This window comes from Dendropsophus ebraccatus, chromosome 15 (genome assembly GCF_027789765.1).
Source record: "Dendropsophus ebraccatus isolate aDenEbr1 chromosome 15, aDenEbr1.pat, whole genome shotgun sequence".
NCBI lineage: Eukaryota > Metazoa > Chordata > Amphibia > Anura > Hylidae > Dendropsophus > Dendropsophus ebraccatus.
In genome coordinates this window covers 44733833-44860711 of record NC_091468.1, presented here as the reverse complement: position 1 = coordinate 44860711, position 126879 = coordinate 44733833, and the positions used below count along the sequence as shown (strand labels likewise).

Sequence of the window (126879 nt, the reverse complement as noted above, 5' to 3'; positions counted from 1 at the left end):
TTAGGTTCTATCGAACTCGAACCTTGCCGGACCTTCTGCATTTGATTCCTGATGCCTTCCCGGTCCTTGGGGGAGGAGGAGACTGCCCGGGTCCCGCCTGGAATTCCAGGACACAACCTATTACCTAGGCTGAATCCCGGAATTCCAGGTGGTACCTGGGATGTCTCCTCCTTTCCCACGGACTGGGAAGGCATCGGGAATCAAATGTGGAAGGTTCGACAAGGTTCGAGTTTGATAGAACCTAAGATTTTCGTCTGTTCGATCATCTCTAGTGGTTACCACCTGCCCATGCCAACAAACGACTGTGATATAACGTAGCTGTAATTTACTGCCTAAGGGTACGTTCACACGTACCGGATCCGCAGCGGATTTTCTGTAGTTGATCCGCAGCAGATTTCATTTAAATAACTGAGCACAGCATCAAATCTGCTGCAGATCCTGTAGGTGTGAACGCACCCTAAAGGGGTTTTCTCACCATGGCCAATAATGGCACGTTGCTAGTATATGCAATCACTTCTTCACTATTAGGGGTACCACTACTAGGCCCCCACTGATCTTATCAGGGCCGACATCAGCACAGGGAATACCCGGGCAAGTGCTGAGCCCCAGAGAAGGGAGAGGGGCCCTGTGTTCAGCCAGCTCACTGTAGTGCAGGGTGAGCGGCCTGAACATCAGAAGACATAGGAGACGGAGCAGGACCTGCACAGAAAGAGAAAAGGGTGAAGGACCTGATCACATGACCCGAAGGTCCTTAACCTTAAAGTGTGGAGAGTAGAGATGATCGAACATCAGAAAATCTTATGTTCAATAGAACTCGAACCTACCGCATTTGATTCCTGATGCCTTCCCGTGGGGAAGGAGGAGACAGCCTGGGTACCGCCTGGAATTCCAGGATTCAGCCTAGGTAATTCCAGGCTGTACCCGGGCTGTCTCCTCCTTCCCTATGGACCGGGAAGGCATCGGGAATCAAATGCGGAAGGTTCAAGTTCTATAGAACCTAAGATTTTCTGATGTTCGATCATCTCTAGTGAAGAGCAGCGCCACAGAGAGGAAGAGGGAGAAGACAGAGCTGTCAGTAATGTGTGTTTGTGTATGTTAGTGGCATCTCAAGTAATTATACATAAGTGGATGATGGATGAGGGGCCCGCTGAGGCACTGTCGCCAAGAGCCCGAAAAAACCTGGAGCCAATCCTTGATCTTCTGAAGGAAGTGGCCACAACACTGGCAACCTCTAAGGCAGTCTAAAAAGGAATGCTGATCTCTGTGATCAGCTCTCATTTACCTTAATCAGTTGTGAGGCTAGGTTGTATTAATGATTGTTGTGTTGCTTATTCTGGAAATCGGCCATTGGATGTGCATCCCCTGCCACATAAGGAAATATGATGGTGACTATTTAGCATGTGAGAGCAGCCAACAAACAAGCTTTTGCTGATCCCTATTACACGGGACAATATTGGCCCTTGAAAGTTAAAAGGGTTATCCAGAATTAGAAAAAACACAGCTGTTTTCTTGCAAAGACAGCACCACCCCTTTCCTGAGGTTGGGCTTGGTATTACAATTCAGCTCTAGTCAATTCGATTGAACTGAGCAGCAAAACTTCACCCAAACTGAGGACAAGAGTGGTGCTGTTTCTGGACAAATGCTGCCATGTTTTTTTGTAAGCCTGGATAACCTATTTAAGCTACTCTGAGTGCTATGGACAACAATAACAGTCTTTCTCTTTGACAACGGTTTCCGAAATCTGCTCCTTTATTTTTAAAGAGTTCTATGATGTAAACTTGGGAAATCCCTTAGAATGAATTTGTCACATTATGCCGCCCAAACCACTGAAAGCATGAAATCCCAGCAGGCTCCAACAGCTGAGTATTTCTCTGAAATGCATTGGTTTTTGCCAGGCAGCAGCCAACTTCAACATTTTAGTGTGAAACTTAGTTGTTAGTGATGAGGGAGCCCATTACATGCTGCACAAATGGGCTGACAGACTCCTTTTAAATGGGCCCTGCGTTATAAATCTAAATCAACATGGAATGTGAAATAAAGCATGTTTGCAATTTACATTTTTTTTTTACTTATCATGGTTTAAAACAAAGCTATACTTACTTGTATCCAGGTCCAGTCTCTGACAATCAAAACATTGCCTTCTCTGTAAGTGAACATATGACCAGGACTTCCTGCAATTGGTCTCTTTTTGATTAACCAGCAAAAGACTAAAAAGCTGCCTTCAGGAGACTGGACCTGGATACAAGTAAGTTTAGCTTTCTTTTAAAGCATAATAACTAAAACATAATAATTAATGTAAATTGCAAACTTGCTTTATTTCACATCTACTGTTGATTTACATTTTGAAAGTTACAATGACAGGTATGATTTCAGTTAATTGGTCAACAAACTTTGCATAAATGAAAAGGACAAGTAAATACAAAAACAACTTTGTAATGTTTCTTATCAGAAAAAAAAATGCCTTTTTGCTCTCCCCCTTCACACTTAAACTTATCATTCACTCTAAAAAACAGCTAAGTTCTGTCTTGAGAGAGGAGACAAACTCACTAAGGCTCCGTTCACATGGAGTAAAACTGTCGGCATCCCGCCAGGCTCTGTGTCATAATGACAGTCTATGGGAGGCTCGCGCACCTCCTCTCTCTGTGCTGGAGAATGGACATGTCACTCAGGCACACACTCACAGGGATTCAGCAAATTAAAAGCTATAGCATATTATGCCATGTTCTGTTATTTTACATAAATGTAATCTGATTTCTGAGATGTGTTTTTGTAAGAGAGATTTCTATGGATATACAGTAACAATACAGTAACATTGAAATTTTGGGCTTACACACGGACCATAGAAATTTTCATAAAAAAAAAATAAAAAGCAGCAGCTGATATTTTGTCATTCATTTATTTAGTGGTACATTATATAATATATAAAAATAATAATATATCTTTAGATGCCATAAACCTTCAAATCATATTCGTAAAAGTTTGTAAGAAAATTTAGCACAAGATAAAAAAAAAATGCTTAAAACCTCTCAAAAATAAGAGGTGTGATTGAACCTTTTCTGTAGACACACAACACGGCTATATACAGGCATATGAGAACTTTATCAGGAGAATGCTAAGAAATCATAAAGTGGGGGCAGTCATTTAGAACCTAGCAGAGATGGTTTGAAAGGGGGGAAAAAAAACTAAAATCTAAATTTTTTTATATACAAATTTAGTAATGTGTGTGTAGCCAATCAGATTTCATATTACATTCTTCTTTTAATGGGAGACTATGTCCATAATAAGGTGCTATACTGCATTATATGACAGCACGCAGTACTCTGGTGAAAATCTTTTTTTTTTAAATCAACTGGTGTCAGAAATACATATAGATTTGTAATTTACTTCTATTTAAAAATCTCAAGTATTCCAGTACTCATAAGCTGCTGTATGTCCTGCAGGAAATCTTGTCTTTTCTTTTCCGTCTGAAACAGTGCTCTCTGCTGCCACCACTGTCCATGACAGGACTGTCTAGAGTAGTAGTGGTTTCCTATGGGGTTTTTTGCTACTGCTCTGGACAGTTCCTGACCTGGACAGAGGTGGCAGGACTATTTCCGGCAGGGCATACAGCAGCTGTTAAGTATTGGAAGACTGTAAATTTTTAAATAGAAGTAAATTCCAAATCATTTATAACTTTCTAAAACCAGAGGATTTGAAAAAAAAAAATATTTTCACCTTTAAAGCAGAACATACCAGTAAAGAATAAACACAAGAATTTCTTACAGAATCACTAAATATAAAAGCCAACTTGGCTTATACAAATAAATCAAACATTTTCTCCAACAAGTGAGATTTTCTCTTGATATGTGCAACCATATCTTAACATACTGCAAACCACGCATAATGCTGTATAGTATAAATCTGACCTTTCTGTCCAAAGCGGGGAAGGGGAACCTGCGGCCTTCCAGCTGTTGTCCAGGCATGATAGGAACTGTAGTTGTGCGGCAGCTGGAGGGCCGCAGGTTCCCCATCTCTGGTCCAATACAATGTCACAAAATTCTGATTCATAAGCATGTCGTAAAGATATAGGGAAGTAAATTACAAATTATGGTGATAGAAAAGCAATAGAGATGAGCCAGCCTGGAGCACACTTGGGTTCATCCAAAGCTTGGGTTCTGCATTTGATTACCAGTGGCTGAAGAAGATGGATGAAGCCCTAGGGAGTCCTGGGAAACATGGATATGTATCTATGTTTTCCAGGCAGCTTTAGGGCTGCATCCATCTTCTTCAGCCACTGGTAATCAAATGCAGAAAGTGCCTGAGTTTGGATGAACCCAAGTGTGCTCCAGGCTGGCTCATCTCTAAAAAACAACATGTATCTACTCCATAAGGTGACTCTCACACAGCTGTATTTAGGTCAGGACTGTATGAGACCAAACTAGGAATTGGTCCAAAATACAGAAGAGGTGCAAATCTTTACTTTATGGTTATTCTCTTCCTAGGTTTCTAGATTTGTCTGATACTGACCATAATACTGCCATGTGAATATGGCCTTAGGGTAAATGCACATTTGCGGTCACTGACAAATCAGACACTCCACTCAGCTTAATGATATTTTTTCCTTATATTCCTAAAAAATAAAAAATCTTTCCATTTTGGAAATCATGATATTACTCCCCAGTGATTGGGGATATTGATAATAGTAACACATGTATATTGCTTAGCAAAAAAAAAAAAATGCAATCCACTCAGTGGCGAAACATGAGAAGTCACTTGATGCAACGTTTTTACACACTAAAAAGCCGTACACCACTTATCAATATCTGTTCATGTATTACTAAGAAAACATCCAGAATGGTGCACTGCCTGTTTGTATTCCCTAACATTCCCTAACTCTTTGTTCCAGCTTTTGTTGGGATAGTGCCCTGTGCTTTACTGTCTATACAATCAAACTAGGCAATAAAGATGCTATTTTTGACCATGGGCTGGTTCTAGTATTGCACCTCCTTAAAGGAGAAGTCCGGGGATTTTGAAACTCCGTCAGGGGTAATTTGAAAACGGGTAGGTACTTACCTCTCCCTGTGCCTTCGGTGAGTGGCAGGACCGACCTCAGGACCGCGCCAGAAGTAATTTTCCCCCAAGTTGTGATGATATCATGATTCTGGGGAAAATGCCTGCCCTGGCTGATGGACTGACTGCTCAGCCAATCAGTGACTTGTACACCCCGGAGATCCCAGAGACTGGCAGAGGTCCTGAGGCTGGTCCCGCCGCTCACCACGGGCATGAAGAGAGGTAAGTTTGTACTTGTTATCAAATTCTGAGCTGCTAATAATTTAAATCGGACACATTTTGCCCTTAATGGGCTATTTGTACCTGCAATGGCTCTAATTTGACATTAGTGTTTCAATGATTTTGGGATGTTGGTATATTGCTTTTCTACTGGTGAGGGAAATAAAAAAATAAAGCAAAATTGTATGACCTGAAGAAGCATACATGTTCGCGTACACTTCTACACCAAAAAAATGTGTAAGGCTAGGACTACATTGTGATTTTAGCTGGAAAAATGGTCAATGGTCAGGTGGCAGAATCTATGGAGGAAATGGGGTAACAATGCCAAGGGAAAAAAAAAAAATCTTAAAAAAAAGGCCTTAAGACCCAGTTCTTCCTTTCTCATAGAGATGATCGAACAGCGGGATTTTTCAGGTACGTTCGAACTCGAACCATTTCATTCAATATGGTTCAAGTTCTAACGAACCTGAAAATTCCCGCTGTTCGATCATCCCTACTCATAGATAAGGGATGGTGAACTTGTGACATAAAGCCGGGACTTAGGGCGGTGTGATTTTCCTAAGGGAGCAAGCGCTGACCTGTCAGCTCAGTTTTTGTATTATTACACATACAGACAGCGAGCAGAGGGAGGATTGGGAGGGGAAGTCCAAACAATCCTTAGATCATTCGGGTGCCCATTGAAGTCAGTCAATGACATACATGTGATCTTTTAGCATGTTGAAACACCAACATCATGCATTTTGGCTGATCGCTGCCTTTAAACATGAGCTATAACACTAAGCGATTATCGGCCTGAACTGTTGGTAAGTAAGGCCGATAACCGTTTAGTGAAGGGAGTAAAACATGAAATTTCTAGCTGCATTACATCAGGATGATATAACAGTCTTTACTTTATTTTTTTTAATAGAAAGTTGTTCCCAAGTAAATTAGCTGATTTAGCCGAGACCCAGTTACAATGACACAGTCATCATTATATCCATAAATATCTGCATAGTAGCAAATATTGTGCTAGTCATCAACATAAAAAAATAAAAAAATCACACCAAAAGCAACATTTATATAATAAAGGAAAACAAAACAATTTATAAAGAGCACTGTCATAACTCTATATCTAAACACTTCCCTACCCAAGAACATGTACACTACAATATTACTGTTTAAAGGGATTTGGGGGGGCAGAATTGATTGACGGCCTGGTGCTAGGGTGGTGGGTGTCAGCACCCTCCAATCAACTATCAATGGCCTGTCTTGAGTATAAATCATCAATCAATGTTGCCCAAAAAACCTTCAAAATTTAATTTTTTTCTCCATATCAGAGATGCATTATTAGGAGAAGATGCACCCACTTAATTGTCCCCAAACTGATCACTGTGGATCCTTGACTTAAGATTCTGAGATGAAAAGAGATTTACAGTATCATGTGATTCCCCTCGGCTGTGCTCAATGGCCTAGTGATCCGGCCCACTGGTCTTTTAGAAGCCTCTCCAGATACCACTTTCCTTGAACCATACTCCAGTAGTCATAAAACATAGGTATCTATGATGACTAAAATATCTGTACAAATTAAAACAAAATGGTGCCATAATAGAAGTAGATGATGTGTATAAAAAATAGAATACAGTTATGCAAACTACAGGAAGGATTTGATTGAGCAGGTTCTCTCGAAGGATTGTGGAGGCCTGACCTGGACAGCCCTCCCCTTATTATATAGAGCGACACCAGTATCACCCACCATACAGGTTGGAAGAGGAAGAAATTACTGACAATAACTCCTACAGCCTTATCGGAGCACATGGATAGAAAAGAACATTCGTGAAAGAAGGCCGTTCCTGGTCAACAAACGAGAAGAGGTGACACCACAGTTGGCTCCAGATTACAGCAGAGTTATTGATCCTGAGGTCTGTCAATCTAACTTCATTGGGGATTCAACACCAATACCTAAGCGTGCTACTGGTTGGCGATACTGTTTGATATTTTCTCCAAGAAGCTCTCGAATTCTGAATCCACACTCATAATATAGTCCCCCTGGTTTTCTAATAGATCGCTGCATGTCTGGTTTGCCATGTTGCTGTCTGGTTGCGTGTGATGGAACTGAGGACTATAAAAGCCGCCTTCAGGAGGATCATTCATTGTATTCATCATCATCTCACTGGAATCCGTTTCATATATGTTTTGGGTATATATTGAGCTATACATGCCACCAGTAGATATATTGGAGTATATGGGCTGCGAGACACTAGACAGATACGCACTAGTCTGGGTTTTCTCAGTAAGATACGTGGGCTTTTGCAAAGAGGGATCAGGGGGTGATGAGTATATATTCTCCATAGCCAAGGGGTTAGCATGAGTCTCTGACGCTTTCCTTCTCTGATAATCTTTTGGTGCCGATACGCTTGGTGTTGGTGTGGTCCTTGGATTGAAACTGAAATCTTGGTTAGTAGTTGGATTGGACAACAAGCTTTGATTCGGCCACAAAAAATTCTGAGTACTTTGTGTTGGGAATAGGTTTCCAGCTGCCGGCAATGGTTGTTTGTTAAATTGGAAAAGTGGCATGCCGGGCCTTGTCCTAGTATCTATTCCATTTGTAGGTGGCTGAGTACATGTCTCAATCATACCTGGTTCTGTAAAGAGGAAAAGACAATACAATGTATTAAGTCATTTTTCTAGCTCACTGTCTTAGGTAATAGCTCTATAGCATGATAAAGTATGTGCAGTGGCTGTGTCCCCTGTGTCACCATGTAGGAGAGGCTTTTATCTAGACAAAGAAAATCACCCAGTCCCTTCCCGTTTCTAATGTTTTGGGAAGTATAGGGTTACGTTATTGTTCTGGCACTTAACTGAGTTACCTACACCTAAGGATTTATACTGATTTGTATTCTATGAACCTGATATCTAAGTTTGCTAAGATCTATGCCTTCAGTACACCACGACTAGGGACAACTCTAAGGGGGTTGTTGATCAATCAGTAGAAACCACAAATTACCAATATACACTTATTACACGAAATGCTTATAAAGTGCTTTTTTTCCTGCACTTACTACTGCATCAAGGCTTCACTTCCTGGACAACACGGTGATGTCACTTCCTGGATAACATGGTGATGTCACTTCCTGGATAACATGGTGATGTCACTTCCTGGATAACATGGTGATGTCACTTCCTGGATAACATGGTGATGTCATGCCCGGACTTCCAGAGCTGTGCGGGCTGTGGCTGCTGGAGAGGATGATGGCAGAGGGATGCTCAGTGTCCCTCCAGTGCCCTGTGTCCCTCAGTGTCCCCCTGTCATCATCCTCTCCAGCAGTCAAAGCCCGCATAGCTCTGGAAGTCCGGGCGTGACATCACCATGTTATCCAGGAAGTGACATTACCATGTTATCCAGGAAGTAACATTACCATGTTATCCAGGAAGTGAAGTCTTGATGCAGTATTAATTGCAGGGAAGCATGCACTTTATAAGCATTTCCCGTAATAAGTGTATATTGGTGATTTGTATACCTTTGGGGTGGGGGGGGGGAGGGTTGCTAATACAATACTGTAATAAAAATTTTCGCTGGACTTCTCCTTTGATGAGTCTATCTTGGTCACATACATAGTCCTGGAGAACTTGCTTAAATAGCATTTTTTTCTAACTCTACCAATCAGTTAGGGTGTGAAGTTTCTAGGCTGCACCCATTGGTTGTGCTCATTAGAAATGAGCACAACTCGTGCATGCTTAGGTCCGTCCAAACCTGGCCATGCAGCATTTAATTACCAGTGAATGAAGTTGGATGCAGTCCTAGGGAGTCCTGGAAAACATAGATACAACCTATGGCTACATCAATATTTTCCAGGCAGCCTAAGTTCTGCATCCAACTTCTGAAGCAACTGGTAACCAAATGACGCACGTTGAGGTTCTGGCAGACCCAAGCATGCGCGAGTTGTGCTCATCTTTAGTGCTCATCTATGGCTGATTCATAATAAATTTCAGTAAAATGAATTATACCCATAAGCACCCAACCCCATATATACAGTAGATATTGTTTAAAGTGTCACTGTCGTGAAATTTTTTTTTGCAGAAATCAATAGTCCAGGCGATTTTAAGAAACTTTGTAATTGGGTTTATTATCCGAAAAATGCATTTTTATCATGAAAAAGCAGTTTGAAGCTCTCCCCCCTGTCTTCATTGTTCTCCTATGGAGAGAGCTAAAGAAAAGACCAAAACAGGACAACAAAGAGTTAATCTACAAATCCCTCACGGGATATCTCCTGTGACAGTCACCAGTGACCAGTCTGAGCTCGGATTACAGCTGTCACCCAGCTCCGTGCCTGTAATCCTCTGTTATCTGCTTTCTGCTGCCGGCTAACTCCCTCCTTCCTCCTCCCCCCTCCCCTCTCCCTAGAGCAGACAGGGGACGTCTCCTGCAACAAGTCACAATTTTCAGATTTTTCAGAGTGGATGAAAAAGAGGAAGGAGGGGGGGACCTGGGAAAAGGCTTTTTACATGCAGATAATGGCAGATTTGGCTAATAAACCCAATTACAAAGTTTCTTAAAATCGCCTGGACTATTGATTTCTGCAAAAAAAAAAAAATACGACAGTGACTCTTTAACCTCTTAAGGACATAGGACGTATGCGTACGTCATATGTCCTCACTTGCACTTCAAAGCGGGGCCGCGCGGCGGCCCCGCTTTGAAGTGCCGCGATCCCGGGTGCCGCGAGTAGCCCGGGACCGCTGCTATTAGCGGGCACGGTCTGATCGCCGTGCCCGCTAATTAGCTAATCGGAGGCAGCTGTCAAAGTTGACAGCTGCCTCCGATTACCGGAGGCAACGTTTCCCTGGGGTCTAGTGGGGGAGATCGCTCCTCCGGGACCTTGTCCCAGAGGAGCGATCTCCGTTACTGATGTCGGCCGGGGACGCGTCCAAGATGGCGCCGTCCTCGGCTCGGCACTCGTTCGTTTTCGGCTGCAGCAGCCGAAAGCAAACGAGTGCCGATCTCATGGATCTCTGCAGCATATCTATGCTGCAGAGATCTCAATGAGAGATCCAAGTGTATATACTAGAAGTCCCCCAGGGGGGCTTCTAGTATATGTGTAAATAAAATAAATAAAGTGTTGTTAATAGTAAAAAGCCCCCTCCCCTAATAAAAGTCTGAATCACCCCCCTTTTCCCAGGTTTTAAATAAAAGTAAACAAATAAATAAATAAATAAACATGTTTCCTATCGCCGCGTGCGTAATCGCCCGAACTATTAATTAATCACATTCCTGATCTCGCACGGTAAACGGCGTCAGCGCAAAAAAATCCCAAAGTGCAAAATTGCGCATTTTTGGTCGCATCAAATCCAGAAAAAATGTAATATAAAGCGATCAAAAAGACGTATATGCGTAATCAAGGTACCGATAGAAAGATCACATCATGGTGCAAAAAATGACACCTCGCACAGCCCCATAGACCAAAGGATAAAAGCGCTATAAGCCTGGGAATGGAGCGATTTTAAGGAACGTATATTGGTTAACAACGGTTTGAATTTTTTACAGGCCATCAGATACAATATAAGTTATACATGTTATATATCGTTTTAATCGTAACGACTTGAGGAACATGCATAACAAGTCAGTTTTACCCCAGGGCGAATGGCGTAAAAACACATTTCCCCCAAATAAAAGAAATGCGTTTTTTTTTTTTCAATTTCACCACACTTTGAATTTTTTTCTGGTTTCGCAGTGTACTTTATGCAAAAATTCAGCCTGTAATTGCAAAGTACAATTAGTGACGCAAAAAATAAGGGGTCATGTGGGTTTCTAGGTGGAAAAATGCAAGTGCTATGACCTTTTAAACACAAGGAGGAAAAACCGAAAACGTAAAAACGAAAATGGGCCCCGTCCTTAAAGGGTTAAATATAAAATGTCTATATCATTACCTTCCTTTATGGGTCGATCTATGGGATGTATCGGTTGCATCGCTGGCAATGGCTTGGTTGTTTTTTCCACTCGATGGCCTTGAAGGGAATCTATTAAATACATATGACTTGTTAATAATACTGTGGGTATCTCTTTCTTAATGTGAGGCAAGACACCTCTGTTGTTATCTACTGTAGGTGACCATACAAATTATTCTCCAAGATCCAAAGCATTACATCTGTGTTAACTATCACTGGGAATTTGGCACACTCATCGTACCTGCTTTATGGTCATAATGGTAAATGACTATGGGGGAATCACGTAAGGGGTACAATATTGCCCACAAAAAAGAATTATTTTCCAAATATAAGTTGTTACTCACCATAAAATTTTAACAACATGCCCTCATTCTTTTTCATCTTCCTAGCATATTGGTCTAGATAGGGTTCAAAAAGACATAATAAAAGAACAATAAATATATACATAGGTACAACTTATGCAGAATAAGGCTATGTTCCCACAACAGGAACATAGCAGGGTAAGGCGGCCGTCTCGTAACATAGAGGGACGCTATTATTGATTATGATCATTATTCGCAGCCCTGATTATAACAAGATGGCCGCCTTTCCCTTCTATATTCCCGTCTTTGGAACATAGCCTAATAATTTACTTCAATTGTTACCTTTTTCCCTCTTCCCCACACACTTTTGTACACAGCCTTATGTCATCTGCCATTTATAAACCTTTAAATGCCTAAAAACTCATTTTGCGAGAAGATGAATGGTTTTCCTTATAGTTACAATGGCATACAAAGGAGAATGGTGGCTTCATGGGAAAGAGGAGGAAGCTCAAGCATTACTGTGCTGAGTTTTGCAGTCCAGGACAAAAAGGTTTAATATACTGTATATTCCACCCTTCGCACCCTTGGATTAATAGGCCACTCCCTTATTCGCTAATTCTTAAAGTCTTAAAGGGGTACTCCAACAAAAAAAAATCTTTCAAATCAACATGCGCCAGAAAATATCAGAGATTTGTAATTTACTTCTTTTTAAAAAAAAAATCTCAAGTCTTCCAGTATCAGCTGCTGTATGTCCTGCAGGAAGTGGTGTATTCTTTCCAGTCTGGAGAGCAGGAGAGGTTTTCTATAGGGATTTGCCACTTCTCTGGACAGAGGTGGCAGCAGAGAGCACTGTGTCAGACTGGAAAGAATACACCACTTCCAGCAGGACATACAGCAGCTGATAAGTACTGGAAGACTGGAGATTTTTTTTACATTTCTGGCACTTTCTGACACCATTTGATTAGAAAGAAAACATTTTTCGCTGGAGTACCCCTTTGAGGACCCCATACACCTCATACTCTTGTCAGTATAGGCTATGTTCACACAACATAAGTTCTGTGGGAATCACGGCCGTTGTAACAACGGCCATGATTCCCACGGAACTTACGTAGTGCTGCCTTCTGAGGGAATTCTGGCCAGAGTGTATAAACATAGTATACACTCCGGCCAGGATCCCTAGCGGCGCCATAGAAAACGAATATGTCAGTTTTCTGCGGCCGTTATTTATTGAATAGCGGCCACAGAAAACCCTGCCAGTGCACACTATGGAGCGAGCGGCTCTGGCCGCACGCTCCATAGTGTACTGTGGGGAGTTCTGATGCAGGCACACATGGATGCGCCCGTATCAGAACTAATCGGCGCTAAAGATCATCCGGGATGATCTTTTCAGAGACCGGCCGGGTCACAGAATGGCCGGTTTCTTAAGGTGTATGGGACTCTCCCAACCGTCCACAGACAATGGATGATGGTGAAAGAAAATCACTGCCCAACCCCTTTGTTCTGGGAAAGATAAGCCACAGTCAGAGCTTTTTGGCTCTGGCCCCTTCCCACAGGAATGCTTGGCCATGGAAAACGTTCCTGTGTATGAGCGAGGACGGGAGAGATAACTGACGGCCAAACAATTGTGTATGGCCACTTTTAGGGTCATAATACACAGCTTGAGGCCACGTAGAGATGGGCACCAACTGGTGTTTGCTTGGTTGGTGTTGATTGTTGTTTGCTCGTGACTGCTAGCCCTATTATATTGTAATGTGTAATAAGGCCCTTAGATTCTTGACAAAATTGCATGACGGAGACACCATTGTTCTGTTCCATTCCTGGACCTCTGAATAGGTCTGTCAGCAGTTTTTATGAATCAAAACTGGTGATAGTGTCCCTTTGGCAAGGCTGAGTAGGGGGAGGGGGAGTAGGGGGAGATTTATCAAACATGGAGTAAAGTGAAACTGGCCCAGTTGCCCCTAGAAACCAATCAGATTCCACTTTTCATTCCTCACAGACTCTTTGGAAAATGAAAGGTGGAATCTGATTGGTTGCTAGGGGCAACTGAGCCAGTTTCACTTTACACCAGTTTGATAAATCTCCCCTGTAGTATATAGTAGCTCCCTCCAAGACCTGCCATTGTACTACGCTGCTGTCTACAAAAAAAGCATCGGAATAACAAAACTGTTGTCAGCCTTTCATTATACCTTTTTCACAAGGAATATATCGAAAGTCCATAGCTTCGCTGACTTCTTGGTCCGACGGTCTTTTAAGCTGCATTTTCACGGTTGTGACCTCAGTGATATCAAAGGGAAATGGAGGAGTCTTAAATACGATGGCAACTTGACGGTGCACATCTGCTTGTCCAAACTGCCCTTTATCTTCCCATGTACTGGTGAAAAATCGGACCTCAATGTCATCTATGTGTAGGAGTAACAAAAAAAAGGAGAAAATTAGAAATAGAATTAGTATTATATATGTGCTGGTTTCATCTCACCTAACAGGTGCATTTCCACTAGAAATTGTAACTCTTTCCATTGTCTTCTGTCACATTTCTATTCAGCCATTTCTTAAGCACAGTATATTTTAGGCATATGTTGGGGAGACATGTCAAAAGTTATCAATGGTCAGGGTTGGTTATAGCGGGGGTGGGGTGGGATAAGCACACGGTAGCACGCTTCACTCCCTGGCTTGGTGCTTGGCGTCTGACTGATTACAAGTAGAGATGAGTGAATCTTGAGCGCGGTCGGGTCCATCGTAACCTTAACGTGCAGTATTTTATTACAGGTAGCTGCAAAAGTTGCATGCAGCCCTAAGGCTACCTGGAAAACATGGATACAGTCATAGGCTATGTTTACATGTAGTATGAGACCGGCCGGGTCACGGAACGGCCGGTCTCAGAAAACATCATCCCGTCCGGTACCGGCATCCGTGTGCGCCCGCATCAGAACTCCCCACAGCACACTATGGAACGTGCGGCTGGAGCCGCTCGCTCCATTGTGTGCACTGACAGGGTTTTCGCCGGGGATCTGTCGGGGAGTAAAGGGTGCTCCCCCAATATTCCTACATACAACTAGTGACAATCTTAACTTTTTACAAGTCAATGTGACATGTCAAAAATGTATTTAAATGACAGTAACGTTTTAACATTCAGGGGTCTGAGCGACAATCCCGGGAGGGGGGGGGGGGGGGTTGTTGTAGTGGGAGTCATATTGGTTATCATCCATCAAAACCAGAAACTAAACTAAGAAAGGTTAGAACACAAATTTGGCTTCTGATGGTTTTCGGTTCACTTTCGGGGGAAATACGCTAAGCCGGTAAATGATAACATAGGTAGAAAAGATAGAATGATAGGTATATGGATAGCAGATTTATCTATGTGATCGATAGACAGACAAACAGACAGATAGGAGATAGATAGGAGATAGATATGCAGATAGATAGATAGATAGGAGATAGATATGCAGATAGATAGATAGATAGATAGATAGATAGATAGATAGATAGATAGATAGATAGATAGACAGACATTATATCTGTACCTTTTTGAACTTTATCACATAACAAAAATATTTCTTCTCCTCCGGCTGCACTTCCACAGTTCTTATTCACTCGGCAGATGCGGAGTTCTGCAGTGTTGGGAGCACCTGGAATAATAAATCAGTTTATATAAGAAAGTAATACGTATAAAATGTATTCTTTATTATTTAAAGTGTGAAACAATGTGGATTATGAAATACTGAAGACTATGGAACTAAATCAAGTCAGATTATTACTCTTTAATTTTTGGGAAATCTGTCCCTTGGTTTATGCCGCCTTAAATGAGGGCAGCATAAACTAGTGACAGAAATGCGGAACAGATCGTGTATTACTTCCATTATTCTGTTCAGCCGTTCTCCTAATATGCAGGAGAATAGGATTGTTACCACACCCCTCACCCCGCCCTCCAGCTGCTTATTGACAGTTGACTGCCTATACACAGCATAGATAGATAACTGCCAATCAGAAGCTGGTGGGCGGTGTTTTCTGCTTCTCATGAATATGCAGGACTACTGGGCTCATGCACATAATGGAGGGGACTACTTATGGCCCATGTTATTCGGGGGGATATGTACAAATCAGCTTCACAGAACAATACAAGTGATACATCATTCTACTTATCTTCTCTGTCACTAGTTTATGTTACCCTTAGATAGGACGGCATAAGCCTACTAACAGTCTTCTGGCAAATCTAACAATATACTTTTAGTGCTAGCTATATACTTTACACATCGTGTTACACCTTTTGCTGGAAAACTTACGGTTGTCATAGATTGGGTTGGATACAACAGGATGTAAAGCTCTGGTGTAATTCCCGTGTTCATCAGCAAGAAAAACTTGGAAGCACAATCGTACAACGTTTAGGTCATAATCCTCGATGGTCAGCAGCTGATCGTCTCGCACTGTGACGAAGAAGAAACAATGGGAAATGTTACCTTAACTTTACTTTCCTTCATTACATATTATACGCAAATAGAAAAAGAGTTAATATGGAGACCTATGGGAAGAAATCATAATATATATTTATTACTATCTATACTAAGTTACTTATAGGCCCAAAGCCTGAGGCTGCCCTGTGGTGATATGGACATGTCTTGTTCAAATGTAAAGGGCGGTAGGTCTATATTATAGTTTTGATACCCAGTCTCTTTTATACTGTTACCCCTATATTATTCAATATTCATAGTTACATAGTTACATAGTTAATACGGTTGAAAAAAGACACATGTCCATCAAGTTCAACCAAGGAGGGGATGGATACAGGGAAGGGGGAGGGGTGATAGGTTCTATACATATGCATTTATATTATTTTGGTCTAAGAACTTGTCTAGCCCTGTTTTGAAGCCCTCTACTGTTTTTGCTGTGACCAGATCCTGTGGTAGACTGTTCCACAGATTCACAGTTCTCATGGTAAAGAAGGCTTGTCGCCTCCGGAGATTGAACCTTTTTTTCTCCAGGCGGAGGCAGTGCCCCCTTGTCCTTTGAGGGGGTTTTACCTGGAACATCTTTTCCCCATATTTCTTGTAGGGGCCATTTATATATTTAAATAAGTTAATCATATCTCCCCTTAAACGTCTCTTCTCCAGACTAAACAAATGTAATTCTTTTAATCTCTCCTCATAACTAAGATGCTCCATTCCCCTTATAAATTCACTTTAAGATTTAATAGATCCAATTGTGCACAATGAGGGAGATTTATCAAACATGGTGTAAAGTGAAACTGGCTCAGTTGCCCCTAGCAACCAATCAGATTCCACCTTTCATTCCTCACAGACTTTTTGGAAAATGAAAGGTGGAATCTGTTTAAGGGTGCCTTCACACCTACCGTATCGCAGCAGAAAATCCGCTGCGGATCCGCAGCAGATTTAACTAAATCAATGAACACAGCATCAAATCCTCACTTACAAATCTGCTGCGGATCCGCAGGGGATTTGACAGTGCGTATTTAATGCTGTGTTCATTCATTTAGTTAAATCTGCTGCGGATTTTCTGCTGCGATACGGTAGGTGTGAAGGCACCCTTAGCCAGTTTTAGTTTACACCATGTTTGATAAGTCTCCCCCAATATGTCAATGGAAAAATCTGCAGCTGGAAATCAATACTTAGTCATTCATGGCAATAACAAGGCTTTCTGACAATTGTGTGAATAGCACTAGGTGGCATTTCTCAAAGGTAAAATGAAGAAAAGCACCTTTCCATTGAGGTTTTATACACTCTTAGGTCCTCCCACATGGTATCAGATTTGGAGAGGTTTCTGCTGCTACCTTTGGATGGGCTTTGAAACTTACATTGTGTTTTCACTCAATAGCTGGAGGTATTTTATTAAGTTTTAAGAAAACCGATGACAAGTTATGCTGTTTCCTCTTCTCAGTTTTTTTTAAAGATATATATGTGGAGGTATATAACAGTGATCCCAATGAGTGGATTGGGAGCCATATAGGGTTCGACATAGGAGCCATCAGTTATGGCCATAAACCCTGATTACAACATGACAATATTTCAAACATATTTTAAAGGGGTAGTGCGGCGTTTAACATTTATTCACTAAATAACACACATTACAAAGTTATACAACTTTGTAATGTGTGTTATTTAAGTAAATGGCCCCTTTCCTTGTGTTCCCCCCCACACCGGAAGTGTGGTGCATTATACTCACCGGCCACCATCTTGGGTCGACGACGTCATCTTCGGGAGGGTGTTATTTAGTGAATAAATGTTAAACGCCGCACTACCCCTTTAATCCCTGAACAGATGCTCTTTAAAGTTTTTTTAATTCAACTGGTGTCAGAAAAATACACAGATTTGTAAATTACTTCTATATAAAAATCTGAAGTCTTTCAGTACTTATCAGCTGCTGTATGCCGTGCAGGAAGTGTTGTATTTTTTCCAGCTTGACACAGCGCTCTCTGTCCGTAAAAGGAACTGTTGAGGGCATTAGAGAGTCCCCATAGAAAACCTCTCCTGCCAAATACTGGGGAGAAGTTTCTGAATTATTAGATAATGTTTTTTCATACCATATACCTTTTACTCTCCAATTTTGGTCCTCTTGTCATTAGGAATACATTTAATTCCTCCAATGCATCACATTTTATTTAGCAAAATTACGATTGCTAAATTAATATTGACTAGGTACTGGAAATCCCCCTCTATGCCCAGTATACCTGAGATAATACAACCCTGGCGCGGCGTACCCCTTTAAGTCCCTACTTTACCCAGTAAATTATTTTCACCTACGTGTACAATGTTATTGGATCATTATGTTTTTGTATTCTGATTTTTTTTTCTTTCTTATGACTCTTTGCAGTTCAATGTTTGGGACTGTCTAGTTCATTTATTGTTCTCCTACCAAAGAATCATATGGCCTATGTTAATATTAGTATTATATTATGGATTACTATTTGTTTGGTATGTAACAAAACTTTAATAAAAAATATTGCAGGATATACAGCAGCTGATAAGTACCGGAAGACTTAAGATTTACAATAGATGAAATTTACAAATTTGTACATACACAATGAGTAAAAAGACCAAATGCAGTCACCAGTAGACTTGTTCTATGGGTGCATTGATTGAATATCTTTTTGAAGGTATACTGAGTCCCAAAACATGACGTGAATGGGGTCTAAAGGTCCCTATACACCTTAAACTGATCATCCGAACCTGCCGCTCAGGTGTGCAAATTTCATGTATGCACAGCAAAAAAATCCCTCAGATTCTGAGCATATTTCTTTTGCATGTGGATTACAATTCTTAAAACTTCATTCAGAAACTCTGAACAGGATCTGCCCAGTAGCTGGCATCTCCATGAATACATAGAAACAAATCAGTCAGCTGTCAGTAGGACTACATGTCATAAGGTGGCCTGGCCCTTTAAGACTGCTTCACTGTACTGCTCTGTCGCACATTTTGTTGAAATTTTCTTAGTTTAAATTACAATTTCAAGTTTTAATGTTAAGACCATTGACTAATGTCCCTTCAATAGGTTATATACCTTTAGGCATGTAGCATGTGTTTAGAAGAAAAGGTAATGTCACCAATGTATGAAACGTGTAGGCAGCGGTGGATGATTCAGCCCACAATATATTCCTCTATCATAGCTGTCAGCCGCCTGAGGTTAATTTTACTATTTCAAATTCATGGGGTGGTGAAAAAAAAATGTTGACAGGGTTAAAATATATAGGTAAAGAAAAGTAGGTGGAGGAACATGATGACCACGCTGGTAACAAGGTACGGCAGTAAGCCTACTCAATACGTGTAGGGGGAGGAAACCAATTGCAGATTTAATTTCACAGTATTAAAGGTCAATAAATGCAACGTAACAAGTTAATGTAGGAGATGTATCCGCCAGGCCGCATGGCATATGATAGGTCAGGCACATGAGGGGGGTGGATAGGCTTGGCCTGCAGTTGGGGTTCAGAGCGAGCCAGTCACTAACACACTGCCAAAAATATATGTGGAAAATTTGGAAAAGGGCTTTCACCATACAGTTGCCACTACAACACTATGGCTGACCTGGCATGATGGGAATTGTAGTTTTGCAACAGCTTGAAGTAAAGGTTCCCCATTAGAGCTGAGAACAATTCATTGTGCTCAGGTCCGTCTGAACCCGAGTGTGTGGCATTTGATTGCCAGTGGCTAAAGAAGTTGGATGCAGCCCTGGGGAGTCCTGTCACCCCAGCTGCCGGGATGAAGGCCGCCCGGCCTCCCGCTGGAGCACCTTATACTTACACCTTCCACAAAGTCCCGGTCCTCGTCCCATCCCACCGTGAAATCCCTGTCGGAAGCCGCGCGCACTCTCACCAGAGATGAGTCCGATGCCCATAATGACTGCTTCAGTCATTCCCTATGGGCGTCGGACTCATCTCTGGTGAGCACACGCACGGCTTCCGGCGGAGATATCTCAGTGGCAGGACAGGGTCCGGGACTGGGACTTTGTGGAAGGTGTAAGTATAAGGTGCCATGACCCGGCAGCTGGGGTGACAGGACTTCCCAGGGCTGCATCCTACTTCTTCAGCCACTGGCAATCTAATGGTGCGTTTACACACACACATTTATCTGACAGATTTTTGTAGCCAAAGCCAGGAATGGACTATAAAGCAGAGAATAGGTCATAAAGGAAAGACTGAGATTCATCCTCTTTTCAAATCCATTTTTGGCTTTGGCTTCAATAATCTGTCAGCTAAATCTCTCTGTGTAAATGCACCCTAACAACTAACAATTAACTAACAACTATCTAACAACTAACAATTAACTATCTAACAACTAACGGCCCAGATGAACTAAAACGGCCTAATTCTTACACAGTGTCAACTTACACCAGACAATCTTAGGGCCTTTTTACACATGGCAATTATCGACAATGAGCCTTCCTAGAAACTCATTCGTCCGATAATCGGCCCATGTAAAAGTGTCAGTGTTTAGCCGAGAAGTGGGAAAACGCCTGCTCATTGGTTGATCACATCTTTTGTGTGGCGGTAAAATCTATCATTGCTCGCATATCTTCCCAGATGATGTGCAGCTGATAACAGTGAATGCTAATGGCCACACAAACAATGCAGTGATCGTTCCTGTGGCCCGACTGTGCGATTTACCATGCCTTGTGAAAGCACTGCAAACAAACACTGATACCACAATAATACATCCTAGTGCCAGCTCTTCCTCAGGTATTCACATCAGGTTGTCCACATGATGTAAATTCAGATCAGACCAGGCTTAATGGTTCCATTGATCCATGGTCCAGTTCTGATGCTCAGATGCCCATTGTATGTCCTTTTAACAGTAAATAGGTCTCTTCACGGGCGATCACACTGTCCTGTAGCTACTTGGCCCCATAAGCTGTGGGGCTGTGATACACACCTTGTGTTACTTTAACTCTTCCATGGGCATAGACCTTTACTACCCATGTTCCTCAATGAGCCTTGTGCACCCATGACACTTCCTTGGGTTATTTTGTGAACACTCCACAAGACCTGCCATCTTGGAGACATTCTGACCAAGTCATCTAGCTGTCACAATTTTGCCCTGACTACAGTCCACTTACAACTTCCAGAGCTGCCTAATGTATCTTATCCCATTGACAGGCACCATTGTAACAAGAAGATCAATGTAGGTCACCTTACCTATTATTAGTTTTAATGCTGTGGCCGACCTGTGTATGTTTCAATGAACCACAGATTACTCAATAATTGACTCAGCAGAGCTCACATAGAGACTTAGTCTGCTCAGGGTATAAAACCTGTATTAACTGTTTGCTGTACAGTATTGTTCCTATAGTTAGAACAATACATACCAGTAAGTGAAGTTAACTTCCTCTAGACTGCTACTTTCTTCTGAAAGATCTCTTATCATCTGACCACTAGGCCGAAAACTAAGCGACGACCTCCTGTTCTGCCCTTCTTCTTGCCATCACAGGCAGGATTACAATGAAAAGCATATAGATAATATTCAAACTGTTTACAATAACTGAATGTCCTCTGCACAGGTCACAGAGCATACCTAGAAACCTCTCCCATACAATAAGCAATGTCTGCTCCAGACCATTGTGTCTATGTCCATGGGTCTTGCTGTAAAGCATCTCTCTTAATGCTGGTAAAACAGCTCAGGCAAGATGACTGCCCGTGGAAATTTAAAAAAAATCTATTTAGAAAACCGATTAGAAAAAACAGAAGCCTCCATATAGTACTTGGATCAGGTGACTTCTAATGAACTTTCTGCTGTTGTCACGTTATTGCTATTAATGCAGCTGTGGCATATATATATAGCTGGAGAAACAGAAGCAACATGAATGCACTGAAGGCGAAACACCACTTAAGGGTTAAGCACCAACTAAGTTGCCGGAAGCCCAATGGAAAAAGTACAGTAAATCAGGAAGTTTAGAAGTTGAAAAGGGAAAAGAAGGTGCGCCCATTGAATAGTTTGTACTTCTGCAGAAAACAGATTTCCATTGACTGAGGGTCATAAGAGAATTGTGAAGGTGGCTGCCATTTTAGCCTCGCTAAACTCCGCATCATATCACATCTCCACTAACATGAGCAGGAAAAATATGGTTCTTATAAAATATGTTTTGGATTAAAGGGGTTGTCCAAGATAAGAACAAGGATCGGTTTCTTTTTGGGGTTCACTCCTTCCTGAGGGGGGGGGGGAGGCATGAACCCCATTGTAACCCGAGTCTAACCTGAATCTAACCATAGTTTCCTAAACTGCAATAATATCTTAATAGTAACATTGATAAATCAAAACTATTCGGTGCTATAGATTTTTTAAAATTCTTTTATATACAAACTATGAGCTTCTGAATATTACTGGATATAGTGGGTTGTAATGAGTACAGGGACGACCATGACATCACTGTATGTAGGTATCAAGAGAGGAGGCCCTGCTGTTGGGTGTCGGCAGACAGACCCGAATCCCAATTTTAGGATATGGCATATTTTGCCACCAGCTCTCCCAGAAATCCGAAGGACCTTATTAAAAGGGGTTGTCCAGCAAAAATCTTTTTCTTTCAAATCACTTGGTTTCAAAGTTATATAGATTTGTAATTTACTTCCATTTGAAAATGTCAAGTCTTCCCATACTTATCAGCTGCTGTATGTCCTACAGGAAATTTTTTCTGTCTGACACAGTTCTCTTTGCTGACATCTCTGTCCCAGACAGGAACTGTCCAGAGCAGAAGAGGTTTTCTATGGGGATTTGCTGCTGCTCTGGACAGTTCCTGTCTCGGACAGAGATGTCAGCAGAGAGCACAGTGTAAGACTGGAGAGAATACACCACTTTCTGCAGGACATACAGCAGCTGATAAGTACTGGAAGACTTTAGCTTTTTAAATAGAAATAAATTACAAATCTATATAACTTTCTGAAACCAGCTGGTTTGAAAGAAATTTTTTTTTCGCTGGATAACCCCTTTAAAAAACAGAGTAGGCAAAAAATGGAGCGGCAGCCTACAAGTGCGGTATATAAATTAAAGTTGTTGACTGATTCTTTGCTCCAATTTTTGCAAAAGAGGCTCGGTGGCAGCAGAGAAAGGGAGTCGCTTGTTATCACTTCATGTCTACTGCTATGGTGGTTTATGACAGGCCAGCCATTCTTAGTATGCTAACAAATGTTCACTTTCACTTCCTGTAAGACATAAACAGTGGTTTATAGAAGAACAATAAGACTGTCTCTTTGTAAAGGAAAGGTATTTCTTTATTAAAAAAAAAAAAAAGGTCCCTGGAATCCCCATTAATAAAAGTGCTAACCCTATTCTCAGTAGTAGTCTGTAAATCTCATACTATGTAACTAGGCAAACAGGTCCAATAGAAATAAAATTGGCGAGGAATGAACTAATGTTTTATTATCCTTCTACCTAAATGATCAAAGCAAAGAAAAAAGAAAAGAAAAGGAAAGCATGACCCCTTGGGATACTTTCCTCATGCACCTTGTTAGTGTTTGGGTGCCTGTGGCTAGGAAGGGTCTTGCTTAGGGTCCTTTAAGATAGTCCAATCTAATATAACCATTACACTGCCTAATGATTGTGCAGGCAGCGCTGTACAAGTGACTCCTGGAGCCCTTTAAATGTTATGTTGTTGGCTTCATATTCCCATTTAGACCTGCATAAATGGTCAAACAAGTGTTGTCTCATTCGTTGACCATTGGTGCTTTAACATGAGCCAATTATCTGGAATAATTATAATTAATGGTTACTATATAAATTAAGTTTACTATGAGGCATAAGTATGAAGCCCAACTGATCCCCCCCCCCCCCCACCCATTTGGATGCTCTAGGACATAGTTTCACTGCTCTTACAGTTAAGAATCCCTTTAGGGTATGTTCACACTATGTAACATTGGCAGAATTCTGTGGTGGAGATCCCGCCTGCCTTGGTGTCACACATTGTCTGTATGGGAGGGCTCGTGCGCACCTCCGCTTCCGTGGTTCTCTGCTCAAAGTATTGACATGTTAATTCTTTGAGCGGAGACCAGTGGGAGCGGAGGTGTGCAAGCCATCCCATAGAGACACTGAGGCAGGCGTGAACATACCCTTAAAGTGGAACTGACAGCATGAATATGCATATACCCATGCTGCCAGTTTCCAGTTACCTTCTTAGCGGGCATCCCGTAGGTACTTTCCTCTGCGCAGTGTGATCCCGCGTCTATGGGAAAAATGTATCTGTATTACAGGCTCCTTGCACCCATCCCACTCTCTCTGCCCACCAATCTGTCTTCATGCCACCCCTCCTCCCCTAGAATGATAGACAGTGGCTCATCTTTAGCTGGAGGGGGCAAGGGCGGCCTGAAGACAAAGTGGTGGCCAAAGAGAGTGGGGCAGTGTAAACAGTGTCACAGCTCCGCCTTAATGAACCCACAATAAGGATTTTTTAAGAGGAAAGTACCTATGTGATGCCCATTTTGACTTTAAGTTGTTTCTACTACGTGGGTTATTTTGCCTTCCCTGAATCTACACTACAGTGTAATAGGCCAACGCAGATGGACATATGTCTCCTTTTAGCCTTTTGATACTATTTCACACTACATGAATTTGTTAACAGTATATAATATGGATTAATAGTACAAGTCAACAAGATGGGCAAAGGGTAACATGAATGGCATTGAGTGGTAATAGTTGTATAAACCAGCCCATCATGCGGTGTCTCCCTGCGCTTACATGAAGATAACACAAAGATTGATTCTTCCTCTGTGGTGAGAGAACAGTGCGATACATTGTGTCATTAGAATATCTTACTTTGTAACAGGAAATATAAATTTGGCATCTTTTTCATGAACAGGTGCTTTATTGTGGTTAGACATTGCTCCAACCTTTCTGTCTATACTTATCTAGAAGAAGGCCGCCTGGTCCACTCACTGTCTGGGTGTAGGTGCTAGTGTGTGTGTGTGTGTGGGGGGGGGGGGGTTGGAGTACAACTTTTTTCATGTATTCTGTGGGTGCTGTAGTCTGGGCAGCGAGGTGTGCTACCTGTGAAGAGTCATGGTGGGGGATTTTTTATTACAACGTAAGTGATCATTACTTTTATTAAAGGGGTATTCCACTCAAACTTAACTTTGGATATGTTGCTGCCCATGGTAAGACTAACAAATTCATTTCATACGTTATCTCCTTCTCTCAGTTCTGATCCTTCTGCTTTTTGCTGAAAAAACAGTGTGAGCTCTCTCCGTCTCCTTCCCCTCCCTTCCCAGAAGGCTCCTGTAAACAAGTCCCTACCTACAACTTTGTAATGCCAGGAGGGTAATCACAGTGAGTCATCAGCAGCTTGACCTGAGGATAACCCTACTGCCATCACAAAGTAGTTACAAAGTTTCAGATAAAGCCTGTCAGGGATTTGTTTACATCAGCCGTCTCAGAAGGGAGGGGGGAGGAGGGGGTGACAGAGAGAAAGGCTTGAAAACAGTTTTTTGTGTCTTCAGCATAAAGTGGCAGCTCAGAACTGGGAGAAGGAGACTGAATAGATAATAATAAGTATGGAAGGAATTGTTAGTCTCACCATGGGCCGCAACATATGAAAAGTTATATTTGAGTGGAGTACCCATTTAATATATACATATGGTATCATTATATTTGTAGTGGTGACAAAATGGCAGCTTGTCAGGTGGCTGTAGCTATCCATTCCTTTTGCTAGTTCTGGTTCCAGCTGATATAGCTACATAGGCAAGGTGAGATTTATATAGGGAGGAAAACAGCCCAAAGTGGTAGTACTGGGTGGCCCACTAATTTCCGACATCCTCCCAGTGCTGTTTCATAAGCCCACTGACTACTCCCTGAAAAGTGGGAACCCCACAGCAGCAGGCCCACAGGCAATATAACAGCTGTCTATGACAGTGGGAAGCAAGGGGGCAGTCACTGTCCAATGACTCTCTATAGCTGGTCTAGATGGCAAGGGGAAAAGAACACAAAAAAGACAACAATTGAAGTGGGATAATAGCTACAATGGAGCAAGGGTGACAAGCAACACCTAATATATGAAGTTATACTGCAACCATTGAGGTTAGAGATCCTTGATATTCTTCAGGGCACCCCCTATTCTTCAACACATTGGGATAAAAATACAACCTGGTACACCCCACATTTCTCTTTGGTCAGACAGAAAGAACAAAACCATCATGAGGAGCTTCAATGCCTCACCAGGTCCACCGTATTATAGAGGCTGGTGGTGGTGGTTTGCCTTTGGCCACTGAATTGTGTCTTACTATCTGTAGATCTTATAATACATGAAAGCTTCTGGTGTCCTTTGTTCCTGTAGTTTATTAGTGTTACTGTACAGCGCTATGGAATTTGTTGGTGCTATAAAAGCAACAGGAAGTAAAACAAAAGTATTCTTATTATTACTGGCAGCATTGTAAGCATCTTATATCATTGTTGTGGAGAATGAGATGGTAAGTATTAGATTTGCATATTACCCAGCAGACATAATGCTGTGAATTACTGCGGCACACCTACATTTCCTAAGCAACTAATATACGCTGTCCTGTTGCTACAAAACAAGTATCTTTTCAATGAACAATTGCTATGCTATTGTCTAGGCAGCCAAAACAGCCAACAGACAAGCAACTTGCCCTACATATTTGGCAGAGGACAAAGTCATGAACTTGGTGGTGAACCAGAATGGGGGCTCATAGCTGTCACATGGGTTTCTAACCCTTTGTGAACTCATACTTGTGATATATGTTCAAATACTTAGAATAGTAAAACCTGTGTGTGCCGTTATATCTTTCACATTAGCATTGAAGTCGGCATCTTAAATGGCTTTAAAGTGTGCTACTTTGGGAGTCATGTTTAGCAGCATGTTTCACTCATATTCAGCTCTTTCACATACAGTTGGTTTATTACCAAGAAGCAAGGACAAATAGATTACAGTATGACTTCCAAATCAGACTACACAAATTTTGTTGTAGTCTGTTACCATAGTGACGCATAGGTATTTACAAAGTTGTTTTATGATTTTAGATGTACTGAAACAATGAAAAAGGAATGAATTTCCGAACTGGATATATTCTTTAAAGGGGTACTTCGAAAAAATTTTTTTTATTACAACTGGTTTCAGAAAGTTGTACGAATTTGTCATTTACTTCTATTTAAAAATCTCCAGTCTTTCAGTACTTATCAGTTGCTGTATGTCCTGCAGGAAGTGGTGTATTCTTTCCAGTCTGACACAGTGCTCTTTGCTGACATCTCTGTCCATGTCAGGAACTGTACAGAGCAGTAGCAAGTCGCCATAGAAAACTTCTCCTGATCTGCACAGTTCCTGTTACAGACAGAGGTGGCAGCAGAGAGCACTTTTTCAAATAGGAAATGATACACCACTTCCTATAGGACATACATCAGCTGATAAGTACTGGAAGGTTTTAGATTTTTAAATAGAAGTAAACTACAATTCTATATAACTTTCTGACACCAGTTGATTTGAAAGAAGTACCCCTTTAAGAGCCACAAATCGGCACATGTGTAATATGCTGGGCAATGGAGGATCATTTAATGGAGTATAATGTTATAGAAGTTGTCCAATAAAAAACTACTTTTTCCCCTATCCATTTCCCTAGCCCCCGCTTTTCTGTTATGAATGGAGCAGCGGGTACGGCACGTGACCTGCAGCACTATTCATTCCTTTGGAGCTGCCAGAGAGCTAAGTAACCCGGAAGAGTGATTACTCAGCTCTTTACAGTGGATCCATAGAAATGAATAGAGCTGCCGGAAAGAGCTGAGTAATCACTCTTTGGCTTACCCTGCTCTTTCTGTCGACTCAGTGGGAATGAAGAGAGCCGCAGATACGGCATGTATATTCATAAAAGAAAAGCCGCGGCCAGATATGGAGGTCACCGGGGGGTACAGAGGTCTGACCCCTTCGATCTCTTACTTTTCCTCTATCCTAAGGATAGAGGAAAAGTACATTTTTTTTGGACAACCTCTTTAAGGTACGGACACATTAGGTTCTGCAAACCCATTTTGTTCTGACCACACAGCTAACAGCAACAATATTCACAAATAAACAGGATGCCTACCTGCAAAGGGATTGATTTTCCGAATCATTCTGGAATGAATGGCATCTTTAACTTCTCTTCTTCGAACACATTGAATACCTAAGTTCTGGAAGCTGAAAAAGAAAATACTGTCGGTATCAGTATATTGTCTTATCATCATTTAGGCAGGGCAAAAAACATACAGATCAAGCTTCCTTGTGCCCCCCCCCCCCCAACCGCACCTTAGTGGGCTAAATAGTTCCTTGGGGCAACCTATTAGCTTATAGTCTTACTATGACATCTAATAAATGCCACAATTCCCAGGTACAGAATAACCATGACTGTAACTGGCATAAAACAGCATAACATCTCTGATAAGGTTTGTGAGGTTAGAAAGTCAGTTTTTTCCCCTAGAAACAATACCACTATTGTTCATGTGTCTGGTGTTTGTGATAAATTGATGAGGACATTATTAGATCCCTATGTTCCTTGTCTGGACAGTACCATATGGCCCTTATTATACTACTTAAAAATGTGAATCGGAATCAAAATGAGGCAATCCTTCCGGGAAGGTTTATTGCATCAACGGTACTTACCATAACACTCTTCGGTCAGCACCAAATTCAGTTTCGTAATATCCATCTCTGCAGTCTTTGCCAACCAGATCATGGGGGTGAGGTCTGAACGGCTCATTCTTTGTGACCAAGGTGACCCTCACTTTGCCTTTACAATTCATGTAATTCATGTTCTGCAGCTGCAAGTAAAAGAGGAACAAATGATAGTGACCTCAGCACCATGGGCTCAATCTATTATTGAAATAAATGTGTCCACCTCTTATCACCATGTCAAAAAAATTAAAATAAGGTAGTAATGGATTAACATAAGTGTGCAATTCAGTATCTACACAATGGCTATGCCGGGACCAGGGCCACAGTTAGCTTAATGTAAATGTAAATAAGTCTTCAAGATTTTTTTAATGAAAAGAGCCAGATACTGAAACATCTTATTTTCTTTTTTTTTCTTTCTATTTTTTGGTTGTATTTTTTAATAAATTATTATGGGGACTGCCATCTTACTTGAGCTGCTTTAACATTTAGTGAAATACTTCAATACTTTACAGCAAACCCTATGGACACAAGCAACAATGAATATCTCCAAATTATATTCTTTGTATTTTTCTAAGCATGCTCTGTGACCCCTGTGACCTGTACCAGGGTCATTCTGCATGAAAGGGAAAGGGGGGGGGGGTCAAGTCTACAAAGATCTATCTCGATCTATCTAGTGTTACCATGGCTGTAATTCTGTACAGATGACTTTCCATAAGGGTCCATTTACACAGAAAGATTTTCTGACAGAATATCTGCCAAAGATTTGAAGCCAAAGCCAGAAACTTGCTATAAACAGAGGTCAACCCATAAAGGAAAGCCTGAGATTTTTCCTCTTTTCAAATCCATTCCTGTCTTTGGCTTGAAATCTTTGGCAGATAATCTGTCAGATAATCTTTCTGTGTAAATGGACCCTTAAGGCCCTATTCCACTGAACGATTATCGTCCGTATTCGGCCGATATCGGCCGCTACGGACGATAATCGTTTCGTGGAATAGAGTGCAACGATCAGCCGACATCGTTCATGTCGGTTGATCGTTGCAGTCGCTTGTTTTTCAACATGTTGAAAAACAAGCGACTGATATAGCAGCGATCTGCTGCTGGCGCTCCATTGAATAGGAGCGTCGGCAGCAGACGCTGCTATATCCTATGGGCTGCCCGGACGATCAGCGATCACCCGGGCAGCCCCCCCTGCAGCTCCCCACCGCCCCCTCCCGCACTCACCCGCTCGCTGTAGCCGCGCTGAATAGCGGCGGCAGCGAGCCGGGAACGAGGAGCAAACGAGCGCTGAGAGCGCTCGTTTGCTCCTCTTAACGACCCGTGTAATAGGGGCTTTAGTCTCCTCATTATCATCACAGAACAGGTAGTGTTAGCTTAGTTTGTGGCTTAGTGGTTAGAATGAAAACTGCAAAATTTCAGGATTCTTTTATAATATGGGTAGTAGAATAGAAAGTTGGAAAAAAACTATTCTTAAGAAATTTTTGAACAATAGATCATTTCATTTTCTGATGACAAATTCCCTTTAAAGATTTTCAGTGGTTTTTGACCATTTGCAGTATCTTGTCATCAGGCAAGCACTACAGATGACAGATTTAAATATATGCAATGCATTAGATCCGATAGGCTGCCGCTATAGCACAGCACATAGTTATGTACACACATATATACAAACAAAATGAGTGATTCTGCCGAATAGCCCTCCTCTGCATGGCTGGCTTCCTACAGGCGACTTCCTGTGGGGTGGAACATTTGTGCTGTTCACTTTGTATGAATGCTATTTAAGAGTATATATTTATTTCCGAAACACATCTATAACCATGAGTGCGTGTGTGCTGTGGTTCCTTAACACCGCCTTCACTTTTAAAAATAGAAAATGACTCGTGGGTTGCTAAAGTAAGCTGTCATCGACACCGTTTGTAAGCAGTTTATCATAGGGCATCACTTTTTGGACAGAAAAATCTGAATGGTAAATTTCGGCCAAAATTTTTAAATTATGGCCAAAATTTGTTGACCAAAGCGGCAAGCTGTAATAGTTGCATAGCTAGGAATGTAATCTATTCAGGTTAGTAACTAAGTTCTAAAGGAGTCATCTGCTTTCCAACATTTTGGATTGGTCACTGTGAATAAAAACCCTTTTACACGGGCCAATTATCAATATTTAGTGTTCCTCGGGATGCACATACCCGATAATTGACCCATGTAAATGGGCCAGCAACTGGCCGAAGAACGAGCTGATTTGCTTGGCTCATTGTTATCGGTTGCACATCTCTTGGCTGACAACAGTGTATTTAAATGGACTCACGAAAGATAGAGCAATTGTTCTAATCGTTCAAGCAATGGTCGATCTTGCTGATAGTCGCTTGTTTGCGTCTGTACACGGCTGCATATTGTAATGTGTAAAGGACCCTTAGGGCCTTATTACAAGGGACGATTATCGTGCTATAAATCGTTATATCGTTCAAATTTAAACAATAATCGTTCTGTGTAATTGCAGGCAACGCTCGAAAAATCGTTCGTATGTCGTTGATTTAGATCTGAACCTAAAATTATCGTTAATCGTTCGCTGTAATTCCACGTTTGTTCACTCAAGTTCCGCATTTTTTTACTAATCGTTCAGTGTAATAGCACATTGTTCATTGTTTTCCTGAGATCAGAAGAAATAAACGATCGTAATAACAATCACAATAACGATCGTATCTAACGACCATCGTTCTGTGTAATATGGTGAACGATTTCAGGTTAACGATAAACAATCTCGTTTGCGATCGTTTATCATTAGTTGTTAATTGTTAAAAATTGCTCCGTGTAATAAGACCCTTAGCCATCCTGCAAAACTGTTCTAAACATAGCAGACCCTCCACTCCATTACCTGTGTCCTAAGAAGATATGTAGAGGAGTAGGCAGATGACCTCTTAGGACTCATATAATGACCTTTCCAAATCTCCAAATAGGTTGCATGGTTTAGATAGCTACTTCTGAATTAAGGGAACGAAGTATGGGCCCTTAATATGAGAAGTGGTTGCCCATTTTGAAAGTTGGATAACAGCTTTGAGAAATTTGACATTGCTAAAGCCAAACCTTGAGTATTGGTTACTTAATACTATAGATAGAACTTACCAATACCATAGGTGAAGATACTCATATGTACTTTACTGAAGTACCATAAACAATTATACTTTTAAAATTTTCCTTAGTTTAATACCTGGATTGATGGGTATGTGCGGCTATTTTCTGAACTGCGTTCACCAAGGATACTGCCCGCCGATCGCCCTTCACATTTGTACCGGAATCTCATTCCTCTCTGACGGGGCTGCTCGAATATTTCTATGTAGGGTTCACCTGAAACAAGTAGTCATCACAAGCAAGTAAATATATGGACTGTAAGGAATGATTTTCTATAATCTACTTATCAAGAATCTAACCAATGTCTCTGTCCTTATGTTACTATAGAAAAATATATTTATCTAAATATATAGATTCAAAATAAAAGTCTATAGAGTAGAAAGAGAATTCCCATTTATTATTATCATCATAAGTACATGGCATCATACTTACCCACATGTGGGTTGTGCATCATCATTGGATGACCTATGGGAGTAGAAAGAAGATATATTCAGAATGTGGCTTCAATTACAATATATGTTACTAAAACATGATGATGTTTTTGCATTTAACTTTTTCAATCTGCTTTTGCAAAGAAAAGATGGGGAATGGATAGAGAAACGGGTGCAATTGTGCGCAATCCGTTTTTCCATTGACTTCCATTATAAAAATGGATCAAAACGGATGCATTTTTCTTTAGCATAGACAAAAAAGTGGTTAACCCTGTTTTTGTGTGCACTAAAAAAACGCATGTGTTTTGATTGCTTTGTTTTTATAATGGAAGTCAATGGAAAAATGGATAAAACGGATTGCACACAATTGTATCCGTTCTTCTATCTGTTGTTGTTTTTTTTTTTTTTGCAAAAATGGTTGAAAAAAGGGGACTGCTAAAATGAAGTGAGAACCTGGCCTAAATCATATCACAGAGCTGAACCAGAATAAGAGGCAGTCTCCAGATATAGGATTGGTTATAGGGGGTCTGCCATATTGACAGATATACATCTGCTCTTCGGGCCAATGTCAGGGAATCATCTTGTATCTTGGAATCATTACGTTACATATCCAGTCCTGGTTAATTTCAATATTAATAATTTATAATATTGATAACTATTTTCCCCATATACTAAGAAGCCAGCTCCAACTCCATACTGTTTGGTCAGTGTCTGTTGGTCCCATTAATTCCCAGTTGGAGAATATAACGCTAAGATTCTTCATCTGCACAGATATAATATAATTTGTATTTTCCCATTCTTATCAATTCTAAGATAGGTCATAATATGAATATTATCTATAATATTGGCAGAACTAGAGGATAACTTGGTGCCAACAAACCACTGACTTAGCTAGGGTATTAAAATATAGGTTTAGGCGCAAGTCTTTACCCTAAAGAAAGTCCAAGTCTTTACCCTCAAAGAAAGAAAGTCCAAGGTTTTACCCTTGAAGAAAGAAAGTTCAAGGCTTTACCCTCGAAGAAAGAAAGCCCAAGTTTTTATCCTCAAAGACAGCCCAAGTCTTTACCCTTGAAGAAAGAAAGCCCAAGTTTTTACCCTCGAAGAAAGCCCAAGTCTTTACCCTAAAGAAAGAAAGCCCAAGTCTTTAACCTCGAAGAAAGAAAGCCCAAGTCTTTACCCTCGAAGAAAGCCCAAGTCTTTACTTGAAGAAAGTAAGCCCAAGTCTTTACCCTCCAAGAAAGCCCAAGTCTTTACCCTTGAAGAAAGAAAGCTCAAGTCTTAACCTTCAAAGAAAGCCCAAGTCTTTAACCTCAAAGAAGGCAAGCCCAAGTCTTTACCCTGGAAGAAAGAATGTCCAAGTCTTTACCCTCAAAGAAAGAAAGCCCAAGTCTTTACCCTCGAAGAAAAAAGGCCAAGTGTCATGAATGTGCCTGGGATGAACTCCGTGCGCCCCTCAGCTCATGCTGCACTGCTGAGATGGCGCTGATTTCAGTGTTTTGTATGTCTTAAGCAGTAACCTGAACCTTGTCTGAACACTGCTCTATTTCCTTCTGTGTGTTCAGCCACACCCGCTTTGCCTGAGATCCTGGCCACTCCGGAGTTTACTCTGATGCTGGTTAGCTAGTCTGACAGACTGTTCTCCCTGCCAGTCAGGTTGCTCTTGCCCCAGGTGTTCTGAGGAGATTAGGGGTCTGGTCCTATCAGCTCCTGCACTGGACCTCTGGTCTCCTATATAGTGTCTGCCAGCCTGCCTCTCACTGCCGGATATTGAGCTTGTCTCTGCCTGGTTCTGTGTTTGCTATTCTTGCTCTGTTTATTCTGACTCTGCTTTGTATTTCTGACCATTCCTGCTTGCCGCCTGCCCTGACCATATTGCCTGTTTATTGACCTCGCCTTTGGATTGTGATTTTGTACTTTTGCTGCCCGATTGTTGTGACCCGGACTGTCGACCATTCTTTATTGTGTTTTGTCTGTCTGTCTTGTCCTTGTGTCCCACCTAGCCAGTGCAGGGACTGACGCCCAGTTGCTCGCCGCCATCTTAGGGCGGATTGTGGCAAATAGGTAGAGGACAGTGGGCGAGGCTGAGCTTAGGGCTCACTGTGTTGTCTTGTCTTGCTGTCCGGTTCCTGACAGAATATCCGGCCCAATATATATATACTGCCCCCTCTGGTGCCATGGCTACTGTGGAAGATCTTGCTACCCGGGTGGAGGGGGTGTCAGGCCTGGTGGTCAAACTGGCAAACCAGATCACCCAGTTAATGGATTCTAACCTTATTGCTAAGATGGAGGCTTTGTCTTGCCTGGTTGAAGACCTAGCTAAACAGGTTCAAGTTTTGTCCGTCAACCAGAATAATGCTTTGGTAGTGCCCCCAGTGGTGGAAAGGCCTAGAAAACCGGTCATGTTGCTCCCTGATAGATTTTCTGGTGATATGGAAAAGTTTGAGTCCTTTAGGGGTGCTTGCATGTTGTTTTTTCGGATCAATCACTTCCCTTCTGAGCAGGAGAAGGTTGGTATTGTGGTCTCACTACTTCAGGGAGATCCTCAGGCTTGGGCTCTCAAAATTCCCCCTGAGGCAGAGGAATGGAATAGCTTGGAGAAATTCTTTTTGTCCCTGGGTACTATATATGCTCAACCTGATGACAGGGCATTGGCAGAGAATAACCTATTCTCTCTCCGTCAGGGTAAACGACCAGCAGAGGAATACTGTTCCGAGTTTAGAAAATTTAGTGTGGTGACTGCATGGTGTGAACCAGCTTTGAAGGCTTACTTTAAGCAAGGATTGGCAGAGGCCATTAAGGATGCCTGGGTAGGTCACCCAGATCCTCCAACCCTTAAAGAGACCATGGCCTTGGCCATTAGTATCGACCGCAGACTACGTGACAGGAAGAGGGCGAAAGCAAAATCTGACCTATTCAAATCTTCTTCTGTTCCTGCTGAAAAACCTTTCCTCCCTGTTGTCTCAGAGGAGGAACCTATGCAGCTGGGAGCATTGAATGTCAGGACCAGACAAGAATTCCGGAGAGACAATGGCCTGTGCTTTTACTGCGGGAACGGTGGTCACTACATCAGTCATTGCCCCATCCGTCCCCGGCGATCAGAACATCAGCGTCCAGATGACTACCAGGAAGGTCATCTGGGCGCACAGGTAACAATTGGTGAAATTGGAATAAATTGTTCCTCTGATAATCCTGCCATACCTGTGCCTGATGTAAATGAAAATTGTGGTGATGATAACTCTGTCTGTACCTCATCTGTCTATAACTCAGAGTCCTCCGCTGACAAGTGGGAGACTGATAGCGATATTGCTAGTGATATTCAAACCTGTGTGGTAAGAGGTCATTTTCCGTCTACTTCTGGTTTATTGAGTGAGGGTCCGGTGGCCCCTCATAAAAGGGGGGGTACTGTCATGAATGTGCCTGGGATGAACTCCGTGCGCCCCTCAGCTCATGCTGCACTGCTGAGATGGCGCTGATTTCAGTGTTTTGTATGTCTTAAGCAGTAACCTGAACCTTGTCTGAACACTGCTCTATTTCCTTCTGTGTGTTCAGCCACACCCGCTTTGCCTGAGATACTCCTGGCCACTCCGGAGTTTACTCTGATGCTGGTTAGCTAGTCTGACAGACTGTTCTCCCTGCCAGTCAGGTTGCTCTTGCCCCAGGTGTTCTGAGGAGATTAGGGGTCTGGTCCTATCAGCTCCTGCACTGGACCTCTGGTCTCCTATATAGTGTCTGCCAGCCTGCCTCTCACTGCCGGATATTGAGCTTGTCTCTGCCTGGTTCTGTGTTTGCTATTCTTGCTCTGTTTATTCTGACTCTGCTTTGTATTTCTGACCATTCCTGCTTGCTGCCTGCCCCTGACCATATTGCCTGTTTATTGACCTCGCCTTTGGATTGTGATTTTGTACTTTTGCTGCCCGATTGTTGTGACCCGGGCTGTCGACCATTCTTTATTGTGTTTTGTCTGTCTGTCTTGTCCTTGTGTCCCACCTAGCCAGTGCAGGGACTGACGCCCAGTTGCTCGCCGCCATCTTAGGGCGGATTGTGGCAAATAGGTAGAGGACAGTGGGCGAGGCTGAGCTTAGGGCTCACTGTGTTGTCTTGTCTTGCTGTCCGGTTCCTGACACCAAGGCTTTACCCTCACAGAAAGAAAGCCCAAGTCTTTACCCATAAAGAAAAAAAAGCTTGCATTTGGCTGACCATAAGGTTATTGGTGAATTAACCCAGAGCCATTTGTAAATGGGGTGGTCCCCTGCTGAACTTGTTGGCCTTGTTGTATTAGGGACACATTATACTGTGACTCTCTGGTGGGCCGGCCCGACCCTGTCTGTGGTTCTAAACAAAATGTATAATGAACTTAGTTCAGACCTTGTTGAAGTCCATCTACGTTTTCCCTCAAGCAGCCCTCAGGCGTTCTGTGACAGAGGTGAACTTGGAGACATGCCAGCCTATTCTCTTGTGTATTTCAGGGAATTAAGAAGAAAGAATGCAGTCTGACCGGCAGTGTCTCATTCTGCTAAGTCAGAGGCCACGTAGGTTTTATTAACTGTTTAAGTACAGGAAGTTATGAAGTGCAGTGCCAGTCTGAGTATACAATGTGTCCTACTTCAAATGGATCTACAGTCTAAGTCATATACACACTCAGCAACTATTAATCTATAAACACAATAAATCGTATATGGCCGGGCAGTGCCAATGCATTCTGCCCAGCAGCGACCACACTTATGTATTCTGCACCCACCAACACTATAATAAATACCATTATTTGGGTCAAATAATATTTTGCCAAATGTATTTTATCCATTAGACGTCAACCAATCTGTTACCGATAGTGAATAGTAAATGGGGGCCATTATTTTTTACCATAACTGATGTACAGTATACAGTACCATCCACATTGCTAGGGATGAAAGTCAAGTTTCAGGTCACATTATTTTATCATTATAATAAGCACAAAATAACGAATTCATTAGCATTATATTAGTTTGGACAATCCATTAAATACAGGACTATTCATATTTATCTGGTCAAAGTAATCATGGGCACAACCATGAAAGTCTCTCAATGTAGTTGTAGCTATGCATATGGTGTTCCTCACCACTACATATCTCTCATTTATTTCACCCCATCAAAGATTTTTTTTTTAATGTACAAATTGGATATTATGATGAAAATGCTTTTAAAGGGGTACTCCAGTGATAAACTGGTTTCAAAAAGTTATATAGATTTGTAACTTACTTACTATTTAAAAATCTTTAAAAAAAAAAAAAAAAGTCATTCTATACTTATCAGCTGCAGGAAGTGGTGTTTTCTCTCCAGTCTGACACAGTGCTCTCTGCTGACACCTCTGTCCATGTCAGGAACTGTCCAGAGCAGTAGTAAGTCCCCATAGAAAACCTTTACCTTAGCTCCTTTTCTCATTCCATTTGTGAAAACAGTTTTATCTGTTGTACTTTTGATGTACTCTTGTTGTACTTTTGTTTGCAAAAATTTATTGACAAAAATTCAATAAAATATATTCTGAAACAGAAAACCTTTCCTGCTCTGGACAGTTCCAGTAATAGACAGAGGTGGCAGCAGAGAGACTGTGTCAGACTAAAAAAGTATACACCAATTTCTGCAGGACATACAGCGGCTGATAACTACTAGTCTTCCAAGACTTGAGATTTTTAAATAGAAGTAAATTACAAGTCTATATAACTTTCTGACACCAGTTGATTTGAAGAAAAACAAAAAACAAAAAAAACACAACAACAAAAAACAACACTGGCATACCTCTTAACCAATACCCTAGTACAGGGGTATCAAACCTGCAGCTGTCCAGCAGATACAATACTACACTTCCCATCATGCCTTGACAAAGTAATCAACGTAAGCAAAATCTTTCCCCAAGAAACAACATATCTATCTTGCTCTATAACATGATGATGGTAGACTAAACAACATTTTTATGGTGATAGGAGAGGATGATCTCTATGCTGTTCTTCTTATGTGCCCATCAGATTTACAATGGGGTGCAGAATAAAGGGTGGTTGATGCATGATGTTCAGGTATTAGTACATGTATACTACCCTATACAAGGGTGAACCATGTTCTGAAATATCACTTTTTCCACTGTCAAGGTTGCAGTAGGTGTACAAATAACTAATAGAAAAAGAAAGGAAGGGAAAGGCTTCAGGAGGAAGTGTGAAGGAGGGAGAAAGCAAAAGTCACAGTTTACATCTTGGTTACATGAATCATTTGTGCATCAATGAAACTTCAGAAAATATAAGAGCGCCAAGTCAGTATATACACAACAAGGTAAAAAGTGTTCTTCACAGTCTTTACAAAACTGAAGATTTTAGTCCGAGCTGCACAAATCTCCTAGATTGCAGAGAGCATCATAACTAAGGCGAGGACTTAAAGGGGTTGTTCGCCAAAAAAAAGTTCTCTTTCTGGTGCCAGAGATTTGTAATTTACTTCTACAAAAAAAAAAATCTCAAATCCTCCAGTACTTGTCAGCTGCTGTATGCCCTGGGGTATTCTTTCCAGTCTGACACAGTGCTCTCTGCTGCCACCTCTGTCCATGACATGAACTGTCCAGAGCAGTAGCAAATCCCCATAGAAAACCTCTCCTGCTCTCCAGACTGGAAAGAAAACACCACTTTCTGAAAGACATCCAGCAATTTATAAGTACTGGATGACTTGAAATTTTTGAGTAGAAGTAAATTACAAATCTCTGGCAATTTCTGGTACCAGTTGATCTGAAAGAATTTTTTTTTCTTTTTGTGAAGTGCCGGGAGTAAGTTCGTACGTAGTGTGAACTGTGCAGCCGTACTTTGTATACTTTCCATTATACGCAAACTACGTAAGTTTCCGGCCGCTTATTCACGGAACGCGCTACGGACGGAAACTTACGTAGTGTGAACATAGCCTTAATGCGTTTGTGTTGAGTTACTACATTCACAACTTATATACTCTGATAACTATATCATGGGACCTCTCACATTTATATGGAACCCACTCTATAAATGTCTTATGAAACACAAATATGAAGCCAGAGAACACAGGGAGAACATGTAATCGTCATGTAGATAGTCAACAGTAATGGGACAGTAGGATCTGGGCAATATTGAAACCTATGGCCCATATGTTGGCAAGTGAGCTTTCATGGCAAAATTATAGTAATGGTCATTGTCTTGGCCTATCAGATTTGGATTATTCATAGTGTCAGTATACCAGTGGGAGACTGATACAGTACAATGGGGGAAATTTATCAAACATGGTGTAAAGTGAAGAACGTGCTCAGCAGAACACACAGAATTAATAGTATCTAACAAAATCCAGTTAAGTAAAGGAGAAACTGTTAGCCAGATGAGGTGTGGCTAGTCCACACGAAACAATCAAACGCTACCCACTGTATGTCCGTGTGTACATCCTCCCATTCATTTGATTACCGATTGATAACCCCCGCCAAACATATTTTTATTATTTAATTATTCATCGCCCCTCTGCTCTATTTGGAATATATATTATGGGGGACATTTATGAAACTGCTGTAAAGTAAAACTGGCTCAGTTGCCCCTAGCAACCAGATTTCACTTTTCTTTCCTCACAGACTTTTTGGAAAATGAAAGGTGGAATCTGATTGGTCGCTAGGGGCAACTGAGCCAATTCTACTTTACTCCTGTTTGATAAATCTCCCCCTATATATGCTATACTTTTAGAGCAGAGTGGTGGTTGGTAACCAAGACAACAGAATGTCAATATTGGGATGTAAAGGGTGGACATATCAGGAGAAAGGAGACAAGTTTAGTTAAGGTGGGAATACCCCAATAAATAATTTCTGTCACAACAAAAAGTGAGATTCATATAAATGTATTCCCTGCAATAAGAAAGAGGAAGCCTTCTTGCCAAGTGACTACCAGTCACATGCTAGAAAGCCAACAACAACACAATAGCGGCCATATGTTCACGTGGACTGGATGAGCTTCCAAGTAGCCTAATGGGGAACCCCCAGGATGAAAGGGAGTTTCTGCACATTTTGTAAACTGATTTTTCACTGAATATTTTAGCCGTTTGTATAGCTGTTGGCCTGTTATGTTAGAAGTTAGGGTTGATGGTAGACTTCTAAACGAGTAAAGGAGGAGACTTTTTCATGTAGGACCATGCTCTAATGTAGACTATCATTTACCATCTAACACAAGAAGCAAGAAATAAGGTTCTGTAAAAGTATCATTCAGAGTCATGATAAACTTCTGGAGCACTGGGAGCTATGGACACGACGTGGATCTAACTAATGCAGAACATTGGAGACCTTAGTAGACAGGCAGACAAGTTGTTGATCTCGTAGAGTCGGCACACAATGAAATTTTTTAAAATTATTCTTGGCTCAGAAACGTGGGACCAAAGGGGCAATGCGTCTCCTGTGGAGTGTTCCATAAAGACGTATGGAGACTCCAATTGCTAAGAAGGATATGTAAACAACCATCCATAGATGTCCGGCTGGGCTTATTAAATGCCCAGTCGTACTTGGATTAACCAAAGAAGTCTTTCTTTTGTTGAGATACAGAGTTGGCGGAATCCTGAGCACACAATTGTTAAAGAGATGGAGTCCACGAGCCTGTTGGTTAAGATATGGATATTTATTATACAATTTCAGACACTTCGAGGAATATTCTCCTCTTCCTCAGATCCAGATAAATCCCTAGTCTTGTTCTAAGGCTGCTTAAAGGAGATAAACATTGGCATTAAGGAAAGGGAAAGCGGGACGTTCTGAAGCCAATAGCACTTTACTCCATAGAAGCAACATAGACACCAACATGTTCCATACGCTGGATTTTCTTTTAGCCACAAATCCTGACTACCATACAGAAACCTCTAAATAAAACTATGGTTAGGTCTGGGCATAAGATAAAGCCAAATTGTGTAGGCCCAAGAATGGAGCAAAAAGGTTGGTGGCATTTAGGAAAGTGGTATTAAGAGGTTCACATGCTTATCCTATATGACATTTAAAATGTTTCAAATAAGCAGATAAAAACCACAAATAGTTCATATAAATCATATAAATTTGCCACAAGGTGTAGGCTGGCCACCCATGTACCAACATCTACCCACATATGTAATTGCCAGTCTAAGCAATGGCATGGGACCTACCAAGCTCTGTGCCTGACCTGACATTATGCAGCATTTAGATATAGAATTACCAAGTACCCAGAACATCCCCCACAGAGTCTTATAGTATAATAGTAAAATATGAAGAAGTATAAAGTGAAATAAACTGATATCTTCAATATAGGGCAGATAAAGGGTTTCTGGGAAATAAACATTATGTTATACACCGTTTTGACAATTAGATAATCAAAACTTTTAGGATTGTAAATTCACAATTTTTATTCTGGTAAAACATGATAATGCTCAGAATTGTCATCACCTAGACATATCTATCTGTTACCCAATCACTCTATTCCTACATTTAGTCACCACCATCAATGAATTTTTTTGATTTCGCATTCAAAGCAAAGAGATGAAAATAGTTTAAAAATTCTAGTGACATAATACAAAGTAACGTGAATACAAACTTCAAAGCAAACAAAGGGAAATGTTATTGACTTATAGTGCAGCATGACGCCCCCTCTATAACTGACAACACATCTCTCACTGGAGGACATTTCCCAGACAGCACAAATATAACCTACGTGATCTAATATACATTAGAGGAAAAGTGGGTGAACCAAGCTATGATCTAATGTGTATGGGAACCACCTGATCCAAGTCTATGGAGTTTACTATGCCCAAACCTTACTTTCTGAAGGAGAAAAGTCAGTGGCGTAGCTACAATGGAGGCAGACCAAAAGAGCACCAACAACATGCAACTATCTCCCCGACTGCAGCGCAGGGGTCCACTATTCCCGGGCGCTTCCATGGATACATTTATCTGGATCACACACTTATCTCCTATCCTGCGGATAACACACTTATCTCCTATCCTATAGGACAACCCTTTCTATGCAGTGAAGGAGATCTTCCCAGGTGCAGAGGGTCTTGTATCCAGGCACAAGGCTTGAGACAATGCAAGGTTTTCTAATCTGGCAAGTGGTAGGAAAACCTGATAGATAAGTTCAATGCAGTGGTAAACATGCAATAAACAAGCTTTAATAATATCAATCCAAACACCATACTTCGCATACAACAAGTCTATGCAGGGGCGTAACACGAAATGGCCTGGCCTAAAGCAAACTTTTGATTGCCCCCCCCAACTGACCACAATAACTGTATAAATGCAAGCGGTGGTCAGGAGTGCTTGCAGTTAAAGGGACATCTGAAGAACCCCAGAGACCCGCTCAGCCACCGAATGCTGCAAATAATGACAGCTCAGGGGTCCAGTGTATTTCAGGAGCGGCCAAGCGAGCCACTGGGCCCCCTGACGCAGCAGTAGTTATGCCCCTAAGTCTATTTCACTTTATCAAAGCAAATAATCTGGGAATCAGACCTCAGGGGCCCTCACTGCTGGGAACAAGGACCCTTTGGATGGCCACTCTCATAGTCATTTTGGAAATAACTAACACATGGCCCCATAACATTGAAAAGTGGTTTTGTAGAATATTTACAACCCCTTCTAGTGATAGGCAACTTATATACTCTCTCTCTCTCTCTCTATATATATATATATATGCATATCATTCTTAGCTACTTTCTATCAGATTTTTGTTTTTGATGTAGCAACAAGAGATGAGTGCACTTACAGTAATAACAAAGCAAATTGCTTCATTATCTCTGCAATCCGCTCATCAGCCGGCTGCCATTTAACCCACTGCCACTGGGAAGAGCCTCGCTTTGTTAGTACTGTAAATTCACTCATCTCTAGTAGCAACCATTTAGTATATACTGAAAAGAAACAATCACAGTTTTACTACTACGACTGGCAAACCCACAACAGCAAGAGCGCAGGTATTTATATTACTACAGCCAAGTCTAAGGGAAAGTTTTAAAGTGCCGTAATGAGAAATGACGGCCTTGTCTCTTATCCATTTACCTATTTAATAACTTTTGCATAAGGTCACACATTTGGAATGAGAGGTGTGTACAGTGAAATACCTTCCTCCTAAGTCGTGTGATGTATTAAAGCAAGGTTATCAAACTCTCGACCCTCCAGTTTTTGCAAAACTACATTTCCCATCATGCCTGGACTGCCAAAGCTTTAGTTTTGGGTGTCCAGGCATGATGGGAATTGTAGTTTTGCAACAGCTGGATCCGTGAGTCTTAAAGCAACACTCTCCGGAGCATAGAGGCATGATGGGAATCGTAGTTTTGCAACAGCTGGAGGTCTGAGAGTTTGACTCCTTTTTCCTTATGGTATGTAAAAAGAATGATATGTGACTGTATTATGAACCTATAGGCACTCTAGGGGGGAGATTTATCTAACATGGTGTAAAGTGAAACTGGCTCAGTTGCCCCTAGCAACCAATCAGATTCCATCTTTCATTCCTCACAGACTCTTTTGAAAATGAAAGGTGGAATCTGATTGGTTGCTAGGGGCAACTGAGCCAGTTTTACTTTAAACCATGTTTGATAAATCTCCCCCTCCATGTGCAATAATTCAGCACATAGCTGGCTTTGGGCACAGTATTCAATAAGCATATTATGACCTTATTCTAGGATATCCCAGGCGTGCTCACACCCATGTACTGTTGTTGAACCTTCCCCTAAAGCAACAGGAAGCTAGTTACAACGTGTTACTACTCTTTCGGTATATTACTGCAACATACATAAATCACAAAGAAAAAGTCTTGAAGTTCTAGTAAAAATATAAGATGGCAACAATGCTGCCACAGCACTGCAAAGCTTCCTGTGCAGCCCTAAGTCTACCCTCCCTGAACCGCACGCTAGCTATTCACTAAGCACGCCCTTCCATGCCGAACATTGATTTCCTGGTTCATGTACAAACACAAAAGTTTTTTCTGCATCTTTCAACAATTCATTCTTCATACTAAGCCTTATTTCTCCTGTCTTGTTATTCTGAACCTTTATCTGCGTTAATCACTTGCATAGTAGTATATTTTAGCTGCAAGGCATGGCCTTAACCCCTTAAGGTCAAAGCCAATTTTCGTTTTTGCACTTTTGCTTTTTTCACTTTATGTTTAAAAGTCCATAGCGCTTGCATTTTTTCACCTAGAGACGTATATGAGCGCTTATTTTTTGCGAAACCAATTGTACTTTGCAATGACAGGCATTATTTTTCCATAACGTGCTGCGAAACCGGAAAAAAATCATTTGCGCTGTCAAATTGAAAAAAAAAAAGGAATTTGTTTTGATTTCGGGGAGTTTTGCATTTACGCCGTTCGCCCTATGGTAAAACTGACTTGTTCTGCATGTTCCTCAAGTCGTTACGATTACAACGATATATAACATGTATAACTTTTATATTATCTGATGGCTTGTAAAAAATTCAAACCATTGTTAACAAATATATGTTCCTTAAAATCGATCTATTCCCATGCTTATAACGCTTTTATCCTTTGGTCTATGGGGCTGTTTGAGGTGTTATTTTTTGCGCCATGATGCGTTCTTTCTATCGGTACCTTGATTGCGCATATACAACTTTTTGATCACTTTTTATTCCATTTTTTCTGGATTTGATGCAACCAAAAATGCACAATTTTGCACTTTGGAATTATTTTGCGCTGACGCCGTTTACCGTGCGAGATCAGGAATGGGATTAATTAATAGTTCTGGCGATTACGCGCGCGGCGATACTAAATATGTTTATTTGTTTATTTATATTCATAAAATGGGAAAAGGGGCTGATTTGGACTTTTAATGGGGGAGGGGATTTTTTTATTAATAAAAAAACATTTTTACTTTTATTTTTACTTTAACTAGAAGCCCCCCTGGGGGACTTGTATATAGACAGCACTGATTTCTCATAGAGATCAATGCTGTGTATATTCACAGCAAAGATCCATCAGATCGGTGATAGATTGCTATGGCCTGCTGCAGGCCATAGCAATCTATTGCCGTGCCAGGATCAGCGTCATTCCGATGCTGAGGCCCGGCATGGGCAGAAGAACGGATCTCCCCCCCGAAATCGCATCGCGGGGAGGAGATCCGTCCCACTAGACACCAGGGACATGTGGATCAAAGCCGCTAAGTGCAGCTGTCAGGTTTGACAGCTGCACTTAGAGGCTTAATTAGCCGGCACAGCAACGGGACCCGCGCCGGCTAATAGAGGCGCTCCCCGGCTGCACATGTCAGATACGTCATGGGTCGCTAAGGGGTTAAAGGGGTGATTCAGCGCTACAAAAACATGGCTACTTTCTTCCAAAGACAACACCACTCTTGTCTCCAGTTTGGCTGCAGGTTTTACAACTTAGTTCCATTGAAGTGAATGGAGCTTAATTGCAAACCACACTAGAATTGGAGACAAGAGTGGTGCTGTCTTTGAAAGAAAGTGGCCATGTTTTTGTAGCGTTGGATAATCCCTTAAATGTTGCCTATGCCTTCCAGCCTCAAATAGATCTTGCTTGACTAAATTTAGTGTGGTTCAGTTGACCCATTATCAGCTGCCTATGTTGGACATATATGTTTCTAGGCCTCCCAACATACAATATATCTCAAACACAGTGGTGTCAAACTTGTGCCCCCCCTGCTGTTACAAAACTACAATTCCCATCATGCCTGGATAGCCAAAGCTTTAGAATACGTACACTGGTTAGCACACACATTAGACCTCCATCTGCCAAAAGAGCATTATGGACATGTTTAGCATGGATGTTGTGAGTACATCCTAAACAATGAATTAAAAACCTAATGTGAACAGTCCCTTATGGCAGGTGCCAGGAGTAAGCAGCCAGACCCATAAAATCAAATCATACACTATATACTTGTGATAATATCATATACACTGATGTAACTATATTTAAACAAACCAGGAAGTAGCAGACTTACCTGGCAAAATTCCCCTGGCTAATCTCTGCATAGCACATAGCTCAGAAGGGAACATCAAAGCACCAACAGGAGCAGTCATCATCCCTTCATGTATTATTAGATCTATTATAAAGAAGTTACGTTTCTATGGCTTACTATATATATTATATTTTATTGGATATTTGAATGCAGTGTGGGACTGGAGTATCTGGGGCCCACCAGAGGAAATGATTCCGGGGGCCCACCAATGAAGAACCAGTGAGAAACGACATGTCAGTCAGTGTTAGTGCAGGTTATAAAGCTGGGGGTCCACTATAGGATCCTACGGTCCTCTGGTGGGCCAGTCCGACACTGTTTGAATAAGCAACTTCTCATTGTGATATCTAGGTCTTTCTATATAGTCATGAAGACCCAATCTGGAGCACTTGGCCTGTTTATCTATGACATGGTCTGCCATTCATTGTTACAGACAGTATTTAATTTACTACATTATATAGTATTAGCTAGATCATCAGAGGATCATTGAAGGACCCGTGGTCATTGAAAAAAGTGGTTGTGCTCAAGAGACAACCCCTTAAATTTTATTTGTATAGCGCCAACAGATTCCGCAGCGCTTTTTTAAATTCTGATCCAAAGATGGCTTTGTTTCGCGATATAAGAGCACAGAATACAAGGCAATAAAAAATAATGAAGAAAACTAGAGAGAATTGAAGGTATAAGAATTAAGAAAACACACATGGGGGGAGATTTATCAACCATGGTGTAAAGTGAAACTGGCTTAGTTGCCCCTAGCAACCAATCAGATTCCACCTTTCATTTTCTAAAGAGTCTTTGAGGAATGAAAGGTGGAATCTGATTGGTTGCTAGGGGCAACTGAGCCAGTTTCACTTTACACCATGTTTGATAAATCTCCCCCATGGTTTACCCCTTATAGCTGGAGCAGATTTTGGCCCTCCGGACAGAGACAATTTTTTCACCCATGTCACGTCATTACTTTTTCTTATACATTTTACTTTCTTTTTTTTTTCAAGTAGAATTTACACCTATAACTTTAACTCTATGTACTATTTGCATAGTAGTTTCCCCATATTAAGTGGATGACTATAATGTACAGGTTATCATAATTTTACTGATGCTATATACCTAATAAATTTTATACTTTTTAATAATTTTTATATAATGTTATGTGTGATTTTTTGTTAATTTATACAACCTTGCATTCCATCTAGTGACACACAGAGTCCTACATACAGTAACACAGAGTAAATTTCAGCTCTGCTACATCTATACATGAAATAGTTCTCTGCCCCCTAGTGTTCATAACTTTCAAAGTGACTCCGAAAAAGCCTTAGCATTACACTGCAGCTTTTTGTTTCTAACTATGGAGTTAAAGCTGTAAAGCAGGGACGGGGAACCTTCGGCCCTCCAGCTGTTGCAAAACTACAATTCTCATCATGCCTGGACAGCCAAAGGGATAGCTTTGGCTGTCCAGGCATGATGGGAATTGTAGTTTTGCAACAGCTGGAGGGTCGAAGGTTCCCCGTCCCTGCTGTAAAGCAATACAATGAGTTATAAGCAATTGTCTGGGCTGTAGCTGTCACTCTGTAGCTGCCAATGGTTAAAATAGATCTTGTAGCACTCTGTAAAATCACAGGTGTAGCAGAGCTAGATTTGTCACCGTAATAATCACATTACCTCAGATACAGGTGTGTCACCTGCTAAGCAGGTAAACACTGCCCCAAATAAAATATTCCCCCTCGCCTTCATCTGTGTGAGAGTTAAACACCGGACAACCCTCTGACAATATCATCCATGACTTTCTCATCTATCCTATTATTTGCCTAAGAAAAGCGACTTTATAAAATGACCATGACAGCGATACTGATCCTGATCACAGGAATGTCCAGCCTGATTCACAGTCCCTACAATATGGAGAAGTGGCTGGTTCCTTTCTCGTGACACATACCGAGAACAAAGAACTTCTCCTTTTTTTCTGAGTTTTGGTGAATTCATTTTTTAGCTTCTCTCAAACCGAAAAGGTTTACAGGCTACGGTTATAATAAAATCATTTGAGATACAGAATGACACATGCACAACATAAACTTTTGCACCTTACAATATAAATTCACATATAGGTCAAGAAATTTTGCAACATAAAACAGATAAAAAATAAAAGGAAGTAATAGACATAGTTGGTCATATACTATATGATAGCACTCACTGATTTAAAGTGGAGCTAATGCTATACATTGTCTTCCTCTCTATACTTTTATATAGTTGTACTCTCTATAGTTTTATATAGTTGTACTCTCTATACTTCTATATAGTAGTACTCTCTACTTTTATATAGTTATACACTCTATACTTTTATATAGTTATACTCTATACTTTTATATAGTTATTCTCTCTATACTTTTATATAGTTTTACTCTCTATACTTGCTACTTTTCTCACCTTTGTCAGTTTACTAGGTGCATCTTTATATTTGCACTTTTATTCCGGTTTGGCGCTTCCTAATACATGTCAGTCACTTACCTGCCATGGTGGATCACTTTTTCACTTTTACTGGATGCTTGTCCTAGAAAACCTAAAGTAAAAAAGTGTAGTTGCTCCTGTGACAGCTCTGTATAAAGTTCTCCTGTTATAGTCCAATGACCAGCACTTATGGATAGGGTTCACCAGTGCTCCAGACCCATAGGTGATCCCACTAAGCACCCTTGTAGCTGTACAGAACACAGAAAGTTTTTTGTTTTTTCTTTCTTTTCCAGCAAACAACTTCTTTTGCTCAGGGCAGTGTTAGGCATTGAGCAATGTGCAGATGAAGCTATTAGTACCCGTATAGGAGGAGCCAGCTGCTGGGTGTGAGTACTACGACATCAATGGAAAGTCCCTGCTTTCTTCCCACGACTGACATCACACATCTTGTACTCAACAGCCCCCTTCTATCTACTATCGCTCTCTAGTGCTGGGTGTCTGGAAGGGGCTGTAGTGACACACGCAGTGACGTCTGTGAGGTACAGTGGTCACTGGTGTACCGTACACCCCCAGACCTGATCCCAGAAATTGCCATCAAACACCTAAGTAAGGTATAAACCAGAATCAACCAAATTTCAAGTTTCACTCTAGATTGAAGGATTTTAGTGTAAACCCATTAAATATCACCGCCACTGTGTTCTAACCACATAATCTTTTATAAAGTGCATCTGACCATATAACAAGGTCTAGATTTATGCTTATTACATGTTCTGAATAAGAGTAAAATTATAAAATATAATCTGTAATTAAAGGTACAACTGCATAAAAATTCACTGCCATATCTACTAGCGGCAGATATAGGGACGTTATACACAGAAAGAGATCATATTTTCCTGGGAGGTTTACAGAGTTTTTTTTTTTTTTTTTTTTTTTAATTCTTCCTTATTTGTTGGCACAGATAGGCAACCATCATTCATTCCTTACTGTCTAGACCAGGGATGGGGAACCTTCGGCCCTACAGCTGTTGGAAAACTACAATCCCCATCATGTCTGGACAGCCGAAGGCTGTCCAGGCATGATGGGAATTGTAGTTTTGCAACAGCCGGAGGGCCGAAGGTTCCCCATCCCTGGTCTAGAAGGTAGGGAGGGCAAGCTTCTGCTTGGACTACCCTAGACTATTTTGTTGCAGAAATTTCTATGGTTGAAAATTAACCCCATGCAGCTGAACAGAGTTGACTTTCAGCTAAACATTAAAGGGGCACTCCAGTGAAAATCTTTTTCTTTCAAATCAACTGGTATCAGAAAGTTATATAGATTTGTAATTTCCTTTTATTTAAAAATCTCAAGTCTTCCCATACTTATCAGCTGCTGTATTGTCCGGCAGGAAGTGGTGTTTTCTTTTTTTTAGGGTATGTGTACATTACGGAATCCTGACCAGTCGTGGGTTGCACAGCTTGCACACGCTCGCAGATTCTGGCGGCCACACGCATTTCTGCCTGTGCCATAGACCCCATTCAATGTATGGGCAGATTCTGCCGTCCATCCAAAGAATAAACAGGTTCATTCTTTGGACGGAAGGCAAAATGCACCCGAGCATAGAATGGAGCCTATTGCACGGGTTGAAATGTGCGAATCACCAGAGTCCGCGAACGTGTGCAAGCTGCACAATCCACAACAGGTTTTCCTCTAGGATTCCATAGTGTGCACGTACTCTTATGCCCCTATTCCACGGGCCGTCTAGAGAAGCAAACGAGCTCACTCTCAGTGCTCGTTTGCTCCTCGTTCCCCGCTCGCTGCCACCGCTATTCAACGCGGCTGCAGCGAGCTGGTGAGTGCGGGAGGGGCGGCGGGGAGCTGCGGGGGGGGGGGGCTGCCCAGGTGATCGCTGATCGTCCGGGCAGCCCATAGGATACAGCAGCGTCTGCTGCCGATGCTCCTATTCCACGGAGCGACGGCAGAAGATCGTTGCTGTATCAGTCGCTTGTTTTTCAACATGTTGAAAAACAAGCGACTGCAACGATCAGCCGACATGAACGATTTCGGCTGATCGTTGCACTCTATTCCACGGGACGATTATCGTCCGTAGCAGCCGATAATCATTCCGTGGAATAGGGCCTTAAGTCTGACAGAGTGCTCTCTGCTGCCACCTCTGTCCAAGACAAGAACTGTTCCGAGCAGGAAAGGTTTTCTACGGGAATTTGGTGCTGCTCTGGGCATTAAAGGGTTATTTTCATGTGGACATTAATAGCTTATAAACGAGCAGTTGTGTGCCATTTTTATAGTTCCAATACAGGTAAATAGGAGTTGCACCCCTATCTAGACTGCTTTTATAACTCAGGAATTATGGAAACAGCAAAGCTAGTGGAGCTACATGGTTTGCGTTACTCCCATTAACATAAATAGGTACTACACAAACTATGAAAGACAGCCTGATCAGACCTGGGCTCTGATTATTTAGGGGTCAGGGATCTAAAGACGTAGGGGTTTGTTCTAAGACCTAATAATTTAGGGGTTTGGTCTGGGGTCTGATAATTTTAAGAGTCTGGGTCAGGTAAGTGTGCCTTTCCTTAAAGGGGTTATCCAGCGCTACAAAAACATGGCCACTTTCCCCCTACTGTTGTCTCCAGATTGGGTGGTGTTTTGAAACTCAGTTCCATTAAAGTAAAGTAAATGGAGCTTAATTGCAAACTGCACCTGAACTGGGGACAACAATAGGGGGAAAAGTGGCCATGTTGTTGTAGCGCTGGATAACCCCTTTAACTTTTACATGTAGCTAATAAATGTTCATTCAGGGGCATATGGAATTTACTATAAGAATCAGCCTATTCAAGTTACCCCCTGTCACCTGCTAGTTTATTAGGAATATTGTTGGGTGCACAGAGGACACTTTCAGCCCATGGGGTAATGTAGGGACATGTTCATATATTGGCAGCATACAATAGGTGGATCTGGTTCTGATCCTCCAGGTCAAATTGACATGAAATGCTGAGTGTCGCAGTCATTCAAATAAACAGCTGACGTCATTGAGATGGGTCAAAAGTTTCGATTTGCTGGGGTCTGTGTGCCGAGACCCTCACTGATCACTAGAACAAACTCTATAGTTCCCTTTTCCTGCAGTGGGGAGAACAAGCACCTAGCCGAGCTCTTCTCCCCGCTCATTCTTTGCAAACGGTGAAGGTCTCATCACCCAAACATGGCATGTTAAAAGTTTTTTTCTTTTTTAATGGCAGGTACACTTATCCTAGACTTTCACAAACAAACAAATTTCCTGTTTCTTTGTACCACCACATACAGCAAGTGGCGCAACAAAAGAAAACATTGAACGGGCAATATGCTTGTGGTCAAAAGTCCCTGGGTGATTACCGAACCCAAAGCCCCTGATACTGGAGCACAAGTTTCTGTTCCAACATGCCAACTGCAAGATCAGACGCCAGTGTTCCCCACTCACCGAGCATTAAGTGTTGGACTGGAGTCCGGCACAGTAATTTAACACATTTTTGTTTATATTTTCATTGATTCTTTAGAACAAAACATGGAAAAGTCTTATGATGTAATGTTCTGTTTTTTTTTCATGTTTTTATCGCATTTTTGGGGTTCTGTGTGTTTTTCCCATAGGCTACACTTGATTTGTCAGATTATCGCTCCATGTAATAGGGCCCTTGTGTGGTGAAGTTCCTTTGCATAGGTATTTAGTACAGGTAATGAGCAGTACAGTACATGTAAAACAGGTACAGAGCAGTACAGTACATGTAGCACAGGCACAGAGCAGTACAGTACATGTATCACAGGTACAGAGCAGTACAGTACATGTATCACAGGTACAGAGCAGTACAGTACATGTAGCACAGGTACAGAGCAGTACAGTACATGTAGCACAGGTACAGAGCAGTACAGTACATGTAGCACAGGTACTGAGCAGTACAGTACATGTAGCACAGGTATAGAGCAGTACAGGCATGTAGTACATGTAGAGGGCAGTACAATTAATGTAGTACAGGTTAAGGGCAGTACAGTACATGTAGTTCAGGTAGAGGGCAGTACAGTACATGCAGTACAGGTACAGAGCAGTACAGTACATGTAGCAGAGGTACAGAGCAGTACAGTACGTGTAGAAGAGGTAGAGGGCAGTACAATAAATGTAGTACAGGTAAAGGGCAGTACAGTACATGTAGAACAGGTACAGAGCAGGACAGTACATGTAGCACAGGTACAGAGCAGTACAGTACATATAGCACAGGTACAGAGCAGTACAGTACATGTAGCACATGTACAGCGCAGTACAGTACATATAGCACAGGCATAGGGCAGTACAGGCATGTAGTACATGTAGAGGGCAGTACAATAAATGTAGTACAGGTAAAGGGCAGGACAGTACATGTAGTACAGGTGGAGAGCAGTACAGTACAGGTAGAGAGCAGTACAGTACATGTAGCACAGGTAGACAGCAGAGCACTGCAGTACATGTAGTACAGGTGTAGAGCAGTGCAGCACATGTAGTATAGGTAGAGAGCAGTAGAGTACATGTAGTACATGTAGAGAGCAGTACAGTACATGAAGTACAGGTGGAGAGCAGTACAGTACATGTAGCACAGGTAGAGAGTAGTGCAGTACAATACATGTAGTACAGGTGGAGAGCAGCGCACTACGTGTAGTACATGTAGAGGGCAAATACCATTCAGATAGAGAGTAGTAAAGTACAACAAGAAAAGGATAAGCACAGGTAGAATGCAATACAGTATGGGGAGTACAGATAGCTCATCATTACATTGCATGTAATACAGATATACATCAGTAGAATATGTGTAAATGGAAGTATATATTGTGGGAATTACAGTACAAGTTGAAGAATAAAGTGCAGAAATGGTAACAGAAGTAGAGACAGTGTAGTACATGTAGATGATAGTACAATACATTTGGTGTTGATAAAGGGCTGTACAGTACATGCAACACTGCACTGCAGAGAGGTTTCTCTTTCCTGCATTCTAGGAGTTATAACTTGTTACTTTTCCATCCACAGAACTCAATGATGGGTTATGTTACAGGACAAATTGTACTTTGTAATGATAACCTACATTTGATAACTACAGTATAATGAATCATATTTTGCCACATAGTAAAAAAAAAAAAGAAGTCTGTGATATTACGTCATTACGTTCACAACAATGCCCAGTCATCATTATATAATTTTTATGTTTGGTTATTTAAAAAAAAAAATTAAATGTTAAAAAATAGTTTGCATCCTGGTAAACGTCTGTCTATGGGGTTGAGTGAGGACCCTTATTTGCATGTTAAGGAGTAGTTCTTATTGGTGCCATAGTGTGTTACATGAGACCTTTTCATTATGTTTTATTCTTTGTTCTGCAAGGTAAGATTACTAAAAATTAGGACCAAAAATTTGGGCATTTTATTAGCATTTTCAGCATTCATTGTATAGGATTAATAACATTATTCCTTTATTTAACTCTGCAGCACTTAATTCTGCATGCATTGTCCCTTGTCCCCATTAGGGCTTAAAGCGTAGCGGTCATTTTTTTTTATTGCAGAAATCAGTAGTATAAGCGATTTTAAGAAACTCTGTAATAGGTTTTATCAGCCAAAAAAGCCTCCTTCTGTACTCAAGAAGCAATCTCCCAGCCTCCCCCCTGACTTCTTATCTGTGCATTATCAGGCAAACACATCTTCATTACAGAGAAGCCAGTGAAGACGGGCTCTGCTCTCTCCATTCTATCCTTATGAAGGGGGGAGGGGCTGAGGGAGATGAGGAAGCAGGAAGAGGTGACATGAAGGTCAGCTGTTTCTAGACTCTCTGGGCACCTAAACCGCAGGATTCAGGGGTCAGAAAGGTCAGTGCTTATCTATGAACTTACTGAGAGAAGATTGCAGGGTGTTGTGCTGTGCAGGACTGCTCCGTGCTCAGTCACTCCTAACAGCCCCTTCCCTCTCCATAGCCACATAATGGAGACAGAAATCCTGCTTCTTCTGAAGTGAGGGGGGAGGCTGGGAGATTGCTTTTTCAGTCCAGAAGGAAACTCTTTTGGTTTATAAAACCTATTACAGAGTTTCTTAAAATCGCTTGAACTGTTGATATTTAATATTTAAAAAAAAATGACCCTGAAATGACAGTTACGCTTTAAGGCTGGGTTCACACTACGTATATTTGAGGCTGTATGTTTGAGGCTGTATAGCAACCAAAACCAGGAGTGGATTAAAAACACAGAAAGGCTATGTTCACATAATGTTGTAATTGAGTGGATGGCCGTCATTTAATTGCAAATATTTGCTGTTATTTTAAAACAACGGCTGTTATATTGAAATAATGGAAGTTATTTACCGTTATATGGCGGCCATCCACTCAATTTCAACATTGTGTGAACATATCCTTTCTGGGTTTTCAATCCACTCCTGGTTTTGGTTGCTATGAGGACCTGACATGAGGACCAAATACAGCCTGAAATATACATAGTGTGAACCCAGCCTTAAATCTAAATTCCAAATTCACCTAGGATTCTTTCCACACCCCTACCCCCGCCCTCCAGCTGCTGGTGGGCAGACTTTTCTGCTTCTCATGAATATTGAGGACTACTGGGCTCATGCACATAATGGAGAAGACTACTTATTGTCCATGTTATTCAGGAGGATATCTCTGGATCAGGTGCACAGGACAATGTAAGTGATACATCATTCTGTTCAGCTTCTCTGTCACTCTGTCACTGACATAGTCTCTTTAAGAAAGGTTTGCAAACTAACTGTGCAGCATTGCGAACTTAAAGTATTCTGTACTTGCTCTAATAACACTAGAGATCAGAGATAGTAGCACAAACTGTATCCTACGGTGCAGCCCAAACATTTACTCCCACTGGAATATAGCCGTTTTAACGAAAGGTTGATTATTGACATTTGATAATTTATTGTGGTTGGTGTATTAATAGATAAATCAATAAGTTATCTGGCATGAAAAAGGTCTCATAGCAAATTGTAACAACCAAATATACACCAGAACATTAACACTTACTAATATTGTATAGGCTCCCTGTGCACTGACCTATAGAGGCATGAACTCCACAAGACGTCTGCCGTATACAGCATCAAGACATTTGCAGAAGATCCAGGCTTAGAAAAACATGGCTTCTTTCTTCCAGAAATAGCACTTCTCCTGTCTTCAGCCTGGGTGTGGGTTTTGCAGCTTAGGGCCCTATTCCATGGGACGATTATCGTTCACATAATCGTTAGCGATAAACGATCCAAACGACCGCTATTGCGAAAGACCTGAAATCATTTACCCATTTACATGGAACGATAATCGTTACTTATGATCGTTCTTGCGGTCGTCTTGTCGTCGCTATTGCGTTCGTCACTACTGCGAACGACCGAACGTCGTCTTATTCAATGCGAACGAATTGCGAATGAGCAACGGTAAAAATAGGTCCAGGTCTTATTAAACGATCAACGATTTCTCGTTCCGTCGTTAATAGTTAACTGCTATTCAACCGAACAATTATCGCTTAGATTCGAACAACTTAACGATAATCTGAACGATAATCGTCCCGTGAAATAGGGCCCTTAGGGTCCATTTACACAGAAAGATTATCTGACAGATTATCTGCCAAAGATTTGAAGCCAAAGTCAGAAACAGAGCATGAACAGAGATCAGGTCAGCCTAAAATCTTTCCTCTTGTCAAATCCATTCCTGGTTTTGGCTTCAAATCTTTGGCAGATAATCTGTCAGATAATCTCTCTGTGTAAATGGACCCTTAGGGTGGTATTACACGGGCCGAGCAGGGCCCAATAATACCTGTAAAAGAGCGCCGATCTGCTAGATCGGCGCTCATTTACTGGGCATGTTACACAGCCCGATAATCGTTTAACAAGAGCTGCAAGGACATCGTTACCGATGTCCTTGCAGCCCTTGCTAAACTGGCATACATTACCCATCCACGTTCCAGGGCTGCTCCTGCCATCTGCTTCTCCCCGCCCCCGCACTAGCTTCACAGCGGCCTGTCAGCTGATAGGCCGCTCAGCCAATCACTGGCAGGGACCGCCACGGCCTGTGATTGGCTGAGCGGCCTATCAGCTGACAGGCCGCTGTGAAGCTAGAGCGCACGCGGGACCCGGGGAGAAGCGGACGGGAGGAGCAGGCCTGGAACGTGGATAGGTAATGTATATCGTTAGTTGCCGCCCGTGCACCGCTATTACACGCCACGGTGCGCGGTCGGCGCCCGACTAAAATAGGTTCTAACTAGAGATGAGCGAACCTCGAGCATGCTTGAGTCGATCCAAACCCGAGCTTTCGGCATTTGTTTTGCAGTGGCTGCTGAAGTTGGATAAAGCCCTAAGGCTATGTGGAAAACATGGATATAGTCATTGGCTGTATCCATGTTTTCCAGACAACCTTAGAGCTTTATCCAAGTTCAGCAGCCCCCGCTAATCAAATGCTGAACGTTCGGGTTCGGATCGACTCGAACCCGGACCCGGTTTGCTCATCTCTAGTTCTAACCTATATCAACGATCAGCCGATGATCGTTGTCATCGGCTGATCGGTGCATTTATTACAAGGAGCGATAATCGGCCGAATCCGTGTAATAGTACCCTTAGTTCAAATGAAGTGAATGGGACATGAATTGTATTACAGCAAACAAACTGTGGACAGGGGTGGCAATGTTTTTTTTTTCAAGCAAGTAGCTATGTTTTATCTAATCCTGGAGAACCCCTGGATAATCCTGATTTGTGGGATGAAAGACAAAAAATTATTTAGAAAATTTTTGAACGATTTAGTTTTTACACTAGTTTTATAGTAAAAGAGGAACAATAATACAGACACATTAGCAATATCCAATTTTTATAGTTGTTGTTGATCCCGCCTCCTTCACTGAGTGGCTGAGCGGACCTGAGACGTTACATCTCGGGCCCACATCAGACACCCGGAAGCGGCCGGGAACCGGGCACCGGAGCGTCGCGATGCGGGAGCCGCCGCTGGAACCAGGGAGGTGAGTGGACGTCTTTTCTTTCAGCCACCTCCTCCCCGGCCAGAGCTAAAAATAGCCCCCACGCTGGAGTACCCCTTTAACATCACAATGATTTAGCAGTGCATAGTTCTGGTCAATGTACAGTTATGGCCAAAAGTTTTGAGAATGATACAAATATTAATTTTTACAAAGTCTACTGCTTCAGTTTTTAAAACGGCAATTTGCATATACTCCAGAATGTTATAAAGAGTGATCAGCTTAACAGCAATTACTTGCAAAGTCAATATTTGCCTAGAAAATGAACTTTATCCCCCAAAACACATTTCAACATCATTGCAGCCCTGCCTTAAAGGACCAGCTAAGGGTCCATTTACGCAGAAAGATTACCTGCCAAAGATTTGAAGCCAAAGCCAGGAACAGACTATAAACAGAGATCAGGTCATAAAGGAAAGCCAGAGATTTCTCCTCTTTTCTAATCCATTATCTTTGGCAGATAATCTTTCTGTGTAAATGGACCCTAACATCGTTTCATTGATTGCTCTATTAACATAGGTGTGGGTGTTGATGAGGACAGGGCTGAAGATCAATCTGTCATGATTAACCCCTTGCCTCCGCAGCCTGTTTTGGCCTTAATGACCAGGGCCTATTTTTCAAATCTGACCTGTCTCTCTTTATGTAGTGATAACTCTGCGATGCTCTTAACTATTGCGGTTACTCTGAGATTGTTTTTTTGTGACATACTCCTCTTTATGTTTGTGGTATACTTTTGTTGATACACTCAGTAGTTTTTTGTAAAAAGCACAACATTTGCGCAAAAATTTGAAAAATTGACATTTCTTTCTATTCAAAATTCTCTTGTTCTAAGAAAGATCGTCATATCACATAAAATAATTATTACTGCAACATCTACAACATGTCTACTTTATGGTGCCGTCATTTGGTGAACGTCCTTTTACTTGTTAGGATGTTAGAGGACTTTGAAATATTGCAGCGATTTTTTAAATTTTCAGGAAAATTTCAAATTCTGATTTTTATTAGGGACCAGTTCAGTTCTGAAGTGGATTTGTGGGGCCTGTATGTTAGTTACCCCCATAAATCTCTCCACTGTAAAGACTGCACCCCTCAAAGTATTCAAAGTAACATTTCATAAGTTTATTAACCCTTTAGGTTTTTCACAGAAATTTAAGCAAGTTGGAGGGGAAATTTAAAATTTTCATTTTTTGGGCAGATATTCCATTTTAATCCATTTTTTCCTCTAACACAGCAAATACTAACTGAGAAATGGAACTCCATATTTATTCTGCTTGTTCCAATGTTTCTAGAAATCCGCCATATGTGGCTGCAGTCCGTCACTTGACTCAACCACAGGCTGCAGACATGACAGAGACCTGGGGAATTTTGGGGCCTTTTTTTATTTCAGGTTTTTTTTAGCCAGTATATCATGTCACAGAGGCCTTGCGGTGCCAAAATATTTGCGTAAGACAAGTTGACGTTTCCATTAGTACAATTCTGGGGAACATGTGACACCCTGATAATTTTTTGATTAATCTTTTATGAGGTGGTACGAATAAAAAACACAATTTAGCAGCTTTTTTTCACCATTTTTTTGTTTGCCGCTTACTATACGTCACATAAGACATGTTATCTTTCTTCGTCAGGTCGGTACGATTACAGTGATATCCATGATATATAGCTTTTGTTATAGTTTATGCCATTGATACTATATACACTGTTTGTGTCTTGCATATTGTAAGGGCAGTAATATTTAAATTTTTTCGCCAAGGGACTTATGTGAGGGATTTTTCTTTTGCGGCATAAGCTAAAGTTTTCAGTGGTACACCTTTTGGGTACATGTGATGTTTTGATAGCTGTTTTCTTTATTTTTTTAGGGGCGGGATTAACAAAACTTTTTATTTTGATTAGTTTTTCATTTTGTTTTTATGGCGTTAATGAGGTGGGTTAAATAATGTAACTGGTTAATAGACGGCGTCATTACGGACGCAATGATACCAAACATATGTATCTTATTTATAGGGGATCATTTATAAAGGGGGATGGGGAATGTGTATATTTATATATTTTATTTATTTTAATTAATTATTTATTTAATTTATGTATGTATGTATGTATTTATTTATTTATTTGTGTGTGTGTGTTTTTTTTACTTTTACTTTTGCAGGTATATATATAATGCAGTACAGCACCTGATCTGTGCTGTACTGCATTATATACTGAATGAGTGGTCAGTGTAACACACTGACCATTCACTCAAACGATCAGGTCCCTGCAGTGCAGGGTCCTGATCGTTACTATCCATAGTAACCCAGACGCACCGGGTAGCGTCCGGGTTACTATGGTAACCCCCAGGAGGTGCTGGAAGCTCCGGACGGGGGCCACCTCTGGGGGGGGGGAGCCTGGAAGCTCCGGGCGTGGGGGCGGCGGAGACGGATAGCGCTGGAAGCTCCCGGCGGGGGGGGCTTCTCCGGGGGGTTGCTGGCTCCGGGGGAGATGGTGGGCTGCAAGCTCCGGGCGCGCGCCGGGGGGCTGTAAGCTCTGGGCGCGGGGCTGTAAGCTCCGGGCGCGGGTAGGGGGCATGGTGCTTTAAGCTCCGGGCGGCGGGGGAGGGGGGGCGCTGGAAGCACGGGGAGGACGGGGGGCCTGGAGAGGACATCGGCAGTGGCAGCAGGAAGAGGCAATGTGCCACAGCCTCCTCCTGCTGCCCGATGGACGAGGGAGCCTGCGGATCTCTCCATAGACGCTGCGGTCGCAACGACCGCGGCGTCTATAGGGTTAATTGCCCGGGGGGAGCGCGGCTCCCCTCCAGGCAGGGGCAGCAGGAGGAGGCTGTGTGACACAGCCTCCTCCTGCTGTCAGATCTCATATAGGGACAGTAGGGGGAGGCAGAGAAGGCATGACGTCCAGGGACGTCATGATGCGGAATGGCACTGCTTTTCATGACGTCCCTGGACGTCATATTGGAGGAAGGGGTTAAGTAAGAATGACACAACTGGACACTTTAAAAGGAGGCTGGTGCTTGGGATCATTGTTTCTCTTCTGTTAACCATGGTTATCTCTAAAGAAACACGTGCAGTCATCACTGCACAAAAACGGCCTAACAGGGAAGAGTATCGCAGCTAGAAAGATTGCCCCTCATTCAACAATCTATCGTATCATCAAGAACTTCAAGTAGAGAGGTTCCATTGCTGCCAAAAAGGCTCCAGGGCACCCAAGAAAGACCAGCAAGTGCCAGGACCGTCTCTTAAAAGTGTTTCAGCTGCGGGATGGAGCTATCAGCAGGAATGGCAGCAGGCAGGTGTCAGTGCATCTGCACGCACTGTGAGGAGGGGAATCTTGGAGCAAGGCCTGGTCTTAAGGAGGGCAGCAAAGAAGCCACTTCTCTCCAGAAAAAACATCAGGGACAGACTGATATTCTGCAAAAGGTACAGGGAGTGGACTGCTGAGGACTGGGGTAAAGTCATTTTCTCTGATGAATCCCCTTTCCGATTGTTTGAGACATTTGGAAAACAGCTTATTCGGAGAAGACCGGCAGTCTTGTCTCATGCCAACTGTAAAGCATCCTAAAACCATTCATGTGTTGGCTTGCTTCTCAGCAAAGGGAATCGGCTCTCTCACAGTCTTGCCTAAAAACACAGCCATGAATAAAGAATGGTACCAGAATGTCCTCCAAGAGCAACTTCTCCCAACCGTCCAAGAGCAGTTTGGCGATCAACAATGCCTTTTCCAGCATGATGGAGCACCTTGCCTTAAAGCAAAGGTGATAGCTAAATGGCTCAGGGAACAAAACTGAGATTTTGGGTCCATGGCCTGGAAACTTAATCCCATTGAGAACTTGCGGTCAATCATGAAGAGACGGGTGGACAAACAAAAACCAACAAATTCTGACAAAATGCAAGCATTGATTGTGCAAGAATGGACTGCTATCAGTCAGGATTTGGTCCAGAAATTGATTGAGAGCATGCCAGGGAGAATTGCAGAGGTCCTGAAGAAGAAGGGTCAACACTGCAAATATTGACTTGCTGCATTAACTCATTCTAACTGTCAATATAAGCTTTTGTTACTCATAATAGGATTGCAATTATATTTCTGTATGTGATAAAAACATCTGACCAACACACATAAAGACCATCAGATCACGTGGAAATATATTTGTGTAATTCTCAAAACTTTTGGCCATGACTGTACAACTTATAATCTACAAGTAATAGCTTTCATAAATTTCTATCAGAATATTATTTACACTTGAATATATTATATATTACATAAGATGGTTCTTAAATCCAATAACTGGAGCAGCGTTCATGTTTTATTTCTTATGTACCACAAAAGAGCAAGAGAAAGCAAAGTCATTAGTTCAGGTGTCACAGGCAGTGATGATAGGAAGTTCACTTACATCATGAGGTATGTATCAGTTTCACCACGCATCCTCCTACCAAGCTCGTGCGTACAGCCGACTGAGAAGACTCTTTGTAGTCATCAGTGTGAACCAAACATGGTAAAGAAATGTGCACACCTATATACATGTGCAAATGTTTTATGTAATTATAAACCCGCAAAACAATAAAGCATCAATAGCTGTATTATTTTATAATGAGTCCTATACAAATCTAATAAAAATGTTCACAGGTACTTTAACTCAATTCATTTTATTGTACTACAGGTAAGTATAATGTACTCACTGCACTACCATGCATCTTTTCCCCTGATGCAGTATAGCGTCTTATATGCTACCATGTCAGTACGCCTGCGCAGTCTTTACCAGCGTCTGGGGGCAGTGGAGGAGTGGGACAGGTAAGGGTCCTATTACATACTTGGCACTGTCTCTCAGCACTGCAGGGGCTGAGGGGTTAAGTCCTAAATGCATGCAGACAGTGTGAGTTGTGAAGCCTTGCTCAGTGGTGCTCTACTATAAGTACAGTTCATAAGTGAAGACAAAGAAGAAAAATATAAAGCAGTGGCCACTTACCGTAAAGTGCAGATTTACTCTCAAAACAGCCGAGTTTACCAGTACACCGATCTGGTAGGTCCATTGCAGGTGCTACAGCCGATAGTCACCCTCAAACTAACACAAAGGAATGGATAAACTTCTATTATCATGAGGAGAATTCCTTTAGGTTATAACATTGTGTTTAGAATGGTGAATGTTTGACCAAATATTGGACGCTTTATAGGAAGACCTCCAGGTATGGTGTCTGTTAGTGGCAGTGCAGCCTCCCCACCAATTGCTAGAATGAGCAGGGAGAAACACTCAGCTCTCTTCACCCAGACTCAGTCTGATCAAACTTTTGACAAGTCTCTAAGACATGTAACAAAAAAACTTTTCTATTTGCCAAGATATAATCTCTCATGACATTTAATTTTGTACAAAAATGTACAGAAATTCCTGCCCACTAAATAATAAACATTATTAACATAGCATGCCTTGGTCTCTTGCATGTTTTGTCTATAAGATGTATATAGCAACAAAAGATAAGTCCATCAAGTTTAACCTCTACAGAAACCCCACTGTGTTGATCCATCACAGGGAGAAAAATTAGAATAATCCTTGGATCAATGTTCTCTCCCATGAAATCTAATGCCCATAACTTTTAATATAATATTTTTCATGAAAAGCATGCAGGCCTCCTCGTCGGTGACCTGGAAAGCAATGGCAATTGGTGCTGTCCGAGACAGCACCAATCGGCATTACTGTTATATGTAAAAGTGGCCACGGTGCCACTGTCGAGATCACAGCGATAAGTGTGAAAAAAAATTGTATTACCTGGCTCTGAACACCTCAACTAGGTAGCTGAGGTGTTCAGAGCAGGTGTGTGTGGTGTATTTGCCCATACTCACCTGATCCACGCGCCTGGAGTGATGACTTCCGGGTCCCACGTTTTCCTCTTCTTCCCTGTCGTCTATCTTCGGCTCCCATCGTAAAAATTCATCAATATCAATATCATTCAATATCTTCGTCCAGGTTTGTTCTACTGCCCCCTAGCGGCTGATTAGTGTATATAATACACTTATCAATAGCTTTAGGGTTGGCAGGTAGTGTTTTTTTTTTTTTTAAGCGCCCTACCGCCGCTGAGTGCTGATCAGCACGTAGGCGTAGGTTTTTAAAAAAATATATCCTACTGCCACTGTCTGCTAAAAAGTACAACGCATAAGTGCGGCATTTATCAGTTACTCCTTTTTTGGCGTAGGATTTGTTCCCCCCCTTACTGTTAAAAAAACACGTAAAAAGAACTACATTACACTACACTACTTGAAATAAAGTTTTACACTACACTACAATACACATTTACATACCCCATATAAAAATGGCCCACAGGATGTTTTTGGCGGAGGAGGCATACTCTCTTATTGCCTCTGACACCAAAACAGCCAGTGAGGGGGTATCCTTCTTTCCTCCATTCATCCTCATCCTTCAGGGATGATGAATATCCACCTAGGCATCCAAGGAGGACGCCTCGGGCTGCCCCCCAGACACGTCATCCCATATCGCTCCCCCCCCCAAACACGTCATCCCATCCTGCCCCCCAGACAGGAGACTCCCATAACGACAATGCAAGGTGCCCCCGGCAAGATGATCCCTCATATGATCGCCTGTACAAAGTACATCTCAGTAGATGAGTACCTCCTGAGCTTCAAAGGAAGATTCCATTTCTGCCAGTACCTATCCAATAAGAGATCACAGTATTGCGTGAAATTCTACAAACTCTGTGAGAGTACCTCAGGGTACACTTACACATTTAGGGGAAGATTTATCAAACATGGTGTAAAGTGAAACTGGATCAGTCACCCAGTCTGCGAGGAATGAGAAGTGGAATCTGGTTGGTTGCTAGGGGCAAATGAGCCAGTTCCACTTTACACTATGTTTGATAAATCTCCCCCTTAGAGTATATGAGGGTAGGGACACCCAAATCCAGCCCCCAGAATGCCCCCCCATCCTCGGAGTTAGTGGGAAGATCGTTTGGGAACTGATCTTCCCACTGCTGGATAAAGGTTATCACCTGTACGTTGATAACTTTTATACCAGTATGCCCCTGTTTCGGTCCCTTGCTGCCCGAGCTACTGTAGCTTGCAGCACAATCTGAAAAAAATCAAAGAAGCCTCCCAAGTCATCGGGTAAAACAACTGATGGCAAGGGGTGAGAGCAGGGGCTTTGCCTGTGAAAATATGTTGTTGGTCAAATATAAGGACGAACTTGATGTCCTTATTTTGACCACAATTCACAGGAATAGCGCCACCCCTGTCCCTGTGCGACATACAAACGTGATGCACAAACCTGATTGTGTTCTAGACTACAATCAGTATATGGGAGGAATTGATCTCTCAGATCAAGTCCTCAAACCATATAACACCACGAGGAAGACCAGAACGTGGTACAAAAAGGTGGCCGTATATCTGGTCCAAACAGAAATGTACAACGCTTTTGTGCTGTACCAATGTGCCGACCACCCGGGGAAATACCTTGAATTCCAAGAAGCAGTAATAAAAACCCTAATATTCGGCAGCCATGGAGAGGGCCTCAGCACTTCTGGATATGAAGGATTCCGCATTGTACCAAGGCAACATTTTTCAGGTGAAATCCCCCACTGGAAAACGGGGGATTTCAGAAGTGCAGTATGCGCCGTAAAAGGGGGATCAGGAAGGACAACATTTTCCAGTGTAACACCAGTCCTGGTCCCCCCTTCCTCTGCATACTGGATCGCTTCAAGGCGTACCACACGTCATTGGAGTTCTACATTTTCTAAATTCTGTCCCTTATTCCTATTTCAGGAGTCACGTTTTCCAGGGATTATTCTGATCGCCATTATGGAGTCAGGAAGGAATCTTTTCCCTGGGATGAGGCTACTGTCTTCTGCCTGACGAGGGTTTTTTGCCTTCCTCTGGATCAACACAGGTTGAATTTGATGGACTCCTGTCCTTTTCAACCTTATAATTGGCCTAATACCCACAAATAAATAAAAATTGTTCCTTTTCCCCAACTAAGTAGGTATAGCCCCCATTCCCATTAGAAGCTTGCCATGTTGCATTTACAAAGCCCCTGTGCTGCTAAGACAGTGAAAACCCCTCACAACCCCATTCTAGAAACTACAACCCTCAAGGAATCTAACAAGGGGTGCAGCAGGGATATGGACCCCTTGGTGATGGGCATATTTGTGCCGTGAAAATGAAAAAAAAATTGTATTTTTCATTTTCACAGCACATGTTCTACATATGTGCCAGTCACCAGTGGGGTCCATATGCTCACTGTCCCCCTTTGTTAGATTCCTTGAGGGGTGTAGTTTCCAGAATGGGGTCACTTGTGGGAGGTTTCCACTGTTTTGGCTGTATTGAGGCTTTATAAATGCAACATAGCCATTAAAATCCATTCCAGTGAAATTCAGCTTCCAAACGCCAATTGGCGCTCCTTCCCTTTGGAGGCTCGTCCTACGAAAATCTGAAAATCTGTAAAACACCTGTGGGGTCCAGATGCTCAACGCACCCCTTGTTACATTCCTCGAGGGGTGTAGTTTTCTAAAACTCCCTTTAGGAGTGTTTTTTTATGTTTTGGCACCCCAGAGCCTCTGCCAACCTGAAGTGATACTGTCAAAAATGACCAAATACAATAGAGGCGTTAAAATTTACTGACGCTCCTTTGTACCTGAGGCTTGTGGTTGCGTCAAATAGTACAAAAGGGCCACATATTTCTGTGACTCACCTACAGGGTAAAAAAAAACTTTCAGGATGTGCTTTTGCACAGTTTGGGGGGTGCAGTTTCTGAAATGGGATGCTTTGTGGGAATTTCTAACATATAGTCTCTTCAAATACACTTCAAAACCGAACAGGTCCCTAAAAAAATCAGATTTTGAAATTTTAGAGAAAATTTTGAAAATTGCTGCTAATGTTTTAAGCTTTCTACTGTCTAAAAAAATTTAAAGAAAGCTTAATAAATGCTGCCAACATAAAGTAGACATGTTGCTAATGCTATTTAATATATAATTTATGTGGCATAACCATTTTCTGTACAAAGTTTCAAAGTTGGAAAAATGCAATTTTTTTAACGTTTTTTTTTTCCATAAAGATTTGTTATGAGTGTCGACTCCAATGTACCAGAAATGTAAAATATAATATGTCACGAGAAAATCTTAGAATCAGCAGGAGAGGTAAAAGCATTCCCAAGTTATCAATAAAGTGACATAAGTCATATTTATAAAACTTGCCTCAGTCCTTAACGCCATTTCAGCCCAGTCCTTAAGGGGTTACCCCTCCTTTAGGACCGGGCTTATTTAATTTTTTGCGTTTTCGTTTTTTCTATAGCGCCTGCATTTTTTCACCTATAGACTCATAGGAGCCCTTCTATTTAGCACCACTAATTGTACTTTACAATGGCAGACTTAATTTTTCCATAAAGTATGCTGTGAAACCATAAAAAATTATTTGTGCAGTGAAATTGGAAAAAAAAAAGGAATTTGTTTTGATTTTTGGGGGTTTTCGTGTTTACGCAATATGTTCTATAGTAAAACTGACATATCATATATGTTCCTCAAGTCAGTACAATTACAACGATATGTAATTCACATCACTTTTATTTAAGCTGGCTGCTCTTAAAAAATTAAAACCTTTTTTTTAAAAAACCCAAATGTTCAAAATTGCTCTATTCCCATCATTATAACGCTTTAATCCTTTGGTCTATGGGGCTGTGTGAGGTGTTATTTTTTTGCACCATTATCGGTACCTTGATTGTGTATATGTGACTTTTTGATCACATATTACAATTTTTATGGATTTGATTTCAAGCAATTACGCACGCAGCGATACCAAATATATTTATTTATAAAATGGGAAAAGGAGATGATTCAAACTATTATTAGGGGAGGGAATTTTTTTTTTTTAAATAAAAACACTGTATACTTTCAGTACTACTGCAGTTTTGACAGCTGCAATTAAATGTATAATTAGTGAGGACCGCACCTGCTAATAGCCGCGGTCCTGGGCTACACATAGCACCCGGGATCGCAGTGGTTCAGAGCAGGGTCGTCGTGCAACCCCTCTCTGAACCCCCCCCCCCCCCCCCACATCAGGACGCAGGACGTAAATGTACTGACTGATGCAGGGAGGGGTTTATAAATCAGCCATGACAATAACGTGGCAGAGTTTTTCATTGTCTCACGGATCTTACAGTAAAGAATCCGCGTCTGTGCGGATGGTGAGGATGCCCCCTTGTCATGGTTACAGGTCCAGGAGTTAAAAAAAAGAAAAAAAAAAAAAAAACACACTACAAAGATCTCTGTACTGTCCATTCATATATTTGTACATTGTGATCAGATAGGCCCTAAAACATCATTTTTTACTAAACTAAATAGCCCAAGCTTGATAACCTGCCTTGGTCCTGAAATCCACCCATTCCTCTAATGACCTTGGTCACCCTCTTCTGCACCCGCTTTAGTTCAGCTGTGTCCTGCTTATATACTGGTGCCCAAAACTGTACACTGTATTCTATGTGTGGCCTGACCAGTGATTTATTACTTAGGACATAGCTGTATTTATTATTTCTACGGCCAAAGCGCATAGACCACATTGAACTTTATTTGCCATTTCTCTGCCCAAGCCTCCAGCTTCTCCAAATCCCTCTAATATTATATTATCCTCCTCTGTGGTAATTTCTTTACCCAGTTAGGTGTCATCTGCAAAACAGAGATTCTACTCTGTAGCCTTTCTACAAGGTCATTAATAAATATGCAGCCTGCAGTACCCCACTAGTAACTGTGACCCAATCTGCTAATACAAACTGCCATATTATACAAGGATCTTTAGTGCTTTAATTTATGTAGTGTTCAGGTTTACAGCAGACGCTGTTTGTTGTTGTAGACTGTAGTTGTAGCAAGGGATGAATGAATAAAAGCTTCAATCTATGAGGTTGTCATGCAATATGTTCCTATCAACTAGTCTACTGAGAAGTAAAGTGCATCTCTAATCTGCAATTCACATTCCATACTGCTGACACCATTACATAGCTGTTAGTGTAAGGGGACTCCCCATTCCAACCCTTTCTTTGCTTGATTGACAGTCAGATGAAAGCTAAGCCTTGCAATTTGCCACCCCATACAGCCCTGTAGGTGAAAAAATACAACATATAAGTGTCACAATAGGCCCAATTTATTAATTGCAGAAAAAAAAAAAGATTTTTTTATATATATATATATATCATTAGAAAATCTGTGTAAATCTGCATGCAGTTGTGTTCGGACTGACCTATAGAATAATGGCATCATGTCACTTACCATATAGTGCATTACATAGACACAGGAACCCCCTAAACGTTACCATTCTTTTTTACAATTTCACCAATTTATATGCTCATAAATGATATTTTTGGGGTTCTGTCATACATGTTAGGGTAGAATGAAAGATTCCATTACAAAGTACAACTACTCCTGTAAAAAACAAGCCCTTACATGGCCCTGTAGATAGAAAACTGAAAGTGCTAGAGCTCTTAGAAGGGGAGAAGAACCCCCCCCCCTCAAAAAAAAACAAACACAAAACGCAAAAATGAAAATTTGCGTGGTCCACTGGGTCATTTTGGGCCTGGTCCTCAAAGGGTTAATTCCAGAGTGCTATACAAGCAATAGTGGTAACAAACATTGAGAGGGAAAAAGATTTCAAATGTAGAACAATAATTATAACTTGTTCATAACATAGTTAGGTGTAAGAGAGGGGTATGGGTAGTCTTTGAAGGCGGCAATGCCCACAAGAGATACGTCAGTCCAGTAGGTGAAACACTAAGGCTAAACGTGCTGCTAAAGCAAATTGTTCCAAGAGGATGAAAAGAGAATTCTCACAAAGAAACATTGAATCTTGTCAGCAGAAAAAGACCACTTGGTCCATCTAGTCTGCCCTTTTAGTATTTCCCTTCTTATTATCTTAGGATAGATATATGTTTATACCAGGCAGGTTCAAACCCTGTTACTGTAGATTTGCCAGCCACATCTGTAAGTTTGTTCCAAGCATCTACCACTCTTTCGGTAAAGACGGGAGCCTGATCAAGCTTCCTCCATTCTGCCTGTTGCATGTGTTTCACATTCTCCTCCACAGTGAAGGCCCTAGGACTTCTAGAAGTGGAGGCAACATCATCACGTTCCTCAGGGTAGATATCTGCTTGTGAGAAGCTTATGGATTCTATGCATGGGGAAGTACCCTAGAGACTTCCCACTCTTCATCAGAAGATGATGTCACTTCATCAACTATATAAATACCCAGACCAGACCCCTACAGAAAGACGACAATATCAATATTCAAATAGAACTTTTTTTTTTTTTAAGACTGCCCAACTTTTACAATGTGTAGATGACAGGATAAGCCTCACCTGGACCCACGTGCCTTCACTATTATATACTATTATATAACAGCCTAAAAATGGAGGCTGCAATAATGAATAAGGAGTATAGGAGCTAAACAGATCCTGCAGCTGAGAACCATAGGCCATTTGTATGAAATACAACTAACTACGCTGACCAACTAGATGCTGATGGATCACAGATAGAGATGAACAAACTTGCCGAAAATTTGGGTTTACATAAATCTGAACACACTGCATTTGAATCCTGCTACCTGGAGAAGGTGGATGACACCTGGAAAAACATGGATAGAGCCAGGCAGCAGGATTCAAATGCCGAATTGTTTGGGTTCATGTGCACCAGAACTTTCAGCAACTTCGCTGATCTCTAATGAGATCATAATGATGGTCATGCTGGCACCTTGGAGGAAATAATTTTTAGGCTTTGGACATTGTATGGGTAAATCTGTCAGGCACAAATAAGTGTGATCATAGACAGATATGCAACCATCAGATTTCTTTGAAAGTAACGGTGGTTGTAGACTACTGCAAAAAAAAAAAAAAAAAAGAAAAAAAAAAGTGATGTGCAGCAAAGTTTGTCAACAAGATGCACTAACATAAAAAGAGGGAGGGTACAAGATGGATGTTTATTAACAGTCTATGCCTCCTGTATGACTTACGTCTACGACTTTGCTGTAGTGTTAGAGGCTGAGAAAACCGGTTTGGCACCTATGGCTGCAAAAGCAACTAAAAATAGAGAAATAAGCAGGAAGGAAACAGAGGGAAAAAAAAGTGCTATGTAACAACAGAATAAGAACAAGAAAATGAGTTTTTTTATGTAATTTATTCAACCAATGTCAGATGCAGCATTCAGTATAGTATTCACTTCCTTAAAGCACAACTATCAATTGAAACAACAGATTACGCAGTTACTCTGGTGTGTGAAGCAGTGACATGCTGCCATCTAGTGGAGAAACTATACCAGACTTCTGGAGTCTTAAGATTGCCTACTCTACAGGGTATTTGCAAGGTCAATTCCATGACAATAATAAAGCCCAATGCCAGCCTGTGAGAATACAGCAAAGGTGACCTTACACAGAAGCATCAGGCCATAGAGCTTATTCCATTTGAACAGGATGATGTGTTGTGTGGCAATACCGTTGGGCTTGCCAAGTATACAATAGAAATTAAGAGTCCCGTAAAAATAAGCCGATCACAAGGTGACCCACCGAAGCTTAAGACTGACTCCCGGCTGGTTAATGACATTTGCCATGACTAGAATATAAAGCTTTGCAGCACAAAACACAGAGTATGGGAAACAGTGAAATGTTTTATTTGCTGGTTCTGATCTTGAGGCACGTGGTATCAGGAGGGGGGAAAAAAAAAGTTTGTTAATTTGGCCATACACATAAGAATTTAGTCAAAATATAGCCCAAGAAGCCATAATACAGCTATGGTCTGACTAGCATTATGCACCTGTAATGGAAGCTATTCTATGTATGGACTGCAATACCTTTCCTATACTTTGTGATGCACTTTATTTTTGATGTATTGTTTAGCATGTGACGACTTGCCATGTATAGCCTATAACTTTGCAACAATCGTATGAATTGTATGACTCTTGCTCCATGCATTTTTCCATTGTGTAGTTATGACCCTTATGGTCTACTTAATAGGATTTCTTGTCTCTATTTTGTAGGTTTTATATAGTCCATGTTTTAGCTGACAAAGCACCTTCTGCAACCAAAATCTACTTGAATAAGCCAAGTCAGGATGGGAAGACATTTTCCTATGGATATGTCCAGCACAGTACCCAGTAATCTTGTCATACACCAGTCATACGGCTGTCTGATGACAGCCCTGCAGCCATACCACCGACAGATGATGCAACTTGTAGTCTGAGTCATTGCTGCCCAAAGCATCAAGCTGAATTCTTTACACCTAAAATGTAAATGTGAAACTAAAAAAACCTGTTTGGTACATCTGGGTCTTTCCCACTTCACATGACTGGACCACAAAGATGGCAACAAATCAAATATTTTGTATTTCACTCTTTGGAACACAACAGACAAGACAAGGCTTGGGGAGAGTATTGCTTTATTTCTGAAAAGTTGATACATACAAAAATAGTTAGCGTTACAAAACAGTGCAAGTAACAGTACAACAACTGTGGATGATAAGCAGCCTGTACCAGTCTATGCATGCTCTGTAATACACTGAAAGAAGATGTAGTATAAACCTTATGCATACTTCCTGAGGAAAAGAGTGTAGACCAGGGGGGTCAAACTTGTAGTCCTCCAGCTGTTGCAAAAATATAATTCCCATAATGATTGAAAAGACAAAGCTTTAGCATGATGGGAATTGTTGTTCTGCAACAGCTAGAGTTTGACCCCCGTGGTGTAGACCAATGTGACACTTCTATTGCTTGCAGAGTCTAGCCTTAAAACCAAAGTATCTACTGTAGCAAACAAACTAGCGCGAGTTTGTTGGTCACCGTTTAGCTTCAGCAGTCAGCACATGTAATGTTTTACTTGTGTTTTTTCCTACAACAAACATCCCATCCACAAGGATAGGTAATAAATGCTTGATCACTGGGGCCCCCTCTGATCACTAGGGGCCTTGGGTTTCCCGTTCTAGCTCACAACTGCAGTGAGGCGTTTGTATGGCGTCCAGCACACTATACAAACTCTATATGCTTTGAGCACTTTATTTCTGTACAGTACATAATGGAATATACAAGGGTATTTCATTGAAGAAGGGGGGGGGGGGGGGGGGGGGGGGGGGGGGGGGGGACCTTTAACCCCTTGCTGCATAATTGTCATGAACAGCAGTTTGCGCAACATGACATGCCGGCACATGATATTGTGCAGAAGCTTAGGAGCGGAGGTTGCTTCATGGAGAGGGAGCAGCCGGGTCCTCACCATTAATGACGAGCTGTAGTTTAGGTGTTCGTGACAGGAACTGCGCTCCTCTCACTGTACATTCAGGATCTCCGCTTTGTGACTGGGGGATCCCGACAGTTTTCCCTGGCTGCTGGAGGAGTTACACTTACCTCTGTATGGTCTGATCAGGGGTGCTCTAATAGAGCCTGCTGGTAATACTGATCAATGCTACGCTATACCATCAAACAGTATATGCAATCTAATAATTGCCGGTAATAGTCCCCCAGGGACCCAAAAAGTTTTTTTAGATTTTTTTTTTGTATGTGACATAGCCCCTCCCCCAATAAAAGCAATCAAAAATTCTCATCTACACAAATATGATACTAATAAAAACTAGAGATCATGTCACAAAAAAACAAAAAACACAACACACCCGACCAGCCCTGTAATAAAAGCGCTGTGGCTCTTGAGGAGAGAAGGGGGGGGGGAGAAAATGCCCAAAATAAGGGAGAAAAGGCGAGGGATCGATAAGAAATAAAGTATACTCATTAGCCCCAATCCCACAAAGCTGCCACTTCAATGTTTCCAAGTCCCTGACGGAAAGGTTTGCTAATAGCTGGCTGCAGCAGTGACCTCACCCAGTGACACATCAGCAGGGACCAAGAGACGTCAGCACAACATCTGTATCAGGGAGAGTATACCTTCTTTTTACTTTTAAAACAAAAACAATACTCTCTGAAATTACCCTTTGAGACGTCATTACTTAATTATTTTTTTATTCCATTATGCACTTTAGTCATCCGATGTTCCAGTAACTCAAGACTTATTATCCATTTTTGTGAATGGGCAATGAATGTTCATTGCAGAAAGACAGACGGCTTTTGTTAGCAGTAGTTTGTTAGCTGCTGATCATAGATGTTGGCATTTCCCTACTCAGTTGATGCGGCGGCCATTTAAAGGGATTATCTAGCACTACACAAAAATGGCCACTTTCTTCCAGAGACAGCCCCTCTCGTCTCCAGTTTGGGTGGGGTTTTGTAACTCATTTCCGTGAAGTGAATGGAGCTTAGTTGCAAACCCCACCTGAACTACAGACCAGTCATGCTGTCTCTGGAAGAAAGTGCCAATGTTTTTGTAAGACTGGATAACCCTGTTAAGCATAAGTGACTACACAAAGTGGTGCCTTATTAGTTGTCACTGATGGTTTAACAGCTGCACTGGCCGTTCATTGTCAGCATCACATTTTGCAGGAATGGCTGCTACCAAGAAAAGGCAACATCAGAGGCAGCAGCAACCACAGCAGAGCACTTCAGAGTTTGGAGGCAGCTAAACATTTGTGGACTGTACTTAAAAGTTCTATTCAATTTACTCTGATAAATTAGGGGAAATTAGGGACATTCCTAAATCTAACCTTGAAAATAAATGTTAAATGTACGTTACCAGTCTCCATGGGAGACATTTCAGAATCTATAGTTTTTATTAAACAAAAAAACTGCAGAACTGTAAATTTCAGAAAGTCTGAGAAAACTGAGGCTCTGTACAGGCGTCAAGTCCAGGAAAATCAACTTATCCCTATATTATAAATGAGGTAAAGCAATACTTTTCAGGATTAAACAAATCACAGATGCGGAGACAAAGACTGTGATACAAAACAGAACACGGAAGTCTCGTTACAACCAGAATACGAAAAACATTTTTTTTTACATTTTTAAATATTTTAGTTTTCAAAAAAAAAAAAGTGTGAAGGGGAAAAAAAAAAAAAAAAAAAAAAGCAAAAAACAGACAAACATTTACAGGGCTGAAAACCCTCACAAGCAATTTTTATATATATCTTTTTTTATAATTTTATACACAAAAAAAAAAAAAAAAAAAAAAAAAAGGAAACACCCTAAAAAGGAGTATAAAATGATGTAGAATATCATGGCAGTATGCAGCATAGAGGAGAAACCCGTATAATTCTACATATCTACAGAAAGTGTCTATGATTTCCGCTGGAGACTGAACCTTATGGCAGTAGGACAGAAGCCTGGAACATATATTATTGATCTTGATGGATGCAAAGTCGCTGCCAAGGCTGAACTGAATCAGACAGCATTTAAAGAACTGGGAATTTTCTCCAGCAACTCTTTGGCACCCACCCATGAGCATGCTCAAAGTGATCATCAATATAGGGTACACAATTTTAGTACAGCTTTCTGCACTCAGACATGATGAACGGACTGCAAAATAGCGCTCAGTTTATTGCTTTACATATTACGTAGTGTAGTTACCGGTTAAGAGTTAGCCTGATAGAATTTTTTATGACCCGAATATTACTGGTTGGCACAGGAGAAGATGCATCTGGTAGCTCTTTACTGGGTAGCCTCTATAAACAGATTAAAACATCAGGTTGATAAAACTCTTAACATGGATTTTAACACTAACAAAAATGGTGCAAATGATATCCTATTAAATAAAGTATGCATAGAGAGAAGATAAAACTGTACATATAAAAGAGGCCGCATGGAGTTTCTTTACGGAGAATACTGTACATAGCAGTCAAGTAAAAGAGAAGCACCTTTAATTCACCCCTTGTGAAGATTCACAGGAACTTTCACCAGTGTGAATATATAGATTTCATGGATAGTACCTGTGATCTAGTGCGGTCAATAGTAGGAATGGGCAAAGCTTCTTCAGTAATAATTCTTTCCTGTAAAATAAGAGGTTGATGGAGAGGGAAGGGGGCAACAAAGAGATCCTGTCATTCTTAGATTATCTCTGGCATTCCTACGCATAATAGTATATCAGCACTAATCATATATTTTTTTAAATACACACACACACATAGATATATATATACATATACACACACAGTATACAATAGCCCTTGTACAAGCTGAAGACCCTGATATACTGTATATAACAACCTGCTAACTCCTTATAATACCCAGCTTACCACAGGTTTTCTTCTTTCCTCCTTTTCAGGAACAGAAGGCTGCACAAATGCAGAGTCAGATGCCCCTAGGAGCTAAAGACGGCAGTTCATTAATAAAAGTCTCTTGAAAAAGAATAAAAAAAAAAAAGTTAATCTATTTTTATACATCAGAATTCTTTGTTAGTAGTGATGAGCGAGTTTACAGAACAAACAAAGCTCGGCAATCTGCTTATCAGCCGGCTGCTTTTGAACTCCCTGCTGCTCCACCCTGGGTGCCTAGAAAAGCTGGATCCACTCCTGGGAAATTTCTCCCAGGACTAGATCCAGCTTTTCCAGACACCCGGGGCACAGCAGCACAGCCTTCAAAAGGCAATACGCGATTTACTTTGTACTGTAATGAGCTCATCTGTTAGTCCTTCTTATATCACCCTCTAGAATATATAAGTGTATTCAAACCTTTTCTGTATCCTTTATTCGCTTCGGAGAATTTTCCAGGCTCGGAGGATGAGTCCGCTTCGCTGCCGCACCTTTAGGGCTTATATTTGCCAATTCATCTTCAGGTCCCTCGGGAAAGCTAGGTGGCGATGGAAGGGGTGCAACAACATTAAGCCCTATTACGGTTGGGATTGTGCAGCCAGAGTGACTTGGGGTTTTCACTGCGATGGCAAGGTCAGATTCTTAAGAGGAAAAAAAATAAATAAATGAGCATGCCACAAAAACCATCTACCAAGAAAAGAGATACTCACATATTTACAGAGGTACTTCGGTGAAATTTTTCAACTCAACGGGTGTCAGAAATTTATATAGATTTGCAATTTACTTCTATTTAAAAATCTCAAGTCTTCCAGTACTTATCAGCTGCTGTATGTCAAACAGGAAGTGGTGTATTCTTTCCAGTCTGACAGTGCTCTCTGCTGCCACCTCTGTTCAAGTCAGGAACGGTCAAGAGCAGTAGCAAATCTCCATAGAAAACCTCTCCTGCTCTGCAAAGTTCCTGTCATGGACAGTGGTGGCAGAAGAGAGCACTGTGTCAGGCTGGAAAGAAAACACCACTTCCTGCAGAACATACAACAGCTGATAAGTACTGGAAGACTTGAGTTTTTTTTTTTTTTTTAAAGTATATTACAAATCTACATAAAACTTTCTGGCACTAAGAGTTTTTTTGTCGACGTAATCTTTTAAAGAACTAAATATACACACACAAAACTCCACAATCAGCTAAATTAATTTAACAAATAATTGTAATCTCTTACTCGATCCAATAACTGGAATGGCCTGACCCCAAGCAGTGTTTGAAGGCACAACTGTATTAACTTGTTTCTGGAGAGAAGGGAACAGATTTGCTGGAGTGTTGTCGGTCACCGGCTTCCTAAAATATATGTAATGACCTATGTTAAATGATTAATGTTAAGAGAAAATAAACACAGCACCCATACAAAAAGACAGACGCATGGGGCCTTGACTGCAACAAGACACTTTGGACACCACAATATGAGAAAGCAGATAGAGAAAGTTCTTTAGGTTTTATTAGACATTGTCAACATGTCCAGAGATGGAATTATTTTGTAACAACCCAATCAATTAGCAGGTTGCAGGAAGAGGTTTACTACATGACACTACTGAAAATGGTCTGAAATTATAAAGCTAATACAATGGGCATTTAAAAAAAATAAAAAATTCACATGCAGCAAAATTGTTGTAGACATTTCTGCAAGTATCCCATTCATCAGTCTGGCATGCAGGAAAATGCTTACCACTAAAGAGGAGTGCAACTCGCGCATGTTCGAGTCCGACTGTGTGGAACTTGATTACCAGTGGCTGAAGTTGTTGGGTGACGTCCTAAGGCTGCCTGGAAAACATGGATACAGCGATATGCTGAATACATGTCTTCCCAAACACCCTAGGGCTGCATCCAACTTCAAACACCGGTATTGAAATGCAGAGTGATCGGACTCAAGCATATACGAGTTATGCTCATCTCTACTTCCTACCAAAGCAACCCTACTGTGATGAACTGAATGGAAATTTCAGACTTAGAACGCAGAATGTTATATAGGCAGGGGGGGTGGGGGGGAGAGATCTCACCTGGGTGCCTCTGGCAGAATCGGACTGTTAGATCTAGAGGTTTTCTGAAAAGATGTTGGAGACTCGCACGGCGTCCCAGTGTCTGTATCTCTAGAACTATCCAGACAGTTACCATCCAAGGATGACCGCTTGGATAAAATACCTGAAGATGATTTGGAAATTTCTGGAACACTCTGCTGTAAAAGATTGAGCAAAAGATTAACAAATATGTCTATGGGCACCTGAAGCAAGTAGGTCACAAATCAAGATCCCTTTTACCTTCTTCCTCTTCTGTAGAGCTTCTGGAGGAAGATATTGATGGAGTTGTTTTCTCCTAACATGAGTGGCTTCGATCTTCATTCCCTTTTTCAGCATGTTAATATTGTTAGCCTGTCTGTAAACTGAGAGGCAGGACAACATATATTAGGTAGAGGATTTATATAGAGGGTTTTACAATGCTGAACGCAAAATATATATTTGGGTGGCCTGCATTATCCCTAATATTTTTTTACCTACTTTCTGTACAGACTGAAGAAGAAACGCTCACCTGTGTCTGTGAAAGACTGTATATCAAGTGTTAGGTCAATGTTGACACTTTCAGCATTCTCCACTTTTTTAAAAATGATCCCAAGAAACCACATTGACATGAACTCATCACTGAAAGAGAAAATGTAAAGCTAAAAATGACATCTGCAACATCATACTTTTTCCAGTTGACTTTTTTCTTAAAAGCCCAATAAAGACTCTTGTTATGTTTGAGCAGCACTCAACCTGAAGCAGCTGTACAAAACAGATAAAGCCCAACCTCCTAAATATATATAAACCAATACCGGTCACATGGCTAACGCTGAATACAACTCTACCGCATGGCAGCACTTACTCTTTACAGTGATCACGATCTCCAGGAAAAGACTGAGGATTTACATGTGCAAGTGTAATGAACTCATTCCTCTCCAAGTTTCCAACAAGAACACGGATCTTTGATTCAACTAAGCCAACCCTACAGGGAGAAGAAAAAAAACAAACAAAAAAACATTCCTTGTGGTTTATGTAGGCAAAGTGTGCAGCATTCTGAAGTGTTTAATTTGCAAGATACTTCTAGGAATAGCACTAGTGCAGGCGGAGGACACATATCAGTAAGTCAGTTCAAAGAGTGAAGGTCTAATTGAATCCGGGTGCTGTAAAGCACAGGTGCCAAACTGGGGGCCCCCAGCTGGTGCAAACTACAATTCCTATCATGCTGGACAGCTTAAGCTTTGAGTGTCCAGGCATGATGGGAATCTTAGTTTGGGAACAGCTGAAGGGCTGCAAGTTTGGCACCCCTGCCAATAAACAGCAGGGGTTCTATGTATTGGCAGCAATACACCCTGCCCAGATCCCTCAAAGCTGACATTTCAATGGCTCTCGATCTCTGCTGTTCTTGGTTGCTTCAGTTTACGTGTTGTCCCTGCAGGAACTCCCCACCTCAGTCGGTGCTTTGCTGAGCGTGCAGTTCTTGTGGAGACAATGTCTAACAGGAATCAGCTATGACATGAGGAGACCAGTTCATGTCACAGGAACCAGAATGCAGAAGGGACTTCCACTGAAATACCCCTTGAAGGTTATTCCAAGACCAGTTTTACAATACAAGCAAGTTATTTTTACTTTTATGAACAGAAAGCCTGTATACGTACTTACCATTCCAGATTATGTTCTTCTGTGAGTGCACTGGCAGTCAACACAATATAATGTCTAAAATTAAGGTAGGGAAGGAATTTAAAAAAAAAAAAAAAAAAAAAAAAGGGGGGGTTAACAAACAGGAACGTTACAAGATCAAAATACATTACATGAATAAGGTAAATGGAGTAAGAGGGCCCTGCCCGCGAGAGCTTAAAATCTACGAGGTATAGTGCAGCTAGTCAAAGTGTGGTGCAGATTATAGGTTATAGCCTAGTTTAGATATGGGTTTTGAGGTTAATGTTGAAGGTCTTGATGGGGGATGAGAGCCGGGGAAGGGAGTTCCAGAGTATGGGGGGGTGGCTCGGGCAAAATCTTGGAGGTGGTTGTGTGAGGTACAAGCAAGGGAGAGCACAATAGATAGTTAAAGGATCAAAGGTTGCGAGTAGGGCGATATCAAGTAAGAGATATATGGAGGGGACAGGTTGTGGATGGTCTTGGGAGAGGCTGAGGCAAAACGAGAGGAAAAGTGGTTTAGTCGGGCAGCAGCGTAAGGCCTTGCTTCATTACAGCATCTTGCGTATTCATACAGTTTCCCAGCATCATATTGGAGATGCTGCCATGTGGGGAGTGGGTAGAGTGACTACCACTACGCACCATCAGTGAAACAAGGAACGTGAGAATAAGGCATTAAAGATACATGGGAGAGGAGCAAGGTTGTCAGATGGAAGGCCAGAGAGGAGGATGTTACAGTAGTCCAAGCGGTAGATTATGAGAGCATGTACCAGCGTTATTGAGTCAAAAGTTGAGAAAAGAGCGGATTCAAGAAATGTTTTTAGAGGTGAAGGCGGCAGCAGGTGGTCAGGGTTTGAGTGTGCAGTTTAAAAGACAGGGCAGAGTGAAAGGTTTACACCAAAAAAATTGAAATAAGCTGGCAGATCTAAAGGGTTTATTTCTGTATATATATTTGTAATATTTGTATATCTGTAATATTTTTCTATTTTATTTAATTTTTTGTTACTTCAAAAAGTTGGGGAAAAAAAAAAAAAGTTTATTTAAGGAGATTTTTGACTTACTTGTACTTCTGAAAAAAGTTTGGTGGTTCAAACAATTTCGACCAGTCTGCTTTGCCTTGGAGGATTTCATCTGTGACAGCAAGACCTTGAAAAATACACGTCATGCTTACAACGGTATATGCATTCCAACAACCTTTCTCCAAATGTCCAAATTATAACAGTGGTAGAATTTAAAGTTATTCGTACCCAGCAATGTCACCTACAAACTCTCTACTTACACTAATGGCTAACAAAGCAAAACAATGCCCATACCTTGTCGAAATTCTTCTACCATAATTGTGCGCGTTGAGGTTGAAGCGTTGTATGTAGAGTTCTGCTGAGGATATGCTGGCGTTATTATAGGCATGAGGTGATACCGGTCAGCTGGGTTTACCTGAAGAGATAGGAGGACAGGGGTGAATTAAACGTAAATTAATTGAACAAGCTTTTACATCGATTGGAGCAAGCTCTGTACAGATTTATGGAAGGCTATGACAATCTATAAATCCATATGTGTTACACTCTGCATTTCAAGGATCAGTGCAGAGGGAAAGCAAAGCTAGGAATCAGTGAAATAATAGAATCAGGGATTTAATCAAATCACTGACCCCTTTCAGGGAAATGATGGAATGAACTATCATTTCCCCCTGCGACATAGAATTTGCTTAACGTATCGCTTCTCTGCTCCCCCCAGCATGTCCGCTCATTTTCCCTGCTACACGCCTCCTGCTCCCCCAGCCTGTCCGCTCTGCTCCCCATTTGCCCCCCCCCCCCCACATGCCTGCTGGGTGGTGTGCCGCTTTGCTCCCTGTCCACCCCGCAACATGCTTCCTGCTCCCCCAGCCTGTCTACTCTGCTCCCTGTCCGCCGCAACGCCGAATGCCTGCCCGGTAGTGTCCCACTTTGTTCGCTGTCTGCCTTCGGCCCAGTCGCCATATGCCTGCAGGGAGGTGTGCCCCTCTGCTCCCCTGTCCACCTCCAAACACAGAGCCGGGCAACTCCTTGATCGCTCATTCCATCATTTCCCTGAAAGGGGTCAGGTATTTGATCAAATCCCTAGGGAAATGATGGAACAGTGTGTTCATTTCATAATTTCCCTGGATTTGATCAAATCCCTGGATTCTATCATTTTACTGCAACATACACACAAAGTTAAAGAATAAATGTATTGGTTTACAAGCTTCAAAAACGCAAAGATATTGTAGATCTAGGTAGAAATTACCAAACTATACAGTTAACTGTAGATTGTATTTCACTTACTCTGGGGTCCCAAACTGGCAGATTTAAGTTGCTGTCTTCTGGTTGTTTTAGTAATACTGGGTTAGGCCATTCCCTGTGGAGAGAGAGAAGCTGAGCCTCTGCTGTAATAAAACGTTTTCTGCACATCAGGCATTACAATTACAACACCTATATGATCATTTAGCAGAAAGTAATACTCACCATTTTGAGAAGACAAGGAAAAACTTATGCACAAGCGTAGCCGCTACTGCGTTTGGGTACAACTGACAAGTCCTTGCCACCAACATGGCCCATGAAACACCGCCGAGAAAGCCCAACATGTTTGAATAAATACCCCGTCCTTAAAAATAAATAAATAAAAAAAAAGTTACAAAATCACAATAAGGGAGGGGGGGGGGGGGGTTGGGAAACACAAAAACTAAGACATTGGCCCAAATATATTATAGCTGACAGGTTTTGCTCATGGCAACCAATTACAGCTCAGCTTTATTTTTTGTGATTGTGTATGGGTAAAACCCAGACCATTTTAGCTAGAGCGTGGCCCAGATTCATAAAAGCAAATGCATCTGTTACAGAACAGTGACACCTACAGGTCACAGAAAGCAACAAAGTTATAAAAAGTAGAGATTTTAGCCAACAGCTTGAGCAACTTTGCAACAAATGAAAAATATGTTAAAAAACTGTAAAGACATTTTATTCCAATGTTCATGAATAGGAGAGAGGTACAAGAAAAGTTCACCTCACTACTTTGAGATTATGAAAAACCAGACTGTTATATGTTAAAGTAGTAGTGCGGCAGTAAGCAATTATTCACTAAATAACACACATTACAAAGTTGTATAACTTTGTAATGTATGTTATGTTAGTGATTCGCCCCCTCCCCGTGTCCCCCCCCCACCCCGGAAGTGTAGTGCTCTATACTCACCCGATTCGTGTCGACCCTCGTCCGCCATCTTGTAACACTGTCATCTTCGGGCGGCCGGCCGAATTGCTCCGACCGTCCCTCGTGCCGGCCGCCCTCTGCCGCGTCATCGGCTGCTCAGCCGCGAATTTGCTGAGCATAACTAAGCTCAGCCAAATCGCGGTTGAGCAGCTGATGACGCGGCAGAGGGCGGCCGGCACTAGGGACGGTCGGATCGGTTCGGCCGGCCGCACGAAGATGACATCATTGTCACAAGATGGCGGACGAGGGTCGACACGAATCAGGCGAGTATAGAGCACTACACTTCCGGGTCTAGCGTGGCTGGGGGGGAAACACGGGGAAGGGGGCCATTCACTAACATAACATACATTACAAAGTTGTATAACTTTGCAATGTGTGTTATTTAGTGAATAATTGCTTACTGCCGCACTACTACTTTAATCTTTTTTGGGGACAAAAACAAAAAACACAGAACAGCCCACAAATGTTTATCCACCTATGTGGATTCTATGTGTAGCTTCTTTGATACTTATAACTTTAGATACTTACTTTTCGCCCACAGCTTGATGGCTCTCAAAGTCAACCTGAAATTTTCTTTATTTGGTACTAAATGTAAAATTTCATCTGTGACTCTGCAACCTGTAGAGAGACCACAAGCAACTTTTTAACACTGCAGCAATAATTGACTATTAAATCGTCACCTTCAGGTGGTTAGATAAACCAAATGTATTGACCTAGTATGTATGTCAGTGATCTCCCTGGACAGTTTATCCCTGTAATGCAGCGCTTATACCTCCTTGTGGCAGCAGCTTTACTAAGGTCTTCTGCATGCCTCCCCCCAAATTGAACAGGGAAAAAAAAAAAAAAACAACACACATTCACAGTCCCACCACTACCTTAAAAAGCTGTGCATGCGTATTGTTCATGACGCTCAAATATTTAAAAGCAGACAAAAGCGACAGCTTTTTCTGCTGCTTTCTACTAAAAAACCCCTGATAAGGTTAAGAACTCCAGGGCTGATTGGGAATCAATGATCTATGAATTATTGGGACAACGAGATAATATTACAGCTGTACAACCTTAAAAGGAGAGTTTCTTGCCTCTTAGAAACACAGACAACTCTGAAGCAAGGCCACACACTTACCATTTAAGCTTCTTATGCATCTTATGTCTAAGCTTCTCAACCGTGAATCATCACGCAGGTCTAAATTATCAGGAATACATTGTAAGGGCAGTCTTGCAAAGACCAAATCGATCTATTAAAGAACAAAATGAATAAAAAAAAAAAAAAAAAAAAAAAAGAGGTTAACAGTCATTTCTATTCAAAAGGCACATCTTAAAGGAGAATTCCGGGGTCTGGTAAAAAAAAAACAATTTTCAAATAAACAAGGGATCATGTCTAACTTTTATGTAGTAACAGTTTGAGCCCAAAATGGTTTCTCTCTGACCCCCACATCACCTGTTCTGATCATCACCTGGTCTCTCTTCACTTCCTGTTTGAGCTCCCAGCTCCTCTTCCTCGTGGCTCTTACAATGCCACACCTACTGTACACTCCCCTCTGCTCTTTGTCCAGCCCACCTTCTGAATATTCTTATTACTCTCATTAACCTATATCCCCGCCCCTTCATCCTGCATAGCATCACTAGTACGGAGTCTGCATGGCCTGAGGGGACCTGTTGCTGAAGTCTGAAGTATCTTCTACCAACAGCTTAGCAAAATAGTAAATCATTATACTCCAAAAACAGCACATAGATATGCACCTTTACTATCTAACATATAGTGTAGAAACATGACAGTATTGATTTCACATCCCCTGTTGTAAACCCCCCCCTCCTCCCGTTATGATCGCTGCACAGACAGCCTGGCCGGCTGAGGAGACAGTGAAAGATTATCTCCCCCTGCACTCCCCCCTCCCTTCCTCCCGTTATGATCGGTGCACAGAAGTCCTTTCAGTGTCTGCACAGCCTGCCTGACTTTCTGTGCACCGATCATAACGGGAGGAAGGGAGGGGGGAGTGCAGGGGGAGATAATCTTTCACTGTCTCCTCAGCCGGCCAGGCTGTCTCCTCCTGCACTCTTCTCTCCACCCCCCCACCCCCCCCTCCTCCTGTTGAGTGAACAGAGTGAGGTGTTTGCAGAGCCTGCATAAGCCTGTCATGCTTTCATCCACCTCACCTCCCACCCCTGTTCTGGTACCTGCCTTCCACCTCAATCAAAATCTCTATTTCTGAATGTACTGAATGGTTGCAAACACAAAACTAATATGAATAGCAAGTACAACAACACTGAGCTGTTGCTAGCACTGGTGTATATACATATGTACTTGTACTTTTGCTAGCAACATCTATCTATCTATCTATCTATCTTCTATCTATCTATCTATCTATCTATCTATCTATCTCTATCTCCTATCTATCTATCTATCTATTATCTATCTATCTATCTATCTATCTATCTATCTATCTCCTATCTCCTATCTATCTATCTATCTATTATCTATCTATCTATCTATCTCCTATCTATCTATCTATCTATCTATCTATCTATCTATCTATCTCTATCTCCTATCTATCTATTTATCTCTATCTCCTATCTATCTATCTCCTATCTATCTATCTATCTATCTATCTATCTATCTATCTATCTATCTATCTATCTATCTATCTATCTATCTATCTATCTATCTATCTATCTATCTATCTATCTCCTATCTATCTATCTCCTATCTATCTATCTATCTATCTATCTCCTATCTATCTATCTATCTATCTATCTATATCTATCTCCTATCTATCTATCTCCTATCTATCTATCTATCTATCTATCTATCTATCTATCTATCTATCTATCTATCTATCTATCTATATCTATCTCCTATCTATCTATCTCCTATCTCCTATCTATCTATCTATCTATCTATCTATCTATCTATCTATCTATCTATCTATATCTATCTATATCTATCTCCTATCTATCTATCTATCTATCTATCTATCTATCTATCTATCTATCTATATCTATCTCCTATCTATCTATCTCCTATCTCCTATCTATCTATCTATCTATCTATCTCCTATCTATCTATCTATCTATCTCCTATCTATCTATCTATCTATCTATCTCCTATCTATCTATCTATCTATCTATCTCCTATCTATCTATCTCCTATCTATCTATCTATCTATCTATCTCCTATCTATCTATCTATCTATCTATCTATCTATCTATCTATTATCTATCTCCTATCTATCTATCTATCTATCTCCTATCTATCTATCTATATATCTATCTATCTATCTATCTATCTATCTCCTATCTATCTATCTATCTCTATGCCAATAATATCATGGTGTACACACAAGGGGATGGGCAACAGCATCACTAAAAAATGCAGCTCCCTGCTTCCCTACTGCTGCAGTGTCAGTGACACTGCTCTTGTTGTTCTATTCATTGCATATAGAGGACGATAATACTGACAATAGATCATAATACTGATGCTCCCTGCTGCTGCAGTGTCAGTAACACTGCTCTTGGTATTATATTCAGTATATATGGATGGCAATAATACTGACACCAGTATTGGTGTCAGTGTTATCACCATCCATATACATTGAATAGAACACCAAGAGCAGTGTTACTGACACTGCAGCAGCAAGGAGCATCAGTATTATGATCTATTGTCAGTATTATCGTCCTCTATATGCAGTGAATAGAACACCAAGAGCAGCAGGGAGCATCAGTATTATGATCTATTGTCAGTATTATCGTCCTCTATATGCAGTGAATAGAACACCAAGAGCAGCAGGGAGCAGCAGTATTATGATCTATTGTCAGTATTATCGTCCTCTATATGCAGTGAATAGAACACCAAGAGCAGCAGGGAGCAGCAGTATTATGATCTATTGTCAGTATAATCGTCCTGTATATGCAGTGAATAGAACACCAAGAGCAGCAGGGAGCAGCAGTATTATGATCTATTGTCAGTATAATCGTCCTGTATATGCAGTGAATAGAACACCAAGAGCAGTGTCACTGACACTGCAGCAGCAGGGAAACAGGGAGCTGCTATTGTATATGAATTTCCATTGCTGCTATCTTTTTATAGTGCCCCATAAATAAATAATCTGAGTGAAAAAAAGGCAAACATTATAAAAATATCATGTTTTTAGCCATTTTGGCTTACCTTTCCACAGAGGATTACACAGGCATCAAAGTAAACTTTCACACTGCAGCATGCCAGACGAGGAGTAATGAAAACAGTCCAAGACAAGCCAGGTTCTAAAGAAAACTTTTATTGTTTTGCAATTTGTACATGTTAGGGGGGATGGGAACAGCATTGCCCACCTTAGCTCACCTTAGCCCACCACAATAAAAAGCTCTACTCATCGGCTAGGCACACAGCAGTCACATGGTGTTCAGGGCTGTTTGCTCTGCCCTGAGAACCATGTGACCAGAAATCCCGTCCAGGAAGGAGGAAGTGCTGATTGCCTAGTCTGCATATGCATGAGGCTGGGGGCGTGCCAAGGCTCACAGGCGTGCCAACTGCACAGAAGAACACTTCAGGAACGCCCCGGATCGTGACGTTGACTGCTGCACGTCACGACCCATGAAGCTGCAGGGGACCAGGGACTCGTCGTGACATAGGCAAGAGAAGAGGAAGTAGTGGACTTCCGGCGGCTGGAGGCAGCAGGAAAACTCTGGTAAGGGAATGTAATCAGTAATCAGTGTATATTGAGATGTTATATAACTTTTTATGTGGGGAGGGAATAGGGCAAAAAAATTTTCACCGGACTTCTCCTTTAATCTAGGTCCACGGGTTATTGAAATATAGGTTAAAGCTGTTTAATATCCCTCGTAATATTCTGCCCCTTTAGAGCATAACTGTTCACATTGACTGCACCAGACAATGCACCACTGTACCAGACAAAAAGCATGAATCAAATGCCATCATTTGCATGGTGAGGGCAGATACATGCATGGCAAAATGAATTTGAGTAAGAAAGCAAAAAGTACCTACAGTGGTATAATACCATGGCATAAAACTGAGCTGCTAAGCAATAGTGGCAGTGAACAGGTCAGTGTTACTTCAGGGCAAAATGCAAGCTTGTGTTGGCATTTTTTAGGCTTACCTCAATATTAATAAATTCAAACTTTATTACAGGAACAAAAGCATCCTCAACAGCCTGAGAACACAAACAAGAAGTAGCCAGATAAGTATAAGTAATAGTATATATAACACTACAAAACTAATACATTATTATGTGCAGTGTATACATTTTGCCTAGGAGACAACTTCACAGTATTGTATAATGGGCAAGTGCAAAAGAAGTAGGTCTCATAATACACTTTTAGGCTGGGTTCACACGCCATTCTGTGACCAGGCCATGTCACAGAATGGCCACTGTCTGAAGTTCATCCCGGCCAGTACTGCAGTGGGGTGTGGGGGGGCGATTCGTGTCGCGATCTGCACCAGGACATGTCCTATTTTTTCGTGGTGCTGGTTACCGCACGGATCGTGTGAATTGCTGCATTCACTTGCATTGTTCCTAAAATTGTCCATGGTCAAATCCATGACCACGGACACTTATGAGGGACGTGTGAATGCAGTCTTAGAAAGCAATTCCCAAACCTAAGGCATTGGGGAACCAAGTTGATTTCAGATTGTACTCAAACCACGCTGCCCTATAAAACACTGAATCCAACTACTGCTCCTATATTGCTTCTACATTTTAGTCAATTCAGGTTTTGCAGAGTGTAGCAATAAAGGTCCCCTGTTTTGTATCACTTGTGAAAAATGTAACCCAAAATCTAAAAACCAGACTCTTCTATAAATGACGTATGGACATTAACCACTAACCCGAACATTTCTGATCCCATCCTGAAGTTTCAGCTTGTCAACAAATGACTGGAAAAAATCTGTTCGCTCAACATGTCTGGGAGCAACACAGAGGGCATCAATATCAGCACCTGTTGGAGGAGGAAGAAAACCCATCAGTTTCCTTGGACACCCCCCACCCACAGAATAAGGCGTTAGCGAGAAAACATACCTTTAGTGTGGACACCAAGTCGATAGGAACCAAACGTGAAGATTTTTCCTCCAGCTGCAGATATTGTAGTAGGTGGAAGATTCTAAGAGGAATACAATAAGAAAGGAAAATTCTCACACCAAGGTTACTACTAAAGAAAAGGTGCAGAAATTAGATTTTAGACAAAGCTGCTGAATGGACACTAGAAGTGTCCTACAACAAAAAGCTAATACCCTAAGGCTGGGTTCCACTGTGCTGTGTCTCCAATTCATCACTTTAATTTTGCCATATACAAAAAGGATAGTTGACTATACTATTGTATGGGGTTCCCTTTTATAATGCAAGTTACTGGAAGAAAAACTGCTGCACGGCATACAGAAGAATCGATTTAGGGTACACGGTTTATCCTTAGGTCTTCATGGGGATCAATTGTGTGGTCTATTAACTGTCGTCCCCAAACACTCTTTGACACAGGAAGATGTGCGGATGACCAGCCATAATATAAATGCCTGCACCATGTTAATCACAATGTAAGATGTAAAGATTTATCGTTTATCGGCTGATCGCTGGCAATGAGTGTCTCAGTCTGCTGATAATTGGCCTGTGTACAAGGAGCCTAATAGTATACACCAGAGAGAGGTCATCTATATTACACTACAATATTAAAAAGGGTACAACTTGATATTGTTGCCCCAGTTTCATGCCACCTGTGACTTGGGCAGCAGGACACTTGTGGCACAGACTAAGCCCCTGCAAGCAAGGCCCTCACTCATATTTGATTTGCTGGTTAAATGTTAATTTCGATAATGTCTTATTTTGTACTCTCACTCAGTATTGTAAAGTGCTGCAGAATATGTTGGTGCTATATAAATTACAGCTTCCCTTTTATGTACAAGGTTTTCTCTCCTTTGAGAATCAATTGATTGACATGTGTCAGTTTATGCTATCATGGTAATTGCACTTACCTTACATTCCCCAAGTTCAGCAATCCATTCTTTGACCAAATTATTTAGTTTTCCCAGGACAAACATCCTTTAACCAAAGAAAAGAAAGTTACATAAAGATAGAAATGACAACTTTGCAGAGTAAATTCTCAAATGTAGCATGAGAAAATCTAACCAATGGATTACTGTTGCCTAGGAATGTTGTGGGATTTTCAGCAGGGGGAGAAAAAAAAAAGCACACAAAGTCAGCAACTCCTGTTCCCCAGAATGCGGCATGAGATGTGCCTGGCACGGCCCATAGACCACCAGATTACACACTTTTAATGGACTACTATGGGCTGTGCCAGGAACATCTAGATGCTGCAAGATTTTTACAAGTGCCAACATGGGGCCAAACCAAGACACAAGAGCACCCATCAGTGAGATCAGTGCAGTATGTAGTGCCAATAGAATCCAAAGCCATTTAATAGTATTGCCATCGGCTGCACATCTCCTGTTTATCGCCCGCACCAAAGATGCCATCAGCCAAGGATTGACCACTTCCACGCTCCTTGGCTGATCACTGACACTTTTACATGGGCCAAGACTACTTAAAGAGTCACTGTCGTATTTTTTTTTTTTTTTGCAGAAATCAATAGTCCAGGCGATTTTAAGAAACTTTGTAATTGGGTTTATTAGCCAAATCTGCCATTATCTGCATGTAAAAAGCCTTTTCCCAGGTCCCCCCCTCCTTCCTCTTTTTCATCCACTCCAAAAAATCTGAAAATTGTGACTTGTTGCAGGAGACGTACCCTGTCTGTTCTAGGGAGAGGGGAGGGGGGAGGAGGAAGGAGGGAGTTAGCCGGCAGCAGAAAGCAGATAACAGAGGATTACAGGCACGGAGCTGGGTGACAGCTGTAATCTGAGCTCAGACAGGTCAGTGGTGACTGTCCAAGAAGATAAGGGGTGAGATATTTGTAGATTAACTCTTTGTTGTCCTGTTTTGGTCTTTTGTTTAGCTCTCTCCATAGGAGAACAATGAAGACAGGGGGGAGAGCTTCAAACTGCTTTTTCATGATAAAAATGCATTTTTCGGATAATAAACCCAATTACAAAGTTTCTTAAAATCGCCTGTACTAGATTTCTGCAAAAAAAATTTTCACGACAGTGACACTTTAAGCTCAGATTCTCCATTAACCCTCATCTAACACAGAAACCAAGAGGAGAAGGAACACTGCAATGAACGTGAATTGCAGTAGCACACACAAACTAAAAAGAGAGGCAATGTTTCTGGAGGATATCAGCCGACTACCTTATCCTGGATAATCCCTTACATTTTTTAGTTGCTTTGGAATCAAGCGATATAGTGTTGTTGTATAAGAACATGTTGCTGAATAAGCGCAGTGGTCCCATTATTCTCATGAAGCTTGGGGGGAGGTCTAGAGGTAAGACCCCTGACAATCCCCGATATGTCAGTAACCCTTTACTATTAAGATCAGAACTCAGACTGCAAGATGACCAACCTGTGGCGCAGCTCTTCATCGTCTTCAAATACCCCAAAAGGTTTCATGGCTTCAGTCAGCTTCTGGGTGTAGAGGTGATCAATCTCTTTGGGACCAGCCCAACTAATGGGGGAGGTAATGCCATAATGTTTTTGAGGCTGGACCTCCAGATGGCCATTCCTGCCAAAAGAAGAGAGGAAAAAAAATGAACTATACGGTACATACAGCTGAAAGAGCCCATTGGGGCCTGTGCGGTAGTTTGTTATAGAAGAGGCCCATCAGTAATATGACCCATGTAATAAACATGCTGTTAGTGGTCGCCTCTTACTAGACAGCCGCAGGACCTGACCCCAGAAACCACAATTACAATAGGGAAGACCTGATTTTCCATTTAAAGCAGTTAGTAGCTGTAGACACAGTCATGAGTATGGCTGGTAGATATAGACGTCTTCATGTGTGTGGCTATTAGCTGTAGACAGTCTTTAGTGTGTGGCTAGTAGCTACAGACATAGGGGGAGATTTATCAAAGGGTGTAAAATTTAGACTGCTGCAAACTGCCCACAGCAACCAATCACAGCTCAGCTTTCCTTTCAGCACTGCCTAAAGCTGAGCTGTGATTGGTTGCTGTGGGTAGTTTGCACTAGTCTAAATTTTACACCCTTTGATAAATCTCCCCCATAGTCTTCATGTGTGTGGCTATTAGGCCCCGTTCCCACTGAGGAAAGGTAGCGGAATGAACATGTTCATTCTTCAGCGCGTACAGAGCAGGAGCGCGCGCCTCCCTTAGACTCCCATTATGAGCGGGAGGCTAACGGCATTCCGCGGCGGACAATTCCGTCGTGGAATTCCGCTACCTTTCCTCAGTGGGAACGGGGCCTTAGCTGTAGACAGTCTTTAGTGTGTGGCTAGTAGCTATAGACATAGTCTTCATGTGTGTGGCTAGTAGCTATGGGTCCCTGTCTTAACGTGTGTGGCTATTAGCTGTAGACAGTCTTTAGTGTGTGGCTAGTAGCTATAGACATAGTCTTCATGTGTGTGGCTAGTAGCTATAGGTCCCTGTCTTTATGTGTGTGGCTATTAGCTGTAGACAGTCTTTAGTGTGTGGCTAGTAGCTGTAGACATCTGTGTCAGCAATGATGAGAAGGTTCAAATGTTTAATTCTGTTTAATCCCCCCTATATCATACAGATTAACTTGTGTATTTACAAGTCACACTTGAGGAATCTGCTGATACAGAAAAGGTGCCAATACCCATACTGGAAAGAGTATACAGCAACATCCAAGAACATGATGAGAATTGTGTAATATTAGGCAATCCATGGTTACACAATCCTAGTTACCATGTACTCGGTCCAGCTGGTCTTCAGGGTGACTCATGTGGAATCATCTGACGTCCCAGCATTAGTCTGGTGTGAACTGTTTTTTCCATCCAGTCCAGAGGCTCCCAAAGCTACAACTCTCCATCCACACTAATCCCTCCACCAGGGCAATGACTGGCTCTAAGGACACACAGCAGCCTCAGTCCCCATTGACATGTACAGCAAGTACTGGGCAGGATGACACTTACCTGTACTGTTACTTTTAGGGGGCATCGACAGGGGAAGGAATGTAATGGATTTGTTCCCCGCCCGGCATTATGTGTCAATATCATGCCGGCAGTGGGGGAACTCTCTCCGAATCGCCGCGCCAATTCAAAGCGTTTCCCCACTGCTGCCATGATATTGACATCATCCATTACATTCCTTCCCCTCTCCGTAAGGTCTGCAAATATGTGGACGTGTGAATGCCCCCTAACAGGAGGAGCCAGACTTCCTATAAATCTCCCTCTCTGCAGATGCCTGGTGTGAACAATCCCTACAGTATTACAAGCTATGAGATGCTTCCTTCTGCCATAGAAGCATTTGGTCACTTTATAAATAGCTCCTGGGGTCAAAGCATCACAACTCTGCACACTATATACACACACCGCAACTAACTCTGCTATATATACACACACCGCTACACAACTCTGCAATATATATACACACACTCACTGCTCCACAACTCTGCTATATATACACACACCGCAACACAACTCTGCTATATATACACACACACACACAGCTACACAACTCTGCTATATATACACACACACCACTACACAACTCTGCTAATTATATATATTCTATATATTACACACACACACATATATAGACCGCTCCACAACTCTGCTATATATACACACACACACACAGCTACACAACTCTGCTATATATACACACACCGCAACACAACTCTGCTATATATACACACACACCGCTACACAACTCTGCTATATATACACACACACACCGCTACACAACTCTGCTATATATACACACACACACCGCTACACAACTCTGCTATATATACACACACACCGCTACACAACTCTGCTATATATACACACACACACACCGCTACACAACTCTGCTATATATACACACACACACCGCTACACAACTCTGCTATATATACACACACACACACCGCTACACAACTCTGCTATATATACACACACACACCGCTACACAACTGCTATATATACACACACACCGCTACACAACTCTGCTATATATACACACACACCGCTACACAACTCTGCTATATATACACACACACCGCTACACAACTCTGCTAATTATATATATTCTATATATTACACACACACACACATATAGACCGCTACACAACTCTGCTATATACACACACCGCAACACAACTCTGCTATATATACACACACCGCTACACAACTCTGCTATATATACACACACCGCTACACAACTCTGCTATATATACACACACACCGCTACACAACTCTGCTATATATACACACACACCGCTACACAACTCTGCTATATATACACACACACCGCTACACAACTCTGCTATATATACACACACACCGCTACACAACTCTGCTATATATACACACACACCGCTACACAACTCTGCTATATATACACACACACCGCTACACAACTCTGCTATATATACACACACACCGCTACACAACTCTGCTATATATACACACACACCGCTACACAACTCTGCTATATATACACACACACCGCTACACAACTCTGCTATATATACACACACACCGCTACACAACTCTGCTATATATACACACACACCGCTACACAACTCTGCTATATATACACACACACCGCTACACAACTCTGCTATATATACACACACACCGCTACACAACTCTGCTATATATACACACACACCGCTACACAACTCTGCTATATATACACACACACCGCTACACAACTCTGCTATATATACACACACACCGCTACACAACTCTGCTATATATACACACACACCGCTACACAACTCTGCTATATATACACACACACCGCTACACAACTCTGCTATATATACACACACACCGCTACACAACTCTGCTATATATACACACACACACCGCTACACAACTCTGCTATATATACACACACACACCGCTACACAACTCTGCTATATATACACACACACACCGCTACACAACTCTGCTATATATACACACACACACCGCTACACAACTCTGCTATATATACACACACACACCGCTACACAACTCTGCTATATATACACACACACCGCTACACAACTCTGCTATATATACACACACACCGCTACACAACTCTGCTATATATACACACACACCGCTACACAACTCTGCTATATATACACACACACCGCTACACAACTCTGCTATATATACACACACACCGCTACACAACTCTGCTATATATACACACACACCGCTACACAACTCTGCTATATATACACACACACCGCTACACAACTCTGCTATATATACACACACACCGCTACACAACTCTGCTATATATACACACACACCGCTACACAACTCTGCTATATATACACACACACCGCTACACAACTCTGCTATATATACACACACACACCGCTACACAACTCTGCTATATATACACACACACCGCTACACAACTCTGCTATATATACACACACACCGCTACACAACTCTGCTATATATACACACACACACCGCTACACAACTCTGCTATATATACACACACACCGCTACACAACTCTGCTATATATACACACACACCGCTACACAACTCTGCTATATATACACACACAACCGCTACACAAATCTGCTATATACACACACACACACACACACCGCTACACAACCCTGCTATATATACACATATATATAAATATATATACACACACACACACACACACACACACACACACACACACACACACACACACAGCTACACCAACAGTCTCAAGAAGGCCATCTTGGATGGTGGGGGTCACAGTGTACCCCAGTTACTTACCTCATCCACAACACCATTTACACAAATTTCTCATCAGGGCGACAGGCAGCAGTGTGATCAGCCTCACCAGCCTGTGGTGGGGAAAGCTCCATAGCACTAGGAGCGCCCCCTCTGGATGTATGTGATATTACAACAACTCTTCTCCATTCACTTCAATGAATCTAAGCTTCAATACCACAGGCAAATAAAGGAGCGCTCTTTCTAGAATAACAGAGCCCGTTTCTTTAAAGGGAACCTGTCACCCCCCCGTGCCGGGGTGACAGGCTCCCGACCCCCCGTTAGAGCCCCATATACTCACCTAATCCCGCCGGGTCCCGCTTCTGGAGGTGGTCGGGTGACGGAGATCTCAGCCGCTGCAGCCCGGCGCGCGTGCTGAGAGATGAGTCCAACACCCATAGAGAATGACGGAGCGCTGGACTCTCCTGTCATTCTCTATGGGTGTTGGACTCATCTCTCAGCGCGCGCGCCGGGCTGCAGCGGCTGAGATCTCCGTCACCCGACCACCTCCAGAAGCGGGACCCGGCGGGATTAGGTAAGTATATGGGGCTCTAACGGGGTGTCGGGAGCCTGTCACCCCGGCATGGGGGGGGGTGACAGGTTCCCTTTAATGAACGCAGGTTGTGTAAAATAAGAATTAAGGAAATTAACATGGTTTCTATATTGAAATCCACACTTTTTTACTTAAGCTGCTTGAACAAGGGTGAGAGGCGCAGACACTGGGCCAATGCTCTGCGCCGCAGTGATGACGTCACTCAGGAGAGACATGACGTCACTCAGGGACTGTGTCTCAGGAGATATGACGTCACTCAGGGACTGTGTCTCAGGAGATATGACGTCACTCAGGGACTGTGTCTCAGGAGATATGACGTCACTCAGGGACTGTGTCTCAGGAGATATGACGTCACTCAGGGACTGTGTCTCAGGAGATATGACGTCACTCAGGAGAGATATGACGTCACTCAGGAGAGATATGACGTCACTCAGGAGAGATATGACGTCACTCAGGAGAGATATGACGTCACTCAGGAGAGATATGACGTCACTCAGGAGAGATATGACGTCACTCAGGAGAGATATGACGTCACTCAGGAGAGATATGACGTCACTCAGGAGAGATATGACATCACTCAGGAGAGATATGACATCACTCAGGAGAGATATGACATCACTCAGGAGAGATATGACATCACTCAGGAGAGATATGACATCACTCAGGGACTGTCACTCAGGAGAGATATGACATCACTCAGGGACTGTCACTCAGGAGACATATGACGTCACTCAGGAGACATATGACGTCACTCAGGGACTGTCTCTCAGGAGATATGACGTCACTCAGGCCTATACATCTTAGTTCCCACTGCTTTTACATTTTGTTGCTTTCTAATAAAATAATAAAAGCCTAAAAGTGACCAGCACCTAAAGGGTGTCATCAAAGCCGTCACGTGACTGGCATGTCCCCACAGACACTAGCTGCTGAGCTCCCCCGGCTCCCCACACCCGGGCCCGGGCACAGCTGGGGAGAGGATCAGCTACACCCTACAATGTCCACACACAACACCCGGCGGTTCCCAACAAAACTTACGTGAACATTTCCCTCATGGCTCCCGCCTCAGGTGACTTCAGGAACTTGCAGCCGAGACGATATCCGAGACCTCCAGCGAAAAGTTCAAAATGTCCAGGCTACCATCCAATACACCGCCCGGACGTCCGCCGATCTTTATTTATAACTACACAAAGCGCTCAACATGGCGGCCAGCGCCTGCAGATCTCCGGCAGCTCCTAAACCTCCCAGCATTCACCGCGCCCGGACGTAGAGCTCTAGCGCGCTCCCGAGGAAGGTTTGCTGTCAGTTGGCGACCTCTAGCGGCTCCTGCAGGTACTGGCGCTAATAGGAAAAGAGCAGGTGATTCCTAACCAGTGCAGTACTACAACTCCCAACATTTCCTGTCTCTTGTTGTTTTAACAAACAAAAAATAAATAAGACTAAACAAACATTGTGTACAATACGATTATTTTATTGCTTTTCAATCCAGGTTTTCGGTTTACTATCCGGAGTTGAGGATATGAAAATATGACCCACTGTAAATCTTAATGTTTTGGGCTAGGTTCACACCATGGACAAACAACGGCCGCCATTGTTCAAATAATGTCCGTAACGACATAGTGTAAACCTAGCCTTGCAGTGTATTGCCATTTGTAGGGTATAAAGGAGCACCACCAGCAACATTCAGAAGCTCATAGAGAATAAATAAAGCTCCGGAAGTGCTCGCCATTTTTTGGGGGTGACATTTTAAAACCCATCTTGTGAACGGTGGGGATCCAACCGAACGTGGGGATTCAAGATGTTTGGCCCCTACTAATCAGCTTATCTCCCATTCCGTGGATGGAGGATAACTTTTCAAGTAGCGATAACCCATTTAAAGGGAACCAAACAGCACGAATGGTTTCCTATATCACAGCATAGCTTTACAGCAGCAGCAACGGTAACTTTACATGGGGTTAATTCCCCCCCCCCCACCACCACCGCGTGATGACAGGAGAGGGGCGGCAACTAGTCACCTGGGCGGGGAGTTGTCCATGACTAGTCCTGGCTCTCTGCCTGTCAGTGCACTCTGTTGGGATGATTGACAGGGGGAGACCTGTTAGTGCTCTCTCTGCCTGTGAATCATCCCTGCACTGTGCACTGACAGTCACAGGTGTTTCCCTGCCCAGGTGACACGTTTCTGCCCCTCTCCTGTCATCACGCGGGGAAATAAACCTACTTTTCCCCCGCATTCTACAGATTACAGGTAAAAGGACACAGGCCACGGCTCAGTGGTTAGCACTGTAGCCTTGTAGCACTGGAGTCCCGGGTTCAAATCCCACCAAGGACAACATCTGCTAAGAGTTTGTATGTTCTCTCCGTGTTTGCGTGGGTTTCCTCCCACACCCAAAAAAACATACAGATAGGTGAAGTGCTGCAGAATCTGTGTGCGCTATATAAATAAAAACATTATTATTATTAAAAAAAACATTATCTGTATATAGAGAAACTACAGAATAGCCCATGCCAGGATGGTGACTGTAATAGAAAAGGCATAGTCCCAGGACATTGACCTTTTTCAGAAGGAGCCCCATTCCTTTGCTATACAGTTATAGTGCTGATCTATTCACAACCTAAACTATTACTATAAGACACATACCTGGTTTAGACGACTGACAATATTTTGATGTTATAATTTTCTGATCACTGAAAAAAAATAGCAATGGTGCATGTGAGGGGGGGGGGGGGGGGGTCTAGGACGGGGGGGAGAATTATTAACCCCTTTATGACTGAAGGTCATTGATGCACAGATGTCCAGGTCACAATGAAGCAGTGCTCTCATCCTCACCTTCTAAGAGCCATAATGCTTTAATTTTCCTACCTACAGGGCTGGTGCAGGTGTCATTTATCATATTGGTAATAAAAAAAATCTTGGACAGCTTTTTATACATTTTTTCCTGATATATAATTTAAAAAATCAGCAAACATGGTGTTTTTTCCCCTCTTTCCCCCTGTGGATGATCTTTTGGCCACAGGGTTCTGATGCAGGCGCATCAGCGCGCGCCCGCATCAGAACCTCCCACAGCACACAATGAAGCAAGCGGCCGGAGCCACTCGCTTCATTGTGTGAACTGACAGGTCTTTAGTCTTCAGTGTCTTTCGTCTTCAGTGAATTGCGGCTGCAGAAAACTGACATGTCAGTTATTTGCGGCCCCGTACGGGATCCCGGCCGGAGCGTATACGGTGTGTATACGCTCCGGCCGGGATCCCACAGAAGATAAAGCTATGTTGCCAGTGGCAACAACGGCCGTACTTTTACGTGGTGTGAACATAGCCTAATAGTTAAATATGCCTGAGGGCAGACTCTATCAGAAGATTGCTGATCCAACAGGGCATAGGTAAGGAGAACTCCTCCACTTGTCAGTGCAATTGATGTTTCGGTGTTTCTGATCAGTCAGTCACAGGTGCTTATCCACTTAAACGCCACAATCGCTATACATTGAGGCATATAAGGGGTTATTGACATGCTGCTGCATGACCCTGGCTGCCGCTCATTGCCTTTTGCTCCAGGGATATTAATGCGTGCGAGAGCCAATCACAATGAAGCGGCGCCGCACACCCCTTGTGCCCAGAAATGTTTATTTATGTTACGTTACTACTACATGGGGCATCGGCAGTAGGAACGTATATAGCTGTACAGTGGTACCTTGGTTCCCAAACTGCTCAGAACTCAAACAGTATTTTCAAGGAGCGTTTGCTTTAGTTCTCAAACTCTTGCTCGGCTCTTAAACACTTTTCGGGCACCAGTCTTGAAGTACTCGGTATCTGAACGTTTCTTCGAGCGTGGATGGTGGGTTGTACCTGGTGAGTTTAGCACTGGTGAGGCTTCACATACAGTACAGTGCTGTATAAGACTGCTGGAGTGCATATAGAGCACAGTAGTTGTACAGTTAGTGCACCACCATCTCATATATGTTACAGAGCTGGGGTGGGGGGCTCTATACTGTAAATGAGTGAGGATTAGTGACTACTGTACTACAATTGCTGGTTTTGTTAAATGTTTCTTGTGTATAATGTACTGTACACTATAGTGTAATATACTGTAATATATGGTACTGTAACTAAATATTGGTTGGAACCAATACTGAGGGAGCAGAGTACATTGCACATGCATTTTATCTCATTAGAGGGTACAGGGCATTATACCTCATTAAGGGGGCACAATGCATTTTATCTCATTAGAGGGTACACAGTGCCTTATAACTTATAAAGGGGTTTAGTGCACATTACATTATAATTAATTAAGGGGACACAGTGTATATTGAAATAAATTGTAGGGGGTATAGTGTGTATTATAATTCTTTTCCATTTGTAGCAGTAAATCCAATTTTCCTGCAGTAAATCCGCTGTGTGCGCTGTGTCGCAATGCGTAAATGTATACTGTGAGTGAATTTTATTACAGTATTTTTTTTTAACTCTGTTAATGACATTATCATATACCCACACAGGCACATGTCTACAGTATGCACATCATAAACACACCTCTTTGCTACAAATTGAGACAAAACTCAGCTTCATCTACATACACAGTTTAGCTACACATACATACAGCTCAGCCACATACACAACTCTGCTACACTTCACATTCACAATCATTTTTAATGCAGAGTAGTCCCTGCCATCAGCACCTATTCTAGCAGTTGGGAGTCTGTGACTGAATAAATGCTGATGATGTTACAGCAGGTCCTGGAGCCATGAAGGACCCGAGTCTTCTGACCAGGTATGCCATTCCTGGGGGTCTTTCTGGTATTGCAGGAAGCTGGATATAATGTGCACGTAGCATCCAGCTTCCTCTCATAGATTAGTGCCAAGCAGGAAAGGACTGTACAACTATGGATAGCTGCACAGTTTTCTCAGTGGTTGACATATTGCCGAATCAGCACTGTACACAATCACTTGGAGAGCAGTCAGCACAGTCTGATATTGGCAGGCTACCCTGACTATGGACTATAAGACTAAAAAAAGTGTTATTGGTCCACATTTATATATGCACTAGTCATCTAACCACATGGTGGCAGTATTTCAGATGCAAACTGACGCACTAAGGTGTATATATATATATATATATATATATATATATATATATATATATATATATGAATATGATTAATTCAAAGATCATGTGCAACCCCCCCCCCCAAAAAAAAAATCTGTGACATCATTACTTCATGTGTTTCCATAACAACTAGCCAAATTGAGCACTTTATTTAGTGGGTTCGGTGACAATGAAGTGATTATTACAGTTCCCTGTCACATTAGTAAGATCAGCCTGTCACTGTGACATCCTAATCAGTGTAACAGCATGGGAGAGAACATGGATCGGTGGCAAGAAGGGGTTAATAAAGCTATTACAACAGACGCATCTAGAGCAACAGGAAAACTGCTGTTATTACTTTATGTTGTGATGTAGTTTATGTAATGTATTTTATATATACTTTTATCACAATCAGCTATTTAGTGTCTAGCAAAAAGTCATAGGTCCTAGTACAGGGAAGAAGTCATATTGTAACTGTGTTCTCTTCATATATAATATTGTGAATTGTCTGGTAGTTTACACTACCCCTCCATAAGTAAGTATGTAGAGATGAGCGAACCCGAACTTTCGGCATTTGATTAGCGGGCGCTGCTGAACTTGGATAAAGCCCTAAGGCTATGAGGAAAACATGAATATAGTCATTGGCTTTATCCATGTTTTCCAGACAACCTTACAGCTTTATCCAAGTTCAGCAGCCACCGCTAATCAAATGCCGAACGTTCGGGTTCGGATCGACTCGAACCCGAACCCGGTTCACTCATCTCTATTAGTATGGCATCCTTGTTTTAATGAAGTCATTTTTATCCTATATCATGTGATCTGCTATTTAAAGGGAATCTATCAGTAGGTTAAGACACCCTAATTCTAATAGGAAACATCTCAAACAAGTACAGGGTAGCTCCATGATGGCTCTCTGGCGCGCAATTTTAATTTAAAAGATGTTTTCACATAGAGAAAAAACCATAACAAAAAAATATATATTAGGTATCTCTTTAATTGCACTGACCTGCTGAATAAATATCACCTCAGTTTTACATGCTAATGCTCATTGTCATCCTCACTTACTGCTACCATTTTTCTTTATTACATTGTATGTTTTGTTGATGGTGTATATCAGGGGTGGGGAACCTCCGGCCCGCGGGCCGCATCCGGCCCCTGAGACCTCCCGATGCGGCCCGCGGCCCGCAGCTCCCCTGTGACACGCGCTGCTCTGGAGGAGGAAGGAGCCGGCGCACACAGCATCCTCCGGTGTCTGTGACAGCTGCCGTGCTGTCTGTGTCGGCTCCTTCCTCCTCCAGAGTGGCGCGTGTCTTCAGTCTCCTGCGGGCTGCGTGCGATGACGTCATTTCATCGCGCGCCGCCTGCAGGAGAAGACCGGCACAGAGGACCTGGGAGAGAAGAGGACCTGGGCAGCGTGGGAGCGGAGGTAAGGTGAGTGGGATGTTTATTTTTTTTTATTTGGGGGTTAAATAGGCTACCAGGGACATGACTGATGGGGGGGATAACTAGGCTACCAGGGACATGACTGATGGGGGTTAACTAGTCCACCAGGGACATGACTGATGGGGGGGGGGATAACTAGGCTACCAGGGACATGACTGTTGGGGGGGGGGGATAACTAGGCCACCAGGGACATGACTGTTGGGTGTTTACTGGTCCACCAGGGACATGACTGTTGGGGGTTAACTGGTCCACCAGAGACATGACTGTTGGGGGTTAACTAGGCTACCAGGGACATGCCTGATGGGGGGGATAACTAGGCCACCAGGGACATGCCTGATAGGGGTTAACTAGGCTACCAGGAACATGACTGTTGGGGGTTAACTGGTCCACCAGGGACATGCCTGATGGGGGTTAACTAGGCTACCAGGGACATGACTGGGGGGGTTAACTAGGCTACCAGGGACAGGCCTGATGGGGGTTAACTAGGCCACCAGGGACATGACTGTTGGGGGTTAACTAGGCCACCAGGGACATGACTAATGGGGGTTAACTAGGCTACCAGGGACAGGCCTGATGGGGGGTTAACTAGGCTACCAGGGACATGCCTGATGGGGGGGTTAACTAGGCTACCAGGGACATGAATGAGGGATTAACTAGGCCACCAGGGACATGACTAATGGGGGTTAACTAGGCTACCAGGGACAGGCCTGATGGGGGTTAACTAGGCCACCAGGGACATGACTGATGGGGGGGATAACTAGGCTACCAGGGACATGGCTGGGGGGGTTAACTAGGCTACCAGGGACATGACTGATGGGGGTTAACTAGGCTACCAGGGACATGGCTGGGGGTTAACTACAATAGCAGGGGCACTAGGGGAACAATACCTTGCCTTGCCCTGGGTGCTGCAAACCCCCGCTACTAACTGCCGCACACGGTATGCGGCCCTCGAATGATTTTATTAATGCCCGACCGGCCCTCGACATGGAAAAGGTTCCCCACCCCTGGTATATATGATTACAGGTGTATTGTATTGTTTAAAATGTTATATTTTGAAAATTCTATAAAAAAAAAAAAAGACAGAAAGCTCTCCATTGACTGTTTTCTCGCAAGCTAGGCTTGATTGATAGGTCTCTTGGTATTTTTATATAGGAAGAGACCTGTCACTTAAAAGGGAACTCCAGGTAGAGGTTACAAAAAATGAAACTTCTGCAGAAGCATAACGCATTACTTACCTATCTATCCCAGTTTTAAAACTACCAAAAATCCTTTTTTTTTTTTGGGGGGGGGGGGGGGGGGGGGAAGTTTTGTTCTCTATTGTGTTTCTGTCATTCCTGGTTGAGCAGTTCCCAGAATGCAATGCTTTCTCTCTGATTCTCTGATTATCACAGTCACCCACCCATCACAATCAGTAAATTTGTGCAGCACCTGGTTCTGGCCATTCAGAGATGGTGGATCACTCAGGGGATTGGGGGATCCAGTCGCACCTCCTGTGACATCCCACCCTGCCCCCTGTCTGCATCATCAGCCTGTGCTCAGCAAACACACACAATGTGAGTCAGAGGCATGGAATATTTGTCTCCCAAGGGTGGATAACAGAAGGAGCAGGGGACAATGTGAATTCCTGGATTTCTATCAGCTACCAGTGTGGCAGAACCAGACAGGTACAGTAATACATTGTATACACACATCTATATAACTTTTAATGTACTTTTAATAGAAAACAAGTTTTTCTTATCCGGAGTTCCTCCCTAGCAGGCAGGGAGAAGCTGATGGAGAGACGGCCTTCTGGACTTCCTATCCTTTTCCAGCTCGTATTTAAAGGTAATCTGTCACCTGCAATTCAGGTTCCAAACTGCTGACACTGTTACAGAGATGTTAGGTCAAAGAACACACGTGGGGAGATTTATGGTGTAAAGTAAAACTGGCTCAGTTGCCCCTAGAAACCAATCAGATCCTACCTTTCATTTTCCAGAGAGTCTGTGAGGAATCAAAGGTGGAATCTGATTGGTTGCTAAGGGCAACTGAGCCAGTTTCACTTTACACCATGTTTAATAAATCTCCCCCATGATTCCTTTCCGGAGGTGCAGCAGCTGTAACACCTCCTCATTCCCCCTCCCATACCTGAGCATGCTTGGGACTCAGCTTCCAAGTGTCAATCAAGCAGGGAGGGAGGAGAGAGGAGACATTACAGCTTGCAGCTATTCAGGGGCTTGGGAAAGCCTCTTTAACTTTTTTTTTATCATAGAATAAAAGCTTGTTTCTACATTCTGGAAACACAGATGAATATATGAAAGTTAGCGTGTGTCTCCTTGACCTGACAGCTATCTAACAGTGTCATCAGTTAGGAACCTGAATTGCAGCTGACAGATTCCCCTTTAAACTATGATTTCTAAAGAAATATGAAAAGGAGACTCCTCTGTTTTATGCAGCAATGGGCCAACCTCAATTTCATGCATGCAGTTTCTGTCTCTGGCCCCTGACACTGACTTTCTAGATTAAAAAAAAAAAAAAATTGCAAAAAATACATCTAAAAATATTGCTACAAATTAGACCAACAACACCCCTTTCAACAAAGCCACACATGCATCCGTTTTTTTCATCCGTCTAAAAAAAAAAAAAAAAAAGCGGATTGCAAAAAAGCAGTGTGAACCCAGCCTTTCTTATTAGAAAGACTTGTTATCATTACTTTTATCATTCACACAACGTAAAAATAAGGGCAAAATACGTCCGTATTTGGATAAGAACATGATCATTATTTCAGGCCATATTTATCCAAATACGTCCGTGTTTTGCCCTTATTTTTACGTTGTGTGAACCCGGCCTTAATCTGGGTATATGCACATAAATATTCCATAGATTATTGATTGCGTTTGCGGAATTCTAGATAAAGACGGAACGGAGACTTCTTAATATGCTGTCAAGTGGTTATCGGAAGCTCAATCTAGTCCCATGAAATGTGTTCATCTTCCAATAAATATTTATAGCTTATGCGACTCATAGAAAAATGTCTATGTGATCTTTTTGCTGTTTCTCCAATCACTTCTATTAGGCAGTAGAAGGAAGAATAAGATCTCTTTATAAATATCACCTTGCACCTGTTTGCTGGATTGCTACAAATTTCTAGTCCAGTTCCCGATTACATCTTAAATTGTAGGGAAGATTAATTAAGTGACTCACCTGCCTCTGAAGCGGGTCCAGTAATGGAACGTAACTGTGAGTTTAGTGAAGCCGGACTAATTTCACAGCCTTCAATCAGGCCCCCTTCTTTGATCGCCTCATTCTCTCTCAGCAGGGCAAGTAGATCGCCACAGGACACAAGTGCTTCGTTTGCACTCACATTAATTTTGCTTTTTGTTTGTCTTTAGCTGTTGGAGATTAATGAATAAAAGGAGTGTTTAAAGTTACCACCCATTCACTCTTAATCACCAGGCGGGAATATTCCTTCTGCTAACCTGCTTTGGATCAGCTAAGGTCCTCTACGGAGCTTGTGCTAGAATGCACTGGGAGTGCTATAGCCATCAGCAGGCTTTAAAGACACAAATTTAAAAAACACTCAGAACATTTTTGTATCATGGTATTTTTTATTTTTAATTGTTGTTTTTTCGGTCTTTTCAATTTTTTTTGTTTCCTAAAAAAGAATATTCTCCTTATGTTTAAGTCGATATTAAACAAAATTAACGCAAGCCTATTATTTTGTGCTATAGTTACCCAATCTATCGTACACGAGATCTGCTGGAAGCAAAAGCCCCTATTAGTGTACACTGGAAATAGTTTTATAATATACTTTTATGTTGGGATTTATAACTTGCAAAGTTAAAGGCTGAAACTTCAAGACTGCCCTACTGACAGATACTGATGATGAGCAACCTACAGGTAGTGGCCCTATGGGGACATATTAGTTGGTTAGATGCTTCTAACTTACTGATAGTCTCCCTTTAATGGGAGGTAAATGAGATGCAAAAAAACAAACAATAAAAAACCTGTACCCACTGCTGTTAAGGTTGCGGTGGTGTCCCGTGCTTTGAGCTGCTGCCACATCTGCTGTCTCTGCCCCTTCTGTCTGTGGATGCTGGAGCCCACGTGCCCAGGCCCTGCGCTGCTTGTTCTTTGGGCCCCTGGGGCGCCTCACCGCTCCACATTACTGCTTACTGTCCTCCCGGCCGGTGTGCGCATCCCCGCCTCCTAAGGTGCATGTGCCTGCTGTCATGGATTTAAAGGGACATTACATCCCTAATTGGTTGTGCACCTAATCACCTCACCAATAAATGTACACCTGCCCTGTCTATTTCTGTTTTAGCCTCTGAATGCTTCCCATAGTGTGTGGCCCCAGCTCACCCATGGTTCCTGCCCATGGTTTCTGCCCGTGTTTGCTGTTTCTTGTTTCTGCTGCCTGTGGTTCCAGCCGGTGACTGCAGTCCTGGTTCCAGTGTGGTGTCCCACTACGGATGTTGCTCCTCTTCACACCCTTCGTAAAAGTCTGTACTTTTGTGTAGTCTTATGCAGCTACTGTATTACTAAAGATGACCACTGGATGTCGCTGCAATGTATAACTAAAGTATGGAAGATGCACGGCTGAAGTGTCTCAAAGGGTTATTGTATGTATATGTACCAGATTCTGTTAGCCAGTAGGATCTTTCCTTTCTTCTGTCCTATCACCTCTCCCCTTTCCACTCTTCTGTGGCACTCTTTCCACCCAACCACATCACACTTTACATGCTGGTTAGGAAGTTAGTCCCTTGGGTAAAGGAGGAGTCTTAGCTGAGCTTTGGTGGAGAAAGGATGCAACTCAGATCTTCACCGTGATTCTACCTGGGCCCTGGCCCTCTGCCAGGTCCCCTCAACAGTCTTAGTCTTAGTCAGTACCCCGCATGGCTAGGACGCAGGACAGAGCCTGCTTACAAACCTCTTTCTTGAAGCATCTTGAGTATTTTCCTTCATTAACGTATGTTTAATAAGATGAAGTGGATTAGTGACTAGATAAGGGGAGGGGAAGGCTTTCCAGACAAGCAGATATGCAAACTTTGTTGTCTATCTGAAATGGAAAACATGAAACATTGTCAGCACCCCCTAGTGGTGACTTCAGTCAGTCACAATTTTATTATTTACTAGAGAAGCGCTTCAAGGCTTGGGTTCCATAAGTTGAGCTAGAGGTGAGCTAACCTCAAGCACATTCTGGTCCTTCCGAATCCAAGAGTGTGGTATTTGATTACCGATGGCTGAAGAGGTTGAATGCGGTTTTAGGGACTCCTGGAAAACAGGGATACGGCTAATGGCATGTTTTCCTGGAGTCCCTAGGGCTGCATCCAAATTCTTCAGCCACCGGTAATCAAATACCACCCGTTTGTATTCGGAAGGACAAGAATGTGCTCGAGGTTAGCTCATCTCTACTAGTTACTTCTATAGGTTTGTGTTGGGAACTCAGCATTTGGCAATGTTTGCAAACCCAATAGAGAATGGAGTGTTGACCACACATTCTTTTTATGCTTCATTCATTTCAGGGCCCATTCACTTCTGTTTTATGGATTGTGAGGGTCCCAGTGGTGGAACCCCAACTGATCAGCAAGTTATCCTCTACCTTGTGAAGGTTGGATGCAACCCTAGGGAATCTTGGACAATATGGATACAGCCTATGGGATCGTTCACACAGAGCAAGAACAGCTTGTGCGCAGCATCTCTTGGCACGCCTCCCATACAGTGTCATTATGACACAAAGGCTGGGGGTTTCTTGCTCTGTGTGAACGGTCCCTATGGCTGCATCCAACTTTTTTAGCCACCATTATTCAAATGCCGAACGATCTGACTTGAGCATGCTCGAGTATAATTGTCATCTATCCTAAAGTGACTCTGTACCCACAATCTGCCCCCCCCCCCCCAAACCGCTTGTACTGTTGGATAGCTGCTTTTAATCCAAGATCTGTCCTGGGGTCTGTTTGGCAGGTAATGCAGTTATTGTCCTAAAAACAACTTTTAAATTTGCAGCCCTTGGCGTGGCCTAAAGTGTCTGTGCCCTAGGCCTGCAACGCCTCTCCATCCCTTCTCCCCCACCCTCTTCACCATCAGTATTCATCAGTTGTCTGAACACTGCACATGTGCTAGATTGTTAAGGTTCATGTGCACAGTGATGAATAGGAGAAATCTCTCCAGGGGCGTTCTTAATGATGAAGAAGGCAGGGAGGAGGGACAGAGAGGTGTTGCAGTCCTAAGGCACAGACACTCTAGGCCACGCCAATTTGACACAGGGCTGCAAGTTTAAAAGTTGTTTTTTAGGGCAATAGCTGCATCACCTGCCGAATGGACCCCAGGACAGATCTTGGATTAAAAGTAGCTTTGCGATGGTACAAGTGGTTTGGGGAGGAAGATTGTGGGTACAGAGTCCCTTTAAAGTGCTAGTGGTTCACTATGCAGATTTGGGAGGACACATTCGCCTAAAACAAATGTAATTTATTTCCATGTAGTGACATCAGATATACATTGTGCATATTAGAAAACTGCTATAATTAACTAAAATCTATATTTTGTACAAGTTATAATGTTTACCAGTTTATTCATCATTTTGTCTCGCAAATGTGAATGGCAGGCTAGAACAAGCGGCGTTCTCTGTAGACAGTCTAGATGGAATCGCGCATTTCTTCCTATCAGACAAAAGCTGAATCTGAATAACAATGATTTGAGGAAGCATCTAGATTAAATATTAATATGCTGCATTATACTTAACTCTGATGTAATTAGAGCTGGCGGAATTGACTATTTTGGGGACAATGTGCCAAAAAAACACGGTGATACTCAACTTATCTGTACAAAGAGAGCAATCTCCACATTACTTTGTAACGAGTTCGCTGTCCCATCAAACACTAACAAGGCTGAATGATTCGCTGCCATAAAGAGCTATTGTGTGGGAGTCTGTCCGTATTTGTATAGCTACAATTATCTATTCTTACGCATTTTCCGCTGCCGGCTTATCTTTCATGGTCCAGACCTGTCTGTCTCCTCTGTGTTTTGTTTGTATATGTTTGGTTTTATTCACAACTCGGAATTTCTCAGACCCGAGTTCATTTGAGTACTATTTATATTTTTTTTTTATAATACAATTTAGTTGATGGTCTCTCAATAATGTGACGTCAGGGATAGACAGGAGCGATACGGATGAAGTCAATGTGGCTGTCCCATCTTAAGAGTCTTTCGGTTGAAGCTGTGTAAATTTATTATCATTGTATGACCCGATATAGACATCATTGTGAAGGAGTTCTTATAAATACCATTCTCTTTTTTTTTTTTTTACTTCTTGGCAAAAGTTGGAAAATAGAATTTGTTGATTATGATGAAAATGTAGCAGTTATAATATACAAGGGGAGGTCAAAAGAAACCGAATGTAAGGCTGACACTACATAGCTGTAAGCTGCATTTGGCTGACAGCTAACATGGCGCAATGAGCAGGGTAAGCGACCGCTAATCAGAGAGCTTATTAGACAGCTTGATGCAGTAGCGGATTATAATAGGTCCGTTTCGGGGGGTAACCCGGGGCCCTGAACTCCTGAGGGGCCCATGGCCACCCAAAAAGACTTATACTTTCAGTATTGCATTGTCTCCTGGCTACAGTTCTGCCCTGATTTGCAAAAAATCTGCTGCTTTTTTACCGCAATTTTGCACAAAAATGGGCATTATGACACTATCTATCCTGTACTATGGACACTACGCTAGTGCTGTCAAAGTTACAGTGGGGTGGGGGGGGCCCAAGCTTGGTCAACAGCCCGGGGCCTATGGTAAAGTTAATCCGCCCCTGGCTTGATGATCATGCGGCACAGGCTACTTTAAAGGGGTTTTCCAGTGTATATAGAAAAAAAACAATGCCCACCTCTTTCTACATTACCCCGATGTCCTCCTACCTTGTCTCTAAGTTCCCCACTGACTGCAGCTGTCACAACACTTGCACACCTGTCTCTGCAGTGACAGCTTGCTCAGCCAGTCACTTGCTGTGGCGCTGACCCATCTTAAGGCCCTATTACACTATACGATTAACGGCTATATTTGGCCGATATTGGCTGATCGTTTGTCTTTCAACATGTTAAAAGACAAACGACCAGGATAGCAACGGAGGATAGCCTGGGAAGCCCACTGCAGCTCCCTGTGGTCCCCCCTGTGCTCACCCGCTCGCTGAATAGCAGTGACAGTGATTGGGGAACGAGGAGCAAACGAACGCTGACAGCCTTGTGTAATAGGGGCTTTAGTCAGTGATTGGCTAACCGAGCTGTTACTGTAGAGACAGGTTCAGAAGTGTTGGTGGCGCCTCCAAAAAGAGTACAGAGATATGGCAGGAGGAGAGCAAAGGAATGTGGAGAGATAAGCATAGCTTCTCTAGCCGCTCTTTCTCTCCCTGACATATGTTGTCACCAATTACACTAGATAATTTAGCTGACATAAATTTAAAGGACAACTCCTGCGGGACCCCCCCCCAAAAAAAAAAACACAGACACACACAGACACCATACTCACCATCCCTCCGGTGATGATCGCCACTCGATTCGCCCGCCGTCCGCCTCTCCGTCACCGCCGTCCAGCGATGTCTCTCACTTCCGGGTCCAGGGGACTGAAAAGGCTGCCAGTGCCTTTTCATTGGCTGGAGCGCATCATATGGCTTCCAGCAAGCTCAGCCAATGAGGGCATGTGCACCAGCAGCCTTTTCTCTCCCATTCACTTTCCATGAAGACGCCGAGGAGGAAGAAGACCCAGACCGCCCCCCCCCCCACTCCGACGTCGTCGTCTCAAGATGGCGCTCGGGAGAAGAGAATGGTGACAACCGTAATAGGTAATGTATAATTTCTTTAACTTAGTGACCCCAACTAATGACTAGAACTAGCCAGGAAAAGCCTGTTCTAAATGTATTCTCTCCCGACTCAGCTATGTGACAAGGACAGTCTTATAACTTTATGGGACAGATACACAGATATTGGAGAGAAGCAGTGTTCAGCTGTACTCTTCACCGCACTAGTTTGAGAATACACTTAAGCCCCTATTACACATGCCGATTCTGAGCAAGCAAGTGCCGATCTGTCAGGTCATGCAGGTATTGCATGCGCCGACAGCGAGCAGGTAAGAGTGTGTGTATGTGTGTGTGTAGGTGTGTGGAGGGGTGCGCGGAGCTGTGGGGGGCTTTCTGGGTGATCATTGGATCGTCTGGGCAGCCCATAGGAGTGTGCTGCCGCTGCTCCTATTGTTTTCATTTAACATTACTATTACACGAATTGGCCATAACGGCAGATGTTGGCCAAATACGGCTTATAATCCCTTCATGTAGTAGGGCTTTTAGACCCCAACTGATCAAAACCTTTGACATTTACCTAGGACACTTCAAAAAATTTTTGGAACTTTCCCCTTCTATTCACAAATTAGCCTATTCTATGGCTGAAAAGACCTTTATACACAGGCAAGTTATACTGGCAACGTGCGTTCCTAGAAACACTCTTTTGGCCGATAATCGCCCCATGTGAAAGTTTCAGTGATCAGCCGAGACGCGAGAAGTCATCTGCTCATTGGCTGATCATATCTTTCATCCAGTCGTAAAATTTATCAGTATCGGGCTCACATCTCTCTGTGTAAACAGGGGATATGCGGCCAATAGCAATGAATTTTAATGGCCACACGAACAATACAGGAATTGTTTATGTGACCTGGCCGCTCGACTGATTGTAAAGGCACTGCAAACGAGCACCGGTCTCGCTGATCGACACTTTGTTTGTACTTGGCCCCATTTTGGGTCATGTAAAAGGACCTTAGGGCAAATATTTGCACTAGAAGCTCACCTTTAATGCTCTATGTACCAAGGCACTAGGTATGGCTATTCCTGCCCCACAGTTAAGGGATACTCCCATGTCCCAAAGTGTTTCCCTATCCAAGCAAAAACAGCTTGTTCATTGGCTCATCACCAATTAGCTTCATTGGCTGAACACCAATCACTGAAATCGGCACACATTCAAAGGACCATCCAATAGGACCCTAAGAAACCAGTTTCTCCAAGAAATTCAGTATACTATCAGTCGTTGTTGGCACACACGCAGCAATTCACGTTAGACTCCCTCACTAGGATCCCATGCATATTTATGACATACTGGAACGTTTCTTTGTAAATCAAACGCTCTGTAGACTGATGGTTGACATCATTATGCAATGACCTTCTTCCCGCATCTTTATGTTTAGTTAGATTTGTAATAATCAGAGTTCAAGATCATTAACCAGTGTCACACTCCTGCAAGTAAAACATACTCTCCCGCCCTATTAAGAGTGTGTGACCATATTATAGCATTTAACAAAAGGTCCCCTCCATGGCACATGGAAGGTTCCTATTATTTTATTTTATCATCGGATAGAAGTGAGAATTGCAAGTAAAGTGTCTTTTTTTTTAAGGATTAATCATTTAGGCCTATTGCACCAAATATAGAGGACATTCATTAAATCATTAAACTGCCTGCAATAAACCTCACAAAGTCATTACACAGTTATTCCCAAGCTAGGAAGGTGCTGTTGCCTTAAGCACAGTTTAATCAAATTAGATAGTGTGTTATGTCTTGGGGTTTCTCCTATTGATATTCATTAAAATACATGATTTATCACTAATCTTGGGAAGCGATACCCCCCCTTTTCCAAATGAATTTTTGAAATGTCAAGAGGGAGAAAAACAGAACATTTTATTGTTATAATAATTCCACATTCACGGGACACATTTACATTTTATATACTGTGCAATTTGCCAGCAGATAATGGGTCTAATCCTTCGGTAAGATTTTTTTTTTCCTCCCTTACTTAAAGTATTCACAAAAAGGAATCCGCAGGGATAGTTAAGTTCTCCAGTCTGATAGGCACACGTTATTACAAGGATTAAGTGGCATCATCATTATGTTTTTTTTTTTGGTATCTTACAACTGACGGCAATTAAATATCATTGCATAGTTATTAACCATGTAAGTATAGCAGTACAAGTAGATCTGGCAGATTTAGAGCCAGGGAGGCTTGAGTGACATCTCCGAAATAGTGAGATCATCGGTGATGAAATCTGCGTTATCTTATGGCAGCATATGCAATATCTGTGGCTTTATATTAGTGCTTCTGTGTATGGAGGAGGCAGTACATGAGGCTGTAGGGTTCCTTAGCATGGCATGGTACAGTCTACATGAGCTGCCATACAGGGTCTGTATAGAAGGATCTATTCTCCCTTAGAAGCAGTGTTTCTGTGGATAAATACCTCTGTACGTACAGTGTCCACTGACATGTAGAGTTTTTGTTTTTTGTTGGATTAGCTGACTATCATTGACTTCCCTTAAAGGGGTATTCCACTCAAACATAACTTTTCATATGTTGGTTACATAGTTACATAGTTAATACGGTTGAAAATAGACACATATCCATCAAGTCCAACCTAGGAGGGGATAGATACAAGGAAGGGGGAGGGATGATAGGTTCTATACATATGCATTTAAGTTATTTTGGTCTAAAAACTTGTCTAGACCTGTTTTGAAGCCCAAGAGACTAAAAATTCCTTCCATACTTGTTATCTATTCATTCTCCTTCCCCCAGTTCTGAGCTGCTGCTTTTTCTGCTGAAGAAACAAAAATTGGGTGTGAGCTTTTCTCTCTGTGTCCCCCTCCTCCCCCCTCCTTTCTGAGAGGGCTGATGAAAATAAGTCCCTGGCAGGCTGTATCTGCAACACTGTAGCCTCTTTGTAATGCTGGGAGGGTTAATCACATTGAATTTATTAGCAACTCGACCTCAGAATAACCCTCCCAGCATTACAAAGAAGCTACAATGTTGCAAATAAAGTCTGCTAGGGAGTTGTTTACATCAGCTGTCTCAGAAGGGAGGGGTAGGAGGGGGAGACAGAAAGAAAGGCTCATACACAATTTTCAGCAGAAAGCAGCTTAGAACTGAGGGAAGCGCACTGATTGGCTGACCGCCTGGAGACAACGAAGGCCCCGAAGCAAGCAGGAGCGGGGAGTAGGTAATAACGGCACTGAGGGTTAACATACTCACAGCGGGATGACAATAACAGCCCATTGACATTCATGGGCAAATATCCGCAGCGGATTTCACTGCAAATTTGTAGCGAGAAATCCGCTGCGTGTGTGGGAAGGCTACCTTATACTGTGAGTATACTGTGGTACTACATAAATTTCCAATCTTGTTTTCAGCATGATGGAACATTGACTATATTGCGCAACACGGAATAGCACGGCCTTCTTGCAATTGCCATTGGCAGATTACTACTGACGGCAGCAGTCAGGGATCTGATGTTCCCTGCAACACTGGGAAATATTATCAGGTCACTTCTAAGTAAAGTGCTCCATGAGAATGATATTACAATGCTCTTAACCGTTTATTGCGGAAACACACTTTTAGCTGTCATTGCCCTCTCTGGAGGATATGTAAAAATAGATTCCAAGGTTTTCTGCTTAGCATGGACATCTTTACTTCATCTTTTAGGCTATGTGCACACTATGTATCGCACCGGCCCTTCCATGAACCGGCCGGGTCTTGAAACGGCCGGTCTCTGCCGGGATCATCCCGGCCGGTACTTAATTACCGGCTGGATGATCTTTCCAACCGCAGAGCTCTGATGCCGGAGCCGCTGGTTTCATTGTGTGAACTGACAGGGTTTCCTACGCCCGCAATTCACTGAATTGCGGCTGCAGAAAACTGACATGTTAGTTATTTGCGGCCCCGTGAATAGGTTATTTTCACAGGCACATAAAGTACGACCGTTGTTGCCGATGGCAACAATGGCCGTACTTTTACGTAGTGTGAACATAGCCTTAAAGTCAAGATATTTGTCTTTGGAACATCTTCATTTTCTTTAAGTTACTTTTCCAGAATGGAAGAATCTACATAACGGATTATTTTGTATGGGTGGCCTATGTCTTTCTGTGTATTATTTGTAAAGATGTCTTACCACTATTTGGCCACAAGATGCCACCACTGAATATTAACTTAAGCAATAGGGGTTAATGCACTCATTATGTTTTATATGCGCAAGAGTGTGATTGTCTGAAGGTTTTCATTCCCTAAAGTATCAAAGGGTTATTCTAGAAAGTTTCTTAGTTCCTTGTGGTGAGGTAGATTAGTAGTGGAGCAGTGGTGGAAGAGTCTATCTAGTTTGTTCCTGTGTGAGCCACAGCAGCATAGTTTAAATTGGTGTAAATTGTTGTGTCATTTTATTATTATTATAATTTTTTTATAATTTTTTTTACAGTCTTTGCGCAATAGTTCAAAATTCTGAACCCCACTTATAACTGTGACCCAATCTGAGTATCATGCATCAATAATCCCCCCTCTTGTTTCCTATTACTCAGCCAGATGATTATGTCTACATATAGTCAGTATTATGTCCACTTCTTTTTAATATGTTTATTAATGACCTTGTTTGCATTTTTTTCACCTGGAGACCCATATGAGCCCTTATTTTTTGCGAAACCAGTTGTACTTTGCAATGACAGGCGTTATTTTTCCATAACATATGCTGCGAAACCAGAAAAAAATCATTTGCACTGTTAAATTGAAATAAAAAATGAATTTGTTTTGATTTCGGGGAGTTTTGCATTTACGCCGTTCGCCCTATGGTAAAACTGACTTGTTATGCACGTTCCTCAAGTCGCTACAATTACAACGATATATAACATGTATAACTTTTATATTATCTGATGGCTTGTAAAAAATTCAAACCATTGTTAACAAATATATGTTCCTTAAAATCGTTCTCTTCCCAGGCTTATAGCGCTTTTATCCTTTGGTCTATGGGGCTGATTGAGGTGTCATTTTTTGCGCCATGACATACACTTTCTATCGGCACCTTGATTGCGCATATGAGACTTTTTGATTGCTTTCTATTACATTTTTTCTAGATTTGATGCGACCAAAAATGCACAATTTTGCACTTTGGAATTTTTTTGCGCTTACACCGTTTACCGTGCGAGATCAGTAATGTCATTAATTAATTGTTTGGGCGATTACGCACGCGGTGATACCAAATATGTTTGTTTATTTGTTTATATTTATAAAATGGGAAAAGGGGGATAATTTGGACTTTTATTAGGGGAGGGGATTTTTTATTAATAAAAAAACATTTTTACTTTTATTTTTACATGAACTAGAAGCCCCCCTGGGGGACTTGTATATACACAGCACTGATCTCTCATAGAGATCAATGCTGTGTATATACACAGCAATGATCCATCATATCGGTGATCCATTGCATCCATTCCATTGCAGGCCATAGCAATGTATTGCCGAGCCAGGATCAGCGTCATTGCGACGCTGAGGCCCGGGCCGGCCAGAAGAACGGATCCTCCGCGATCGCGCGCGGGGGGGGGGAGATCCGTCCCACTAGACACCAGGGACAGGGAGAGCAAAGCCTCTAAATGCAGCTGTCATGTTTGACAGCTGCATTTAGGGGCTTAATTAGCCAGCGCAGCAACGGGACTAATAGAGGCACTGCCCGGCTGCAGATTGCAGCCGGGTGCGGCGCCGTTCAGAGCGGGGTCCCGGCGGGACCCCTCTCTGAATACCCCTTTGCGGCACCATGACGTATCAGATACGTCATGGGTTGCTAAGGGGTTAACTATGATGCTATGTAACCGTGTAAGTGTGCATGAAAACATCAAATCACTACATTCATCTTACACCTTAGCAGAGTCTTCTGGCATATGGCATATGGCTTTTGTAGTTTGGAAAAGAAATGTAAACACATTGAAATGCAGTAGTAAGTACAGGGCAAAAAGCATTTTATGTGCATTTCCCGTAATAGGTGTATATTGGTGATTTGTATAACTTTTTGGGGGGCAATATGATACTTTAAAAACAATGATCAGCCGACATCGTGCATGTCGGCTGATCATTGTCTTTTAGCATGACCTATTACACTAAACAATTATCGTCCGGAACGGCCAATCAACCCTCCATCCCAGGCCAAGCTAGCGTATGATGGAATGAAAGGAGATAGCTAAAATCCAACATATTTTCATCCAGCAGTCATCTTTAGTTTATGACCAGATTTATTAACCATATTTTTAGAATATAACATGTAATTCCTGGTTGCGTCGGCCCAAAAGTAGTTGTCTTGAGTTACGTTCATTGCATCATATCACCAACCCTCGGAAATGCTTCTCCGAGGTTGATAGACGTGAAGCCAAGATCTAGCCGAGATCAGAGCTAATTAAAGTCTATGGGAATAGTTCCCTATTTCTGCATAAATGCTGGAATCTCTATTTGTGATGCGCATACAATCAAAACCACTGCTCCCAGTAATCCGACCCCTCATCGTCTCCATAATAAAAACCAAAGTTGTCAATCAGCTCTGACATTCATTGTCACTAAAATAACCATGCTAAATAAATGAGCCTTCATTATCCCAGGCTCGGCTTAGGCCTCCTCCAGCACAATCACAGCTGACATTCTGGACAGAAAACAGACGGGATTGTCTAAAAATGTATTCATATCACTGTTTCTATAGTCTTTGCTGGGTGTAGACTTGTTGGAGAATTTCACTCAGCATTGTGTTTTCAGATTGACTTCAATGATATTGCTATTTAGGGCCAATTCAAGATAGGAACAGCAGTAGAATTGGCACGGATGAATAGCGTTAATCAGCTGGGAATCATAATTCACTTTGGTGGTAATTTCACAAGATTTATAAAATAAAAGGCAATTATATAATAGGTTGGAGTAGCTTATAATGTGCCACAGAAACACCAGCCAAGGGGTTTTATACAAGTGCTATTAAAACAATCATAAGCTGTGTGCTGGGTAATTATTGGTCATGGTCAGCCTTCAAGGGCCAGGACTTTTTATGTTTTTTCTGTATAGAATTTGCATAGAAGACATTTATTTTTATGGTTCACAGTCTTTTGTCTGTTGTTATAAAAAATGAAGACATTACGTGTGCTGTAAATGGGTTTTCTGGGGAAAATTGATTGATGGTCAATCCTGAGGATAGGCCATGGGGTCTGGGCTACGTAAGGGTCCTCTTACAAGGCCCGATGTGGGGCCGTGCAAGGAGGCATCTAAGGGCCAATCAGGAAGATCGGCGCTTGATCGGCGCTCAGTTGTGGTGCCGGGACGCACAAATAATCCCTGTATTGTTTGTGGGGCCTTTTAAAGTGAATGTACCATTAATAAGTTTTGCACATGGATAGAATGGTGCTGTGGTTCTTTTTTTTTAACCGTGGCTTGGTTCCCACGTTCTATTTCTGGAGTGAAGCATTAGAGGTGGCCGGCCCGCCGCAGTAGGAGGAAACCCCCACTCCTCTATGATGCGGCTCCATTAGAATTAATGTTCCCCAATGACCTCTAAGCACACGGCCAAGACAACTCTGTGACCCCTGGCTTAGAGACTCTGTTAATGTCGTTGAGTGGCCCAGCCAGAGCACTGACCTGAATCCAACAAACATCTTTGGAGAAACCTGATAATGGCGTCCACTGATGGTCCCATTTAACCAGACAGATCATGAGAGGATCTGTAGAGAAAAATGGCAGGAAATACCCAAGTCCAGATCCAAACCTTGTGGCAGCATATCTAAGAAGACTGGAGGCTGGAACCACTGCCAAAGGTGCTCAGTGACATGCTAAGTAAAAGTCTGAATACCTATGTCAGTGCTATAGTTTTCTTTTTGTTTTTCATAAACTTAGTTAAGATTTCTAACATTCTGGTTTCACTTTGTCATTATGGGGTATTGAGTAGAGAACAATTGGGAAAACATTATTTTCTCTTATTTTAACACAAGACCACAAGATAACAAAATGTGAAAAAGAGAAAGGGTCTGAAAACTGTCCGAATGAATTGTAGATATTGTCACCCACTTTTTGGTGTGTGCAGTTCTCAGCACTATTCAAACGCTTACATCCTGCACATTTCATATTTAACCTCTATAAAACCTGTTTTTCCAGTTTTTTTCCGCTCAAAATTGCTTTATATCATTGGTGGGCAGTGTCATCTAGGTGGGGCTTGAGACTGTTGTGCTTTCCATCTTCCCAAATACGTGGCCTGCCCCCTCCGTGACATCATCAGCAGGTGCCACCCATAATGCAGTGGCGGCTGTGAAATCATCTTGCCGGGAATCTGTGACATAGGTGCTGTAATTGCAGCTAAAGATACGGCAAGGTTAGTGCTCGACTGCACCTGCACCACAGATTCCTGGCAAGATGATTTCCCGGCCTCTGCAGCAGTATGGGCGGCACCCCCTGATGATGTCATGGGGTAGGGGGGCTTAGACTATGGCGCCCCCACATAGGCGGGAAGAAGGGGTAAAGACTGCCTGAAGCCTTGAACAGGTAACACCCAGCCCAGCAATGATGCAAAGCAATTTTGTAATAATTGTCGTGCACTCCACCTGTCACACCCAGGTGATGCAATTATTTTTGCAGGTATTAGACGGATCTTGCATGCCCAGAGCATAGGCGTATTATACGCCATGGAGAGGCCATAGTGTACATACAGTGTAGGGTCTGCCTCGATATGAGTCCACCTTATCGTGGTGTGGCAGTTTACGCTGTTTGCAAATAGTAACCAAGAGACTCATTATTTTTGTGGGAATTTTTTGGGCAGTTGGGGGGGCTGCTTTTAATTATTTTCATGTCTATGGTGGGTCTGTATCTTGCTGTTGCGGAGAGCTGACCAATTTTTTCTTTTTTTTTCTGTTTTCCAGTTGGGGGAGTGGCTGCCTCTATTTGGTCGTGCACTCCACCTGTCTCACCCAGGTGATGCAATTATTTTTGTAGGTATTAGGGTATATTCACACGAACGGGCTCGCAGCGACATTCTCGCTGCGAGCCCGGCAGGTCCTGGCAGTTCCCATACACTACATACTTGCTGCGGTCTAAACGACCGCAGCGAGTATGTAATTATACCGCCCTTAACCCCTTCTGCTCCCGGCCGGCTCCCCCGCTGTAAGCATACATTACCTGTCCTTGCTGCACGGGTCCGGCGTCCTGCTCTCCCGCCCGGCCAATCAGTGGCTGCAGCTGGGCAACACACTAATTGGCCGGGCGGGAGAGCAGGACGCCGGACCCGTGCAGCAAGGACAGGTAATGTATGCTTACAGCGGGGGAGCCGGCCGGGAGCAGAAGGGGTTAAGGGCGGTATAATTACATACTCGCTGCGGTCGTTTAGACCGCAGCAAGTATGTAGTGTATGGGAACTGCCAGGACCTGCTGGGCTCGCAGCGAGAATCTCGCTGCGAGCCCGTTCGTGTGAATATACCCTTAGACGGATCTTGCATGCCCAGAGCATAGGCGTATTATACGCCATGGAGAGGCCATAGTGTACATACAGTGTAGGGTCTGCCTCGATATGAGTCCACCTTATCGTGGTGAGGCAGTTTACACTGTTTGCAAATAGTAACCAAGAGACTCATTATTTTTGTGGGAATTTTTTGGGCAGTTGGGGGGGCTGCTTTTAATTATTTTCATGTCTATGGTGGGTCTGTATCTTGCTGTTGCGGTGAGCTGTTGCATTTTTCTGTGTTTTTGTGTGTTTGCAATTTCAGCCATGGCAACGTGCTCCTGCCTAGTGTGAACAGTGTTCTTGGAGAGCTGACCAATTTTTTCTTTTTTTTCTGTTTTCCAGTTGGGGGAGTGGCTGCCTCTATTTGGTCGTGCACTCCACCTGTCCCACCCAGGTGATGCAATTATTTTTGCAGGTATTAGACGGATCTTGCATGCCCAGAGCATAGGCGTATTATACGCCATGGAGAGGCCATAGTGTACATACAGTGTAGGGTCTGCCTCGATATGAGTCCACCTTATCGTGGTGAGGCAGTTTACGCTGTTTGCAAATAGTAACCAAGAGACTCATTATTTTTGTGGGAATTTTTTGGGCAGTTGGGGGGGGCTGCTTTTAATTATTTTCATGTCTATGGTGGGTCTGTATCTTGCTGTTGCGGTGAGCTGTTGCATTTTTCTGTGTTTTTGTGTGTTTGCAATTTTGTAATAATGTCGGCTTAATGGTGCTGAGAACTGCACATACCAAAAAGGGGGTAAAAATATTACGTTTAACATAAAATCTTGATTCAAACAATAGGTTGTATTTTGATGACCCATTCTCTTTAACTGAACCAACTGCAAAAGACTGTAAGTTACCACCTGCGCCTTACATATGATCATAGCTGTGGGTGTAAATAAATAAATAAATAAAGTGTAAATAAGTGTAAATAAAGTCAGGCCAAGCAACTGGTGATGCCCTAGCTCTGGCACCTGCCCTGCTGTCCCTGCCTAATTACCCTAAACTGCCCTAGATGGCAGCGGATAACTGGCCGACAGTCCCTAGCCTGCACAGGTATAACATAAAACGTAGACAAGACAAACAAACACAAACTTGTAGTCAGTAAATCTAGGCCAGCAACACATGGTCAGCGAAGTGGAAAATCGTAGTCAAGAGAATAGTCTAAAGCTAAAGCCAGAAGTAAAAAAAACAGGAATTATCATCAGGATACAATGCTAGGTCAAGATTACACTCAGGTACTAAGGCTCTATCGCAGGCAAGGGGAAAAGTGAGGGGAGTCGTTTTATGGAGGCTGGGGTCCCAGCCCCAGGACATGATTGGGGACTGAGACTCCAGCCCTTCAGCACAGAATGGAGCTGACAGGCAGTGCCAGCCGCCAGTCAGCATAATGACTAAATCAAAACACCTAAGCTGCTCGGCTGTGAGGAGTGAAGCCCCTGCCGTAAAAACACAATAGACATAAGCCGGCGCGTCCTTAGCAACTTGGCTGGCCCGTAGCTAGGGACGCCATTGGCTTTCACAGAGGGGTGGCCAAATGCTCTGGCATTGCCAGGAGTCAGACGTGTCGGCCGGCTCCTAACATATATTTTGTTTGAGTAGCAGGTACTTGGCTTAAGAAATTCTAATCTATGGAATAATATAGATTATTCCCAATCAAAGTAGCTAACAAATATGTTGATTTCCTGGGATATTCTGGTATGATCAAAGTTTTTCTTCATCATTTTCATGCAGTGTTCAAGATCTCTGCCATTCAACCTTCATTGTTTATTCCCTGGGATAAGAATCTCTCCTGGTTATGCGATCTGGTCAGGTTCTCAGCTTTAACTGGAATCAGTTTTAAACAATGAGAGTTCAAGCAGAGAACCTGAAACCTGTAACAAACTAACACAGAGAGTAAAATATAAACAGTATAAGTCTTTACAATGAATAACATCTATATACTGTAAATGGAATACCCCTTTAAGAAATGTGAAATAATCAGTGCTGGTTTCTGTCCCTCTTTTCTTTTTTCTGTGGAGCAACATCGACCTGCATGTGTCTTGCTGGCCGGGGAGCTGGACATATTAATTTGTTTCAGTAACCAATCTATCTCAAGGATCTGATTGACTTTACAGGAACGTAAGACAAGGCATCTGTATGCATGAGACTTTCTAGCACAAGAAGGACAGAAGCTGTCTGTTCTGTCAGGATATCAGCAATATGTACCGTGGTCTCAGATTTCCCAGAATCTATGTCTAATTAGGTTCTGCACTGAAATCTTATGTTTTCAAAGTCATTTCTCAGATTCGGCCATTACTTTTTCCAAAGTAGAATTAGTAGACTCGCAAAGGCTAGACGTTTACTGGGTATGAATCTGCATGATCTGGGTTACGTTACAGTTCTAGCACTCGGACTTCTCCTAATGAATCATTTCAGGGCATACTGTAACTATGTATTGGGAGAAGTCTTCTTTTTGAGCACTTACCTTTTGTCACATCCGCGGCCGCGGCACATACCTCTCGCCGCGCCACTGCTGCCCCATCTCCTCCAGCTCCCTGTCAGCTCGACGGGCGCGTCCCTGTCTCCTAGGGAGCGCGCGCGGGCTCTGCTGTAACTTGACTGCTGCTCTGCTCTGAGACTCTCCTATAAATTGCAGCCCTGCCCCACCACAGGTGTTGGAGCCTCTGCATGCTTTCCTTAGTGTGTAGTCCCAGCTCTCCTGTATCCAGCCAGTGTATCCTGCCCCTGTATCCTGCCTGTATACTCCTCTCCGTGTATCCTGCCTAGTGTTTCCAGAATACTGCCATCTGCCTACTAGTCTCCAGCTGCACCTCGCCACCACCACTAGCAGCCAAGCCAGGGGTAGCGACCTGGGGGTCGCCTGCCGCAGCAAATCCATCCTGCCTTGCGGCGGGCTCTGGTGAAGACCAGCGGCCCCTTAGACTCCGCTTCCTGGTGCGGCTTACGTCATCGCTAGTGGTGGAACAGGGGAACCCCCAGCGTTACAATAGGCTCCAACCATGGATCCCGGCGCGGTGCCTTATATCTTTGAGATCGCAAGAGTGGTCACCCAGCAATCTCAACAAATCCAGCAGCAGTCTCAGCAGATACAGCAATTGCCGTCCTCGCTGAGACTCTCCTATAAATTGCAGCCCTGTACCACCACAGGTGTTGGAGCCTCTGCATGCTTTCCTTAGTGTGTAGTCCCAGCTCTCCTGTATCCAGCCAGTGTATCCCGCCCCTGTATCCTGCCTGTATACTCCTCTCCGTGTATCCTGCCTAGTGTTTCCAGAATACTGCCATCTGCCTACTAGTCTCCCTTAGACTCCGCTCCCTGGTGCGGCTTACGTCATCGCTAGTGGTGGAACAGGGGAACCACAACCCCCAGCGTTACACCTTTTAGAGGTCATGGAGAGAAAGTAGCTGCTGCACCTCACACCTATGGCTGACACTAATGACTCTCGGCTACATTTAAAAACCAACACCAGAATGTGGGTATATAATTTGATGAAACCATATTTCCTCATGTACCATGGGCAGGTCCCCTGGTTCACATGAGTCCCTACACTAAATCAACACTGTGTAGGTCAGTGTCCACCAACCCCGCAATGCAAGCGCAAGCAAAGCAAGCAAGCAATCAGATATGGAAGTTGGTGTCTGACAGGCGGTCACTACTCCCCGCCTGGTATTTAGACTTGCCAATTGAAATGTTACAAAGTACTTCTAAGACTTACGTCAGACACCAGATTCAGTACTGGTATATGTATGTATATCAAAGCTTTTCACTTTAAAACCCTGCCCTCTCCATGGACAATAGTTAATTTACTGTGAAACATGTTCTGTAAGTGTTTATTCATGTATAATGTAGTACATAATGTAAGTATTTGTACTAGTTTGTTTTGGAAAATTTTAAAAATTTTATGAAAAATAAGTAAAAAAACAAAACACTGATTAGGGGGCATACCATCAGTGTTTTCTGACCAAATAAAAATGGAGTTGAAAAAAAGAAACAGATACTCACCTGCTGCACGGCTGTGGTGGTGCTCCTGGCCGGCCTCACCCTTTGTCTTCTGCGCACAAGTGACGTCTCTCATGTCTCACATTGATGGGGAAATTATAGGACAGGTACAAACACCCTTCAGGAAACATCCTATTCTATCTATTCTTCTGCAAACTGCTAAGGGACGACACCTGTGGCTTTACACATAAATTATTCATTAATTCATTATAAGGTTATGTTCACACTTTGTAAGACACCGGCCGTTCTGTGACCCGGCTGGATCATGGAACGGCCGGTGTCTGAGAAGATCAGACTGCAGTACAGGCCGGATGATCTTTACTACCGCTGAATTCCCATCTGCACACAATGCAACACAACCGCACGCTCTATTGTGTGAACTGACAGGGTTTTCTGCGGCCACTATTCATTGAATAGTGGCTGCAGAAAACTGACATATTGGGTCAATCCAATATAAATTGGGACCTTTTGATAACTCAGAGTAACATGAGAGTTTTGGTATAAGGAGTTGTTTTGGCACTATGGAAATTAAAGAGTCACTGTCGTATTTTTTTTTTTTTTGCAGAACTCAATAGTCCAGGCGATTTTAAGAAACTTTGTAATTGGGTTTATTAGCCAAATCTGCCATTATCTGCATGTAAAAAGCCTTTTCCCAGGTCCCCCCCTCCTTCCTCTTTTTCATCCACTCTGAAAAATCTGAAAATTGTGACTTGTTGCAGGAGACGTACCCTGTCTGCTCTAGGGAGAGGGGAGGGGGGAGGAGGAAGGAGGGAGTTAGCCGGCAGCAGAAAGCAGATAACAGAGGATTACAGGCACGGAGCTGGGTGACAGCTGTAATCTGAGCTCAGACAGGTCACTGGTGATGGTCAGAAGAGATAACGGGTGAGGGATTTGTAGATTAACTCTTTGTTGTCCTGTTTTGGTCTTTTGTTTAGCTCTCTCCATAGGAGAACAATGAAGACAGGGGGGAGAGCTTCAAACAGCTTTTTCATGATAAAAATGCATTTTTCGGATAATAAACCCAATTACAAAGTTTCTTAAAATCGCCTGGACTATTGATTTCTGCAAAAAAAATTTTCACGACAGTGACACTTTAACCCTTTGAGGACCAGGCCCAAAATGACCCAGTGGACCGCGCAAATTTTGATCTTAGTGTTTCCGTTTTTCCCTCCTCCCCTTCTAAGAGCTCCAGCACTTTCAGTTTTTTATCTACAGGCCATGTAAGGGCTTATTTGTTACAGGAATAGTTGTACTGTGTAATGGCGTCTTTCATTTTACCATAACATGTATGATGGAATTCCAAATATATTATTTATGAAGATATAAATTGGTGAAATCGCAAAAAAGAATGCAATATGGTAACGTTTGGGGGGTTCCTGTGTCTACGTAATGCACTATATGGTAACAGCGACATGACACTATTATTCTATAGGTCAGCCCGAACACAACCATATGCAGGTTTACACAGATTCTCTAATGTTATATATTTTTTTTAAATGAAATCCTTTTTTTTGGCAATTAATTATAAATAAAATGGGACTATTGTGACGCTTATAACGGTTTTATTTTTTCACCTACGGGGCTGTTTGGGGTGTCATTTTTTCCGCCATGATCTCTAGTTTTTATTAATACCATATCGGACGTTTTGATCACTTTTTATTAATTTTTTTATATATATAATGTAACATAAAATCGGTAATCCGCGCACTTTTTTCCCTCTTTTCGTGTACGCCGTTTACCGTTCGCAATGACGCTTGTTATATTTTAATAGATCGGACAATTACGCACGCTACGGTATATTATATGTTTATCTATTTATTCATTTTTATATGTTTTATTTATATAATGGGAAAGGGGGGTGATTTCAACTTTTATTGGGGGAGGGGTTTTGGGGTAGTGTATTGGTGTTTTTAACTTTTTTTTTTTTACACATTTGAAGTCCCTTTGGGGGACTTTTACATTCACTACTTGGATTTTTACACTGATGAATGCTATGCCATAGGCATAGCATTGATCAGTGTTATCGGCGCTCTGCTCATTGAGCCTGCCTGTGCAGGCTCAGTGTAGCAGATCGCCGATCGGACCGCACGGAGGCAGGTGAGAGAGCTCCGGCGGCCCGTTTTACCGATCGGGACCCCCGCAGTCACACTGCGGGGGTCCCGATCGGTAAGTGACAGGGGACTCCCCCTGTCACTTACACTTAAACGCCGCGGTCGCGCCGCGATCGCGGCGTTT

General features: G+C 42.3%; 2 protein-coding genes across 7 annotated transcripts; both read right to left on the bottom strand.

Annotated features, from left to right (window-relative positions):
* Nucleotides 1-6140: 6140 nt before the first annotated feature.
* REL (REL proto-oncogene, NF-kB subunit) lies at nucleotides 6141-48807 on the bottom strand. The gene is made up of 11 exons (XM_069954139.1): nucleotides 48554-48807; nucleotides 32118-32150; nucleotides 31765-31901; nucleotides 28554-28711; nucleotides 28000-28091; nucleotides 15770-15910; nucleotides 15011-15115; nucleotides 13676-13888; nucleotides 11532-11585; nucleotides 11170-11259; nucleotides 6141-7889 (listed from the first exon to the last, which is right to left on the bottom strand). The coding sequence occupies exons 1-11, from the start codon at nucleotides 48558-48560 to the stop codon at nucleotides 7216-7218; spliced, it is 1704 nt and encodes a 567-aa protein (XP_069810240.1). The 5' UTR covers nucleotides 48561-48807; the 3' UTR covers nucleotides 6141-7215.
* Nucleotides 48808-72552: 23745 nt separating this feature from the next.
* Nucleotides 72553-97176, bottom strand: PAPOLG (poly(A) polymerase gamma). Of its 6 annotated transcripts, none has more exons than XM_069955443.1 (23): nucleotides 96910-97175; nucleotides 90983-91141; nucleotides 89502-89568; nucleotides 88558-88639; nucleotides 88368-88477; nucleotides 87640-87693; nucleotides 86694-86798; nucleotides 83655-83766; nucleotides 83060-83149; nucleotides 81790-81928; nucleotides 81610-81682; nucleotides 80623-80743; nucleotides 80371-80455; nucleotides 79316-79369; nucleotides 78519-78638; nucleotides 78186-78295; nucleotides 77918-78039; nucleotides 77660-77835; nucleotides 76828-76943; nucleotides 76031-76251; nucleotides 75596-75667; nucleotides 75290-75349; nucleotides 72553-75025 (listed from the first exon to the last, which is right to left on the bottom strand). In XM_069955443.1, exons 1-23 carry the CDS (start codon nucleotides 96924-96926, stop codon nucleotides 74927-74929), a joined length of 2364 nt encoding a protein of 787 aa, XP_069811544.1. In that variant the 5' UTR covers nucleotides 96927-97175; the 3' UTR covers nucleotides 72553-74926. The 6 variants fall into 6 exon arrangements, with proteins under 6 accessions (XP_069811544.1, XP_069811545.1, XP_069811546.1 ...); XM_069955444.1 differs by having other exon boundaries at nucleotides 77660-77832; XM_069955445.1 differs by lacking the exon at nucleotides 86694-86798 and having other exon boundaries at nucleotides 96910-97174.
* Between the last annotated feature and the right edge of the window lie 29703 nt (nucleotides 97177-126879).

Bases quoted from the DNA above. Each gene is read 5' to 3' on its own strand.
- REL (XM_069954139.1), bottom strand. The intron at 11,260-11,531 runs GTGAGTAACAAC...TGTATTTAATAG, and splicing joins CATGTTGTTAAAATTTTATG to ATTCCCTTCAAGGCCATCGA. The intron at 7,890-11,169 runs GTAATGATATAG...TCCTCTTTACAG, and splicing joins AGATCGACCCATAAAGGAAG to AACCAGGTATGATTGAGACA.
- PAPOLG (XM_069955443.1), bottom strand. The intron at 87,694-88,367 runs GTTAGTGGTTAA...TTGTGTTCTCAG, and splicing joins ATGGGATCAGAAATGTTCGG to GCTGTTGAGGATGCTTTTGT. The intron at 77,836-77,917 runs GTAAAAGGGATC...AATCTTTTACAG, and splicing joins CTCTACAGAAGAGGAAGAAG to CAGAGTGTTCCAGAAATTTC.